The 143,677-nt window shown below is 41.1% G+C and overlaps 8 protein-coding genes and 2 long non-coding RNA genes across 25 annotated transcripts in view; 2 read left to right on the plus strand and 8 right to left on the minus strand.

Annotated features, from left to right (window-relative positions):
• Positions 1-12,170: 12,170 nt before the first annotated feature.
• oprd1b (opioid receptor, delta 1b) lies at positions 12,171-18,431 on the minus strand. Its single transcript, XM_037783477.1, has 3 exons — positions 18,071-18,431; positions 13,506-13,861; positions 12,171-13,296 (listed from the first exon to the last, which is right to left on the minus strand). The coding sequence occupies exons 1-3, from the start codon at positions 18,316-18,318 to the stop codon at positions 12,767-12,769; spliced, it is 1,134 nt and encodes a 377-aa protein (XP_037639405.1). The 5' UTR covers positions 18,319-18,431; the 3' UTR covers positions 12,171-12,766.
• A 10,219-nt stretch (positions 18,432-28,650) lies between these two features.
• LOC119496975 (serine/threonine-protein kinase pim-2-like) lies at positions 28,651-33,261 on the minus strand. Its single transcript, XM_037784677.1, has 9 exons — positions 32,874-33,261; positions 32,486-32,730; positions 32,356-32,413; positions 31,870-31,964; positions 30,965-31,006; positions 30,536-30,751; positions 30,270-30,447; positions 29,972-30,151; positions 28,651-29,881 (listed from the first exon to the last, which is right to left on the minus strand). Exons 1-9 carry the CDS (start codon positions 33,259-33,261, stop codon positions 29,790-29,792), a joined length of 1,494 nt encoding a protein of 497 aa, XP_037640605.1. The 3' UTR covers positions 28,651-29,789.
• Positions 33,262-33,378: 117 nt separating this feature from the next.
• Positions 33,379-35,011, minus strand: LOC119497612. The gene is made up of 4 exons (XM_037785845.1): positions 34,863-35,011; positions 34,626-34,754; positions 34,356-34,517; positions 33,379-33,875 (listed from the first exon to the last, which is right to left on the minus strand). Exons 1-4 carry the CDS (start codon positions 34,927-34,929, stop codon positions 33,388-33,390), a joined length of 846 nt encoding a protein of 281 aa, XP_037641773.1. The 5' UTR covers positions 34,930-35,011; the 3' UTR covers positions 33,379-33,387.
• Positions 35,012-44,173: 9,162 nt separating this feature from the next.
• On the plus strand, positions 44,174-44,458 carry LOC119497446. 2 transcript variants are annotated; one of them, XR_005208923.1, is made up of 2 exons: positions 44,174-44,195; positions 44,338-44,458. It is a non-coding gene; the product is annotated as an uncharacterized LOC119497446 (long non-coding RNA). The 2 variants fall into 2 exon arrangements; XR_005208924.1 differs by lacking the exon at positions 44,174-44,195 and adding an exon at positions 44,200-44,225.
• A 15,401-nt stretch (positions 44,459-59,859) lies between these two features.
• Positions 59,860-69,665, minus strand: tcea3 (transcription elongation factor A (SII), 3). 9 transcript variants are annotated; one of them, XM_037785402.1, is made up of 21 exons: positions 69,429-69,665; positions 68,513-68,575; positions 67,465-67,570; positions 67,266-67,356; positions 65,551-66,078; positions 65,346-65,465; positions 65,000-65,101; positions 64,843-64,911; positions 64,650-64,754; positions 64,437-64,502; positions 63,896-63,955; positions 63,644-63,715; positions 63,465-63,533; positions 63,298-63,360; positions 63,140-63,211; positions 62,207-62,367; positions 61,983-62,039; positions 61,698-61,852; positions 61,441-61,587; positions 60,306-60,377; positions 59,860-60,216 (listed from the first exon to the last, which is right to left on the minus strand). In XM_037785402.1, exons 1-21 carry the CDS (start codon positions 69,495-69,497, stop codon positions 60,208-60,210), a joined length of 2,256 nt encoding a protein of 751 aa, XP_037641330.1. In that variant the 5' UTR covers positions 69,498-69,665; the 3' UTR covers positions 59,860-60,207. The 9 variants fall into 9 exon arrangements, with proteins under 9 accessions (XP_037641330.1, XP_037641329.1, XP_037641331.1 ...); XM_037785401.1 differs by having other exon boundaries at positions 63,140-63,214; positions 69,429-69,664; XM_037785403.1 differs by lacking the exons at positions 63,644-63,715; positions 63,896-63,955 and having other exon boundaries at positions 63,140-63,214; positions 69,429-69,664.
• Positions 60,389-81,050, plus strand: LOC119497344. The gene is made up of 3 exons (XR_005208903.1): positions 60,389-61,015; positions 68,619-68,626; positions 81,040-81,050. It is a non-coding gene; the product is annotated as an uncharacterized LOC119497344 (long non-coding RNA).
• Positions 81,051-91,064: 10,014 nt separating this feature from the next.
• tent5ba (terminal nucleotidyltransferase 5ba) lies at positions 91,065-96,803 on the minus strand. Its single transcript, XM_037785439.1, has 2 exons — positions 96,400-96,803; positions 91,065-92,643 (listed from the first exon to the last, which is right to left on the minus strand). The coding sequence occupies exons 1-2, from the start codon at positions 96,553-96,555 to the stop codon at positions 91,615-91,617; spliced, it is 1,185 nt and encodes a 394-aa protein (XP_037641367.1). The 5' UTR covers positions 96,556-96,803; the 3' UTR covers positions 91,065-91,614.
• Positions 96,804-119,823: 23,020 nt separating this feature from the next.
• Positions 119,824-128,976, minus strand: zdhhc18a (zinc finger DHHC-type palmitoyltransferase 18a). 2 transcript variants are annotated; one of them, XM_037785192.1, is made up of 10 exons: positions 128,313-128,974; positions 127,105-127,265; positions 126,701-126,850; positions 125,845-125,988; positions 125,694-125,745; positions 124,493-124,595; positions 123,908-124,020; positions 123,687-123,792; positions 122,342-122,412; positions 121,539-121,676 (listed from the first exon to the last, which is right to left on the minus strand). In XM_037785192.1, the coding sequence occupies exons 1-9, from the start codon at positions 128,546-128,548 to the stop codon at positions 122,371-122,373; spliced, it is 1,107 nt and encodes a 368-aa protein (XP_037641120.1). In that variant the 5' UTR covers positions 128,549-128,974; the 3' UTR covers positions 121,539-121,676; positions 122,342-122,370. The 2 variants fall into 2 exon arrangements, with proteins under 2 accessions (XP_037641119.1, XP_037641120.1); XM_037785191.1 differs by lacking the exon at positions 122,342-122,412 and having other exon boundaries at positions 119,824-121,676; positions 128,313-128,976.
• Positions 128,977-132,916: 3,940 nt separating this feature from the next.
• Positions 132,917-136,747, minus strand: pigv (phosphatidylinositol glycan anchor biosynthesis, class V). The gene is made up of 3 exons (XM_037785897.1): positions 136,130-136,747; positions 134,100-135,266; positions 132,917-134,007 (listed from the first exon to the last, which is right to left on the minus strand). Exons 1-3 carry the CDS (start codon positions 136,196-136,198, stop codon positions 133,720-133,722), a joined length of 1,524 nt encoding a protein of 507 aa, XP_037641825.1. The 5' UTR covers positions 136,199-136,747; the 3' UTR covers positions 132,917-133,719.
• A 2,912-nt stretch (positions 136,748-139,659) lies between these two features.
• arid1aa (AT rich interactive domain 1Aa (SWI-like)) overlaps positions 139,660-143,677 on the minus strand; it is a 19,145-nt gene continuing 15,127 nt past the window's right edge. For 5 of the 6 annotated variants that reach the window (XM_037784178.1, XM_037784175.1, XM_037784177.1 and 2 more), the window contains 3 exons: positions 143,194-143,677; positions 142,944-143,074; positions 140,962-142,851 (listed from right to left, as the gene is read on the minus strand). The exon at positions 143,194-143,677 is cut by the window's right edge and continues 360 nt beyond it. In XM_037784178.1, coding sequence (XP_037640106.1) covers positions 140,962-142,851; positions 142,944-143,074; positions 143,194-143,677 — 2,505 coding nt within the window. Of the gene's footprint in view, positions 142,852-142,943; positions 143,075-143,193 lie in introns of all 6 variants that reach the window. The other variant, XM_037784174.1, reaches the window with a different exon arrangement.

Genomic DNA, 143,677 nt, shown 5'->3' on the forward strand with positions numbered 1-143,677 from the left:
GGGAAATTGTGGTGGGCATTTTTAAACATTTTCTGGCATTATATAGACAAAACAATGAATTGATAAATCAACAAAATAGTTGGTAGTTACTGGTCATAATGAACATTTGTAGTTGCAGCCCTTTTATGCAGTAAACTCAAACATGTTGCCATGCTTGCAAATCTAAGATCTGTCTCATGCACTACTGTCAGGATATAGTGACCGTTTTATAAAAATAACTTTTTAATCATATTTGCTCCAGTTCTACCCACTGCAGCTTTTACAGTCTGCCTCTTTGTCCCAGTGTGTACCACCACTGCAGCAGAAGGAAGAACACATGGCCTTGTTGTAATGCCTTGGCAATAACAACAATAACAACACATTTAATTGAGTTCGGCCTTACTCTTACAGTAGTTCTGGGCTTTAACAATAGTCCTGCACAAAGTATTTTTCATCCGTTCTTGAACGGAGGTTCAGAAGAAGTTGCCCAGCAGTTGCACCCGAGCTGCTTTATGTCTATTATGTATGCAAACAACACATTCCATACACATAGAGTCATGAATGTAAATCAGGAACACTTGAGGATGCAAATGATGTTACAAGTGCATACATCAAAGCTACATGTTTTCGTGTTTTATCACGGGGTGATATGCACGGAGTCCTCGCTCGTCTCATCTTGCTTTCATCTGGCCAGAAGGACGATGATGAAGTATAAGGGCTGTGAAAAGCCCTCGTGGCAGAAAGCTTCTCAAAAAAGCTTTGAAATGCTAAAGTATCTTTCATAAGCAGTTAATTGATCAGAGTGAACCTCTTCCCCTGTTTGTTTTGCATCGCTGTTTGTCAGGAATACATTTCAAGGTCCACTGCTCATCAGTAATTGTTGTGCAGTGGCTGCGAGAGTCTTTTAAAGCGAGAGTGATGATTGTAAACCGTTTCCAATCCTTCTGTTCTGCCACTTCAACCTTTTTTTTTTGTGTGTGGAAAACATCTGCAATGGTTCAAGGTGTTAAAAGAAATGCAGCTTTGTTCATCCCACCTATTACAAATGTTTTTGAGAGACGTTGTGCAAAGAACATGAGGGGTTTTTCTTTTCTATATATATATTGTAGTGACAGTTACATAAAGTTAGCCTCAGGCGAAGACCTGCTACACTGCTGTACACGACATACTATTTTGTAAGAATGATCTTTTTCTACTATGATTAATATAATCTCTTTTGGCGATGACTCAACCAAAAAGATAATTGTTGCCTTTCTTCATTAATGAGTGGTTACGATGTCAAACACCGAGTAGAGTACAATATTCATCTTATCATTCACACTATTCCTTGAGAGTGATGACACTGATTAGGTGACCTTTAGACACGCACCTATTATTATTATTTTTGTCACCCACTGTGCCTGAATTTTAAGCAGCTTGTTTTTAACGATTTCATGAAACCTCCAGACCACCTTACATTTCTTAAACCTGTTAAAATGTATTTGTTGCATCTCTGGCCCTGTTGTATTAACAAGCGTCCTGAGTGATCAGATCACAAGTGGACAGCTCTAAGTACAGGTGTGAACGCACTCAAGACGCATTGAGGACGCATTGAGATCCGATCGCTCAGACCACATTCAGAGGCGGTCTGGGCCACATATGGCCACATTCTTTTAGCAGTATTATATTATATTGTGTGTATATATATTTTATTAAAGGTCCCATATTGTAGAAAGTGAGATTTTCAGGTTTTTTATATTATAAAGCAGGTTTAAGTACTATATAAATACTGTTAAACTATCAAAACGCTCAATATATGGAGAAATACACACAGCCTGTATTCAGAAATTGTGCGTTTGAAACAAGCCGTTAGGATTTCTGTCCATTTGTGATGTCACAAATATACAATATTTAGACCATTACACATTTTTAAATGTAAACATTTTGAAAGTGTCCCAGTTTATATCCTGTTGCAGTGTTTGTAAATAGCATCAGCTGACAGGAAGTAAACATGGACCCAAACTGTTGCCTAACAACGCAATTATGTTGAAATACACTAAAACGGAGCATTTGGGACAGAGGGTAAATACAGGTATATTCAGGCAGACCGTATGAGGAAAATAATGTTTTTTTTTTAACATTGATGCATGTAAACATGTTCTAGTAGAAACATAAAATACATGTATGAACCTGAAAATGAGCATAATATGGGACCTTTAAAATATATCTTAATTATAGGCTACATATCTACAGACTATCAGATTAGGCACGCAAAGTGCATTATTGTCATACTGTCGGAGATGTGGCTGTGTTTTTGCACGGAGCTGATGCCTGCTTGCTCGCTTGCTCGCTCTCTCTCATCCCTGTCTCTTAAGCTCTGTACGCCGCTGTTGCCTGGCAAAGGCAGCGGTGTCGGTGGCATGGAGGTTCCCCGGGCACCACCGGTACAATAACCTTATATTTTGATGTTAATAAAATGTACCCAAATTCACGAATATGAAGGATAATACTACTGACATTCCTGTTATATTGCGTCACAATGTCTGCTGTATTAGCCATGCGTTTACTGCGTGTTTATTTGCATATAGAGCCGGGGAAGTGAGATCCGTTCACATGTGGTCACTCAAAACGCATGTGGAGACGCATTCCAATGCCAGGTGTGAACAGACGTACTTAAAGCTGTCCACTTGGGATCCGATCACTCAGGACGCATGGTCAGGACCTCTGGTTCTACAACTTCAGGACTTTCAGACCTCCAAAACAATAAAGCTGAATTATTTTAAAGACTTTAAAAGAAGTGCAGATGAAGGTAAATGGAACTGATTTAAGCTGTGACCTTGAGAAAGGCTGTAAAAAGCATCCATCTCTGACATATTAACAGCTTTCCACTTGATGGAGCATTGAAAGTCTGATATTGCCCCAAAACCCAGAAACCCTCTCTTCAGCACAAAGAGAAACATTCATACAGGAATTCAGCAACGACATCCTGTGATTAGTTCCTTTCACTCATGGAAAGTATAACGGGATTTTTCATAATAGATGTGGGCTCTAATCTTTCCCTCGTTAAACTAATCACAGAGGAGACCGAGGAGTCTCAGGCACCTGCACCGCCACACATTCACCCCAATGATGGAGGGAGCCACGTTAATCACAGCAACTGGCTGCTCCACCCCGAAGCTGTACGTGAGGCTTTCATGAGCTTTTGTGTTGGTAACATTGTCTTTGTCTTTACACTGCACATCTATAACAGGCTTCATGATGCATTCATGAACAGCAGCATCATGATATTAAAATGATCATCTTACAATAGAACACATTTTGCATCATTTAGCTCTGCCTTGATTGGGATGCGGCAGCACTCGAGTCCCCCCGCTGCTTTCTTAACTAACTCGTCATTTCAAATTGTATTGAGTGCCGTTTCTCAAGTATGTCTTAATCAAGAAACCCAAAGTTTGGTGATTATTTGAAGAGGCTTTACTCAAGGTTGTTTTCATCAAGTGGTCCATCATAGTGGGAACCTATTGAATAGGGCGCAGCAGGGACCAAATCACTGCATTCATACTCAGTTTCTCTCTCACACAGAGAAAAATACCTTTTAAATACGTGTGTGTATGTGGGGAAGTTAATAGAAAGAAAAAGATCGATTGATAGAAAGCAAATGTAGCCTCAAACACAAAACACTTAACGTCCCATAAAAAAAACATTGATCTTGGTTAAGAAATACGAAGAAGGCGGCTTAAAAGCCATTGATTATGAATGTAAGAATGGAACAATAACAATGAAAGTGGCATAGATCCTTTTTAAAAATCACCAGATAGTTTATGGCACATTTTCCCAGATAATTTAGCTGGAGGCTTAAATTTCCTTATAAATTGTGATTATCCAGCCTTCACCAGCAAGACCTTTTATATTAACGAATGTTGTACAAACATAATTTTACGCCTCATTGCACGCCACTGTGGAACAACAGATATATTCCTCTCAGAAATAAATCCTTGTTCTATAACGAATGGATGGACAGAAATATTTGGTCAGTTTTGGATCTGTTGGATGCAAATGGAAACTTGATAACATACCGATATAATGATTATTGTGTTGAATACGATTTTTTTCTGTCACCCTAAACCATTTTTCACCCTCGCTAATGTTATAACCAAACCACTCTTGGCCAAAGGAGTGATTTTACATACTAATTCAATATCAACGTTACCAAATCTGTATATTAGCGAATTCTTCAATTTTGTTTTATTAAAAAATGTAACAACCATCTCATCAGACTGAAGTTGACCAAACCGATTTAACAGAGTATGTGATTTTAAAGACATGGATTCTGCCAAAATACTAAGATTAAAAATGTTTTCCATTATCCTATATTACCCAAAGCTAGAGAAATTGCTTTTAAAATGAATCTATTATTTTTATTTCTCACCAGTTTCTTATATTCAGTTTTGAAAGTAATGTCTGTTAATGTCTCTTTGTAATACAGATATTGAAACCACAGAGCTTATTTTCTCTTTCTGTCGTCACTCCCAACTCTAATGGAAACAAATGGAAAAATGATTTAGACCAAAGAATTTATCTGTTGAACCTCAATCACATGTACTAGATGTAATGCTTGGACTGGTTAAGAAAGAGAAACTAGAACATCTGCTGATTAACATAATTCTCATAATGGTAAATAATAAAATATCATTCACAAAGCCACCCACTTTTAATGTTCTTTTGTAATGAACTTGGTTATATTGTAAATCCCTGAAATATATTAGTTTAAGAAACAAAGTAATAAAATAATAAATAAAAGACCATTTATATGTTTATCATTTTGAATAGTTTACACTGATAAAACATGCTTGTCTGTGAGCGTGTGCACAGGAAACCAAATTTGGGATTATTAGCAAATGAGTACCTCTCTTATTGTTAAACTGTTGGTACTCCGTCGCCTGCGGCCCACATTTTTAATTACAGGAGATTGCCTTGATAGATTGGACTCCTTGTCTAGCGGGCTGAGGGCTTCTTGTGAGCTGAACAGCTGTCCAGGAGGCTTGTAAGAAAAGCTTCTCATCTCTTGATCTGATGGATGCTTACATTTCTGTTACATCGACCAGATGACAACAGATATCAAACCGTGACGTGTGACTCATTCCTGTAATGGACTTCTCTTGTAATTTACTTGACGTCCGTGTCATATTGATTCTGTGCTAATTAGTTACAGAGGTCGACCTAAAGTACGATCATAAACGTCACCTTTATGGTTGACAGCTGAGCTGTAGACAGAATAGTGGTCTTCTGAAGGAGACAAAAGGATGGATCCTGTGAAGGAATTGGATTTGCCAGCCCAGAGGGACTGTATGAAAAGTATTAGTGGAGGAGAGGGGGTCAGAAAAGGGGGAGGTTATTGTCATTTTTAATTTGAGAGCAGAGGAAGGCTTTTTATTTTTTTAATCAGCTTAAAATGATATTCTATTTCAGCTTTACAGTGTATTAAATAAGTAGTTTTAATACCACCAGTGCCATGGTTCATAAAGGTGCGTCAGGGTTTTATTAGGAGTAATCCACTGATTTAGCATTGCAGCCCTATAACATTGTCGCACTCAGGATGAACAGTTAAAAAAGTGTGTAATGTAACATCAAACAGAGAGACACTTCTTTCTAACTCCACATCACCAGAGTTAATTTTCAAACTTGTAGTCTTTAGCACAATTGATCATATTTCAGTCAGCTACATTTGGAGCCTCAACAGGTCTTTACTAGGGCTGTCAAAGTTACGCAAATTCGTTTTAACGCCACTAATTTCTTTAACGCAATAACGCAACTTGTGTTTTTTAGGTTGTAGCGGGATAGCTTGACTAAAGATACTGGCATCATATGAAACTAGAAAACCTAAGGAATCCATTAATACCAACCATGTCATACTTGTTTGGCGCGAAAGAGGTTAAATAACGCTCCAAATTTCGCTAAATTTAGGCAAGGAAAAACTGGTATGTCCATTTTTAAAGGGGTCCCTTGACCTCGGACCTCAAGATATGTGAATGAAAATGAGTTCTATGGGTACCCATGAGTCTCCCCTTTACAGACATACCACTTTATGATAATCACATGCAGTTTTGGGCAAGTCATAGTCAAGTCAGCACACTGACACACTGACAGCTGTTGTTGCCTGTTGGGCTGCAGTTTGTTATTATTTAAGCATATTTTTTATGCTAAATGCAGTACCTGTGAGGGTTTCTGGACAATATTTGTCATTGTTTTGTGTTGTTAATTGATTTCCAATAATAAATATATACACACATTATTATACAGCATATTTGCCCACTCCCATGTTGATAGGAGTATTAAATACTTGATAAATCTCCCTTGTGATTAATCACAATCAACTATGGACAATCATGCGATTAAATATTTGAATTGATTGACAGCCCTAGTCTTTATACATTTTTTTTCCACATAATAGTATTACTCCCCAAGACCTGTAAACCGACTTTGATGTGTAAAATCGGTTGAGTTCCCCTTTAACGTGTACGTTGGTGACACACATTAGAAGTTCAATCAGATCAAGATTTAATCTGTGTTACACAATTAAACTAGTCAAGAGGAGGGTTCAAAGAAAGCCTAACCCTGTTGAGGGCCTTACTTTTTTATAAAGTGAAATATAAGGTTCAGCCTCCCCTCAGCGCCCCGTTCATTTTCATACGCTCCCTATGACTCTCAGCTGGCAGATGGCACCCAGTTTGAATGCCTGTCTCAGTTCCTCAGCAGGGAATGCCAGAGTATTTGCCGCCTTGTGAAACATCCAGTGAAACTGCTACTGCTTCAGAGCGTTTTGCACTTCTGGCATTTCGTAAACACCTCAGGCAACCAGGAGGTCTGATTATCTGTGTTTCCAGCAAGCGTCTGTCACATAAAGCAGCAGGGCCAAATTGCCAAATCCATTACCAGAATCTCTGCATAATCATCATCTAAATATCCTCTTTTCCTTCCTTCCTTTAGTTTGGGGTTATATAATTGACTCGGCACTGACAGGTTGTGCACCGTCAGCTAAGATGCTGTGTTCTGTGAAAAGCCTCACTTACAGTATGTAGGTGTCTGCTGTTGAGAAGCGTAAACGTCTGTTATGTTGAAAGATTTTCGTGGCTGCAATGGTGTAGCGTAATGGAGCTCAAGTCGTGCTTTTATCCAAGCTGCCAAACAAGATAATTGAGTTCCACCAGCCAAGCAACAAATCTGAGAAGCAAGACAGTCTCACTTTACAGTAAATCTACCCACAAAGTCTCCCTCACAGACAAATAAGCAGGGGAAGTCACATAACAAGTATCATCCAGATGAAACAGAAAATAAGCTGTTGGATGCTCTGAGCTTTTGACACTAACAAGGGAATAGTAGCATTGCAACGTTGAGAGCTGTTATGAACGCTTCAGCAAGATTCCCTCTCTGTTCTCGTTTCCATCTGTTAATTTGCTCGAGTGCGCGAGCAACCATTAGTTAAGGTCAGTAGATGAGAGCGTTTAATTATCTCGCGTGTCACTCTGAAACTAATCGACGGCATCCCTGTGTGTGACTGTACATATTTGATAGCAAACACCTGTTGCATGTGCATTCAAGCTCTCAAGAGGAAACAAATGATTGCAAAATCCAGAAGAAAACTGTTTCTGTAGGGGGCAAATATCACCGTTACACTTCAGTTTGTCTGACTGTTCAATAAAGCGCTTTGGTATTCACATTTCTAAAGAGGCAAACGCGCAGTCTAGCCGAGTCAGGAGCCAGCTCATGGTGTTTGACTAAATTATTAATTTTGTTGCTGTTTCATTTGTCTGCACAGTAAACATATAGGCAGAGCCATGTATATTTCATAGGGGACATACTGTATTTATGCTCTGTAGCTCAGAGTGTTCAATGGCACCGTCTGTTTGGTCTCCTGATGGGAGCTCTATGATGTCTTGTATCGCAGCTTATGGGCTATTCATACTGAACGTCTCTCGTTCCAGTCGTTTGAGTGATGTCCTTCTACATCTACAGGAGTCTGAAAGAGAAATGAGGGGGACTGATTGCCTTCTAATCAAGGTTCCTATTCTCCGAGACATAATCAGTCTTTCAGCAGGGAATGATTTCAGCCCTTTAATGTGTGCAAGAAATTAAGTGAAAGACCAGTTGAACATGTAATCCATGGACCATAATGCAAAAAAAAAAGTACAAGAATGTGTCGTTTTCAAAATGCGGGCCTCACTTACACGTGTCATTTAAATATTAACTGCTTCTGTAATAATATCTCAGTGGGTAATCGCCCAATCATGACTTTTTGTACTCAACTTGCACTGCAGTGTGACCCGTGCAGTCAACAGTACACAATCCATATTCAATGAGAATCTGGATTCTTTTAAAAAGTACAGTGGTTTATTTGATTCCTTATTTCTCCAAGGTGGGTTTACAAAAACTGAGATGAAAGTGGTAGCCTGAATTTGTGTCAGTCAGGGCTTTGGGCCTGTGTCACTTTAACAAAAGTTAAAAGGAAGGGTGGTGATATTCTTTGTATTTGTCTTATTGTCAACAAATCACGCGAAAAGACATAAAACCAATAATTGATCTTACTAAAAGATATCGTGTGTGTAAGCCTAATGCATCTTAATCCCCTGTGCCAGCATAGAGCTCCATTGTTGTCCATAAACTATTTAAAACACATAAATGATCAGCCCGTTCTCATTTCCAGGGTGTCAAATACCAACGCTTTGTCACGGCCGTCATCGTTTGATACCGCTGCACAAGGCACCCTTTAGCGAGACGCAATGTAGACCAATCAGCGGCGTGTCCTGTTCACAACGTCGGGTCACATTTTCACTGTACAAACATAGTAATTTGAAGCCCAACTGTGTTGTTTTTTCCTAAACCTAACTATAGTGGTTGTATTGCCTAAACCTAAGCAAGTGTTTTTGTTTAAATTTACAACATGAAGCACGTGTTTACTGCGACAAAAAAGTATCAGTATGAAACGAGTTGGGATGAGAACTGGTTGCATGATGCACTAGGTGACACGTTCCTTCATTATGATGAACATTGGCACTGTAGTTTATTTTGAGTTGATCCCACATGCACTGTCCTGCTGCTGTAAATACTCACTAGAGCACCAAATCTGCTGCTGAAAATAGTCCCCAAAAATGCACTACTGACTCCTGTTTGCAAACAGTTTCCTTAAAAACTACAATGCCCAGCTGCTTCAGGAAATATCAAACTTTCTTTTTCAAAAATGAAAGCATATATTCATGTTTTTTTTTCTTCTCTTTAAAGATTTACATCTTCAGGAGTAACCAATGGTCATGGCGCTGTCTTTTCAAAGGATTTGTTGACAATAAAAAAATATATAATATCACCGGCCGTATTTCTCTCCAATGCATGTGGTGACCAGAAACTCCAATATTATCCCTGATTTATTTCATAATGTGCTTTCATTTACACACACACTTTGGATGTGTCTCATTTGTCCCTGTGACCGTCGGCCTCTGACCATCAAGGGCTTCCAGGCCAACAAATCACATTTCTAACTCCCATGAGGCTTCACTTGCATTTACAAAGAGTATACATGTTAACAACATCTGTAATAACCACGGAAAACAAAATATTAGATTAAAACTGAAAGTTATTTACAGCAATATTTCAAATTAAAAGCACTTACAAGATACAACTTATGCTATTCCATATGACTAAAGCAGTTATTACACCTATACAATAAGGTACTTTATATACTGTATCCGATGAAACACAAAATGTGAAAACATTTCCAGCGCTTTTCTCAACAAAACAATTCACTTTTTGCAAAAAAGAACATAATGCTGAATAAGGCATTACGGTACATATATTCAATCAGCTGAACATATTGTTGACCACACTGCAGAAAACATTTACAAATGCTCTTCCTACAGTGACAGTGAAAGGCGATAGTTAACAATAATTATTTTTGAAGATTTCATTTATAGCACTTAGTGTAAATACATGGTTATATTTGATTTGACTAATTGGTTACAAGCGAAGCTTTATGGTACAACAGCTTGACAGCACATTGAAACAAAATAAATCACATTATCACTTAATATGTTGTAACAGAACAATATTATCTTTACACTTGATATATAGACGCCTTTTTAAACAAATCTGCATCGCTGCAGTGGCGAGATAAGAGGCATCGGTTTGACTGTTCTCTCAAAATGTGCAAAAAACTGTCTTCTTACTGCCCTAATCGCCTCCTGCAAGAGTCCAAAGATCATCAGTGGAAACTCGTCCATTAGCTGTAATATGTGTAGGAAGCTTCTTGTTCCTAATGCGTTTGATCCGATTCAGACGTGCCAGTTTGAGGTCATTTAGTCGCAGCTATGAGTTGAAACAGCAGAGCCACGTTCCCCCTCAATTCCTCAGTTTACTGTCAGCTAAATGTTTTTTGGTTGTGCAAGAAAGAACCAGAGCAGCCTAACTGCTAGAGGAGTGGAAACGATGAGTCAGCTGAACACTGATGTTCATGTTGAATATACGCTGGAAGCCTCCGTCATCTGTGCTTAATCATGAAGGCTGTAGTTTCATGTTATCAAAGGTGTCTTTCACAAGGATCTTTCACAAGGATCTTTCACGACGTATCGGATGAATGAGTGGTTCACCTCCTTTAAAATAGTTTGTCGATTATGCAGGTGGCCTTCGTCTGTAATTATTTCTCCTCTTACCATCACAAGACGGAGCATGAAATTGGATACATCCTTTAATTTAAATATTGCAGAGACAAACAAAATAAGCTAAACATTCACATTGTTGGATTCTCATTTCCTCCCCAGTGAGGTTGAGTGACGATACTATTACCAGTCTACAGTGCATTCAGACAGTATTAGGATGGAGACACATTTTTTGTTGCATTGGCTCTGCACTCCTTTGGACGTGAAATGGAACAATTCAAGGTTAAAGTAAATTCAGCTGTAAAGTTGCTATAAAAACAATTTTTATATTAACAATGTGTGAAATGACTATGTGTAATGTAAATGGAGTCACTGATAGTGACAAACCCACAGACAATTATCATTCGTTGCAGCAGTTTCCTTCGGCTTTATGATGCGTAACTTATAGCGCTGAAAGGAGCCAGTTGAGGTGGTTCGGGCATCTAGCACGGATGCCTCCTGGGCGCCTCCCTTGGGAGGTGCTCCAGGCACGACCAGCTGGGAGGAGACCACGGGGAAGACCCAGGACTAGGTGAAGAGATTATATCTCTACTCTGGCCTGGGAACGCCTCGGGATCCCCCAGTCAGAGCTGGTTAATGTGGCCCGGGAAAGGGAAGTTTGGGGTCCCCTGCTGGAGCTGTTGCCCCCGCGACCCGATCCCGGATAAGCGGTTGAAGATGGATGGATGGATGGATGGAACTTATAGCGCCTTTCAGCTTATTGTTTTGGTTTTCGGGCCCTCAACTTTACTGTTCCGGTTCACTCCCACTGCTCTCATAGGGTCGTTTTCAGCAAAAAGGCTCTAACAACCACTTGTACACAACACCAAACAGTAGACAGACACAGTCAGCGACTAGCTGGTGAACATAGTGGAGCATTGAGCACCTAAAGAGCCAGATATTTCCCTCGGTGGCTATTTAATATCTAATACATGGTGCAAGATAAAGTCAGAATTGTGGAGAGTCTTTAACGACTGGACCCTATCGTTGCGTAGTCATATTTAATACTGATGTGATGAAGACTGGAGGTTAATGGGGTGGAGGAGGGTCGCATCCGTTCACGCTGAAATGACAACTGACAGCAGACAAAAGATCTGTCTTTTATTTAAAGTTTGACGGCAACGATATGTCAAAATCTGGTTGTTTTGACTGAGAGTGAACGCCCATAGTCAGCTGATGGAATGAGAGACAGAGAGATTTGTGAACGAATGAGCGCAAAAAGAGAGTCTCCCTGCCTGAACTTCCGCTAAGCTTCATTTATCTGTTTAATTTGAAGGTGTCACTTCAACGAATTGTAGTCCTTTATTAACGGTGTCCCAATTTTAGATAATAGTAAGTAATTAACTTAAATCTAAATAAAGTCATCAAATGTAATATTTAGCTGAAGCTAAAGTCTTTGACCCACAGGCATCAGCAGATGTCTTCCCTGTTGACCCTCTGCCAGGGCTGTACTGCAGCCATCGTCACTTCTTGCTGCTACAGGGGATTTTCAGTCTGGTCTTCATCAAGTGAAACACGTGATCTGTTGGCTTTACATCACGTGACTGGCTCGGCCAATCATACTGTAACCACTGTTTAGCCATAAAAAGACTCCTCTTGGTGGCCTTGTCTGTTTATTTAGGATCATTGTCATGCCTGACAATCTGAGCATTGTGGAACTGTGGATCTGTGTAAACACACAGTCCTACATTGTTCACCTAATATGGATGTGAAGACCGACAAACGCCCTTAATGCTTAGTCAGCACATTGACCTCCTATTTCTTATTATGCAAAGTCAAAACAATGAAAAGCATACCACTATCCCAATACTTTATGACTGCACTGTATATGTGTTTGTTCATATGGTTGCATGTGCTTTATGCACACTCCAAGGATGTACAATTATATCCGTTTCTTCATGCCCAGGCACACGCAGGCATGGTTGTGATCATCGTGAACGACAATCCTTAGAGAATTGTGTCTCACAAGTTTCATTGTATGAGACCGAAAACACAATTGATAATTTACATATTTGGCAGGCCAAAAGCCTACATCTGTGGACTCAGACTCCAGTGGTAGAGAACTGTGTGACCTCAGTCTGGAGGTCATCCTGAACTGTTCTTCCCCCCAACTGATCCATGCCTAGTCAGGCCGGCGGTCTCTGTGTCGTCGCAGCAGCACAAACAGACACAGGCTCCCTTGTGCTATTGCGTGCCCTGGAGAAGCTGTTCTGGTCCTGGCGGGAGCGATAGGGCACGCAGAAATCCCTGAAGCACCTTTTGAAGTTCTCATCCAAGAAGGCGTACAGCACCGGGTTGAGACTGCTGTTGGTGTAGCCCAGCGCGATGCACAGATGCCAGCAGGCCACAACCAGGAGGTTCTTGCGGTCAATATCCACCATGGTCTTGACAATGATGAAGATGTGGATGGGAGTCCAGCAGACGATGAAGGCCGCCACGACCACCAGGACCATGCGGGTGATCCGTCGCATGTTCCTGTCCTTCTCTTTGGAGCCGGAGAGCAGACGGACACTCTTGAGCCGCAGGATCATCAGACCGTAGCAGATGGTGATGACCAGGACGGGACCCACGAAGGCAAAGATGAACACGCAGATTTTCATCACTGTGTCCCAGTACCACTCAGGTTTGGGGAATCTAAGTTCGCAGGCAGTGTTTCCTGAGGAGTTAAAACAATTAGAAGTTTAATAGAGGGCCATGTGGAGAGGCCAATTCAAGTTAATAACCCAGCTCAAATGTTCTCTTTTATGGCTTGATTACTCCCCGAAATCAACGCTTGTCGCTTAAAAGCTTGTGCTGATAAGTGAAGTTTTTTGCACAGTGATGGTAATTTTCAGCATGTCTTCTTCAACAATAGAAATTTCTCACCTTTAACTGTCACCTTGGTAACAGCCATGATCATCACAGGGACTCCGACAGCAGAGGAGAGGATCCAGATGCAGACGTTGATGAGCTTGGCTTTGGCGGGCGTGCGGAAGTCCAAGGCTCTCACCGGATGACAAACGGCGATGTAGCGGTCCACGCTCATCATAGTGAGCGTGAAGATGCTGGTGAACATGTTGTAGTAGTCAATGGCGATGACCACTTTACATAAAACCTCCCCAAATGGCCATGTGCCCATCAGGTACTTGGCGCTCTGGAAGGGGAGGGTGCTGGTGGCAAGAGCGTCTGCAAGAGCCAGGTTGAAGATGTAGATATTGGTGGCAGTCTTCATCTTGGTGTACCTGGTTGGTTGGAAGAAAAGCATGGGGTGCTTTTAACTGATTCTTACTAACACTCGAGGGAAACTGTTAGTTGGAGGAGATTGAATCTGCCTTCTGCTGTGTTCCGAAGAAGATGCACAGTGGTTTACTCACGATTTCCATTAAAACGTTTCAAGGTTAGAAACCAATTTATTGTTTGAGCTAATCTATTTCCTCTCAAACTAATGATCTCGTATTTCCTCTCAAATAATATCGAACTGATCAAAAAGCTATTTAGATGCCTAATGTTTGTGGCACAATACTAAATGCATAAAAGCCAAAGTGGCTGTATGCTTCCATTAAACTGCACGTCTTTTTTTGGACATTTATTTACGTACCATGCTGTGAGTTTTTTCCACATAATATACTATAGAATACTATACTCTGAATATTTTCAACATTCTGTACTATGACTTTTTTTCGACATGGATTGCATTACTTTTTCCACCAAACTATACTATGGTGTTTTTAGGAATTCTTTGTTAAGTTGGAATTGTTTGATGTTTCTTCAGTTTATTGTGCTTCCTAGTTAACTTGTATTAGACTATATAATCATGTGTAATTTGTATATATTAATATTGTGATGGTTTATTTGTAAATACATTTAATAATTTATTTGGGGAGTGTTCAGATGCCCTTTATTGTTGGGAAGGTCCATTGGTAGTTAGGCCAGCTGGAAAAGGAATGTAATTGTCAGAGTTAATTTGTAAGAGCAAGGCGGGGGTCAAAGAGTGTGCTTTTTCAGCCACCAGAATCTGCTTTACCTGTGAAAAACCTGTTTCATTGTCCAGCTGCCTGTCTGCCAAGGGTGAGATTGTGAAATTCAGGGTTCAATCCCTGCCCACGCTGCTTGCTAGGGTTACCTAACCCTTACCCTGTTCACGCTGCTTGCTAGGGTTACCTAACCCTAACCCTGTTCACGCTGCTTGCTAGGGTTACCTAACCCTAACCCTGTTCACGCTGCTTGCCAGGGTTACCTAACGCTATTCAGGCTGCTTGCTAGGGTTACCTAACCCTAACCCTGTTCACGCTGCTTGCTATGGTTACCTAACCCTAACCCTGCTGGTTGCTAGGGTTACCTAACCCTAACCCTGTTCACGCTGCTTGCTAGGGTTACCTAACCCTAACCCTGCTGGTTGCTAGGGTTACCTAATCCTAACCCATGCTGCTTGCTAGGGTTACCTAACCCTAACCCTGCAGAGTGGGGTTTGATCGTCACAGTGTGCCCAACAGTGGAGTGAGACGAGTGTCTCCTCCCAACAGGCATTGACAGCAATAAACTTCACTTAAATTTCTGGTTTTCTCTTGCATAACCCGCCAGTTGTATCTCTCCGAAACCCTGGGAGGGTACCGGGCACTGATGCGAGTGTGGGGATCGAACCCTGCTCTGCCACACACAGAACTGGGAACTAAGCAACCAAGTCACCAGTGCCTTACGCACTTAGGCCTGTTCCCTTTGTGTATTTGACTTCGTCATTAGAAATTAAACCGAAAAACTGACGGCGCCACATAAGGATCGAACCTACAACCTTCAGTATTCCAACCAGATATCTACTACACTGAGCTATCTGACCAAATACAATCAAGTGATGTCACTTTTTGTATTTGAGTTCTTCATTTGAAGTTAGACCTGAAAAGTGACTGCCCTACATAAGGATCGAACTTACAACCTTCAGTATTCCAACTAGATATCTACCACACTGAACTATTTCACATAAGACACTTGAATACTGTTTCTTGTATGTCGAAAAAAGGTGAAAAAAGTGATAAAAAAGTCATAGTATAGTGTGATGAAAAAAGTGATGAAATAGTCATAGAATAGTATGTCGGAAAAGTCATTGGATAATATGTGGAAAAAAAGTGGTTTAAAAGTCATAGTATAGTATGTCCAAAAAAAGGATCATAGTATACTATGTTGAAAAGAAAGTAAAAATATTGTATTTCGAAGTTAGAAAAAGTCATACTATAGCATGACGAAAAAAAGTCATAGTATAGTATGTCAAAAAAGTCATAGTACAGCATATCGAGAAGAAAAAAAGTCATAGTATAGCATGGGTAGCATAGTGTAGCATATCACTTTTTTGGACATACTATAGTATGACTTTTTCTAACTTTTTTCAACGTGCTATAGGATGACTTTTTTGGACATTCTATACTATGACTTTTTTTTATCACTGTTTTCGACATACTATACTATGACCTTTTCATCACTTTTTTATCATACTATACTGTGAATTTTGTATCACTTTTTTCGAACTTTCTATATTATCACTTTTTTCGACATACTATACTATTACTTTTTTATCATTTTTTTCATACAATACCATGACTTTCACTATCACTTTTTTCAGCATACTATACTATGACTTTTATAACATACTATACTATGACTTTTTATGATAATTTTTCCTAATACTATACTCTGAATTTTTTTTCGGCATACTGTACTATCACTTTTTTTGACGTACTATAGTATGACTCTTTTAGATATATTATAATATTACTTTTTTGGCATTCTATACTGTGACGTTTTTATTACTTTTTCAACATATTATACTATGACTTTTTTTCGAAATGCTACACCATGCCTTTTTTTTTTTACCTTTTTTAACATACTATATTATGACTTTTTCATGATTTGACGAGCGAATGAGATGCAGATGAGGAGGTGTGTGGGGAAAGGCCAGTCAGAGTTGGTGAGGGAAATGGCAACAGGTGTCTAGGTGAAGGAGGGGATGTCAGGTGAGCAGGACTGGCAAGAGAGTCAGAGGGCATCTGGTAGATAAAGGATAGCAGGTTCAGAGAGAGAGAGGAGAGTACATGCATGAGGAATGTAAGCAGGAGCTGGAGACAGGGACAAAGAGACTAGAAAGTCCTCGTGACACAATACTATGACACTTTAATGACATATACTATGATTTTTTTATGATGTACTATACTATGACTTTTTGACATTTTAATATGTCATTTTCATGACATACACAGTATCCTCCAAAATCCTCCAAAACTGCTTCTTGATTTCGGGGTTGATTTTTTTCTTTTACCAGTGATCAGGCTGAGCATCTGGCTGTTTAAAGATGGATTCATCCACACAAGTCCACAATATGACAGTAGTTGGTCACATTTAATTAAACCGCAGCAACGAGCTCTACAAGGAGGAGGGTCGACAAAGGGATATCTTACCCTCTATCTTAATCCCCCACGTAAAGACATTTATTACATTACACACTGATCTCACTCTGAATGTAACCGCTCTGCCGGGAAGAAAGTGGGAGCATGTCTTTTATATTCTCTTTGGTTTGATTATTCTGAATTGAAAAATGAAACTACAGAAACTCATATTTCATCTTCCATACAGGAAGCAGTTCAGTGAGAGGATTAATTTGACATTGGAGGTCCAACCTTGAGGTAATTGCTTTCTCATTTAAGCTGCATTAGCTCAACAGCAAATCAACATGACATGAATCCTCAGAATCTTCAATACATGAATTAGTACCACATCTCTCATCTCTTTTCATGTGCAGGTGAGGGTTCAATATGCTGCTTATTTCCCATGCAAATTAATCATCTGAGTTTACAACATCATTCCTGACAGGAGTAATTGGTGCAATGTTGAGCTATAGATCACACTGTGCCCCCCTCCTCTCATGTGTGTAGGAGGCGTGTGTGTGTGTGTGTGTGTGTGTGCGCGTGCGTGTGTGCGTGTGTGCGTGTGTGTGTGTGTGGGTGTGTTAGAGTGGCTCTCAGACACAATGAAACACTGGGCAATTACAAAAAAATCATGAATTATAGACCTTTTTTTAGACATATTCTAAAATATTCTTCAAAATCACTAGTAGAATAATTTGAATATCAAACATTCCCAGAAATGGTACCTTAAAGAAATTTGAAATAACCAGATTCACAGAGTTGTTGGTTTTTTTTTGTTGTTTTTTTTACCATTGACCAGTCTTGTCTGAATGCCAGCTGAGCATCTGGCTGTTTAAAGATGGATTAATCCACATGAGTCCACAATATGACAGTAGTTGGTCACACTTAATTAAGCAGCATCAACGAGCTCTATATGTTCTATATGTATATGTATGTTGTATATATACACACATATTCACACATTCATTTTTTTTATTTTATTTTTTGCTTTCACTAAGTAGTTTATGGCTCTTTGTTTTGTTTATCATATACATGTCTTACCTGACCACCCCGTACATCACCAGCACGTTTCCCAGCAGTCCCACCACACAGATGAGAGAGTAGAGCGCGGTGATGCAGACTGCGATGATGAGACTGGTAGTGTCTCTGGCTGCAGCCTGGTTGGTCTCGTTGCTGTTTGAGGGCAAACGCAGCGGATCCTCGGTGAACGAAACATTGAAAGGAGTTGTGGAGACCGAGTCGTTAAAATCACCAAAAGCACCAAAAGCGGAGTACTGAGGAAGAGCCATCTCCAAAAACAATACAAGTGAGATTGGAGCGCGTGAAGTCAAGAGATTTCCAAAGCAGGTACAGAGGAGCGCACGAGAACTGGACGGCACAAGAGGAGTCTCTCTCTCGCTCTCTCTCTTTCTCTCTCTCTTTCTCTCTCTCTCTCTCTTTCCCTCTCTCTCTCTCTCTCTTTCTCTCTCTCTCTGTCTTTCTTTCTCTCTCTCTCTCTCTCCCTCTCTCTCTCTCTCTCTCTCTCTCTCTCTATTTCTCTCTCTCTCTCTTTCCCTCTCTTTCTCTCTGTCTTTCTCTCTCTCTCTCTTTCTCTCCCTCTCTCTCTATTTCTCTTTCCCTCTCTTCCTCTCTCTTTCTCTCTCTTTCCGTCTTTCTCTCTCTTTCCCTCTCTCTCCCTCTCTCTCTCTCTCTCTCTCTATCTCTCTCTCTCTCTCTCAATTCAATTCAATTCAAATGGCTTTATTCGCATGACGTAACACTGTACATGTTGCCAAAGCATATTCAAATGATGAAAATTTACAATAATTACATTTCATTAACATGTTTTTTTATTTCTCTCTCTCTCTCTCTCTCTCTCTCTCTCTCTCTCTCTCTCTCTCTCTCTATCTCTCTCTCTCTCTCTCTCTCTCAATTTCAATTCAATTCAATTTGCTTTATTGGCATGACTGTCAGGTGAACAATATTGCCAAAGCGTCAATTCAATAATAAATAAAAATAAAAAAAAAAAAAACATATATATACACATATATACAATTCATGAAGCAAATTACAATATATATGCTCTCTCTCTCTCTCTCTCTCTCTCTCTCTCCCTCCCTCCTCCCCCCTTTGTGCAAAGCGCACCAGTGCACAAAGCAAGATGTGTATTGTTACCCCGCCCAAAGGGATACCATTTGTCAAAGTGCTTTAATTAGCTCTAGCATTATAATAATAATGCTTCATCACATCCATGTTTTTGTTGTATTCCCCTTATTATTGTCTTTTATCCAAAATAACACCTGCCACTCAGCAGCTCATCAAACAACAGTCAGTCAAAAACCCAATCTGATCATCTCTCATTGGTGCAGCTCAATTAGACTTATTGAGCCATCCCTCTTCTTATTGCTGCCTGCCTTCAACCCACTCTGCTTGTCCCACTCTGCATGGCCTGTGGCTTGTGTTAGGGGAGCTCCATTAGAGGACTGACCGTTCTCACCAGTCAGGCAGTCACCTCCATGAAATTACTTTACGAAACCACAGGAGTGATGCAATCACCTGTCAGTATAGCAAGGCTGATTAAATATTTAAGAGGGTTTTGAAAGCCTATAGCAGCAAGTCAAGAGTGTGGATTTTGGAGTGAATCCTACAAATTCTCTCATTATACTCTTTACATTCGCTGCCTGGGTAATTGTGCTTGTATCAATTACATCTGTATGAGCAAACACATTGATGTAGGCACATGCACACACGTTCATTTGAGAACTCTGTATTTGCTGTAGGTCAATATTGCATTTGCTGACGGCATGTCACGTAAATCCCTAATGTTTGACTTTTAATCCCAAGCAGGTGTCTTTTCACAATTTTCTTTTAAGCGCTCATTTACCTGTGGCTGCTTTTTGTCTGTAGCCCATTAACTGAGAACATCAGAAACCATTAGGGACACGCAGCTGCATGTGTGCAGTCTGTTTGAGAGCGTTGCTCAGGGGTAATTGTTTATTTGAACACAGACGGATCAAAAATCCTCCCGTGGCTGTGTCTGTAGTGTTCATTACTGTGGCAGTCTTTATGCACACTGCAAAGTGACCTTTACAAAATCTGCCTTTAAGCAACCGCCATCAGAGGGACAGTCAGAAGAATAGGGCCCGGCGTGCTAAACAAAAGCTCTGACGCCTCCCCCCTTTACTGCTCCGTCTAAAGATAGATCGTGCGTGTCTTCCTAAGATGAAGAGCAGTAATTAAAATCATCTGTCCAGCGATCTCATTTGTCTTTCATTGATGAGGGAGGTTTGTTTGCAGCTTCTGTTTAGCTTTGTGGCCATCCACAGGTGAGCCGTATTCTCAACAGGATGCGCAAGACTTGAGAGTTTTTCGCCACATGAGAGAATCCTTACGACTCTGGTGTTCCTCTGGCTATTCCTCTAGTGCCACAAGCAGGTCAAAGTGTTCACTTAACTTGAGAAACAGCAGCGTAACATAATTGTGATTGGCCCCAGTGCAAATCTTTTTCTTGGGCGCTCGCTCCATACAGAAGCACACGTGCGTGCACACGTACACACACGCACACGTACACACACACACACGTACACACACAACCATTCCAGACAATAGCACTGTAGACAATTACTGAAATCTATCAACGCTAATTTAACAGCTTACCCTGGACTCAGAAGCCAAAATGTTATCACGCACACAGATTTCAGTAGGTGCACATTTTCCAACATATGAGATGTAACAAATGCTATATATTGAAATCCCTGACCCCAATCCATAATAATATAAAGAAAGCAGTACTCACCCATTAGAAGGTCATCCTACAGGTCTTGTGCTCCGCAAAGTCATCAACCAACACTGCCATGTCCTTGTTTATTGGAATGTCGTGATCGTTAGCGACGCAGCGTACTTGGCACGTCAGCTGAGCTGAAGTTTTGTCAGACGCCCAGCTGTTTCTATTTATTCCTGAAATCTCCTCAATGGACCAGGAGCGGCTGACAGGTGAAGTTGTGGACATGGTGTAGGAAGGTAACTCTTGGGATCCTGACAGCTTCTGGGCCCGGTGCGCCGCACCGGTTGCACCGTCAATACTTACACCACTGCTGAGAAATATCTCAACGTAATATACAGTAGGCCTCCCAACACGTTCTCATCCCAGCTCGTCACATGCTGAGGTTTTGTCAGACCCCTCAGCATCACTTTCTGCTCGTAATAAACGTGCTTAATGTTGTAAATTGACCAAAAACAATTGCTCAGGATTAGGCAACAAAACCACTTAGTTGGGTTTAGGAAAAACAACATAGTTGGGCTTAAAATTGCTACGTTTTTACAGTGCAAATATAACTTCACGTTCTAAACACAGGACACAAACAAACAGCTGACAAAGCGTCGGTATCTGATGTCCTGGGGAATGAGAACGGGCTGGATATACCAGATAGATTGGCACAAATTTTGGTACAGACATTCACAGTTCCCGGACAATGTATATTAAAGACTTTTGTGCTCCCCTTGACTTTTCATCTATAGCGACATCAGGTTAAAATTTATAATTTGTCCAATACTTTGGTTTATGGCCAAAAACTAATGACATTCCCATCAGCATCAGCTACACTTTTAATGCTAATTCACAAAAGTTTGCATGCAACACACTAAATTAACATGGTGAACATACATGGTAAACCCACTTAACACATCAGCACGTTAGCAGTGTCAAGGTGAGTTATATTACATATTACATATTGTAGCATTTAGCTGAAAGTGAGTGGGAGTGAAGGACAGTGAATTGTTGTTGAAAGAAAGTCACTTCAGTCTGAGTTCCCTCTATTTTTGTCTCCAGATGAAATCAGACAAAGACGCAAAGGAAAATGTAGTTATGATGAAAGAGCTATAAGCTTTTCTGTTAAACAAAGTCTAAGAGGTGTTTACAAAAGAGAAGAGATCAGCTAAGATATTTCAGGGTGAGTGCCTTTTATTGAGTGTGCGATGAGGTTGAGGGAGGCAGTGGGGGTGGAAAGGTCACCTGGTTTATCAAACAAACACCTCACGGTCTTCACATATGTTTCCTTGAATTCAGCCCACGGCACCTTCAGAGGGCTCGGCAGTACACTCTGGTCTCGACAAGTTATCTTGCCTGTATACCTACACAACTCTGACACTGAAGCCCTGATCACAACACTCGTTCGGTACATCCCGCCGGCGTGAAATGACTTACACAGCAGTTCAGGAAGTAAATTCAGTTTAATTCCAGCTGTGTGGGAGAATGGTACATGACAACTGCTGCAGGAGCTATGATGGCATACAGGGTTAGATTAGAGGGGTTATCTATCCTCCTAATGAAGAGGGCTAAAAATACTATAATGTATGAGTGCAGGGTAGGTGCTCTGTGTAATGGCAGCAGACTGAGTGTATACGATGAGCCATATCTTTCTCTGTACGCAATTTTGAGATGCAGTCGTAATGTGTCGTAAAAGAGAGAAATGTGGGCCTGGACATACAGTACAGTAGAGACGACGACACGGACAAAATGCTGCTGTTGCTGTTGTGGTGTTTATGTTCTCTCCCGGAGGACAATCACTCACGATTCGTCTGTACAGGCAGTATGATTACTCGCATCACTCATCAGCCCAATGGAAACCTTGGGAAGCATTACGCTGCCTCCCCGAGCCCATCACATTCATGGCAGGGAAAACAGAGTGCAGACAATTTAAAGTGGGCTTCATGTTGTTTTTCTGCATTAGGACGGAATGATGATGTATGTTTGATTTATAAATGATCTAACAAGAGAAGAAGGCTCCTCTCAGCTGCTGCTGAGTGATTAAACCTTAATGAATTATTTTTAATACACTTGCATATCGTCTTGCATCGATCGAGCTGTGATACTTGTTGCACTCGCTGTCATTTTATGTTTTATATGTTGCTGCTGTTATGAGCGGATGTGTTTCACATCCCCTATCAGATTGCAATATCTCATACACGGCAGCAGTTCTGATACGAGCTGGTATACTTCATAACTTCTGAAAGGTCAGAGAAAAAAAGGAATATATACCGTATTAGATCTTGCCATTTTATTTCTCCATGTTGCCAGTATCTCATGCAGTATTAAATGGGAGAGGAACTACAAGAAAACACATGTTCTGAGGCTTTCGTAGGATTTCAAGTTGTTTGTTCTGCAGCTGTCAGAGCTGAAGCACAGCAGAGGACTGGGCTTCTGCCAGCTGTCACATTGCATCGCTATGTAACAATCACAACCGAGCCACATATAGTGCATAAGTCTGACCTGTTCAGCCTTTAGGTGTGAGCTCGTCTTCTGAATCCTGGAGAGGCGAGGACTGTTATTAGTTTCTATGAACACATCAATTTCTATGCGATCATGTTATTTTGCCATCACACGTTCAAGATGTTATCGTTTCACCACAGCAATGACAAGGCATATCTTTGTCTGATTAATATTTCCTGTATGCTTGTGGCTGAATGAGCACGAAATAAAAAGGGAAAAGAGTCAGTCACTTTGGGAAAAAGACTGGAGCAGAGCAAAACAGCAGGCTTCCAGTCCTTAACAGCACGGAGAGATTATGCAGCCAGCAACCTGCTTAATTTCCGACCCCGTGATAAAGTCCAAATTTTGTCAGACATAATGGAATGTCTCTATGTGGCAAATGAAACATGGTTGTGTGCGGGCAGTGTCCACAGCCATTAACCGCCGTAGACAAACATCATGTTGTTGCACCTTTATTTTACATCCGTCAGCGAAAAAAACACTATTTCCTCTATGAAACATGATGGGGCAGCGTGTATGTTTATGTGTTATTAATTTGTGGAGAAGTCACAGATGCCCTGCTGGGGTATTTGGTGCAGAACAGAAGGAGCCATGCCGTGGTCGGCAAATCTGCCTCACACCCAAAATATTTATACTCTCGTAGTAGTGAAACACAGATCAAAACTGAATATTTTAAAGCGCCTTCAAGCTGGAGAAATATGTAGCGTGTTTACATCATGGGTATTAATAATAACTAGAAAATTTCGCAAGAAATTTTGACCAGTGTGCCTGGTGCTGGGGGGGAGGGGGTCTGAGGACCACAGTGAGGTTATAAGAAGGGGGATGATAGGCCCAAAGAAATCACGCTTTCGCGCGATTTTTTCGGAGACCGCTACGCGAATCTCTTAAACAGGTCATAGCACACCATTCCCGGTCATTACGCACATTTTGATGTACTTTTTTTACAGGTGATTTCAAAGTATTAAACCTTGCAAAGAAAATGCTCAATAGCTTCACTTGAGGCCAAGTAAGATATTATATTGAATATATTAAGTATTCCACATCCTATATAAATATATATATCCTGGATCAAGGCTCACTAAGTAGATAACATAGTGTCCAAAACTTCATGGCTAAAAGTCTCACATTCTTCACAAATGCAAACATTTAAATTAAAGTTAATCTCAAAAACACACATTCAAAAATGATCAATTTATCAAAGGCTGCATCAGAGTTAAATCACATAAAACAATCTGTTGTTGCAGCTGTCAGCCCTTTCTTTCTACATAGAGTTTGCCTTTCATAATGGCATTTTATTTCATTATAAATGCCATTTATGAATATTTTAGACAGAAAAAAGTTAAGAAACGTGTGGTAATTTTTAAATAATAGTAATAATCCACCATTAAAACCCTGTATTTTATTCATTCACTGAGTCACTCTATGTTCTGCAACACTGTCCTGCACATATTTCAGAATAAAAGCCTTATGGTAGCAAATGAAGGAATTCTGTCAACAGAAAAAAAAAAAGTGATGGCTTTTATTTTGAAATGAAAGCAGAAAGTGTTGATTTAAAGATAAATCTTTACATTTTTCATGTCCGTGACATATTCTACAGATATAAACATTTAAACTGTATTTATGTTGCTGATATGATGTCTATATACAGTCAAAAGAGCAAAGTCCCTGTCTGTTGCTGCTGTGAACAACGCGGCTCACGGTAAAAATGACAAGACCTCAAATCTCTAGAAGAGACGCAAACACACACACGCAGCTCTCCCTCCCTCACAGCGTAAAATAATATGAAACTGTTCTAGCCTAGATATTTATGTTCACAGCAACAGTAACAGGACATTTACATGTTTTCATAAAGTTCAGCCTTAAAATGCTAATCGGCTGAATTGTACAGCTAGCTAGCTAAATACACAGTTATCGTGAGACCCACCTCAAACAGAAGTCAGAGAGGCAGAAGGAGACATGAAGACGGTATTTAAATGAAGGCCACGAAACAAAGAGCCAATGAGAGTTCTTTAATTTGAGAGGTGTCATCAGATTCGTCAGGTTGGTTGCTGGGGCCCCCCTGACCCCTAGCAACAGGTTACACATTGGTTCATAGTCTGCCCAATGAAAGTGAGTTTACATTTGAAATCAAAACAAAAAAAAAGTCGTAATATTACGAGAATAAAGTCATAACTTTACGGAAAAAAAAGAAAATAACACGTAAATTACTACTCTATAATATTATGACTTTATTCTCATAATATTATGACTTTTTTTTCTCGTAAACTTCTTACTTTATTATCCTAATGTTATGACTTTTTAATCTCATAATATTATGATATTATTCTCGAAATCTCAGATTTATTTTTTTTTCCCTCAATGTGGCCCTAATACTCTGTAATAGGCCCTAATAATCTAGGTGTAGCCTATGAACTGGCAACTGAGTTTATAGAGCAAATATTAAACTCTCTTCCTGCAAATAAATGTTGGTTATTTAGTCTAGGAGTGAGAATAAAATGGCAACGATGCAAACAAAGTTTCTTGTTTTGTTTTAAACGCACAGCTGCCTGATATTGTCAGAATAACTATTTTAATGGAGAAATGGTCAAAAGAAGTACCAAGTAAAATACAAATTTTGCATTTAGGCTTATTGTGTTATGATCAGTTTGTATTGTGACACCCTGCCTATGGTTGTGGAAACTGGTAAGAGGATGACAGGAAGTGTGATTTGGATGAGGCATAGAATGAACTGCATTTTATATTCTATTATACCATTCATGAGCTTTTCCTGAAAATCTCATCCCAGTCTGTTTGACATGACAGATGAATGTAGATTACAGTACATGTTTACATTTTTTGGAAAATTCTTTTTTATTCCTTTTTTCCAAACATATCATAACAAACATAACAAAACATAACGCCGGTGCCATAATACAAAAAAAAATTATATCTTACATTTAACATTTAATATGTACACACACACACATACACATCGCCTCCCACTCCCACACAGAGACAGGTCCAGCCTTCTTCCCATCCCTAGAGGTAAAGTTACAGAAAAAATATCATACAATTAATATTTAAAATAATTTAATTAGTTAGTTAGAATTAAAAGTAATAAGTACTACAGTAGTATAATTCGTGATGGTAAGATAGAAACCTTGAATAAATTAATTAATTAAATAAATAAATAAATAAATGTAGAGAAAAAAAGAAAACAGCACATAGAAAATAATAATTAATAACTGACCTACATCATGGCTCAGGCCTTGAGATGGACAGCTCATTTTGAAGGGTTGATATCCAATATTTTCTATTTGTTCAGTTGTAATGAATATTATGTGTGTTTCTGCAACTATGTTCACTTTTTATTAAAAATAAATAAATACAAAAATCAACTTTTATGAATTTTAACCATCAGAGTATGTTTTTATTTAATTTATTTATTAGTTTATTTGACAGGGACAATACATAGGCATTGTTACACTTAATTAAAGTGCAACCGATGCAACGTATATATAGGACTTCTAGCCATAGCTAATTTGCAGACCTTGTCCCTGGTTAGGCTTTTAAGAAAAAGAAAATAAATTAAAAAAAAATAAGGAATAGCACATCATACATAAAATCGCATAATACAACATCGTACATTACAAACAATTTACATATGTATGTTCCCAATCAATAATCAGTGATCACAGGTTTGGTTTAGTTTCAGCCAGTATTTCACATATATTTCATTTATATGTAATACATATAAACAGATACACAAAATGACATATAGTCGTTATGATTTTAATCTGTAACAGGTTTGTTTTTGTATGTGTTTCATCACTAAATGTCGTTGCTGAAACATTTCAATAACCTTTGCACTTGAAGAAGTTCACCTTCAGAGAAAAAAGGCTTCGGGCCTGGATGTAGGATCTCCTACTTGTTTTATGTCTTTTCTCCAATCATCGTCTATATTTTTATATTTATCCTTTGAGAAAGGAAATATCAATGTGCCACCACATTTTGTCATAATAGTTATCATTCCTTAAGGAAAATATTTTTGCACAAGAAATGGTTGGATGATTTTTAATTGTGTGTAATCGATTTCTAATCCATGTGAGTTTTTTGAGTCTGTGTGATCTTACATTTTAGTTTTTATACATTTTTATTTGACATTTTTTTTATTGTTTAACAGATTGTTTTTCCTCCTATTGTTATTCACAAATCTTCTGAATCTCATGGCAGATTGCGAGCAATATTTCACTTTGACGGAACATGTCCGCGTACCGGCTCAGACCAAAATCAGTGTACATATCTGTGCTGAGTCACGACTGAATGGAAAAAATGCTACCCAACACCGCGGTACTTCAGCTGTCATGAAAATCAATCTGTAAATGACCATGTAAACTTTGACTTCATACAAGAAAACAAAACAAAAAAAAACTTATTAATAATGGAAATGAAGTTGTTGGGTCCAGCTGTTCACCTATTCCAGAAACATTAACATCTGCAGTGCATGCTTCTGCATCAGAGTGCAAGAACTCAGTGTCATATTTTCTTTTCCAAGGTGATATAATTTATGTAAAAATGTTGCTCTATCTGCTATAAAATGGCAGCGATAATTGTTTTATGAATCGTTTCATGTTATGGATTGTTTTATCCGTGGCCATACTGAATCGTGCGACAGATCCCTAACGATGTATGCAAGAAAAGCACTACCATGTTTAAAATAAAGGCCTACTGCACTGTTTTTAAGACAAACGTGAACCAGATTTTTGTTTCTCTTGTCGAACTAATCACAAATATAATCTATAAAATGTTATATGAAATATTACACTCTCCTAGCTCCTTCACAGCTTTCCGCAGGTTTGACCGCGTCATCCCGTCAGCACCACGGAACAGTTGGACTACTGCTTTGCTGACAAATCCCCGGCATCCGACCTCCACGGGATAAACCTTTGCTTTCCAGCCAGCCTCTTGGTGTTCCGCCGCCAGCTTTGAGTACTTTAGATGTTTCCTTTCGTGGGCTGCTGTTATGCCCTCTTCTATTACAGTATATTGAAAACCAGTCCTTCATTTGTTATTTATTCTACTGTACCAACTCTTGTTAACAAGCTTTTTATCATTCTTTGTGGCTTCAGGCCTCTCAATAATTTTCCAGCAGTTATTTTTTGTAAAGACGTGATTGTAAAATAGTCTTTCTGGGTCCCATTTATCACATGACCTGTAGTTCAAACATCAAAGTCACTGCACATCCATCCAAATACTGAATGTTGTGAGCTAGTCCCGCTGATCTTAACTGCAATTTATCATGAACACATGGACAATCTCATGCAATCCAGTACAGCAACCCTTTCTTCAAAAACATTAAGATGTAATAGTACAAATAAATCATTGTGTCAAGAAGTTGTTATGAGGAATGAGGCATTATTTATTTATCAAGCCTTCTTTCTGTGAGGTGACAGTGATCACCACTGCACCTCCACCCTGTAGACATTTTGAATTCACTTCAAGTCATTTTTATTTGTAGCCCCATGTATAAAATAAAACCCCATTATTACACGGCTACGGTCTGTTATTTCTTCATAGCAGACCTTTGCTATGGACGCAGTTCTGATGTCGGACTGTGGAGGACCATTTTTGTCTCAAATTAGTGATTTCTTAAGTAAGTAGCCATGTAATAAGCGGGATAATGTACAGCTAGCGGGACAACAATGACCGGCTCGCTGTACATTATCCCGTGCACTCTCAACCCAGCTCCAGCTCTCTAAGAAAACGAGGAAAAACTCGGTAAGAAACCTCGGAAAAGGCAATTCAAAGAGAGATCCCCTCTCCACGGACAGCTGGGTGTTTGAAGCATGAACGTAGGCCTATAATCACTATGGCTTGTCGCGGTAGTCCGTGTTACCAGTGTTACACGGTGGTCGGGCACATTACATTACATACCCGCCACCCACACCTGCAGCGGCAGGTTGTCAATAGATAGTCGGACGACCGATGCATCTGCTCCATACAGAGTAGCAGGAGTCAGATTTCACACACACGGGACGGGAGAGAGTTGAAAGACCGAGAGATGGCAGAGGAAAGCAAACACGGTTTAAATTTCAGATTTATACCCAATGCTAAGAGGAGGACGGAGCGGTCACAGCTGGTGTGCGCGGCGGAGCGGCGCCGGGTACACCCCAGCGGCTCCGCAGCAAAAGTTCTACCGGAGAGGCTAGTCACTCAGCCACCTGAAGGTAAAGATCAAAGTAAGCGGCTACACATGATGACCGTCATCTTTTCCTGTAAAATCTCTGGTGTAATCAGTAACACCCATGTTGTCACAAGAAATTTTCCTCCCCGTCACAGCCCTACTAGAGATTGACGCCACCAGCCTCTCGGTCTGATTTCTACTGCTTCAAGAGAGAGTGCAATGGGAGCCACATATGGGGACTACAGCAGCGTTAACCCTGGACGAGGTCCTTCCGTGGTCTTCAGGGATCCATCCGTGGTCCGAGAGGTCCAGTCTGTATCACATCAGACTGGATCCCTCAGGACCACAGCTCACACGAGCCAGGGGTGGTGCTTAAGAGTCTCCAGGGTAGGTCGGGCCTCTGGGCTCTTGTCCATACAGCGTGCTATAAAATCTTGGCAATCTGGACAGACCAACAGGAATCATGTTTAAATACAAATGCTGTACTCTTTGTGTGTTTATGTGTGTGCTTGTATTCTACTGCATGTCTTACTGTAGGAAAGAGTGTCACGGATGTCAGGGACTGCATTGATGATGTCACGGGTGGTATGGAAGGGGGTCACCCCATCATGCAGCATCTCAAACAGCACCGCACCGAGCTGCCACACAGTGGTAGCTTCAGGCGTGGACCACCCACGCCGGATATACTCAGGAGTAGTGTATAACTGGGTACCTACAATACATACAGCCACACAGAGAAAGGTTAATGGATGAGGGACGGGAGTACAGGACAGAGACGGCAAAGATGCTGGGTTGTTTCAGAGAACAGGACCATAAGAACGACAGCCTACCTTCATTTTCAGTGTACCTCTCCTCTGTCAGAAATTCGCCAGAGCCAAAGTCAATGATCCAGACACGTGGGACATCAGAACCGGTTTCGATGAGGATGTTTTCCATCTTGATGTCCCTGTGGAAAACTTCTCTGGAGTGGACCTCTTGGAGACCTTCCACCAGTTGTTTTGTTATGATCTGGGGGAGAAAGAAAGAGACATGAAGACTGTGTGACACGGTTGGCGTGGACACACATACAGAAACACACATGTCATCAACTGCTTACCCGGCCCATGTCCTCCTGTATTGATGACTGTATGGACACCAAATAGTCATAGAGATCCATGCAGGGGACGGGTCTCTCTAGGACGAGAATCAGCTCATTGTCCAGATTGTACCAGTCCAGCAGGCCCACCACGGCACTGGTTCCTGCTCCTGCTGGATTGAGGTACAGCAGCAGCGCCACCTCTGTAGGGAGATCTGTAACTTCCCCATTCAAATCCTAAAGATATGGAGTGAAAGAGAAAGCAAATAATGAAACCTTAATATAGATATGTATACAAAAGTTAACAGTATTTTAACTGTTAGATTGTATGAGGTACAAGAGGAACATGTTCCCTTTGTACTCAGAATAAAAATAACTAAAAATAAATGTTACTCAAATGATTTAAATAATGTAGAGTGTTGGTATTAGGATGAAAAACAAATCTCTTACCACTGTTGTGTAAAGAAAGTCGCGGATACGCTTTATGGCCACCTACGGGACAGAAACAGACATTTGGTCAGCTTATACTACATGAGGCTGTTCTCATACGCCCTTCGTAGCTATACCTACGAAAAGTAATGCACTGTCATTCGTATATATATCCCACAAAATCAATTTGTATGTAATCCACGTAATTGTGAACCACGAAGTATAAAGAGCGACAACTGCCGCGCAGGGAGGGAACGGGGTCTATGGGTGGGTCAAAAATTACCGGAATTTCCCCAATAGGCCGGTGTTCGTACCCCACGTGAAACCTGAAGTCAACGTTGATTTGTCATGTAACTTCGCTACTTAAGTTACGCCACTTCCGGAATTATTTTAACCCAAACCGTGTTGTCTAAACCTAACTAAGTAGTTGTGTTGCCTAAACCTAACTAAGTATTTGTTTTGTCTAAACCTAACTAAGTAGTTGTGTTATCTAAACCTAACTAAGTAGTTTTGTTGCCTAAACCTAACTAAGTAGTTTTGGTGCCTAAACCTAACTAAGTCGATCTTTACCTAAACATAACTAAGTAGTTTTTCTCATGTAACTTCTGTACTTAAATTAAGCCTCTTCCGGTGTTATTTTAACCCAAACAAATTCCAATACCTAACCAAAAAGTGTTGTTGCCTAAACCTACCCAAGTCGATCTTTTCCTAAATCTAACTTTTATTTTGAAAAGACTGGAGCAGAAATTGACACATGCGTCACGTGTTGCTGGACATTCGTAGGAAAACGCAATGAAAAGTAGGAATAACTTTTTGTAAAATATCATATGAACCGTTGTATGAGGATACGTTGACTACATACAGAGCGGATACATGAATCATGGATTCTGTGTGTGTGTGTGTGTGTGTGTGTGTGTGTAACTTACAGGCAGATGGTCGTCTTTGCGGTGGCCAGCAAAGACTGCTCCGAAGCTTCCTTCACCCAGCATTCCCTCTTCCTCATATTTCGCCTCAAAGTCAGCTGCAGAAACAAAACACAAACACTTTGACTGTACTTGTTCAGAACTTTCTTTCCACTTCTAAACTAACCCCTAATACTACAGTAACAATTACTAATTTAAAATCGAATCCTATTACCAATATGAATCGAAAAGCCAAGACTGAAACTTAGAGGAACGATATGACCTTTTGAGCCAGCAGACGGTTAAGCTTAGCTTAGCATCAAGACTGTGAACAGTCTGATTCTATCCAAAGGTAACAAGATCTGCCTATCAACATCCACTACACATTATACAACAGTCTTCCCAGGCTAGTAGTACGTGAAGAATAAAAGAATGAAGAATAAACTAAACTGAATTTACTGATGGAACTCCCACTTCATCAATGTTTCACATATTTCTATCTCTACTCACCTCTGTTGTGAAACAGAGTGGCTTCTGGGAAGGTGGTGTCAGAGTCGCTACTGGTGGCCTTAGGGATGGCCTTAGGGGTGGCCTCAGGGATGGCCTCAGGGATGGCCTCAGGGATGGTCTTAGGGATGGCCTCAGGGATGGTCTCAGGGATGGATGGAAAAAAGCGATTAAAAAGAAAAGGAAATGGGTACGAGAGGTAGTGCAGGGGTGCCTGGTACCAGGGGTAGCTGGTGTCCGCACTGGGATTGAGGGGCGTTCTTCTCCTCTTCCCGTAGTCTCCCGTGTCCTCACATTTCCTCTTCCTGCTCTTCTTCTCCTCAGAGTCAGTGCTGGCGGGTATCCATGACACAGTATCCTCAGCGGAGTCTAAGATATCTAAACACATTATACATGTTAGAAAATAAGTGCTGAAACAGTCTTCCTAGGCTAGTAGTGTTCCTCATGAAGAGTAACTCAACTGAATTTACTGATAGAACTCACACTTCATCAACATTTCACGTATTTCTATCTCTACTCACCACCGCTGTCATCTGTGAAGAAGGTGTCAGATCGGTAACTGAAGGAGGTCTCAGCGGTGGCCTCAGGGATGGTCTCAGGGATGGCCTCAGGGATGGCCTCAGGGATGGTCTCAGGGATGGCCTCAGGGATGGTCTCAGGGATGGTCTCAGGGATGGATGGAAAAAAGCGATTAAAAAGAAAAGGAAATGGGTACGAGAGGTAGTGCAGGGGTGCCTGGTACCAGGGGTAGCTGGTGTCCGCACTGGGATTGAGGGGCGTTCTTCTCCTCTTCCCGTAGTCTCCCGTGTCCTCACACTTCCTCTTCCTGCTCTTCTTCTCCTCAGAGTCAGTGCTGGCGGGTATCCATGACACAGCATCCTCAGCGGAGTCTAAGATATCTAAACACATTATACATGTTAGAAAATAAGTGCTGAAACAGTCTTCCTAGGCTAGTAGTGTTCCTCATGAAGAGTAACTCAACTGAATTTACTGATAGAACTCACACTTCATCAATTGTTTCACATATTTCTATCTCTACTCACCTCTGCTGTTTTGTGTGGAGGAGGTGTCAAATTCATCACTGGAGGTGGTCTCAGGGATGGTCTCAGGGGTGGACTCAGTGGTGGTATCATTGGTGCCCTGGTAGCTGGTGTCCGTACCGGAACTGAGGGGCGTTTTTCTCCTCTTCCCGTATTCTCCTGTGTCCTCAGACTTCCTCTTCCTGCCCTTCTTCTCCTCAGAGTTGGTGCTGATGAAGGTATCAGATCCGGACCTGAAGGAGGTTTCAGGGGTGGCCTCAGGGATGGCGTCAGGGATGGTCTCAGGGATGGCCTCAGGGATGGTCTCAGTGGTGGCCTGGTAGCTGGTGCCCTCATTGGGACTCATGAACGTTCTTTTCCTCTTCCCGTATGCTTCTGTGTCCTCGAACCTCCTCTTCCTGCCCTTCTTCTCCTCAGATTTGGAGCTAATGCTGGCGCAGGCGGGTGTCGATGTCCCAGCATCCTCAGCGGAGTTAAAGTTTCCTAAACACATGTTAGAAACTTAGTGCTGAAAACATGTGAAAAGACTGAACTATATAGTACTGAATTGTGGATTTAGACTGCTTTTCACCACTGGAGCCATCCTTAGCATAACCCTTTCCCTAACACTATATAAAAACTAGAGTGGTTCGGCCAGACTTATAACACTTAACACTCATTTTTTCATGATTTTTAAACCAAATTTTTTTATACTTGGTGATATTTTTAAGGCAGATGTTATTAGCACCCAGGTGTATATAGCATGGCAGAGACAAGCCGGACCGACCCAGTCACACTATATACTGTATGTGTATACAGTATGTACTGTTTGTATATTTTTCCTAACCCTAAGCAAGTAGTTTTGTTGCCTAAACCCAACTAAGTCAATCTTTTCCTAAATCTAACCAAGTAGTTGTGTTGCTATTTTTACGTTACCCAGACTTTAAAAAAATAGCCCCTGAGGTTCTTTCTATATCATCTAACCTCTGCTGAATGACGGTCTGAAGCCCTCGGAGGGACATTGACTTGTCCTGCTAGTCTTGATGGCTCTTTCATGGCTCTCGTCAGACTTTCTCTTGGTGGCCCTCTGGTTTCCACCTGACCTGTTGTCCAGCATGTCCTGGATGGGATCTACTGTCTGACAGACTTAAGGAAGAAGCAGCGTTAGTAATCATTAGCCCAGCAGCTAAATCATATGGATATTAAAGTAAGAGAGACTGCAGTTCTCGTCAGGATTTTGGTATCACTACTTACCCAGATTTCTACTGGAGGACGGACGCTCAGGAGTCCTTACTAATCTTGTTCTTAAATTGTAAGGCATGGCTCTCAAACGGTAATGGTTCACCGTTGAAATGTCCTGGATGGGATCTACTGTCTGACAAACTTAAGGAAGAAGCAGCGTTAGTAATCATTAGCCCAGCAGCTAAATCATATGGATATTAAAGTAAGAGAGACTGCAGTTCTCGTCAGGATTTTGGTATCACTACTTACCCAGATTTCTACTGGAGGACGGACGCTCAGGAGTCCTTACTAATCTTGTTCTTAACTTGTAAGGCATGGCTCTCAAACAGTAATGATTCACCGTTGAAATGTCGAAGATTCGAAGTTCACCGTTGAAATGTCGAAGACTCGAAGTTCACAGTTGAAATGAGATTGATGAGAGATTCTGGTTGGTATCAAGAGTTTTCTCCGTAATGTTGGCCTCACAATTCCTTTAATACCTCACAATTCCTTTATGACATCACAACTGCTTCATGACCTCACAACTCCTTTATGACATCACAACTGCTTCATGACATCACAACTTCCTCATGACCTCACAACATTCTACTGTTGTACAGTTCTACTCTTAGAATGCATGATGTCAAGTCAAATCTAAACCAATAAATGTATTTAAAGGTCCCATATTGTAAAAAGTGAGATTTTCATGTCTTTTATATTATAAAGCAGGGTTAAGTGATAGATAAATACTGTTAAACTATCAAAACGCTCAATATAAGGAGAAATGCACACAGCCCGTATTCAGAAACTGTGCGTTTGAAACAAGCCATTAGGATTTCTGTCCATTTGTGATGTCACAAATATACAATATTTAGACCATTACATGGTTTTAAACATAAATATTCTAAATGTGTCCCAGTTTATTTCCTGTATCAGTGGATGTGAATAACATCAGCTGACAGGAAGTAAACATGGACCCAAACTGTTGCCTAGCAACGCAATTCCATTGCAATTCCGTTGAAATGCACAAAAACAGTGCGTTTCAGACAGAGGGTAAACACAGGTATATTCAGGCAGACAGTATGAGGAAAATATATTTTTTTTTTTAACATTACAGCATGTAAACATGTTCTAATAGAAACACAAAACACAAGTATGAACCTGAAAATGAGCATGATATGGGACCTTTAATCAAAAACAAATACTAAAACAACAGCTTCTCGCAGATTAGGATTCTTTTTCATAGCCAAATCCCATAATATGTGTACAAACATTATAACATTGTGATAGTGATTATACACTAATGAAAACATGGTTATGAATATTATTTATTATATATCATTTCTGCAAATAGATCATTAAACATTACGTCCATTAGCTACATACTTCTGCGATGTTATACCTGGTCCTAAAAAAAGAAATAGAATAAATTTCTTACTGTTTTTCTGGCATCTTATTGTTTATATTTCTTTTTATTTGTAAATTATATTATAAATATAATATAATATATAATATTATATTTTATTTGTATTATTTCTTTTTATATTTTTTCAATATTATTTTACTTTTTTTCAGACCCTTGAAGTATTTTTTTAATCGTATCTTAATTATAATAAATATTATTTAATATCTTGACATTATTAATATTTTGGTTGCATAAGTTGTCATCATGTATGCACAAGATTTTATTTAAAACATTAATTAAAAAAAAAAAAAGTGGGACTTCGGGGGCTGTGTATTTTTAAATATTTTTGAATTAATCATATTTAATTTCTTTTACTTTTCATGGACCATTGAAGTCACGAAAGATTATATGTATATTTTTTTATCTTATTATCTTAATTGTAATAAATACTAGAAAATTTCGCAAGAAAAACCATAGGAAGAGGAATAGTAAGACTTCACTAGAAAATTTCGCAAGAAATTTTGACCAGTGTGCCTGGTGCTGGGGGGTGGGGGGGTCTGAGGACCATAGTGAGGTTTTAAGAAGGTGGATGAAAGGCCCAATAAAGTCCCAAGTCTCGTGACCCGTTAAACTTTTAATGATTTTTCTACGTTAAAGTATGGCGACTCTGTACGGCCCTAAAGAGGAGTGTTTTTGAGCTCTCTTCACATCGATTTGCCACTCATTCCTGTCGAGCAAATAAACAGGACATTTACATGTTTTCATAAAGTTCAACCTTAAAATGCTAATCTGTGAGGCTGAATTGTACAGCTAGCTAGCTAGCTAGCTAAATAAGATAAGATAAGATAAGATAAGATGGACCTTTATTAATCCCCGGAGGGAAATTCAGGTGTCAAAGCAGCAACATCAGCAAACAGAGTGAATCACAGGAGAGGAAAAGGTATACAAAAATTCTAAAGACAATAATAGAGATATAAAAGATACAGAGTGAATGGGTGAACATAGTGTGTACAGTCCGTCAATAAATAAATGTAGTATGTACAATAAATAAATAAATAAATAAATGTAATATGTACATATGTGCAGTCAGCAATAAAGTGGTATATAGGATGTATAGTGTAAAGTGAGTGTAAAGTGCGCCAGATAGTGCATGTTTAAATTTCTTAAAAGTCCTAATAGTTGTTATAAGGGGGTCAGCCTTGGTTGTGGAGCCTGATGGCTACCAGCATGAAGGACTGACCCAGGCGCTTTGTGTTGTGCCGAGGAGGGATGAGTCTGTGGCTGACGGTGCTCCTCATCTTGACTAGCTCATCATGGAGGGGGTGGAAGGGGTTTTCCAGGATAGCGTCCAGCTTCCTCCTCATCCTGCCCTCTGCCACCACCTCCAGACCGTCCAGCTCAGATCCAACCACAGAGCCAGCCTTCCTCACCAGCCTGTTCAGTCTGTTGGCATCCCTTGTGTTCATGTTACCCCCCCAACATACCACAGCAAAAAAGAGAACACTGGCTACTACAGACTGGTAAAACATCTGCAGCAGCCTATTGCATACATTAAAAGACCTGAGCCTCCTCAGGAAGAACAGTTTGCTCTGTCCCTTCCTGTAGAGGGCCTCGGTGTTGTCAGTCCAGTCAAGTCTACTGTTCATATGTACTCCCAGGAACTTGTAGGTGTCCACCACCTCCACCTCCTCCCCTCGGATGGTGATGGGAGTTGGGGGCCTCGTGCTCCGCCGGAAGTCCACCACCAGCTCCTTGGTCTTTCCAATGTTGAGCTGGAGGTGATTGTTATCACACCACCCTATGAAGTTCTCCACCAGGGCTCTGTACTCCTCCTCGTTGTCATCTGTGATGCAGCTGACGATGGAGGAGTCATCGGAGAACTTCTGTAGGTGGCATGTACCCGAGTGGAAGCGAAAGTCGGAGGTGTAGGTGGTGAACAGGAAGGGAGACAGCACAGTTCCTTGGGGGGCGCCGGTGTTGCTCACCAGCACATCTGACAGGCTGCCCTGCAGTCTGACATACTGTGGTCTGCTGGTGAGGTAGTCCGTAATCCAGGCCACCAGGCCATGATCTACCTGCATCACTGAGAGCTTCTCAGCTAGCCGGAGTGGCAGGATGGTGTTGAAGGCACTGGAGAAGTCAAAGAACAATATTCTTACAGAGCTGTGCGGCCTCTCCAGGTGAGTGTAGGCTCTGTGGAGCATGTAGGTGATGGCATCATCCACACCGATGTTTTCCTGGTATGCAAACTGCAGGGGGTCCCGGAAGTCGCTCACAAGGGGCTTGAGGTGCTGCAGAACCAGTCTCTCAAAGATCTTCATGACGTGTGACGTCAGAGCAACTGGCCTGTAGTCATTGGGGGTGCTGGGGTGTCCCTTCTTGGCCACCGGGACAATGCAGGAGGTCTTCCAGAGCTGGGGAACCTTCTTCAGCCTCAGGGAGAGGCTGAAGAGGTGCTGGAACGCTGCTGCCAGCTCCCCAGCACACGCCTTGAGCACCCTGGGGTTGATGTTGTCTGATCCCCTGGCCTTGTTCACGCTGATCTTTGAGAGCTGCTTCCACACCTGGCCCCTTGTGATGATCAGGGTGGATGTTGCAATGTCTCCAGGTGCAAAGGACATGCTGTGGATGTGCTCCTCAGGGTAGGTATGGGGGGGGCAAGCTGCTGCTGCCTCCTGGGGATGGGTCCTGGGGGGAGGAGGAGAGGTGTGGAAGGGGGTGCTGGGGGGAGGAGGAGGGGAAGGAGAGGTGTGGAGGGGGGGCACTGGTGTTGGTGAGTGAGGACCCAGGCTGTCCTGCTGAGCTCTTGGGGGTTGGTTGGTCAAACCTGTTGAAAAACAGGTTTAGCTCATTTGCATGTTCCTGGGTCCCCTCAACACCAGGGCTCGGCTGTTTGTAGCCAGTTATCTTCCTGAACCCCCCCCCACACCTCCCTGGAGCTGTCGGCCTGTAGTCTCCCCTCCAGTCTGTCTTTGTAGGTGTCCTTGGCCGCCCTCAGCTCCTTCTTCAGCTCCTTCTGGACAACCTTGGCCCCCTCAATGTCCCCAGCCATGAACGCCCTCTTCTTCCTGTTCAACAGGGCTTTAATGTCCCCATTGATCCAGGGCTTGTTGTTAGGAAAGCAGCGTACCTTTTTGGTGGGTACGATGCTCTCCTCACAGAACCTAATGTAGTCTGTAATGCAGTGGGAGAGTCCATCGATGTCCTCACCGTGGACCCTGTCAAACAACTCCCAGTCTGTTGACCTGTAACACTCCCTCAGCTCCTCCTCAACTTCCACTGACCACTGTTGAACAGTCCTGGTGGTGGCGGGCTGCCTCCTGACAACAGGCTTGTATGTTGGCACAAGCCTGATGAGGTTGTGGTCTGAACCGCCAATGGGGGGGAGAACAGTGGCGCTGTATGCCTCCTTAATGTTGGCATACAGCAGGTCCAGGGTCTTATTGTGTCTGGTGTTACAGGTCACATACTGGGTGAAGTTCGACAGGGCTCTGGAGACCTTCACATGGTTAAAATCACCAGGTTACACATTGGTTCATGTGTAACCAATGTGGCATTAGTCTGCCCAATGAAAGTGAGTTTACATTTGAAATCAAAACAACGTACATTTACATTAACACTGCTCCTTCGCTCCTCCTATAACTGTAGGCCTGTACGCTACTGTAGGCCTATACACAGTTATAACTGTGTATAGGCAGTTTCTGTTCTGCAATGCCAGATTGAAATTGCGCTGCAGAGCACATTGAACCAAAGAGACTAGAAATGGTTGTCTTATTAATATATTTTATGTATTTAAAATTGATAATATACTGGTATTTATGGTTTGGTATGAATATAGAAACGGTTTATTCATTCTACCTGATAAAATAGACAACACTGGTTGTTTTTGAGTGGTTGGTGATCTGAAAATGTATTTTCTTTCGCTCCTCCTATAACTGTGTATAATGCATGTATATAATGTTTAAATGTATATTATAATGTTTAAATTATAATGTATAAATGTTATAGGAGGAGCTGTGCTCCTCCTATAACTGTGGGCCTATTTGCTAATAAGAGTTACATAGTTAAAATGTGTGTGTGTGTGTGTGTGTGTGTGTGTGTGTTAGTTAGTTAGTCAGCCTGCTCTGATTGGCTAATGTGAATCAGCTGTCTAGCAGCAATCTGAAGTTGCCGTGGTGATTGGCCACTGCTGCAGTGGGGCAGTTTATAATAGGAGTTAACCAGAGACGTACATGTCATAAAAGTACTTCTACGACAGAAACCGTGACTCCTATCGCTTAGATTGTTCATGAGACCAGTTAGGAGTCTCTGATGAACAAATGGTGCGACATTTGGGTCTGTAGTTTCAAAAATGTGACCTCAGCGGCAGTTTCGAAAAGTATTAACTTTTTTCTCTGATCCAAAAAATTCTGTGAAATTTAATATGGGGCCCTATGGGAGCGTAGCCTGCAGTTGCTCTCACGTTCAGGCATGTGTCGCCAAATGTGAAAGTCCGACTGATTCCATAGCTACATGTTTGCGACCGGCACAAAAACACCTACGTTTTGATGTATTAATTGTGTATGAGGAGTGGACGTTGTGGGCTACAGAGCAATTTGTTCGGAAAATTTTCAAAAGATTTCAAAGCTTTCCCGCACTCTAGCAATGATGTCACACACTCTAGCCCTTAACGACCCACGCAATACACAAACCATTATAAAATCTGAAACGGTCTGAAAATTTCACAAAACGTAAACTGCGATTTCGTGAAAACCGTGCCAGCTATCAAAAAATTTCCATTTGGCCAAATAAAGTCCCAAGTCTCGTGACCCGTTTAAACTTTTAATCCCGTTTCTACGTTAAAGTATGGCGACTCTGTATGGCCCCAAAGAGGAGTGTTTATGAGCACTCGTCACGTCGATTTTCAATGCATTCCAATGGAGAAAAACATCGCGCTTTCGCTGCGCGAATCTCTTAGTCAGGTCATAGCACACGGTTCCCGATCATTCCGCACGTTTTGATGTAATTTTTGTACAGGTGTTGGCAACGCTGCCGGAGGAGTAGCGCGGCAAAGTTTAGGCAGAAGTCTGAATAAGAAAATAAGCCCGACGAATAATAGACCAGTGTGCCTTGTGCTTCTAGGCACACTGGAAATACACTCTGTGTATGATGGCTGTGAGGAAGAGCTGGTCACAGCTAGATTTGTATAAATTTAAGGATTTAGGGAGTGTATGAAAAATATTATCAGGGGTCAGAAAAGGGGGATGTATATGTATTTTTTTAAGGGTTTTAATATTTGTCAGGAGATAAGGGCAGGATGTTTACCTTTTTTTTCTTATCCCACTATTTAATTTATTTTTTTCATTCATTCTAGTTGCGAAAATACTAAGATAAGATTGCCATAAATGTATTGTTTTGCAATCCTGTCTCCTTGAAATGACTAAACTGCACTAAATTGTTTTCCTTATATCGTTGTATTGGCAAACGTAATCGTCGCTGCCTGGATTATGTACAGAGGCAATTTTTTTTTTAAGAGAGAATGAAGCGCTACTTTTATATACCGCACCAGGAATTTGTTTCCAGTTACTGATCCTGAGTCCCGTCTGTGGTTTAGGCAACACAAGCACTTTGGTTAGGATTAGGGAAAGATCGTGGTTTTGGTTAAATGTTTAAGTTTCAGTGTGTAGGATTTGGTGATAGGTTGCAGATTGCAACCAACTGAATACCCCTCCGCTCACCTCTCCCTTTCCAAGCGTGTCTGAGAACTACGGTGGCCTTCAGATAACATGAATACGTGACAGGCTCTCTCTAGAGCCAGTGTTTGGTTTGTCCGTTCTGGTCTACTGTAGAAAAATGGCGGAGAAACATGGCGGACAATGCAAAGAGGACCTGCTCCCAATATGAAGGACTCATTCTAAGCTAACGAAAACACAACGATTCTTAATTTCATGTGATTATACACTAATGAAAACATAGTTTTGAGTATTATATTCCATTTATGCTAATAGATCCTCTGAAATGTTACATACTGGACCTTTAATAAATGCGTGTTTCACATCACTGCAGACTTTTTCTGTATTAAACCAGACCGCGATTTTTCACTCACCCATACAAAGTGCTGCCGTTGCCTAAACCATAAAAACATTTAATAATGCTTTCATCACTAAGAGCAGATATTGTATTGCATGATTGTTTATTTTGCTGGAAAACAAATAAAATACGTTTTTAACATTTCACCGATAAGTTCAGTATCAACATTTTTGCAACGTGCCAGATTTGTTAATTAACAACATTTCATCGTTAACGTATTCTGTTGCAAAGCAGTTGTATATAAATGTCTTTTCTAGGAGACAGGATTGTGTTATTTGTCAAATAAATGTATGATTCAGCCCTCTCCCCAGTCCAATTACTTTCATCCCTTATTTGAGGATAAAATTCATACATTTCTGTTACGTCCTTGTCCTTTTCTTCCTTTTCCCCCTGCAAAACGTTTTTGTGATTCTAATTGGACAGTGGAAGGGTTGGATAGAAAGTGTAAAATTTTAAATTGGCATCTGCGAAAATGAGGTACTTAGGCTTTTATGAGTCTGTAAACTGCTGAGTAGTCTGCACAACTGGGCAATCACTTATAGGAAATTGGAACATTGTTATTTGTGTAGTGCTGCAGCGTCCTCAGAGAGGTTTGGGCTTCTTACTGCACTTTGTGATCTTTTTCCTTAGAACTTCACAAAGACCACAACAACTCATGGAATAAATACAAAATTATATCTTATAAATATAGAATTTATTTAGAGTTGGTTGAATGGTTAAAAGGAAATTAATTAGTTACACTAATCGCTCCAAACAATACTCACAGCATCAGTGCCTCTGATTGCAAAGTCACTGATGCCTGCCAAATCCATTTAGTGTTTCTTTCTTAACATCATTAGCAAGGTAATAAATCATTCCTAATGTAACCTGTGGGGAACTGATTGCTAATAATTGTAAACATTAGACCTGCCCAGCTATGATAGCTGTGATTGACAGATATTTACACTCATATCTGCTAAATGAAAAACTCACAGTCCCCTTCTCGGGATGTATTTTCATCTGTTTTTTTTCTTCCACAGCGGTATTTGGCAATAACAAGCAGAGGTTCAGCAGTTTCAGCTGACAATTAGTTATGCAACAGTGATTTGTCTGGGTCTGGGACTTGATTCATTTTCTGATTTCCGTCAAGCGGAGGCAGCCAGCACAGATATGACAAGACAGAGGCGGCATGAAAATGTTTGTAACTGTACCACACATTGTGTCAGTCAAGGAATAAACAGAGTTTTGTAGACCAGAGTGCCTTTAGATGTGAGGCTATAGGGCTTATGTGTCTGATTCATTGTTTCCATTCAAGTGACGATGATGTCATGTAATGATGACTGAATGAAGGAATCAAATCGAAGCATAGAAGAGGCAGAGACAGTTTTCAGCCCTCAGTGTGGAAAGACTGACATCTACTTTTTTTAAAAAGATTTTTAAAGATTTTTTTTTTTTTTAAGAGTTCTTCTTCACGTCAAAGTCTGAGTCAGCTCCTCTTTTGAAAGCGTGGAGTTAGTCATCGCCATCATCCACTGGGGGTTATGTGCGATGGCAGAGCTTCTGTCCTTGACCCATACAAAGCCAATACATGTTTTGTCATACTGTATGCTTTCTGGTACTGCCAAGGATGCCAGTTATAAACTATAACAATGTTGTGAGTACTGCTGTTCAGAGCAGAGCCAAGTGGTGATGCAGCAAGCCAATATTCATATTCAGTCTGCTTGTTGTGTTGATTTAAATTATGTTTGAGGGGGAACAAAATGGAAAACAGAGTGTGTCAGTGAATACACAGCGTGAAATAAAAAATTATGTTATTTGCACAAGAGGAGGTTGAAACTCAGACTGACTGAAGCACCAACCAATTCAACTGGCGTTATCAGTCGCTATAAGCACCATGGATGTGGGTCATTAGGGGCCTACTACGCCTACTATGTTGTAAAAGTGAAAGCGAACCTTAAAAGCAACACGTTCTAACATGCTGTAAACTTGAATATAACGTTACGTTTTGAACACAAACAAAAACGCTTCTTTAGGTTTCGGCAACAAAAACCCTTAATTAGGTTTAGGCAACAAAACCACAACTTTTTTAGGTTTAGGAAACAAAACCACAACGTTTTTAGGTTTAGAGAACAAAACTACAACTTCTTTAGGTTAAGGCAACAAAACTACAACTTCTTTAGGTTTAGGCAACAAAAAACACTTAATTAGGTTTAGGCAACAAAAACACTTAGTTAGGTTTAGGGAACAAAGCTACAACTATTTTAGGTTTAGGCAACAAAAACTCTTAGTTAGGTTTAGGCAACAAAACTAAAACGTTTTAGGTTTAGGCAACAAAAACACTTAATAAGGTTTAGAGAACAAAACTACAAGTATTTTAGGTTTAGGCAATAAAACTACAACTATTTTAGGTTTAGGCAACAAAAACACTTAATTAGGTTTAGGGAACAAAGCTACAACTATTTTAGGTTTAGGCAACAAAAACTCTTAGTTAGGTTTAGGCAACAAAACTAAAACTTTTTAGGTTTAGGCAACAAAAACACTTAATAAGGTTTAGAGAACAAAACTACAAGTATTTTAGGTTTAGGCAATAAAACTACAACTATTTTAGATTTAGGCAACAAAAAACACTTAATTAGGTTTAGGGAACAAAGCTACAACTATTTTAGGTTTAGGCAACAAAAACTCTTAGTTAGGTTTAGGCAACAAAACTAAAACTTTTTAGGTTTAGGCAACAAAAACACTTAATTAGGTTTAGGGAACAAAACTACAAGTATTTTAGGTTTAGGCAACAAAACTAACTTTTTTAGGTTTAGGCAACAAAAACTCGTAGTTAGGTTTAGGCAACAAAACTACAACTTTTTAGGTTTAGACAACAAAATCATTTAGTTAAGTTTAGGCAAAAACATGTTTCGGCTTAAAATTATTACGTTTCAAAAGTAAAACTTAACACACAAATACAAATACATGTTGTTGGTCTCATACAGGATGTGAACCCTGGTCTCCTGGGTAAAAAACTTTAGGGTATTAAATCAGTACCCTGTATACTGTATATGACTAATGATGGCAGAACTGGTTTCAGATACTATGCACCTTTAAAATGGAATGATCTGCAAACTAGAGTCTTAAATTCCCCTTGGAGATTTTAAAGCTTTATTATCTGAAGTCTATTAGGATTCGACATGCTAGCCTAACACACACACACACACACACACACACACACACACACACACACATCTCACTGACAAAGCAACTGTCCTTATTATTTTACTGTCACTGCACAATATTCTTCAGGGTCACCGAATACCGACACTAATTCACAGTGAAGGTGTAATATGGGGGAGGGTGTCAGAAAGGTGTGAAATGAGCTGGAAGAGAGTACAACGTACCAGAGAGGAGCAGCGTTGGCTACTGTTTCTCAAACAGAGAGACACACTCGTAAAAATGTACAAACACGGCCTATTACCTAAACTCATTAAACGGTTTAAAAAAATGCTTCTCGCATGAGACAACAGGGGGAGGGGTGTGCTTATGTAACACTGCAAAGAGGCACAGATCACATCTAATTATACACATGACTGTTGGAGTGGCAGGTGATCATCAGCGTTCCCCGTGAAACCTGCTAAAAGGGTGAAAATGGATTTGACTTCCATCTGTAAAAAAAACGCTGCTGCCAGTGCACCAAAACCAAAAAGTGTAGAGGAATTGGTTAGGATACAAGCTGAGGTCAAGGTCTACCAGTCTGCTCAGGATCCAGTAGGCTACATGTAGGTTATTGAGTGCCAGATCAATGTGACGACATCCAATCCAAGAGCTTTGAGAGGAGAGTGAAATATGGAGTCGAAGGCAGCAAAGGAAAATATATCAACTGGGGCAGCTGACGAACAGAAAGATGGACTGAATGAGTTACAGGACGACAAAAAGCTGAGCAAGAACAAGAATGTATGGAGAGATGAAAAAACAGCAATGATTGATGAGTTTGAGGGCAGATGTTTAAAGAAGATTGAGAAGAAAAGGCATTTACACAAAGAGAGAATAGGAGATGTGAGTTAGAGGTCCTCAGTGAACAGTGTGACAAAAAAGAAATCTAAGTTCGTAAAATGTGGTTGTCAGGGAAACAGTTGCCTAATCTCCATATGAATTCTCTCGGAGCAGAGCAGAGGAGACCACTACGGTAATTCTGCCTTTTGTACGTCCGCTGGGAGGTCTGCTGCCCTCACTGTGACATATACAGTGACTTATACCGCACTGACATATTTACATTACCGCAAGGACGCCGCATGATGAAGATGAGGGGAAACTGCAGTTTAGCTTGAACCCACCAGAGAGCTTTCTCAACCAAAAGATGAAATGAAATAAAAGGTTGTCTGTGGCCCAGGAGGACACATTGCTTTTAAAAACAGTAATAAAGTGCGAACATTGAGCAACGCTGCTTTTGGGTGATGACATCAGTCTGGAGAATTAATGTGTGAGTGGGTAGAGGCTGATTTGTGTTTCAGTTACAACTACTGGGCTGCTCTCCAGCCAGACTGTTAACCCTTCATTTTAGTTGAATTAAATTCTATTTAATCCTTCCAGTGGTGAAATATGAGGTGCAGAGTATCGTGTAAAATATCAATAATGAATGTATTATTTATCTGTGTCTGCAGCTCTTTATCTGACTTTCTGTTCTCTGAGCAAAACGAAATTACAAAATAAAACAGGAGTATTTTCCACACAAAATTAGCTGGTCTCTGTGAAATTTATGAAATGTTAGTAAAATTGCATTAGCTATATTTTTTTAGCAAATTAACCCACCTCTTGGTGCTTTGTTCCCACCTGCAAATCAACAGGACATTTTGGGTGTTATTTTAGTCAGGCACGCCCTTTATAAAGGGATTATAAGTTATAACTAACTAATGTAGTCTTTATGAATGGTTAATAAATTATGGTAACACTTCATTTTACAGGTCTGCAAATTTCATGGTAATTAGGTGATAATTAGCAGGTAACCTATTTTAAATTTCTTTGGAATTACTGCCAAATTACCCCAATATATACCTCAAAATTGATCAAAAACTACTTTGTTTGGCTGTCTTGACTTGGGACTTGACTCTGGACTTTTATTATTATTTTATATCTATTATAAACATTATTTAATAATTATATCTTGCTATTTCACAATAAGCAGTAATAAATAGCTGGTAATTTATTTAATACATTTCCAGGAAAAGAATACAAAGTTAATTGATCTGCTTTATTTCCATGTCTGCTGGTAGATAGATGATAATTAGCAAATAACTTATTTGAGATTTATTTAAAAAAAACTCTGAATCATTACATTAGCTACCAGGTTACATTTGTGTCGACAATAAGTCACACAATGGTGAGATTTGTGCCTGATCAGAAGTGTCTTCTATTAGTTTTGGTTTTCCAACTCTGATGAAGAGCAGCGCACGGCTGCTTCACAAGCCTAAGGGCCCTATTTTAACGATTACATGCTATTTTAACAATCATGTTTATGATAAAGTAATTTTCTATAATTTTTGAGGTAAATATTGGGGGTAATTTGTCAGTAATTCCAAAGAAATTTCAAATAGGTTACTTGCTAATTATCACCTAATTACCATGAAATGTGTGGACCTGTAAAATGAAGTGTTACCTAATCTTCTCATCCAACTCTCGGCAAGAAAACAAATAAGCACATTTCCTAAAATGTCACGCTGTTCCTTTAATAGTAACTTTGAACCCCATATTAAAGGTGCCTTATACCAACTTTTGTAGCCTAGTGTCTAAATAGCCTACTATAAACCAGTTAATTGAAAGAAGGTGTGACACAGTATTAATGTGCATTTAGAAATACATGTGTAGCACGTGCTTTGGGAAGAATCCTCTCGGTCACAACTCGTGGTTAGTTTATGGTTTTCTCCTGTGTGTGTGCACGGGATGATACTTGGGTGTCAACCTTAGGACCAGGGTGTAAAGGCTGAGGTCAGAGAGAGGACATAAGTTTATAATTTTAGACAAGCACTGTATTTAATGTATCGTGAGCTATGAACATACAAAGTAGAGCTCGTTGCTTGTAGATAAGGTAGCAGATATAGCTCAGAGAGGTATTTATGACCTGTTGACCAATCAACCTTCTTGTATAAGCAGCACAGGGTCTAATCATGTGGTTTCTTTGTCCTGTAAGACAAGCTGGTCTCAGATATACTCTAGGCTATACAATATATTTTTTCTTTGAGAGCTTCCAGGTAATTTCCCCGACAGTGTCTCGAGGGGAAATGATGTGACTTACTAATGAATTAACTTTTCTAAAATCACTAGCAGAAAAAAAAAGATGGTGGAGAGCCACTACTGTAGCATTGATAATGACATGAGAGGAGTGTTACAGCAGCTCCTCTATGTACGTGTTAACACTATTCCCAGGTGTAAAAACAGATCTGAAACGCAGCTCCGAGTGAAATCAAGCTAATGAGCTGAAGTGGAGTCAGTGACCTTAAACGGGTGCTTGAAGTTGAGGTCGAGAAAGCCGGAGAGTAGTAAAAGATCAAGGAGATGGAGACAGAGCGGGTTGAGTTTGAAGCCCTTGTGTTGCAAATAAACTCTATTTTCAGATTTCTCATTGAGAGTAAATGCCATCAGGCTTTCAGCGTTACAACAGAAAGCTTCAGTTGCTCCGTGTTTATGATTATGTCACTGCGTGATAGCATTCATAGCTTCTGATGGCCACTGACATTTGCGGCTGTCTAAAGGTCATGGCGTCATTCAGCCTGACTCCCTAATGTCCCTATTAAGACTGACCAGGCAATAACTTGAAGATATATGACTTGGCTGAAGGCCCATGTACTGACAGGTACTGTTGCACAGGTTTGGCCCCAGCAGCCCCAGTCTGTCTCCATCTTAAGTGCTCGGCACCAAAACAGCATTAACCCACTTCAATAGTTCAACCACTTTTTAAAATCACTTTGAGAAAAAGAAGAATAGTTCTGGTTCTGGACTCGTCTGTCTGTCAATGGGAGAGCCGGTTGGATTACGACCGAAGGGCGTTCAGGCTCAGCAAAGCAGGAGGGGGTATTTCATTTTTTTAATGTTTTATTTATAGTGGTTTTGTATGCATTATAAAACAAGGCAGACAAGACATACTAAAACCAGGTAGACAAGTACAATACAAATAATATAAATAAGCAAAACTATTTATTATCATAAATAATAATAATAAATAAGTGAATAAATAATAATTACATTAAAGCCCATCCCTCTTCTCCTCCCTGTAAAAAAGAATATATATATATAAGAAAATAATAAATTAATAATAATATAAAGAAAATAATTAAATAAAAGAGCAAAGCTGAGATTGTGAGTGATGCAATGCCATATTTTAAAACATTGTTTATGGGCCCAAAGTTGGCCTGCCATAAGGTTCGATTTGGCCCACCGGATGTTTTCTAGAGATTTTTTATTATTATTAATTAAAAGAAATTATAATACAAATAACTATTTACACCATTTTCTTTTTTGTGAGGTAAAAATGCTCTTTAATTATGTATAAATTAAATCAATCAAATTAAATTAACAAATTATGCATACTGTATATGTATTGATAGTAACAATAAGACAAAAAAAAACACTCTTATTAATGTTTACTTTGTTCACTGCTCATCTAGAAAAGGGTACAAGGGCGAGTTACACAAAGAAGAGAGATTTGCGGGGTATTAGGTTTTAATGAAGGTCTGATGCGGGAAGCGAGTCCCAGGATGGAGTGACATATTTAAACTCTGGAGAGAAGAGAGGGGATTATAAGATTGAGTTTCTGCAAATCTAGGAGTGACAGAATATCCCCTAAACACACGACGTTAAGATGAAATTTTGATGATGAGCGTGAAGAAACTGGGTTGTTGCAGTGACATGATGGGGAGAAGTGACACAGAAAATGTATTACATTTCAACCGTGTCAACAGCACAGTGTGTGCATGAATCATTTCTGCACTGTAGAATAGTAGTTACTGTCAGTAAATTGTTATCAGCAAATACATGTGCATTATATTAAGTCCTAAGAACGCCTCAATTGTTGAATGAGGGACTCTGAAGTAAGATTTAAAAGCCGGCAATAGAGCGGCTAATTGCGATCTAAGCTTCCTGTTTTCCTTCAAACACTAATGTTTGGAGGCAAAGCGTTAAATGGGAGAAGGCCGGCTGCAAAGCAAAGCCCTCATTAGATCCTCTTTAAGAGACAGAGTGATGTTAGCCAGAAATCCCACTGCAGTGAGATTAGCCAGCCAAGAAAACAGATGTGAGGATGAACAGTGCAGCTGCATCATCTCAGCCTGACTGTAGTCTCCCTGTTGGTCCCTACAATAGCGGAGGACAGTAGAGGAACAATGACATCCCAGGCGCCACTGGGAATCGACCTCCAAATGGATCGCAGCTTGGTTGGCTCAATACAGGCGAGACGCGTCATCTGATCGTAGGGATGGAGCTGTAAACAAGGTTGTATTGCTACTGTTTCACCAAGAGGAAATGATGCTGGCACCAACTACACACGTGGGATAACATCCTGTTTCCTTTTGTCCTCAGTGGGCTGTGAAAAGCAGGAGAGACAAGGACTTTGCCATGGTTTCTGATGTGACTTGTGAGGACGGATAAAGCCCAGAACTTCTGAAGACACCTGATTTATGCCAGCCACATATAGGCATTAGGTATTGCTGTTATTGTGGCAGGATAAAAGGACAGAAACAAAGGAACAGATCATTGTAACTTGTGAATAATCTGTCCTTTCCTGAGGTATACTAGCAAGTTGTGTGAAGACGCTCCTGAGACAAAAGCACACCGCTACAGTACTTTCTCAAACTTTTAAATAATAGGAATATCCGCTTTTCATTGACATTGCATCCGTCCTCCTGTTCCAGCAGCTTTGAACGCTGCCGTTTCAGTTTTTCACCCTCTCAAGGCTCTTGGAGTCTCACTGAATAATTTCCAGCAGATGATGAGAGGGAGACGCAATCTCCATGAGAATGGCTTCAGCCTCATTACACATGATAATGGTGTTGATAAGGACTATGAAATGGACATGACATTTTGGGCATCATTCAGGAGCATTTGCATGTTGCATATAAAGGCAGTTTTTATTTGTTGGTCTGATTTAAGTTTTGAATCGGCTGCACATCAACTGACAGTCTGTCTTTAAATTTATTTTTTGTTTGATAGTTTTAAATGAGATTTTTAGGTACTTCACAGAGCCGCTAGCTTGGCTGTAGACTCTTGTTGTTCTCCAGCTATAAATCAATTTGTTAATTAACCCACGTGTCTTCAAACAGACAGTGTTGTCAGGCATAAAGCATCCTGTAACACTAGTCAGGAGTTTATCGATTTCTTGGTAAGTTAAATGTTTTAAAGCAGTCTGGTTGAAAGCTTTACTTCTTTATGTGTTCCTTTCAGACAGTAGCTGATTGTCTCTCTGTTTCAAGTCTTCAGATCTCTCTGTATTAACGACTTTAAGCTCTGCAGAATTCACATTTCCATGCGGCGCGGCTTCAGACCCTTTGATGAGGTGGATATGAGTTTTTCAGTCATAGAGAACGCAGACAGATAACTAATGTGTTTTGTAAGCTGCAGAGATATCTCATTTTTGTGGGCTCAGTGTTCAAAACTACAAATATAAAGCAGAATGTCTGCTGTCTCACATGATGGCATCATTAATAGTTTCGCAGTACTTAGAAGTGAGTCTTTTTAGGACAATATCGTATAAGGCAGCACTGAAAGCCAAGTCCACAAACAACCTTGCAGAGTCCAAATTGAGTCCCACAGCTTGTCCTCAAAAGCTCTCCAGCAGACCACTGACTGGTCCAGGTCATTTCACCCGGCATTACACAATCATTTTATGCGGCACTATTTGAACGCCACTCCCCTGGCTCGCTTTCCTGACAAACATGACTGCCTCCAAAACATCTGACAAGTTGCAGGTCCTCAAAAGTTTGCCTGCTGTTCAGACCTCTTCAGTCCACCTACTGTTTATTTCTAGTCCTAAAATGAGTATATATATACATCAAAAAAACAGGTGACATGCCACATTCAAACGTCAGACAACAACTAAGCAGATATAGGAGCAGCTACAGCTCCTATTTACCCCCTATACAGCATATCAAAAGGAAATAGCTTGGCTTGGAGAATTTGCATTCCCCAAATGAATAAATTCTAAAGCAAAGCGACAGGTGTATATCCAGGAGGGGAATATTCCTTCCTAGTCTGACAGCTCTCGACATCAAATGCATTTCACCCCACCACACATGAGTCGAATCGGTGAAACGGCATTAGCTGCTTTGAGAGCAAAAGGCAGGAGACTGAGTAGACGGCTGTCTGCTCCACAGGGGTCCCGACTTATTGATGATCCACTCGCGCTCTTCCTCAGAGCATTTTCCTCGCAATTTAAAAAGTCTCAACCGTGACGCTTTCATCAGACACCCCAGCAGTAAAAGGTGAACATTTAACATTTCACGCCCACTCACAGGGTTATTGAGGTCTCAAAATGTTAAGCATTTACATGATTGAAATGCTCCAACTTCTGCTGCTACAGTTAAGAGACGTATTGAGAGACTGATGGAACATATTCCCCTTTAGGTTGAACAAAGACAAGAGCAGATTTTGTTTTTTAGGTTTTAAAAGGTCAAAGCTGAGATTGTGAGTGATGCAATGCCCTTTTTTGAAACATTGTAAGAGTAACAAGAGTATTGGCCTGCTGTTTGAATAGACCATGGGCTGCCCAAAGTTGGCCTGCCATAAGGGTTGATTTGGCCCACCAGATGTTTTCTCGTGATTTTTTATTATTAATTAAAATAAATTATAATACAAATCGCTATTTATGCTGTTTTCTTTTTTTGTGAGGTAAAAATGCTCTTTAAATATGTAGGATCCCTAATTATTAATTATTTTTCATAATCTGTGAACAGCAGGCGGAGTGACACTCTGAACAGGAAGATGTAAGAAAAAATGGAGAGGCAGAGACAGTGACACACAGACAAAGACATTTCAAACAAAGCTGACAAGGAGATTACTGTTTTACAGATGTGAATTCAAAGGCAGTCTGTCTTATTTGCAAGCAAACTGTTGCTGTAATACAATATCCGTTGTCACTAGGACACTAAACATGCAGCAGCTTTTTCAAAGTACCACGGTGACGCACGAAAGCTAAAGACCAGTGAGCTGCTATACAGTAGCTAAACAGAAATGCTCTCTCCTCCGACCCTCTGCAGCTCAGGAGAGCGCTACACGGGCCAGCTATGAAATTGCAGCGTTGATCGCTTGAAGCGGAAGATCATTTGCTACTGGGTAGTTTGTCAAACAGTACCTCTCTTCGGATGCTGAATTGATGTGTACCTCTCAGGCAAGGGTGTCCTCCCAAATCAGCTTGTCACGGACAACTCGTCAAATACCGCAGCTTGGTCGGTGGCCCTCGGCGTCTGATACCGACACACCGAGGCACCCTTTAACGTCTGTATGAGACACACCGGGCTTTCAACTAACCCATCCACATCAATATTAGAATATTAATATAAAGGGCGAGAAAGTCAGTGCAGGGTGGGCGATTCAACCAGAGACCGCTGTTAGTGCAAACCAAGTCAAGGCTGACTTATTTTACTGTAATTTTGTTATGTAAGTTATGTAGCCCACCTAACGCCAGTTACATAACAAGCATATTTGTTTTATGTATCAAGCATACTTATTTTTTAACCTAAACCATGATCTTTCCCTAAGCCTAACCAAGTAGTTTTGTTGCGCAAGTAAACCTAAAAACTAAGTATAACTATGTTGGAAGTTTATTTTGAAAAGAGACTGTATGTACGTAAAGAACGGAAACTGAACGTTTCCTGTGAACACTTAAGTTTATTTTGAAAAGACACTAAGACACGCCCTCCTGACGCTAGAGGGGGGTCCCTAGAGCGTCATAGATTGAAGTGTAGGGCCAATGACCAAGCTGTGGTGTTTGACAAGTTGGGAGTGAGAACGTGTTATCACAGAATACAGTAACATGCCGCACTGAAGATATGTCTCAGGACAAATAAGTGCAAAAACTGCAGAATTGATGTTGCAGATTCAGGAGAGAGCGTGAAAACTTAAACATAACACAAGAACTGGCTGGTATCGAGACACTGCGGCAGCACGAAAGGGAGAGATTTGTTTGCAGCTGTTCAGAAAATTGCTAGAAATTCACACTTTAGGCTGGGAGAAAACATTTTGCATCTTTACAATACAACAGGTGTTTGCTTTCGGCCCAAGGCCCACCATTAAGTTTCAGTTTTGTCCTTCAAAAAGGAAAAAGTTTTGCCACCTGTGGAATAGACCGTTATATCAGAAAGGCTACCTGATGCAGTGATGGAGTTCTTGAAAGTTAAATTTTAGAGCGTCACAAGCTTTTCAGAGGACGCCACAGTCGCAGAGGTTGAAAGACAGCAGGCTGCTGGAGTGCAGAGCAGAACGATTTCAAAGGGTGAAGACATTTTGGATGCTTTAGAAGCTGCGGATATTCTTAAGTGACAAGTTTCATGGGGAGATAATGTTTCCTTGCAGCAGGTCGGCATGACACTACTGCTTTTAAGATAGGCTACAGAGGCAGACAATTTTTTTGACATAACTAAGATTACAGGTGTCAAACTCGAGGACTTGCTATTGCTTTTCAAACTTGAGTAAACATTTTAAATTGTCCCCGTTGTATCTCCTGTTGCAAAGAAGTAAACTTGGTACAAAGCTGTTGCCCTGGCAACAGAATGACAATGAAAAGGTCTATGTAGAGCGCTCCAGGGGTGACGTACTTTTTTGTAGGCCAACCCGGAAGTTAGCATCGCCATGGTTTCTCTCGACAAAAAGCCAATGGGATTTTTTCATTGGGTTTTGGATTATTGCAGAAAATAATCTCTTTGGCAAACACACGTTTATGATACTCAGAAGCTTTGTTCAGCAAGATAATGTCCACAAACAAACACACCGCTTTATGATTTTTGAAGTGTGAAGGCAATCGCCAGAAGTAAAAAGCTAACGTTAGGCTATAAACAAACTATGGTCGCATGAACGCGAGTATACACAACGAGGCTGTAAAGGTGGACGAGTCGGCATGATGCTGTTTCGTAGTCCCATTTAGCCACTTGTTAGCAACCTTTTTTATTAATTGATATTTACTGATGTATTTTATATCATAGAACAAAATGTTAAAATCTCTTAAGCTTGTGTTAACCACAGACCTTATTTCAAGCATCTAACCATAAAAAACCCATTAAAAAAAACTCATCGACTTCCAGACAAGTTAGTCAGTAATCCCTTTCTAAAGGTATGCAACAGGCTTTGCTCTAAGTTGGTGCTGCTTGTCTCACTGAACCAATAGTTTTGAATTTTCAATTAGTTTTTATTTTATTTTAGGTTTGAATTTTCAATTTCATTTTAGTTTAATTTTAGTTAGTTTTCAGTGTGCGTTTATTAGTTTTAATTTAGTTTAAATTTTTCAGAAAGGTTTAGTTTTTATATATTTAGTTTTACAGTAGTTTTAGTTTGTTTTTGTTAGGGCCATGTATAATGTCTCAGAATTATGTAGCTATATACATACAAAATACATGGTTGGAGAACTGTGTAGGAATGCCCATAATGTTTAATCTTTGCGCTACTTTAGTGTCTGATGTGAAGCAATTGCAGCATAGCGCCATCCCATAGGAATGTCAAGTTTGTTCAATTTCTGTGGTTCTGTGGAGAGTTAACGGAAATTCATGCCTACTCCTTTTTTTGGTGGTGATATATTATAGCTAAAAAAAACTAAAACTGAAATTAATTTACATTAATTTATTTTATTTTTATTAGTTTTTTTTACCAGGAAATATAGTTTTATTTTTTTCTTAAAGGATGTACTAGTTTCAGTTTACTAAAAATATTTTGCATTGCTTATTTTCATTTTAGTTTACTATAATAACCCTGGGTTGCACACACAAGCCCAAACCATAACTATACATTGTTTACAGATGACACAGGGAGCGCCTGCGAACATACTTCAACATGAAACATGTGTCTGCTCCAATTTAGGGAATTTGACATTTACAGAGTAATAACGCCCCTATTGGTTCATTTGACAGTGAAAGTCTCTGGAACATGCTGAGTTGTCAGCTGTCAGAAGATGTTATGATGGCGTTCAGTAATGTTTGCACCACAACTTCTGGCCTTTTGTTTTGTTAGCCGCGTTAGGAGCATGCCTGGGGATGGCAACATTGGTCGAGATCCCCATCTACACTTTTGGTACGTTCCAAAAAGCATATTTTTACTTTTCACTTTTAGTACGTACTGCAGCTGCCCTTACAAAGTACATACTGTTGCATGCATTATGCATACAATTGGGACAAACAGAGCTACTAGCATCTTGTCAAATTGTAAAACATGGGTTTGAGTGATTTTACTTTATCTTAGTAAATATCAGAGTAATTATATTCTTTAGACACCATTTGTTGTTAAAAATGTCAGAAAATATGTCCAGCCTTACCTTTATACTGTTCAAAGCACATTTATAGCTGAGCATGTTTTGTACTTTTAATCGCTTCACTGATTATGTTTAGTCAGGGACTCTGCATGCCTACCAAGTCTCATTTATTTCCATTTATAGAGAGGCTGCATGCAACAACAATAGGAGGCTGAGAGGTCAGGGACTCAGCATTGCACTGCAGAGAAACATTTCAGACAAAGAAGACCTCTATCAAGAATATCAATAGTATGAGCTGTGCAAGCCACATGATTAGAAGAGGTATGAATATATTCAAAGAATCAGTGTGACACTTTAAATTTTAAGCTTTTCAGGACAAAAGTAGACCGTATTTAACCTGCCACGAACACACAACTGAGTGCAGTGTTACTATTGAAAAATTCCAGCAATGTCTGTTTTCATCTGACAGAGATGTAATTATGTCCGAATGTTCTGCCGTGTGGTGAAATAAATTCATCCTGACTTGGAAGTCAATTTAACTCCTGAGGTCTGGTTGTTTTGAAGCTGATGGACACGTGATTGGACGATGCCTTTATGTGGCTGCCAGTGATGTATTGGCATACGTGTTCTCAAGAGAGAGACTGTAACATCTATACTGACTTTACATCACAGTGTGTCTTTGATTTACTTGACAGGGCACATCACGCTGCACATTTACCATATAGATTTATAGGTCTTGTCAGGAAAAACGACAGCAAACCGTCAGTCTGAATGCACCGCACGTAAATGTTAGAAGTCCCCTGCGAATCCAACACATGATGTCAAAGTATGGTGTAAGAAATAAATTACAGTGGAGCTAAATTCTTCTGGAGCATCTGAACAGTTCATTGGAAAATCTCATTTAGTATTTAGATTATGTATACATGATAACAGCATAATAATTGTCACAATAATTATTTGATTTATGACGGGGTCAAACTTGTGCCAAATGCCAAAGTTTTACAGACAGTTTTTATTTAATTGTTTTGCAAAGATGGAATTTGGCAAATAAACTAAATTAACAAATCATTTGCATACATTCATTTTATCAATCTGGAGCCCATTTTAATGCAGATTTCTCAATTATGCATGTTTTTTTTTTTCTATAACTGGTTGTAAAGGTTTAGGTCTTCTAAATGTCATCTCCCATTGCCATCAGATTGATTGCCCACAAGCTACAAAATCCAACATTGGCACAATACACTTGACTGCTGTATAATAATAAGGCTAGAAAGGCTAATAATAAAACTAGGGCTGTCAATCCATTAAAATATCTAATCGCAATTAATTGCATGATTGTTCCTGATTAATCCCAAATTAATTGCACACATTTTATCTGTTCAAAATGTACCTTAAAGGGAGATTTGTCAAGTATTTAATACTCTTATCAACATGGGAGTGGGCAAATATGCTTGCTTTATGCAAATTTATGTATCTATTTATTATTGGAAATCAATTAACAACATAAAAACAATGACAAATATTGTCCAGAAACCCTCACAGGTATTACATTTAGCATAAAAAATATGCTCAAATCATAACATGGCAAACTGCAGCCCAACAGGCAACAACAGCTGTCAGTGTGTCAGTGTGCTGACTTGACTATGACTTGCCCCAAAACTGCATGTGATTATCATAAAGTGGGCATGTCTGTAAAGAGGAGACTCGTGGGTACCCATAGAACCCATTTTCATTCACATATCTTGAGGTTAAAAGTCAAGGGACATCTTTGAAAATGGCGATGCCAGTTTTTCCTCGCCAAAATTTAGCGCAAGTTTGAAGCGTTATTCAGCCTCCTTCCTTCCCAACAAGCTAGTATGACATGTTGGTACCAATAGATTCCTGAGGTTCTGGTTTCATAAGATACCAGTATATTCACTCTAGCTTTAAAAAGGAGCCCGCTACAACTTCTGAAAGATCGATAGCGTTAATGCATTAAAAGAAATTAGTGGCGTTAAAACAAATTTGTGTTAACGCGTTATTATAGCGTTAACTTTGACAGCCCTAAATAAAATGTGAAAATGTGCAAAACTATATATACAAATATATTTGCTTTTATTAGAAGACAATTTGCAAAACTGCATGAAAACATGTTGCCATTATTTGAGAGCATTATTCATTCGGGGTTTAGTATGGAGTATGGTGTTCATGTTTCAACAGCTTTTATTTTCTTCTAACCAACTGTTGGGGACACAGAGGTCACAGAGCAGAGCAGCTGCCACTAAGCGAACAACACGGGGAATTATGTTTCAGAATCCATTAACAAATTAGAAATGTATTACTTTTAACTTGCTTGTGTGAGAATTTTAAAGTCCCGGTTAATCGAGTTTTAAAGTTTTATTTTTTCATACTCCTTTTTATGTTTAGCTGTTAAGTTGAATTTCAGGAGACATTTTTCTTACTTTTACATTCTAGGATGAAAGAGGGATGTTGATTATAACACCAATGCACCAGTGTCGAATAACAGTCCGTGTTGATGCTTTCTGAGCTCTGCGTGCACATCAACAGAGGACTTATGATGGCGGAAGTGATGCAGAAAAAGTAAATGACTATGGTTTCAACTCACAGGAAACCAGATGGTGGATACTCAGCCAGAGGGCGGCCGGGAAGCATTTCCTCTCCATCACGTCTACAGACCATATTTCTCACATTACCATTATATTCTTATACTGAATGTACTGTACGCAGTCCTATCTCCTCAGAAACACAGAAATGATGGAGTATCATTTCCACATTGCCCAAGGCACAAACATATTTCTCATAAGTATATCAAATTCAGTAATGTTCAGGGAAAAGGTTTGTTTTGTTGAATGTTTTTAATATTGTCCCATTAGTCTTCAGCAGCACTTCCCTCTGGCTTTACCAGCCAGCTGGACCGCCACTAACAAGCAAGCGTCTAATTTATTTGTGGTCGGTAACCTGAAGACGGGAAAATTCAATTGTGGGAGCTGATGCTGCCTGTGTTTGGAGTTATGATGAATTGTTGCCATCTACTGTGTGTTTTCAGCGGTGCAACGGAAAAACTTCCAACTACCATTTGCACCATTTTCATTAGAAATATCTTTCTTTGTATGAATATTTATCTGTGCAATGAATTACCTTTTTTTCTTATTAGCATGTTAATTGTATGTTTACACTTGGAATATTAGTACATTGTAGATGCAATGTTCAGTTTGTATTTATTTCTTCAGTTCAGTCTGTGCCTATGAGTTTATTGAAATCATTCTTAAAAACGAGATACTGATATGAATTTAAAGGAATGTAGTAGACCCTATTATTCCCAAATAATATATATATATATAATATAAACCATACTTAATGATGATGATGATGTGTGAAGTGACTGAGTAAGATTGATTGTCAAATTTTTTTATTAAACGCAAGTTTAAAAAGCCATCATACTGATGATTTATGCATTTTAACAGGTGTAATATAACATAGCATATTAACTGGATAACCATGATCATTATTGATGTGTTAACAGTAGTCAGACTGACGTTCATGCTCAGTCTTTCACATAAAGCACCCTTATTATTAGCACATGCTTACAAATTTCAAAATGTCAAGTAAAAATCGTAAGAACACTATTATCTATGAAAATCACCAGCTGCAATAATTTATAAACTCCCTCCCCTCCCATTATAGAAAATAATGAAGTTCAATATGCTCAGAAAATAAAAGGTTGTTTCACCTGGAAGGCTTCAGCAGAACTGAAATTTAGAAAAATAACAAAAGTGTTTTTAATATTATACGAACAAAAGATATGAGTTATTGAAACAAAGGCCGGGGGAAAACGTACCTTCCAGCGGTTACCGCACTCATTACACAGAACAAATGTGGTCATTGGCTCATCAGCACTGCGGGTCTGCACCTGAAACACACACACACACACACACACGCAGGAGGTTTAGTAAGCTGTAAACAATACTTACATAACAGTGCAATTATAATATTTATTCCACTCTTAATGGAATAAGATCTTAACATAACAGATGGGTTACCAGTCGTCCATTCCTTTGAAGGATGATACCACAAAATGTATAAAAGCAGCTATAGTATCATCGAAGCAGATTTACATACCACAGCTAGTACAACACTAAAATGTACACGTACTCAAAAGACAAACAAAGACATAATTACAGTATCCACTGACTTCTCATAACTGCACATACATAAGAAATATCACTGGGGAAAAAACTCTTCTACGGTAATATAGCAAGCTCTCCCTGTGAAAAAAATTATTTAATAAACCCCACAATGGTTGCGTCCGAAATTCCATACTAACATGCTGTTTAGTACGCTTAAACAGTATGAGAGATTTTTTTAGTATGTCCAAAACCTTAGTATGAGACCAATAGTACGTAAATTGCATACAATTTCCAGTGAAATACTACAGTATGCAATGCTGGACACTATGGCGGCATAAATATCCCACAATGCAATGCAGTAGTAACGACCACATTCATAACAGACGGTGACAAACAGCTCTGTAACATCAATAACGCTTCAGTTTAACCGTAAGCTCTCAGGAGGTGAAGACGTAAATTATTGCTCAGTGCGTCCAAAAAGATACACACTACTGTTTATTCACACAAATGTATGTTGAACAATGTTGTACAACTATTGGGTATGTAGTGCATAGTATGTTATTTCGGACGCAGCCCATGTCACCTCCCACCTTCTTGCATTCTGTCTTTGACTCCTGCACACGGCCTTTCTTACTACTTCTTCATATAAAATACGTTTGAACATTTTCCTTTCTCTAATTATTCATTTTGCTTTGTTGTAAAATAAAAACAGGGTACAATTGAAGGATGAACACTAACACACACACACCTATCTTAAAAATATCTTAAAGTGAGGAGGTACACTGTAAAACATAGCAAGAGGTGCACATGTAGGTTTGTGATTGTTCATGCACGGTGTGTGTTTACCTGGTTGTAGGTGCAGTTCCTCTTCTTGCACTTGCCGCACTGCAGCAGGTCGGTGGAGGTGCCACCAGTTTTGGCCATTTGGTGCTCCCTGATGGCCTCCTGGGTGAGAACGTTCCTCAGCTGTTTCAGCTCGTCGCTGGCCATCTCCTGCACAAAGATGAAGATGTGACAAAAATGGAGCAGAGGGACATAAAAAACAAATCTGAGCATCATGAAAGTTCATCAATGGTTAAGTGTGCAGCGGCAGTGTTCTGTACCTCAGCAGACATGCTGGCGATGCGGCCCAAGTCGATGCTTCCTGCCAGGACGTTTCTGCGAAGACCGGGGTTCTTCGGGTCCTTCAGGTTGCTGATGCGGCTGCGGACTCTGTTTTTGTATTTCATATCAGTGGCCTTTGTCTCCTGGTAGATATGTGCGACCGTACAGTCAAGGTAGATGTGATCAGTTATAATGGGTTACTTTCCACTGGGATCATCACTGAATGAACTACATATTAGTCAAACCAACCATAATGGCAAATAATTAGCTAAATTGAAGGATATGATCTTCAATCTCTGCAGCCATGCTTTCACAGTTGGTTTCAAAATCCTTGTAGTCGTCTGTGGAGACCAGAAAAAAAGTCAATCTGAACACTACAGTGACATTTGTGTGTGTTCCTTATGTGGTAAGTTCCACTTTGCGGTCTGTTTTTGTATGTGAAACTGTCAGTATATTTAGAGCTACAGTAGTGTGTACTCTCAGTGATAAAGTGTAAACTTAGCCTCACTGTTTGTGCGCAGGGCGGCTGTCAGCAAGTCAATGCACTTGTCTCTGACGGAGTCTCCGGTAGCAAGGTGAGGAGGCAGCGGACCCCCGGCAGAGCTGAAGCTGGGTGACATGGGGCTGGTCGGGGTGGTGGGAGTTTTAGGGGTGTCAATTTTGCCCTTCCTGCAAAAAAAGGACACATCACAGCATCAACAGAGCAGAGTGTGTGAAGCGGCACATCTGGTGTTATTTGGCCTGATATGAAGTAGAGGTTTTACCTTTTCCAAACTGAGCCTGGGGTTTGAACTAGTGACCTTTTTTTTCTGGAGCAGCATTGCATTTTTCGGACCTTATTAAGACCATTTTTTACATTAAATCTTACTAAATAGATGCATAAGACAAAACTGAAGGCCTTCATGATTAATTTTTTGTTCATTTGGGGAAGCGAAACACACTGACTTATGAACTTATGAAACGTATAAAGTTCACATGGCAAACATGTTAGCAAACGATTGCCTATATACACATCCAGCAGTTATAACAAAAAGCATTGACTTGGATTTGTGCTTTTGGCCACTTGCAGAATATAAGAGCAATATTCCCTCTCTTTTAGCTCTGTTTTTGGTCTCCACCAACTCCTAAAAATAATATGAGGGTTTTTTGGGGGTGTTTTTCATCAAAACATCTGGCTGCTCCTGGAAAACAAGGCTTATGAGAGCCATGAGACTGTACCAAACAGTAAAGCTGCGGGCTGTAAAACTTAAAAGATTAACTGAAAGATGCTAAAAGACTAATGATAATTCTCTGTGCCAAACAGCAACACCCAGTTCATTAGCATTAGTCTTATATTACTTACTTACTTAAAAGGAGAGCACTTCATGAGTATCATCAGCATATATTGCAAACCTGAACTTACAGTGACTTGAATATTGTATTAAAAATCATATTGAAATACCTTTCAATGCTGTCAGTAGAGGGCTTCCTCTGTGGAGGTCCAGGCTGAGAAGTCTTGGATCCGTGAGACTCTCTTCTATAATACAGTTAAAGGCATCATCTTCATGCTTCCCATTGAAACAAACCTGTGAAACTTTAATGATAAAAAAATGTATTTACCTTTCAACTGTTAGCTTCTTTGCTGGTGGAGAGCTGCTTTTCTTTGAATCGGTGGATTCCCGCCTACATTAAATAATGAGACTCTTTCAGTGAGTCTGGTTTTATTGACAGTGTTTATTTCGTTTCCAAGTATGAGTGAGATTTTAAGTGGTGCATACCAGTCCTACCTGTCAGGTTTGGAGTCAGATGATTGACGTTTCACAGGCTGGCTAGGCTTCGAGTCGCAGGAGTCCTTCCTGCAACAAAGGAGAAAGAGCTGTGTCACTGACAGCAATAAAACACACATAAAAGCAGCATAGATTCAAGAGCACTGTACAGTGGGATTCATTTTCCTGCTGATGCACACCTTTGTTTTTCTTTTTTGATATCCAAACTGGGCTTTTTGGGAAGTGGCGGTTTAGAGTCAGATGAATCTTTCCTGACAAAAGGAAACATTTGTTTGATTCTCAAACAAATCCACTCATAGCACAAGTATAACAAGGCAAACTCCTCGCGCACTGAAAACTGACAAAGAGCTCTTTGAATAAGCTCATGTCGAACCACACAACCACCATGTTTCACAGCTTAATAAGCAATTTCACACTCATGACTGGCCAACCTTTCTCTCTTGGTTTCATCCGAGTGTTTTTTTGGCACTTTGCTATCTGACGAGTCTTTCCTGAAAAAAGAAAACAGTCTTTGTACCAACAAAATATCTCCTTCTAGACTCTTTGCTCTTTTTACAGTGAGTTACTGCAGACCAGCTTGAAGCAAAGATGTGAATGATTTCCTAATATATCAGAATATTCAAGCAAAGGGAGAATAACCGTAAAATAGTGGAAAAATATAAACCTTTATCTGACAAAGTTTATCCTTTACCTGTTATATGGACAGAAGTGTTCAATAAACTATTTCCTTTGTAGCCACATAAAAAGAAAAACCTTCATCGCTGATTGAACTACTTTACTGTAATGCACTATGCTGTGTCAATATTTTGTCTAAAATGAACGAAAAACAGAGTTTACAGTCTGAGGTTACAGCTCCTCCAGATACAACAACAAAGTAATAATTCAAGGATGAATGAGAAACAGCCTGCGACCCTGAGTAGGATAATGGATGGATGGATGAATGAGAAACAGAATAATTGGCAGATCCCGGACCTGTCTTTCTTCACGGGATCTGGCGTCTTCTTCTGTGGAGGAGGTTTAGAGTCTGACGACTCTTTCCTGTTGTGGCAAACAACACAAGGATTCAATGCAGAGAGGAAAACTCCAAATGAAATCACAGGTTATTTTTTTCCAAAATAATCCTCGCCAGACACTTCAAGGCGGCGACTACATGCGGTCTGTAATGAGAACTCATCGGATCCAGACCTCTCCTTTTTCACTTCCAGTGAGGGACGCTTCGAGGGAGGAGGCGGTGGGTGAAGGTGAAGAGGAAGTGAAGGAAGAGGAGCGTTGGGATCAGGAGGCTCTTTTCTGAATGGAAGAAACACCTTTGAGCTGAGCTGAGTCACTTCATGCAAATGTGAATGTGAGGCAATGCAGTGGGCATGCAGACCCTGACCTGGGTGGAGGAGGATGAAGGTGAAATGGAAGAGGAGCAATTGGAGCATTTGGATCTGGTGGAACTTTCCTGATGTGAAAATCAACATTTGTTTGAGTTTCCATAAAAAAATCTCTGTACTAATAATCACTCAAACATGCACCGAAGCACGCCTGACCTCTCTTTCTTCACTTCCAGTGCAGGTCGCTTGGGCGGCGGAGAGGCGGGTTGAGGAGCTTGAGGACGAGGAGGTCGGGAGGAAGAGTCTTTACCGTCCTTCCTGAGCAAACGTCACAACAGTACAGATCAGAGCGCTGCGACTCAAGAGTCCCCGATGCTGTTCAAGCTAAATAAATATAGACACACCTGACCCATCACAGCATGCACCATGCACAGCAGGTAACCGGTGAGTCTGGGTATAAAACTGCAGTAACAAATGTCAGCGCATATGAGTGACTCAGAAACGGTTAAGTCATGCAGTGACATCTCAGTCCATCATGCTCTTCAGCTCAGGCGATGCAGACCTGTCTTTTTTCAGGTCCACAGAGGGGCGTCTGATCGGGAGAGGAGGCCGAGGAGGCCGAGCAGGTCGAGGAGAGGGGAACCGGGTGGGATACAGAACACTGCTGTCCATCACTCCTCTCCTGAAATACATAATTCAATCTTGAAGCTCTGCTGCATGTTTGTTGATGTGTAATAATCAGTTTTTGAGCCACCTCCTCCTCTCACCTTTCAAATATAGGTCTGCTGTGAACAGCAGGTTTCTCTCTCTGGGGTTCACTCGGAGGCCTCTCTCGTTGCGGTGAGCTTATCGGCCTCTTGTGTCTGCTTTCCTCTCTGTGTTTGTCCTTCTTCATGTCATCTGTGTAGCTCTGCTTCTTGGGCTCCTCTGGGTGTTTTTCCTTTTTGACTTCTTCCACATGTCTCATCTTCTTCGGTTCTCCAAACGGCCTTTCTTTCCTTGGTTCTGGCTTGTGTCTCTCAATCTGCCGGTCTTGCTTCTGTTTCCTGTTATCTATTTCCATTTGGGCATCCTCTGCATGTCTTTGTTTTTTGGGTTCTTCGACATGCTTCTCTTTTCTGATTTCTTGGTGATGTTTCTCATTTTGGGGCTCCTCCACCAGGTGCTTTTCATCGCCGGGGTCATCCGTGTGTCTCTTTTTGTGTTCTTCGTTATGTTTTTCTTTTCTGAGTTTATCGGGGGGTTTTTTGTCGGGATCTGAGTCGTGCTTCAGTTTGACGTCAATTTTCCTGTGACTAACATAAACAAAAGGAAGTATCATCTTTACCTCTGTTCAAGAGCCAGCAAACATTTAGCAGTTTCACTTACGTCAGGTTTGTTGTTGTAATGCAACTTAGGCCCCCATTCGGACAAGATTAAAAATAAATCCAACCGGCCGTTTGATGAGCTGGTCTCGAAAAGTTTATCTTTACTTTTTTCCTGTGAGTAAAAACTCAAGAGATACTTTTTTAAAATTCAAATGCCTCCACAGAAAGACTTAAATTACAGGACCAGTGAACAGCAGGTAATTGGGGTTGTAATACTGGGGTAATGACCAACACAGGTAATATTGAAATCCTCCTTTAGAGGATTAGATCCAGTCCGAATGGGGCATTAGAAGAGAATTCAGTGCTTCAGATGAAAACTTCATGCAAAAACAAACAGAAGGACATCACACCATTCATAGCCTCATTAGAAATGTCCTATATTTGCACTTGCAAACATGACTACCTTGAAAATTAACCACATTACAGCCTCAGCAACAGAAGCGTCCATCATGACGTGTGCCCACACTTTAAAAAGGTACCTTTCTGATGTCCTAATCTGATTGCAGCAATACAAAGCAAGCACATAACACACCGCAGAACCATAAGTTATAATTCACTTAGCTGTTGGAGCATTTAATGGTGTGTTTACTAGAAAATCTGACACAAATGGAGGCTTCTTCTCTTATCGTTTTAATGTGATTCTTTTGAATTCCCATCATAAAGTACTGTCCTTGGTACTGAATGTTGTCTTTGATGGACATTTAGATGACGTAAATGTACTTACAGTACAGCTGTCAGTGGGTAAAAAAACTGTGCTGGGAAAATAGATTGATTTAAAAGCTTCCATGGCAAAGAAACAAACAAATCAGTCTTTATATACTGATTTATTGGACAGGCTGCTGCAGTGTAACTCCTGACGCTTTCTTTCAGCGTTTAATTTCTTGAGTGCTTTTCGACAGAGCTGCTTTGTAGACAGGTATTAGTATACACACGTATACTATTAATGTTATAATACATAAACATGTACAAATAGGTCTAGTGTAGTGCATTGTGTAGATGAAATTAAAGCAGTTCGGTCCCACTCGCCACGCTGTTTATTTCATATCGCCTCTGTCTCTGTGTTACATATCGTGTCAGCTGTGGAGTTTCTGAGCAGCAGCTGTGAAAGTACTGACCTGCTCTGTGTCTCAGAGGGGGAGCTGTTCGGAGACACTGCTGTTTTGCCGCAGTCCAAACCGTTCTTCGTTTCAGATGATTTCTCAGCGTCTGTGGGAGTGTTGTGTCACATCAGTAAATCATTCAGTTCGTTGATGTATTTATTGCACAAACAACTGTTCAACTGCTCAGTGAACCGTGTATCAAAAAGTCAAGTACCCAGAAGTCTTTTCCAGTCTTTAATGAGAACCTTTGCCAAGGCAATGACTTCCTCATCTGTGCAGTGCTTCCTGATACCGTTCACAGACATGCCGATCCTCGTTTCCTAAAACAAACACGAATAAATGCACATTGTGAGCTTTTTAAGTAAAAATGCATTTATCTCATTATGATGTTGCTGTAAGACTAAGAATTAGTTAAAGCAGCAGTGGGTAGAATTGGAGCAAATATGATTAAAAAAAAGTTATTTTTATAAAACGGTCACTATATCCTGACAGTAGTGCATGAGACAGGTAACCTGAACAAAAAAAATCATGTTCCTTTGTGTCCTCAGGTGCTCCTAACGGCATCTGCAGGATTTCCCAGACCGGAGGAAAACAAGCAGTAAGAGCCGAGCTGGAGTCTGCCATCTAGGAGCCGGCGGTCAATCAGTTGTGAACTCCGATCAAACAGTCAAACTAGGCAGCGCTGATCAAATATGAATGAATATTCTGTTACTGTAATGCCTATTTCTCACCTCAAATGTTTTGCGCCGGTTGGTGGGCGGTGCTTGGTATTTCCTCAACAGATCTCAACATGGCTGCAGGGTCACAAACCTTCTCATTTTACAGCTAAACAGTACACTACAAGATGTTTCTGAAAACATTTGAGGCGAGAAATAGGCATTACAGTAACATAATATTGATTCATATTTGAACAACTCGCCCTAGTTTGACCATTTGATCGGAGTCTATGAGTGATAACAGCTGTCTCCGTAGAATGAACAGCCAATAGGAACGCTCTCTCTCTGAAATGACCTGTGATTGGCCAAAGTCTCCCGTCACGAGACTTAGATTTTTTAAAGCCTGAAAACAGAGCCATGAGGAGGTGCAGAAGTCTAGTTTTCTCTCAGAGCTCTTGAATTACAATATGCTGAAAGGTTATTATGGAATTTTTGCCAAATAATGCCAAAAAAATCTGCCTATACTGCAGGTTTAAGTGCTTGAAAAGCAATGGTAAAACTTTACTCTAATGTAAACTACACACTGGACAATATACTGGGGCCTACCTGGAGAAGTTTGAGTGTCATATTGAAACCTTTCAGTTCCCTCAGCACGTCCATGGCGCTCTCCTGCATACACACAAAACAGTTCCATAGCCAACATCATTTACAGCTTTATGTGTATGTTTAGAAATATAATAGCAATGTAAAAAAATGCAGAATTGATCGCATGTAAATGTGAACATCACATGAATATCCCATGAACATTTAAAAAAAGAAACCATAAGTAAGCAGTGACAGTTTCACTTTTGTATTTTATAAGTTTTCATAAAAAAAACACACACATTGATTCCATAAATTCAAATAGCCAAAAAATACAAGAACAGGCATTAAAAAATGTAAGTTTGCTTTATTCTAGTAATCAGTTTCCACAGTTACTCTCTTCTAACTGTGCAAGCGCGCCATTCAACAACTGTTGCTCTGCTGTCAGTTAGTCACAACACACACATACACACACACACACACACACAGACACAGACAGACATATACACACAGACATATACACACACACACACACACACGACCTTGCCCACAGGCCGCGTTGTTTACTTTCGGTTGCATGAGTCAATGTTCAATACGATAACCAGCAAAACGTTTGCAAAAAGTTGACGACAAGTTGCCAAAAGTTGACCCACATTAGCGCTGCACACTCTGGCACCGAAACGTCCTGCAAGAGACATGTATGCAAACCCGAGCCAAACACCTGTCGACCATTTGTTACAGTACACAGTCAGGCTCCTATTACAAACTTTCCAAACACACCGATTCACACGAAAACAAACGTATCCTCAACGTGAACATGGGCTGAAACTATTTTCCAGAAGGAGAGAGAGAGACATTGGCAGGCCTTTCTGCACAGCACGAGGTGGCCGAGCAGGACAACGCGCCACCTGCGGGCGTCAAAACATGGACATGGACCCACCGTGTTATTCTGAGACACCATCTTGTCCAGTCTTTTTGCAATCCGGATGAGATCTTCCTCTCGCGTCATCGCTGCATTTACTCGACTAAAAAGCTAAAGCAATTGATGTTGGATGATTTAGAAGTCGTGAAATTAGGTCAAAAAAAAGTTTGGATCCGCTGCAGGACGCACTTTACGCACTTTACGCACGACGCACAGAGGCGTGTCCACTGCTGCAGGATCCCAGCTGACCTGCTGCAGGACACATGACAACAGCTAAATATAGACACATGGCACTACACACACATATCTAATTCTCAAGGTGATCGTTTAAAGTTCTTTAAAGAGTCAGACTCTTTTAAAAAAAACAAAATGAAATTGTTTGTTATAACTATTATGTAATCTACTATTTCTTTATATTAATCTTATCTCTTGGTTTGAGGCTTCAGATAAACCCAGTGGGTTGTTTGCCTCTTCCTGCACTGTATATTATTCCTTTTTTTTCTTTTTTAGTTGTATAGTCTTAAATTGTGCAAAACAAATAAAAAAAAAACAAATAAATACTTCCTCTTTTTCTATCGTTAAAGCCGCCAATCTCTGATCTCAGTGGCTCTTCATATTCTGTCTGGTGTATTCTGGCTGCATTATATATATCACCAGTTATTTGCACACCAGAGCCAGCAGTTGCTGACGTGCCAAAGTTCAGCCCGACACTGGATTAGAGTTTACATGTTTATTACCTCACCCACTACTTCAGTATGGAGGACTCACAAGAGTCACGTAAATAGTAATGAAGCATTTAATTGATTAATAACTAATAGTACAATAAAAAATAGCCATTAATAAATTTGTTTATAAATGTTTAATTTGTCATTAAAAATAATATTAAAAAAAAAATCCATTATTTATTTATTTATTAATGAATTTCGAATTGATACTACTTATTGACTGTTTTATGGTGTTTTTGTAAATCCTTTTTTAATTTATTTTTATAATTATATTTTTTATTGCCCAGTAAAATGTCAAATAATTACTTTGTAATATAGTCCATTTATTCATAGAATAATAAATCAATTTGCAAACAAATTTATTAAAGGCTATTTTTATTGTACAATTAGTTATTAATCAATTAAATGCTTTATTACTATTTACGCAACTCTTGTGGTCCTCCAGACATCAGCACTAGGTAAAAAAGAATTATCAAATATGCTTAAGCCATTGGAATTTGTGGATTATGTGCAGATGTGTAGTTAACATCAGGAAAAAAAATTCACTTTCGTTAATGTTTTTTTTAAAAACTGCCTGTTGGAACTTTGTTTATGTGTTTGCCAGCAGAGGGAGCTATGATGTAAGTTTACAACCTGACATAACTTCACAGTCCCACTGATCACATCTTTTCATGTGTATTAACTTTTAAGATTGTCCTGTTAAACTTAATACGCTCACCTTGCACCAACCATCACGTTTACTTCTATTTGCTACCATTAACTTCTCGTAAATGTGAACCATTTCACAGTGCAAGCTGTGAGCTCAAACTGAGATTGTATAAAGATTTGAGCTTTTTCAATAGTATTCTTCTTCTTCTTTTTAAGAAACCTGTTTGCAGAAACGTTTACAGTTAAATTATGACTGTTTAGACGGTAGAGACTATTGACACCCAGCATTTTAAGTGATACTAAATGGAATAATATTATTTAAAATTACTTGAGCCTGTAATTGCACGAGCCTGTGCTGCTCATAGTCTTCCTTTGAGTCTTTTGGTGCACACAGTAAGTTATCTGAGGTCAGTTAAACTAACATTCAGAACATAATATTACTTCATATTACTAAAGCAATTACTTTCTATAAGGTCTTTTTGCATCCGTGTAAAAAAATGTGTTTATCTCTGACAACTTCTTGGAAGCAATCACTTACAGACTGTTTTCATAGCAAATCTCTTCCAGGGGAAACACGCTCCCTGTACTGAAAGGCATGAAGGCTCACTCCCACAGTCTACTGGGAATGAAGCCCCGCTACAGTTCAGATCTTAGAGACGTCCCTGCTGTTGGATGTGGGAAGTGAGGACATGGGAGATGCAAGTCGCAACAGTCTGTTTTTGGAGTTGGATCAAACATCAGTGGGATGAAGTTTTTTGAGGTTTTAATTGGTTTAGATTTCTCTGTTTAGAAAACGTACGCATACCCAACATGGACAGTTTATGTAGACAGCAGTGCTCTCTAACATAATTGTATATCATTACAGAACTGTTTTGGCTGGGAAACTAAGACGTCTGCCCTAAAGGTAAAGTCTAAATGTGTGGATTTTTTACACATCAGCGTGTTCAAACTCTAAAATATGAAGCATGTCCCATTAATCTCAGAGCGAGCTGTGACGCTCCTGTGTGGGGATTTGAAGATAACCGTGTTAATGACTGCAGGTGAAAGTACAGTCTGAAAGCTTGTCTTGAGCAAAGAGTATTATCTCTTTACAACGCTCTTACACAACAGGCTGAGTGTATGACCCCGTCCCCCTGCGTCTGGCAGGTAGAGATGGTGCCGGCCAACTAGAGAAGTGGGACAGCTACCCGTGAGGTAAGAGAGGAAGCAGGCCGAGAGGAAGAACCAGTGATCAAGATCAACCCGCAAACATCCTTTAAACTCTGTGTACTAAACCTTTCGGCTTGGGGCTGTGGACGGAAGAAACAGAGGATGAAGAAAAAGAGCTGCTCCACCTTCTGCAACCTCTGACCTCTTTCCCAGACGCTCGGACTAAATAAACTCTCTTCATTCTTCAGAAAAGTAATATGTGTGGCCTACTTTGAACCACCAGCCTTGGTCTCAAACATCAAATTATGCAGAAAATATTATAATTGCTGCAAGCTGCATAAACAGCAGCAGAAACAAGCTGCATTCACAACATTGACATATACAGTACACTTTATTATCTATTGACTTGACACTTTATAAAGTGGAAATAGCAAACTTGTTAGCAAACAGTTGCTTATTTACACACTCAGCAGCTTTCATTTGGAGTCATGTTTGTGTCCACCTGATGAATGTTAATCCAATATTCACTCTCTTTTAGCTCTGTTTTTGATCCCAGCTTTGATAAAATATCTGACTCTTTAGCTGCTACATGCTCCACTATGTTCACCAGCTCGTCTCTAATCTCTATAAACAGATTCAGCATTCATGTGCTGAATCTGTAGGCAACTCGATTGGAAGCATTCTGGTTTACGTTTGTAATCCGAGTAGTATTGACCAATCACGTTTGAGCGGGCTTTGGTTCCATGCAGGTAAACCAGCACGTTTTCATCCCAACTAATCACATACTGCCGCTTTGTCACGCTCCTTGGCGTCACTTTATTTATGGAATCAAAACCACTATAGTTACCCTGGGCGTCGAATCAAAACCACTATAGTTAGGTTACTACTAAACTACTACGTTTGTAAAGTGAAAATCACACTGAACTTTGTGAACACGGGACATGAACATGACACAAACAGCGGTCTCCTGGAATGAAAGCTTTGTGTTTGTTGGACCCATCTATCCCCTCCCGCCCGCCCTCAGTGCGTCTTTTTGCTCTTTAAACTACGTTACTAAACTCTCGCTGCACTTTCTTTGAGCATTTACTATTGCCGTGGATGGGTGTACATTGTAAACCCAGTGTGTCTCATACAGGTGCTAAAGGGTGCTAAAGGGTGCCTTGTGCGGCGGTATCACACGCAGACAGCCGTGACAAAGCCTCGGTTTTTGACACCCTGGGAATGAGAACAGATTGGCTCCATGTGGAGAGCAAAAGAGGCTAAACAAGGGTGCCCCGGTAGCTCACCTGGTAAAGCAGGCTCCCATGTACTACGGCTTAGTCCTTACCGCAGCGGCTCGGGTTCGGCCCTTTGCTGCATGTCATTCCCTCTCTCTCTCCCCTTTTCAGGTCTATACTATCACTGTCAAATAAAGGGAAAAAGCCAAAATAATAATCTTTTAAAAAAAAATTAAAATAAATAAATAACAATAAAAAAGAGGCGGAATATACAGTATAGGCCGAAAAAGTCTCGAAACCCACCGGCTATTGTCTGATGATGATTTCACTTTTTATTGGTTTAAAATTAGCTTGCAAACTTGCTATTTGTGAAACAACCCGGTTGTAGACGTCATCTCTCAACTCCAATTACAGTCTTACTTTTCAAGTTGCTAATCAGACTGGAAATAATTGACCGATGCACGGAAGAGGAAATCTTGGCCAAGATGAATTGATGGGAGTTGATGGGTTCCAAGATTGGCTCGTCCCTAACTGTGGCTGCTGTTTGGTTCTGTGCAAGTGGTGTACAGTGGGTGATAGAAAAAAAAAGCTGCTACCTCAGCAACATGGACAGCGTCATGGATTTATCAATACACAGAAGAGAAAGCATTGTCTAGAGTGGCTGCGATCATCTCCGGCGGCTAAGTCGTCAGAAAGCGGCGCAGCTGCACCTGGTGGGGGCTACTTACTTGCACAAACCTCAGTCAGATAAAGAATCATCGAGTCAGGCAGACTTGAACATATTCAACTAAACAACCCCTCTGCATCTGCACTCTCTCTGCTACTAGTGGATGGAGTAGCAGGTCAACAAGGGGGATGCATTTTGGTCATTTTGCTATATCGCCTGCTGGTGGGTGGGTATATTAGAGCTAAAACAAGGAGCTGAAAGACACTAGAACGCTCTGTAGAGCTGAGGAGTTGCTGATAATTATATGTGGGTTCATCAATACGAGTGATCCCTTTCACATTTCACATAGACATTTGATCCATTGTCGATATTAAAATATTGATAAGTGCAGCTTTAATTACATTTTTCTGCTAATAAGAATGTACTTTTACGTTTTAAAATTGTGAATGCAGGACGTTTACTTGTAACAGAGTATTTTTGCATTGCTACTTTTACTGAAGTAAAAGGATCTGAATACTTCTTCCACCATGTAAAAGGAGATGTCACTGTACATATATAGAAAACCATACACATAAAAAGAAAGATTGTTATTCCTAGAGACAGCTCAGAGGAATATGTTCCTAATGCTTTGTGCAGTCGGTGAATCTCCCCTCTCTCTGGATTCCTGGTGGCTCTCAGGCTCTACGTGCTTACATAACTGCATCTGTGTGCATTCCCATACACTGCACTGAAGTACCCTGAGCCTCTGCTGCTAGGTTTGAGAGTCTATCATTAGCCTCCGTGGTCTGACCACATCAAGTAATATCTTGTCTTTGCTTGAGAGCGCACTAGAAAGTTAAAGGCCTACAGTGTTGGTCGAGCTTTCCAGGCAGACAGAAGAAAGTGGTCCCGCGCCCCCTTACTATACCGTACAGTACATCCCACATGCTTTAACAGACAAAGAGTTAACACAGGGAGCATCCACCAGTCTACTTTCCTCTCCGTGCACCTCGCCCAGCGCTGGTGTCTCTGCCAGTCACAGACCAGAGACGCCAGGCCTGGGCAATTATGGCAATTTTTGGATGACATCAGACCAGAAAATGAATGATTTCATTTAGCTGTCAATTTTTTTTTTTTTTTGGATCTGGTGCAGGATGCAGAACCTGTAATAGAGCATGTCAAAACAGAGTGGGAGGATTGTTTAGACGGTTCACATCTGCAGTTGGCTGGAAGGTAATCCCAGCCTGGTGGGGTTGGTTTGTCTGCTAATAATGACCACTGTTTGGCGCTGGCACTCGCAAAAAGTAGGCTGCATCTCCCGGAGAGGTTGGACCACCCAAAGACTTTAAGAACATCCTTGTGTCTCCAGCTGTCTCTTAAGTCTCTATTTACTGCCACACACACACCAAATCTGCCATATCCAAAACTGTTTTGGTGGTGCCACTATTTTAGGCTACCTTTGACCAAAATAACTGGTGGTGCCACCGTTAGACAAAATCCAACCAAAATAACTAAATGACAAACCAAACTAAATCTGAATTATGCCCTTGAGCAAGAGATGTTTAACCCCATATTTCTGACTACAAAAACTACCTTTACTTTAAGTTACGTGAACTGTAGGTTATGAAGAAAATGGTTCACCCTATAGCTGCACAGTGAATCGCACAAAGATGCATTTAAAGGCAGAAAAAAAAAAAAGCTGGAAAGGGATATGTAAAATATGTACTATAACTTATCCACAACCGTCAATTACACATTGGCACACCGGACAGACACTGAGTCACTTGTATAGTGTGTCTGCAAAAAGATCCTGTGGTTTTTCCCAAGGCTGCGATTTGATCTCTGAGCTCTCTTCGTTTGTGCTTGAGCTTCGGCTTTATGCTGACAAACAAGTGCATAACCCCTTTGGCTTTAGACTGAAAGGCGGAAAAAAATCCTTCAAAATAAAGAACTAAATGAGTCTGTCGTGGATGGAAGAGCAGATCGAAAGAATGACGCAGTTTTGTGCTTCAATACCGTCGAGCAACTGATCAAAAACTATAAATAGGATTCGGTAATTGCACTCAATGCGATATAATCTATCTGTTTACAAACATCGCATTGCACTAAGCCTTTCGATCAAGCTGTGCTAATTGATAAAGCAGAGTTCATATGCCAACAGCCCAAATTGTGTTAGTGTGTAAATCCCCTCTTACTCTCATTTCCTTTTCAACTGCCCACTAATCCAATTAGAGAGTTCAAAACCTTCGACTTCTACCTTACCTCTCCGTATTAATACTTTCTGTTGGAAATGGATTCTACACAGGTTAGATTTATATACAGGGATTTAAGAGAAGCAAGAATTGGACTCAATGCTAAATGACGCAGTTAGATGTGTAAAAACATCTAAATCCACAGATTTAATCACATAGTTTAGGTTAAATTAAGACTTTGTTTGGGATCTGTTGGAAATGCTCTGAATGCTCTGAGTCACCAATATGGTTCTTGCAATTTAAAGACAAAAACACAGTCAAAAACTGTAAAGTCCTTAAAAACCAAATGGAAAATTTGACCTCGGGGGTAACAAGAGTGAAAATATTTACAGTACCTCTTCCTGGCACGCACAGAGGTACTGACTGTTACAGGCTTCGAACATCCATAAAGCAAGGTATTCACATGCCTTGTGAAAGGAGGATACAGCTATACCAACTGATCCATGTGACTAGACAAAAAGCTAAAGTTCCTCAGCAATAACCCAGATGAATTCACTGCTGTCAGAGCTGTAACACTTCTGAACTCTAATGTTAAGACTGACGATCTAAAGGGAGATTGGGTTAACAGACCTGTGAGAAGTCAATATGATGGCTCTTCTCTTGGTCATGAGCTCTATTAAAAGTTTGTTGTACATTATAACAATCCACATGGCTTTATGACTTATCAGGTACTGTCAATTAATGATTATGGGCCTTTTTAAAGGGGAAATCCGTCACTTTTATTCTATAAAATCAGTTTACTGATGATGACAACTAATACTCCAAACAGCTGTATGATAATGTCCTCTGTTGCTCTGCGCGAGCTTTGTCAAATCTGACTAATAAATAACCCTAGTGATGTCATCAGGGTCAGCTCTCATGGGCCTTTACCAGGCAAGGAGTATTTTGCTGCGTTCCATTTGAACTGGGAAGTCGGAATTTTGAGCTGGAACGCCCCCCTGAAGTCAGATTTCCAACTCAGAAAGTCGGACGAACTTCACCAACCCCAACCTCAAAATCCAGCATGGCTGCTCCGTGCATCAACAGTAAAAAAGATGTAGTAATATACTGTTTATTAGCACTTCTGTCTTATTTGTGTCTCATTAAATCGGCCGTACACACGGTACTGTCCAACTTCTATCTGTGGACATGTTGCTATGGTGTTGTATGGGCAAAATACCGGCATTGTTATCAACTGGAGCAAACCATATCACATTTTCTGATTTCTTGTACTGGAATGCGGTCAACTCAGGTGTGACGTCATTCCCAGCTCCGGCTTCCGATTTCCGAGGTAAATGGAACGCAGCATATTGTCAAAAAGTACTAGTCAAATTGCATTATAGGAATTGTAGGATCCAGGACTAAAAATGTGTGTATTTTGGCCTCTGCTGCATCAATTTGGGCCTCTTAAGGCCTAGTAAGGAATGCTGCCTTCTAAGAATAACTAAAATATCTATAGTATGTTTTTTATAACATAACATGAAGAAAGTCAACACAATGTTTATGCGTTTGACTATCAACTTTTCAAGAGAAGAGAAACCTGCACTTAGGAGGATTCTTTATCCTTCATATAATCCTCTGTGAATCTGCCCTCAGATGTATTTTTGAGTTATAGCTGCGCTATGTGCAATATGCTGAAGACTAGACAATTTATGTGTAGCTCCAGGCGTTGCATTTTTTTCTCTCTTCAGGGTTTGTCTGACATTTGTTGTCACCTGACTGATGATCACATTTTTTACTGAAAACATGGTTTCTTTGAGCTGCAGCCAATGGCTTTTACTGCATGTCTGATCACCTGTTACTAATAATAATTTTGAGATATGCTTAAGTTGTTCCTTTTTTGGGTACTGTATAAAGCTGAGTGAATGTAATGTTACTTTAAGTTTTGGGGATATCTGTGTCCATGCATATGAACTTGGCGTCAGATTTGTGTTGTAATAAACGTATATATTCAAGTAAGGACAACTGGACAACATCTAAGTGAAGATTGACCTGAAGTACAAGTTTTCCACATTAGGCACAAAATAAAAATAAACATCCAAAAGAAAGAAAATCCGCTTATGGAATTAAAAAAGAAAAAAGAAAAATGAGGGGCTATCCAAACATCTTTTTGCAGTGTTCGTTTCAAGTTTGTGGAGGATTTATTACTACCACATGAGACTGCAACAGCCCAAAGGAAACGGGGAATTCTGTCCAAGAGCTGCAGTGGAAAAAAAAAGCCTCCCGATGGCCTTGGAGGTCACCCCAAGGTCGACACAAGCAGACTTGTTAATGCGTGGGTGATGTCATGTCCAAGAGGACTCAAATGATGATGTCAGGATATATACTAATGCCTGTGCATGTGTGTGTGTTAGGGATAGGGATGTCAAGATATCCGAAATCTAGTAGTCGATACCAATACCAGTGAATTTCCATGATTCTCGATACCACGGTAAAGAAAACAAAAAACAACAACAATAAATCCAATGTAATTCAACACGCACTCTTTTATTAAAAACATTTGAACATTACAAAAAACAGAGGCATGTAGCCTTTAAGTAATAAATAAAAAGAATTGACCCATTTTGTTCATTTTGGTGTATCAGCGGCATGTTATAAATCAATGATCAGACGACGGACGCTATATACTGACCGTGAACGCATCTGGTCCTGAGAGGAGTAGGAGCAGGAGGCAGAGGATTTATTGTGGAAGCGAAAAGCAACTATTTGGCAATATTTCACATTTAATCCCAATGCTATAAGGGAACCATAACATTTATGAGGTAATCGCCGTAAGGTTGATGGAGCTGACGGAGCAGCTGCGCTAGGAAGACCACTGCAACGGAGCCCCGCAGCAAAAGCGCTACCGGAGAGGCCAGACCCAAGCCACCCGACGGTAAAGATCAGAGTCAGCGCTCTGCACATATTGACCGTAATCTTTCTTGTGAAATGTCCGGTGTAATTGGTAACACCGGTGTTGTCACAAGTTTATGAACCGGTGGGAAAATTTTCCTCACTGTCACATCACTACCAATAACCATTACAGGCATCGTACGGTACCTTCGGTACTGTAGAAAAAGAGTACCGTCACTTAAAATTTTGGCATCGACTTGGTACCGAAATCGGTTCTCGTGACATCCCTAGTTAGGGAGAGTAAATGCATGCTGTGGGTGTGTTTGGTGTGTCTTGTGGGGGAGGTGGGAAAAGGACGATGTGTGTTTTTGTTTCTAGTTCAGTTCACTGACAGCACACAGATACTCTCTTTGTCTATGTGGGGTCCAGGAAGTTAAGAAGTCTCAGAGCAGAGGAGGTGTCTCAGCAGAGGACAGGATGATTTATTACATCTGCTCCGACTTCCTGCGAGCATATCACATGATAACGATGTATGTTTTCCGTTTTCCATTTCTGCTGTTATAACATCAAGGTAATGTTCTATTTATCTCTGACTTCCGATTTGTAGCTTGCTCTATTCAGCTTGAAGAGAGGATATTTAACCTGAATTATGAAAAACAAAAAAGACATTCGGGATAAGTATTCTCAGCAGGAGATAGACAAGCAGAAGGAAAACAAAATGATTATGAAGATGAGGAAAAGCAATGTTATCCAATCAAATCATTAATGTCTCTGAGCCCACAGAGCTGTGGAAATCCGGTTATTGGGTTACATCACTTGGGTGGATGCCAAAGGTTACAGTTGGCTGCTGCAGTACGCTTGAGCAGGGCCATATCACTCCTGTGTAACTCAATCAGTCCTTGGCGTAAATGTAGAAGTAAAGTAAAGCTCCTTCCTCTTGTATCTTTTTAGTCATATTGAATGGATGTATTTCAACCAGTCAAGTCATGTCCATTAATAGAGCAACGGTAAGACAGTCTCCAGATATCCAAAAGGTTTCGCTATTGATCTTGTGTGAAAAAAGTTCAGATTAATGACAGATTTTCTTTGTTAAATGTTAAGATTTCTGGCATGTGTACGCACACTTAAAGACGAGTGTCACTGGAGATATTTTCAGGACCTCTGGACCGTTAGGACCGTCTTTAAGCTGGAGAAAATGTTTGTCATTCCAGCATTTGACATCCTCAACAAAACTTAAAACAGACTGAAAGTCAAGTTCAGCTGTGTGTTGTCAGTTTAGCAACGGTACGGGATGAAAAAGAAGCCAGTGGAAGCATATTATGCAAATAAAATTGGGCCTAAGATGGAGCTTTGGGGAACACCAGGAGATGGTAGCAGGTAGATATTATTAGAGAGATCATTTCGTATTCTGTTTCATTAAAATTAAGTCAAGTATTAAAGAAAATATCGCAGGAGAAAAACAAGTGGGCTCAGTGGAAACAGGCAGACTAGGCTGGAGCACACTAAAGCCTCAAGTGCTCTGTATCCTAACTGTAAGATGTCCAAATTTGATAATTTTATCCTCTGGGAAAGTCAAGGTTTGTATTCGAAGTTGAGGTTGCCACATGTGGACCAAGACGGTTGTTTCAAATCCGCAAGTTCTGGTGCTATGCTTCTAACCGGTGAGGATAAAACCAGTGACTGGGAAATATAGAGCCCAAAGTATACAACAGACTGACCAAAGTCAACATACCATGAAATATATAATCGTTTTATTAATAAGAAAATACCGCCTCAGCTGGGTACCTGAAATAACAGTTAATGATAAGTTACTGGGCCTATCGCATGAAGGAAAATAGCTCTTTTTGTTATTATTCCTGGGATCGTCCTGCCTACGCCACGTCTATTAATAATAAACTTTTTGGTAGACAGACAAAATGATTTCATGAGAAAAGGAAACTCAGTTTTATATCTCACTATAAAAACTGACTGACAGTACAGGAATTTAAAATTATCAACCGAACAGATGGAACACACCACGGTGATAGCGTAATTCTCTCCCTCTGTCTGTTTAACAAGCGTGGTTTAATGCTTGGAAATGCATCCAAGTGATAAATAGGAAAATCCATTGTGTTCGTGCTAGGAACCAGGAAAATTCTATTTTCGGAGATATTGTATGCCATGAGAATTATATTTCCCTAGATTAAACATTTGGTTTAATTACCTTATTATTTATTTTTAAATTAAATTCAAGTGTATTATGTGATTCTTGAAAAGCACCTGGAATTAATTTGTCTTCTTGACTTTCACTACCAATGATGACATTTATGGCCTGGATTAAACATGGATGCATTTTTATATTCTAATTAAAAATGTGCTGCTTAATTCCCACACGAAAGAAGTTTCAAAATCTGTCTGTAACTTTGATTTCATAACAGCACTCTGACGTTTTGTATACAGTTTAGATCTGAAATTAAGGGGAAACAATACAAGCAAAAATATTTGCTGAGGATGCTATGGTTGTTTTTTGACAGTTCCGTGATAGTTGATGTTGGGGACATGGTTTGGAGCAAAAAGCATGTCAGAAGTGAAATGTATACTGGCAAAACGAATCACTGATTTATCTGTTTTGATGAGGCCTCATTTTCCATCTGATCTGAGTTGCAGACAGAAGAAATACAGTTCGACAGAAGTTGTTGGTTTTGAGTGGGGAAATTTGCCATCCTCACAAAAGTTCTCCAATGACCTTGGAGCAACATCAAGACATGGAGCGTTTAATGATTAAGCTCAGATTAATATCAACACAAAGCCATGCAGTTATTATAAACAGATTGAGCTGATGTGCTCAGTGAGTTGGTAGCCAATAACCCCAGTCACTCGCGGCAAGAGGCGGTTTCTGGGGGGTTGAGCAGCCAGTCGACGGCAGTGGCGGGGGGGGGGGGAGCAGCTCTGGGACATGTGGAAAGCTTGAAATGTGGAACAACGACTTTTACTGGGCCCTGAATAAACAAACCCACATCGTATTGGACCCAAGTCCTCGCGCATGAGTCATCGCCCTCAGCCTTCTCTTGAAAACCCCACATGGAGATCTTCAACAACCCTCTCTGCCCCACCAGTGTTGATGAAGAGCACAACCAAGCCCTTCTCTCAACATTACACTTCCTGTCCTGCTCCAGGAATGCAGGAAGGGGGACATCAGTGCAGAGGGCATTGGTGATGGGATCCACATGACGTCCAACTGGTGAGAAAAGATCCAGAGGAGGATTTCACATGGCAACCATAACTTGAGACAGGCAGAGGTTGTTATACTGCAATCCATTGCAAATCGGAAGTTGATAATTCCGAGTCGGTATCACTGACTTCCGATCTAAATCATGGATGTATAAAGTGAACTGGATACAGCATCGGAGACGGGCTCCCATTCAATCTTATGACAGTTGCTCATGAAGCCAAAATGGCTTGACTGCTGAGTGATAAAGTACCCTGATCATCCGGCGATCTTCCCCATCCATTGGGCCCATAGAGCAGGCGCAGTAGCCTTTCCTTTAACTCCGCCTCCCAGCCCTCGCTTCAGCCTCGGTCTGTGTCTCATTCACATGAACGAAGGAAGGGAAATTAATCTGGATTATTAGTGCATTTTACAACTTTTAGGACCTAATAATTTAAATAAGGGCTTTTCAAGTGCTCGTACTGGGTAGTTGATTCACCTCAAAAGAAATTATCTGCTTATTCACAGCCGTCTCTTCGCCAGTGTAAGTCTATGGGAAAAAGTCTTTTTGGGCCCAATGGCATCAGGTGACGGACACGGAAGTTGTAGTACCGCCGTTTGGCCACTACAAAAATTTGCTTCACAGGCCGGCGCACTTTCTGGAGGCTTGATCTAAATGTGTCCCAGTGCATCTGCTCAGATAACATGGACGCCCGCAGCAAAATTATGTTTGTATATGTCTAAGTATGTATGTATGTATGTACAGTATGTGTCTGAGCTTCAAAAGGGCATCTAGAGAAGACCTACATCAATTACCACAGTGCTAATAGCAAAGAAAAACCCATATAAAGTAACCATATTTAAATTAACAACTAGAGAATCCTGTGGGGAAATATTTCTGAAAATCTAATTAATCTAATTTATTACATTTTAAGGAACCCTGTTAAAAGAGACTGGAGTAGTAGACTCTCAAAGACTTCTATCAAGCACAAATCAACTGAATGGAAATGGAAATAGCAGCTACAACGCTGTTACAGCACGTTTCACAACACAAACACTACATAAAACACTACATAAAGTAAAAAATTATGAAAAGGCAATTCACTGTGCGCCGCCATGTTGCCGTGACGTCAGGTGTGTTTATGTTGGGGAACTCCGGCTAGATAAATCTAGATATATCTAACCAAACAAACTAACGATTGCAGTTTACCTTAAAGCACTTTAAGCACTTCTTAACCCATTTTATAAGCTTCTGCTGTTGTGGTATCAGAAAGGCTAAAATATACACCATCAAAGAACTAGTGGCGATGAAGGCCGACTGTTGCGTCGCCTCACGTCGCCTTTGTCTTGGCCGACAAGTTGCACTTGAACACACTGCAAAGACTACAGTTAGCACGTACGTTGCTGCGTGAGATGAAATAACTCTCCACACCAACAGGTAGCGGTAGTTTGTATTTGTAATTCAAAAAGAGAAACTGGAAGACCGAGGAGTGCGGATATATATAGTACAAGCCGTTGTTATGATACGTACATGAAACAAAGCAGCGTTTGCCGACCGTTTTCACATCACGCTCACTCACCACTTAGCTTCATTCCAGATGGCCATGTCGCTACGAAAACATCTGTGTATTGGAATGATCAGATGAGATGAAGAAGAAAAATGAGAAGAGCCTTCTTCTGTATGTGCCGTCTTTACTTTATTCATTGGCTTGCTTTTCTCATTTCCGTTTCTCTTCTTGTGCACTGACACTGGCATTTTGATGTGATGTTTTTGTCAGGTCAAAAATGAACTTTCAATCTCCACGACATTACTTTTGTTCTTACATGAGACGACAATATGAATCACGTGGCATGGCTATAATTCAGAGTTTATACATCTGTGTGTGTCTGTGTGAGCGTTTGATGGTAAAATAACATGGCAATAGTTTGATCTTTGCCACAGAGTGGAGGGTGTTGAGCTGTTCTGTTCTCATAAAATCTCTTTTATAGTAGAACAAGGCGGATGTTATTTTGTGCTTTCGAATCGTTCTAATCCCAGCTGACAGAACTTTATTTCATTTATAGGAGCGACGTGTGTGCTTATGTATCTGGCAGAATTTCTGAACATGTTTTGGTGTATAAATGTTAGGACCATGAAAAGGCCATCTGGTACTTGAATAATGAGAACAACAGTAAAATGAAAAATACAAGAAGGCCTCCTTGCGAACACTAAAGATGCAGGCCACAAGATTTCAGACACTGAGTTGACAGTTGCACCTCAGACATTACAGTGTTTGGATGGGGACAGAGTGGAGGATCAGGCTGGGCACTGCCCCCCTCAGTGGGTAAACTCTACACACTGCAGCCATTCAGTTGGCGAGGCTCACTGGATAAAGTTAGGATTGTTTGTCAGCGGGCTGTAATGCCAGGAATGCTCAGTGCTGGCTCCCCCTGTGTGTGTGTGAGTGTCTCTCACACTTTATTTCGCCTCTCCGGCAGCAGTTTGGACCTGCAGTTAACACCCCCCACGCTCCCTGAACTCTGAAGTAAAATAACAGATTCTATTTCTCTCCTGCCGGCTATTTTGGTACCCCGACACACACACACACACACACACAAGCACACATCCACCACCTCAAATTACCCCACCCTCTGCATCCCACCGCCCCAGTAGAGACCGTCCTGTCTCTACTCTGCACTGGCATTTTCTAGCATGTTCCATCCGGCCATCATGACATCAGTTCTAAATGAGCAGCAGACACATGGACGTGAACACACACACACACGTTGGTCTGATGATTCACAGCTTGAGTCAAACTAGTGTCCAGCTGTATCTGAGTCCTGCTCAACTCTCAGATCCGAGTCTGTTGTTTGGGGTTTTAACTGAGATGAATGAGGCTTCATCTTATTTTTAAAAGAGAGAAAAAAAAGATCTTTCTTATTTCATCTGTTTATTTCTTCGGTACATTTCATTTACTCAGGTATAAACTTGTTATTAATAGATGGATAGATAGATAGTAACTTTATTGACCCCAAGGGAAATTCAAGTTTCGAGCATCACAGTTCCACAGTGCAAAACATGTTAGTAAAAAGGCAGTAAAAAAGTTAGTAGTGCAAAGTACAAAGTACAAAAAAGTACACCAGATATAAAAATACAAGGAGATGAATAAAACTGTTAAAACTGAATATAATGCAGGGTAACAGCTGTGATACACAACTATTAAAAAAGTGAATATAGTGCAGAAGAAACTGTTAAAAATGAATATAGTGCAGGGTAACTCCAGTAGCTTAGTCTATGAAAGTGAAAAGTGCACTGTGAGCATTATTATCTGTCCTGCAGACCGTCCTCCTAATGGCTTTATTAGTGGTTAATATAGGCTTTATAAAAGCTTCACCGGTAATAGGCCTATTTTACAGCAGACATTTGGACTCGTCATAGTGGGAAATGAACAGGTGTAACTAATAACACTAACGATGGCTCTGCTCTATTCAAGTGCCCCAGTGAGAGTGACAGTAAATCAGCACGCACAATACCAGGATCCTGAAATCAAAGCAGCTAAATGGAATTCAGCCATCATTATTTTCATTATTTACACCTGTGCTTTTTCTAGTGGGACATGTCAAAAATGTCCTTATCCTTTTTTGTTTTTTTGTTTTTTTGCAGAGTTAGATGAGACGATTGATACCACTCACATGTCTGTGAGCTAAAGGGAATGAAGCTTCAGTAGAGCCAGTAGTTTAGCTGAGCTTAGTTTAGCTTATTGTAGCACAAAGACTGGACGCAGGGAGGAAAGCTAGCCTGGCTCTCTGTAACGTCCTATAATATTCTTACCAGCACATTTAAAGCTTTAAACAGAAATACAACAACATGTTGTGGTTTTACTAGGAGATATGTGCTGTAACTATTAAAAAAATAAAAAACTGGGCCCTTTAAACCAAAGATAATTGTCCTTTAAAGAAGCTTGGTTTGGTGACCACCTAAAGTCATTATTTGTCCCTATGTACAGTACATAATACAATGCTCCATTTGAGGGTGACGCAACTGCAATTTCATTATGCTTTCATAACGAAAATAAAGTTCTTGATTGATTGATTGATGTGGGATTTTCCAAAGTTTCAAGTAACTTGCAAGTCAGTGTCTTCTGATGACCATGGGGAAAATTAGTCAAAGTCAAATTTCTTAGAGTTCAAATCAGCTGGAGGTCTGATTTGTCAGAGTCTGATTAGTCAGTGTGCACTCTTTCAGCATGCTGTCTGATCCTACCACAAAGAAGATGGTTCATCCAGCTGTTTCAGTGGTAACGTCGATCTGGGTTCCTGGAAATTCAGCATGAAGGCACGCCATTTACTGGAGTCATTGGATCTTCTTCACTGGATCTCCTCACTCAATAAAAGACCTGCAGGCATTTACAAACAGACTTTTAGTCTCTGTTCTGCTTTCCTTCCTATTTCATAAATGTTTCTTCAACATCATACATCATACAACATAAGCACTGACTGAATGCAAATACTTTACATATTGAAAATGATTTGTTAGTCTCTAGTTCAAATTCCATATTATCAAATGATATTATTATTGCTTAGCAACACAATACAAATATCAAACATTCAAATAGAATTGTTTCAGCTTAACCAATATTTGAGGAAGCAATAAAACACATATCTTACACATTAAACATTAAACCTACAAACCTTACTTTTTCAATGAAGCAAAAGTGGAGACAAGACTCCAACACAAACTACACGGAAGCACCAAAACCGCAAAGTTATATCTAGTGAAGCCCGTCTTGCAAAACAGTGTTGGCCGCGGTCGGAGGACGCGGGGGAGACCGGAGCTTTGGTCTCCAGGGCCGGAGTCTCTGCTCCTCTGCTCCTCTACTTGCTTGCCTTCACTCAGCTCGCTCCACCTCACGTGCATGTGCGCACACTACACACTGCAGAAGACTTCGTAGCTCTGAGAATATCTAGTGAATGTACAGTGGACGTTTGTGCAGAAATAAATGCTGCAGCTCCTCCAGACCAACAGAGGTTTTCCATGTCTTGTGAAGTGACGGAGCTCCGCAGTGAGTAACGTTATCATCTCCGACTGGGTGCCGGTGTCTCCCCTGTTCCCTCCGGCCGGCTGAAGCAGGAAAAGCCAACACTACTATCAGCATTGATTCATGGAGAGACCTTCATCTGGTCAGCTAACATTACTGCCAAGCAGGTGAAATATAGAGTGATATTATGGTTTTAGCTGACGTGTGTCGCCTCACTGTTTTGAGCGATGCTCGTTCATGTCTATGTAGAGCAAGCACAAGCGCGAGCCCGATGCTGACTTTCGTTGTCTTAACGGCCACAGGTGTCGCTGTTAACAAGCATTTCTGAAAGTTACAAACAGTCCCTTTAAATATTTCTATCTATCGTCTAATAACGGAGAAAAACTTTAACTTAAATCTTAAGTCAATAGTTCAATTGTTTATAACCCGTTTTTTCCAGCTGGGCTGAGGATAAGACTATACATTACATCTATATTGGTTTTTTAACCAACCAAGTTGGACTGTATGCCCTCTTACTCAATGGAAGAACGCTTTAGTGTATCAGGCCAAAAATAATTATTTATATTGTTGTCCAGATTTTCATTACTATCCAGAGAAAATTTTGCTTCTCCAAGTCTAGTTTCCATGTTTTCAGACACGTAAGTTAAGAATTAAAGGCATTTCTGTGAGATACGAAATCAATCCAACCTCTTATGCTCACAACCCTTTCCAACCCCCATTAGTTTATGTCAAAATTGCTTAAAGTTGCATTTTGTAGAAGGTTTTCACCCGACAACACCTGATTTATAGCACTATTATTCCTGACTGCAGGATTTGTGGCTTATTGTAAAGTGTGAATTTCCTCTCTATAACACAGCAGGAGTTAGCTGTACCACAGTTGTTTGGACTCTTTCCCCTCATGAAGAACTTGTGGACATTTCTCAGTACCGTACCCCGGCAACACAGCAACACACGGACAACGACACACACACACACATCTCCAGCTGAAGCTGCGATGTCAGCTTGCTCCAATCATTTAGTTCAGCTAAGACATGTGTTTCCCCTTTACACCCTCAGGATGATGTCACATCCACAGAGTCATGTGCTCCCCGAGTACAGCTTAATTTAAAACATCTCCATTTCCTGACTCAGTGTGTTCTGGATTGAGTCTTAAAAGTTTGCCTTGCATTGAGGGAGACAACAGAGAAAGTATGCACCAAACAGAAGTGAGAAGCGTGGATAGAGTGGGTAAGTGGGACATTATAATCGCTCCCTTGGGTGGATAAACCCTTTTTTCAAGAGAGGTAATAGCACAGATACAGGGGCCAGTTTGATTTGTGTTGTGGCAAGAAATTGTGAAATCTCTGTCATTACTGCATCTCTGTCCTGTCATCACCTTCCTTTCACACAGACGTGTACACAGAACCTCAGCCCACACACACACTCCCCAAATTAAAGCCCAAATTAAATGTCTGAGAAATCTTACACCTTATCATCCCTGGGATCATATTCCCACCTGTGTTCTAGACATGGTAGTTAATAATCTGTTAAATCCATCTTCAATGAAGTGCAACATTTCTTTATGCACACTGGTGTTTTTTTAATATGATAATCAGGGTTGCAGCTAGCAGTGAAGCTGTCTTGCATGTCTGCAGTCCTAAGAATTAATATTGACCATAAAAATAGTATGTTTAAATTTATGTGCAAACATTACAATAAAATATACGAGAACACACCCTAATAATGCCAAACACTCACGGCTGCTTGAAAACACACACACACACACACACACACAGCACAAAAGGAACAAGTTACAGACGGCACATAACACTTTGTGCCAAAACAAGCAGAGGCCAGTGATCATGACAGATTACCAGGATGTTAGGTTCAAAACTTTGGGCTCAAACCAGCAAGAAATCATTTCCAGTATGTTTATTGCTGATTTGTGCCCTTCAGGAACACATTTCTGTGTCCTCCAAGTATTTTATCCTTTGCTGAAAGAACATGCTGTTATTCTAGTGGAAGAAATGATAATCATGTTCAGGGATAACCGCATGAAGACAGTGAATAACAGGTAATAATAGATAACATATGTCTCTGTGGAGGCACGTAAATTGGAAAAGCCCATTAGGAAACATACTGTCGTTCAGTATAGAGGTCATGACTCTGAACACGCATGTGGCATCTTCCATCTCACGTCATGCATGTATCTCAATAAAGCTGTGTTTAATGACATTACCAGAAACTAAGAATAATTTGAGATTCAGAGACTTTGTTTCTTGCAACCTGGTGACTTTTTAGAGAATGAAAATTGCTAAATAATTATAATTATAAAGTACACTGCAACAGCAGTTTGATGTTAAATACTTTCAGTTTGACTTTTAATTCTCAGGAATGAATACAGAGTAACTGGCCCCTCTGGTGTGGACTTGTGTGAGTCTCTGGCATCATCAGTTTTCATTCATTCACTCATTCATTCATTAATTTTCAGCCCCTGCTTATGTAGGTCTATTTTTTTTTCCTTTCTCCTACTCTCCATTGTTCACTCACTGAAGGTCCTTTCGAACACGATGCGACAACGGTACCACTGCGCTCTAAAACCCGTTATTTCAATGGCTTGCGCCGCGCCACGACGTCTTTTTGCTGCATCGAGCGAAGCCCAACTTTGGGTGCAGCGCGCACTGACAAACCGCGAAATCCAAAAATCAACATTTGGTGTAGCTGTATTGCTGTCCGGGAGGAAACAGTAGGGTTTTTACACACTGTAGAGTGCCAGAAACAGGTTGAGATAACAAAAAAAGGAAAATTAGTGTGAAAATTTGTCATAAATCGAGAGAAATACGGGAGAATTGTGACCACAGGAGAAAACCGGGAGAGGGCATTGAAAACGGGAGTCTCCTGGGAAAATCGGGAGGGTTGGCAAGTATGAAAATAAATATTATTATACAGCACTGGTTGCACCAAACCTAATGATGGAGGCTACAGAGTACATCCATCCTGCGTAGAGGGCAGTAGATGGGGAGTCAGGAGGGGCCCAACAGCTCATCTTTGCCCCAGGTTCCCCCTAACAAGTTAATCTGGCTATGTGTGCAAAATAACACAACACAAAGTGCAAGAATGCCGTATTGGAAACATCGACAGTCCTACATTACTTTATATTGGCTGCACTACTGACTGTTCCCAGTAACCCTGTATTTAACTGATTTATACAAAAGATAAGGCGGTGTATATTTAGGCTTCAATAACACCACATTTCTAAAGCTGTCTTTCAACACCAGACTTAAAATTACAGTTAGAACTCAATGTGGAGAAGGAATGAATGGGTGTGACTCACATGGCAAAATAAACTATTTTTTGTTCTCACTTTGCACGACGGATGTCAATATCGGCCCAAATGTGACTATAGCGAGGCTTGTGAAGATCCCAGGTCTGCTAATAATCTGTAGGAGCGGTGTCGTACCATTCTAGGTAAATATTTTTGATTTTGACTCGGACAAAATGACATGGATATGGAATCGGTCAAGCAAACGGGGCTGAGTTTCCAGTGGTGGGAGAACAGGCCAGTCTTTGTTAAAAAAAGCTTTAGTATCACAGAGGAGAGAGAAGCCATTGTGCTTTAGAAAAGCCTCCTTATGGTTCATGTCCTCAGATTGTAATGGATCCTCAGCCCCAGTTTAACAAATGCAACTCACTCCAGCCGACAGTATATGCATTTCAATGGGCCTGGATGCTGGAAGTGAGCCGCCTTGTTGTCATCGGCTTATCAAGTATAGGATAAACTACCTCCAATCCATCCCATGCATCCAGAGCAAGATAGGACGGCCGAAGCTACTCCCAGTTTCAATGCAAACCTGCTGTTTATGATGGCCATGTGAGAATACACAAGTTGACTGTGTGAATGGTGAAGCAGTTCAGATAATGACCAGTTTAAACTAACTGCAGCCCTCAGAACCGAAGATTAAAATGTCAACAATCATTACAGGCCACGGTTAAAATAAAATAACCACCATACAAAAAGAAACTGGAGTTTTTTTTTCTTTTTTTAATTTCACAAAAATTAATGCTTCTGTTCCTGAAAAGAGAGACAGAGTAATCTAGAAAACACTAAATGCACAGTTCTCACTTTACAGATGTTTTTTTTAGAACATTTCATGGTTCATTTTTAGGCACTTGGAATCATAACAACATTCCCTTTCTGAACAACAAATGCATCTTTGGTCCAGTATGTAATTAAAAAAAAATAAAGCCAGAGTATGAAAATAACACCAGCTTCAATGTTTGCTTCCTCAAAAATGTATTTTTTTTTACATATATAAAGCTTCATAAAGACTTTAATACTTAAACAAAATATTGTTGCTACATCTCAGAAATGACCAGCAATCTCACAGATGTTTTGCAAGAGAATACAAGTGAGAAATATTAATGTGTCGGCTCAATCAGATGTACAGCAGTACAGGATTGTTTTAGTCACATTTGGCAAAAATGGGTTTCTTTTTTTTTTGTGTATTTTCAGTCCACTTCCTTTCAAAGAGCGATGGAGACACGTCCACATCTGCTCTCCTCACAGCCAGTTCAGCTACAGGGCAGCCACGTCTGATATGAATTACTGCACGGCGAGACCTGTGGCGGCTGCACGTGTGCAATATAGTAATTACTGAAGTTGATGTCCTGCACGTACGGAGCTGGCTGGTAGTAACACGTGACATTCGTTATCGTGGGGATGGCGTTCTGCTCAGCCAGCACCCTCAGCGCCAGCATGGAGATGAGGCTGAGCGTCTGGCGCCGCTCGTGGCCCATCAGACACACGGTGCTCTCGTTCACGACTTCGTGAAGAGTCATCAGGCACTCGTAACGTTTGTGCTCCATTCCGGCGAAGTGGTTTTGCAGGTAGGCCTCCAGTTTCCTCTGCTGCTCTCCGATGTCAGAGAAGTCAATGAAGAAGCGCGAGCACATGTAGCGCTGCATGTGCTTCATGTCCGACTCTGAGGAGGGCGTGAACCCTCGCACCAGCAGGTGGCAGTACTTCAATAAGCCGCCTCCTCTGATTTCTTCCGGGCTGCGTGTAGCTATGGTCCTCTGACACAGGTGCTCCATGGCCTCCTTGAAGTCCCCGTACACGCTCTCGCCGATCACAGTGGGGTGAAAGCTCTCAGACATGGGCGTCTCTGAGCAGCGGTCAAATAAGAGCAGAGAGTCGAGGCAAATCTGGAAGGAGTCCACGCTGAATTCAAACTGCCGCCGTAACGAGTCCACAAATTTTAGCTCCACATTCTTGCCCGTGTTGTTGGACAGCGAGATGAGGCTCCAGCGGTCCGTGTCATTACAGACTTTGACCAGTTTCTGCACATAGGCCTCTTTGAGGGTCAGTGCCGAGATGCGTTCCCTAGAGACCCCGGCTGGCAGGAAGTCAAACAGGCAGTCCAGCACGACGTCCTTCACCAGACGGAAGGCCTGATCGTCTTTCAGGGACACGCCGAAGATCAGGTCCAGGTCCTTGTAGCCCAGTCCAGTGTCCTGATGGAGCACATAGCTGGCAGCCGAGCCGTTCAGCCTCACGTCCCTAACGCACACCCCCCTCTCCTCCAGCCTCGCCCGCACCACCTGGACAAGGACGAGACAAAGACACAGCATGTTATTAATGACGTATAGTTTCTCTTTTAGGAAAACTGAGAGTCAAAAAATGTAAAAGAAAAATGCTCTTGTAGTTGCACAAATGATGAAAGAAAATACAAACGACTCTTGAATCATGTCCAAATAAGCTCCACATGGGCCTAGTGGAAATCAATAGCTTGTGAAGGCACGATCAATACCGCTGCTCATAAAAGTCCATTTCATCAGCATCAGCATCAGTCTGAATGAAACCTGAAGAGGCCAAACAAAGAGCAGCAGAGCTGTTGAGTCTGCGCTCCAGGTCCATCCCCCGCTGGCTCAGGTTGTCTTATCTTATCACAAACGCAGTGATGACATCTATAATCCTAAACTGCAACCAAGAGAGAGTGAACACCAGTTGTTTAGGACCAGTTTCTTTAGGCTAAACGTCACAACCTCAGGTCATTAAGGGTCAGCGGCTTTTCCCTTCCTCTGTCCCAGTGACCTGTGACATGTTTTAACTGTCTCGCCTCTGTGCGGCCACATTGGAAGAGGATGCTCTACAGCTGGACATGGTGTGCCAACATCACCGCTAGCGAGCACAGAGGGGGAAATATGTCTGAAATAAGACATTAAACATATTCAGCTTTAGTTGCCTGAAGGGAAATGACAATCCCCTCGTGCCGCAAAAAAACATATTGTTCTCAAAACATTTGGAAGCGATCAACGTGTTTTGTGGAAACTTAGATGTGAATATGACACAACAACAGCTATCTGCAGCTTTCATGTTGCATCTGGGAAGCTTTTTGAGAAGGCTGTCATATTTATTCAGTGTAATACATCAAACAAATGACTTTACATGTTAAGCTACACAGCTCCACAAGTGTTTCCACTGAGCAAATAACAATCTGCGTACAATTCAAACAGTAAAACCTGCAGCACAAATGAGTTGTTCGACACTCGCAGCACACAGTCCTAAATCTCCCTACTGGCACTGACCTGTCAGATTAGTGTCTGTTAACTCTCTCTCCCATGGTGATCAGATAACAAGCTGGCTCTATTTATACATACTGGGTCAGGCTACGGACAAACAAACATTTGAAGGCAAGTCAACCCTCCGCACAGGAGTGTGTGAAGGGTTGACTTGCCTTCAAATGTTTGTTTGTCCGTAGCCTGACCCAGTATGTATAAATAGAGCCAGCTTGTTATCATTTGGCCATAAAAGAGGTTCAAATTCCAATCAGAAGCAATGATATTGTGGTGTTTGTGTGCTTCTGTGGTCGGCCTGATAAGTCAGATATGCCAAATCCAGGGTCCGGCCTACACTTGACACCTTTCCTCCCTCTGCCCGCTGACTACAGGTAGTCAGACTTGGCTACAGGTAGTCAGACTTGACTACAAGCGAGTGGTTAAGACCCCCCACCCCCACCTGGCTGTAGAAGCACAGGTATGCCTCTTCTAGCTTTACAAATCTTGCCAAGTCTGCGTTACTTCTTGAGAAATTAATAAAAAAGATAAGTGGAAAAAAGTGCAAGGAGCTGTGAAGTATATAGTGTCTCACTCATAAGCTGTGAAGCAGTTAAGAACAGAGAGTGTTGTTATCTTAGATCTACAGTTACAGCCCTGTAACTTCTTGGACTCTAGAGCGTCATGATGCTCCGGTGGAAGTTATAGTGGCCTGTTAATCCCTCTAACCCTGCAGCAGGACAAAGGTCCACACTCTCAGTCACACCTCCTGCGATGCATAACAGAATAGAGGTGCAATTACATCATCAGAACCCATTAAATATACATTAAGGCTAAATAGCTTCGTGCATGACAGGAGACTCACTGTTGATCGATGTTCAGCCAACCGCTAAATAAATCTATGTGGCAGATGGCAGATTTGAGCTACATAAAATTATATGGGGTTTCCACAAATCCCGTGGAAACAAGAGTCACCCCCCACATTTGGGGTTCAAAACCTGCATTTAAGCCTCCTGCACGCTCAATGGAGCATTCATCTTTCCACAACCACAAGCATGAAGCTTCACAGGCTCGTTGGGCTCATCATGCATATGTCAATATGTAAGATAAATGGAGGGGGGGGGGGGGGGGGGGGAATCTACAACACATAACATGACTTGACGTAGGGATCCACTATTCTGAAATTCTATCATGGCATTTATCTTGCACTTTAATGCACAGCCAACTATATAGAGACACCGCAGGAGAAGTGAAATGTGATCCAGGCGCAGAGTAGCAGTCGCTGGAAATGTGGAGGGACCTTGGCACGTGTCTGTTTCATGAATTTTAAGTCAAACCAGGGCTCCTCGGTGTTTACCCCAGCCTTGACAAACCAGAATGAAGAACACCTTTTCCAAATTTTTTTTATCTGTAATAAAACGTATAAATACTTTAATCAAGATACACAGAAGAGTCATAGTTTGCCTGCAGATATTTATCACTTAAGGAATAATACAGAGTAGTCCTGAGAAGATATTAGAAGAAGAAACAGACAATCTAAAAGATAATGTAATTAGGGCGATCAAAGTTAATGCGATAATAACACAGATAACACGGAATCCATTGCTAACAACAACCCAGCTTGTGGAGAAGGAGTTTAAATAACGCTCCAACCTTGCGCGAAATTTTGGCAAGGAAAAACTGGTATGGCCGTTTTCAAAAGGGGTCCCTTGACCTCTGACCTCCAGATATGTGAATGAAAATGGGTTCTTTGGGTACCCACGAGTCTCCCCTTTACAGACATGCCCACTTTATGATAATCCCATGCAGTTTGGGGCAAGTCATAGTCCAGTCAGCACACTGACACACTGACAGCTGTTGCTGCCTGTTGGGCTGCAGTTTGCCATGTTATGATTTGAGCATATTTTTGATGCTAAATGAAACCTGTGAGGGTTTCTGGACAATATTTGTCATTGTTTTGTGATGTTAATTGATTTACAATAATAAATACATACATTTGCATAAAGCAAGCATATTTGCCCATTCCCATGTTGATAAGAGTATTAAATACTTGACAAATCTCCCTTTAAGGTACATTTTCAACACATAAAAAACGTGCGATTAATCACGATTAAATAATTTAATCGATTGACAGCCCTAAATGTAATACAATTGAGCTAAGGAAGGATCCAAATAACCTTAAAGGTTATATCCTGGGTTTTCCAGTGGCTCTCAAATTGGGGTTTTTGGAGACCAGCAGGGGTCCTTAGAGAGGTCTCCAAGGAACTTCAATTTAATTTAGACATTTAATTTCCCTGGTGTTATCACAGTGAGATAACATGTAAGAGTGACTATTTGAGCCACATGTTTCCCTACCTACCCACCTGAAGGATAGCTGTAAGATTCAATTACATAGTCGTGCATATAAATATGTAATTCAAGGCATCAAGTGTTATGCTTTTCATTGTATGTAAATACTACTTGTTTCTGACTGTCCACTTGTTGGTATGATCATTTTTTTTTTTATTTAATTTTTTTGTATTCTACATGTTCGAAATAGATTTTGAGAAGAAAATGAAATGAAATAATTCTAACAAACTCAAAACTAAAAAAAAAAAAAAAAAAAAAGGGGGGGGATTTATAGACATTTAAAGACAATTTATTTTTCTTACGCTTTTCATTTTATGTATTCTAACTAACTCAACACTAAAAAAAAAAAAAAAAAAATGTGTGGATTCCCATGCTCAAACTTACAACTAATAAAGAAGCAAACCTGTTGGAGTACACAAAGTGAGTATGTAGATGTGGTGTGTGGGTTATTACCTGGACGATCTGTCTCGGCTGCACAGACAGAGTGGGGAAGTTCCCTCGGCCGTGGATCGGAACAGCCTCCCCGAGGATCGAGTCCAGGCGTTGCACCTGATCCCAAGACAACACGCAGAACCTCCGACTCTGATCCGAAGCATCACCAGAAGACATGGCGATGATAACTTAACCCCCCAAAAAAAAGAAAAATCAGCAAAATGTGAATGTTTTCCTCTCAAGCTGAGCTCTTCTCTTCTTCAACACAAGTGAGAGATATCCCCTGTAGGATGAGGAGGAAGAGGAGGTCCGGTTGGTTAGTTAGTGTTTGAGATGAAGAGTAGAAAAAGTTAGTCAGAGGATGTGAGAGTGTCTCCGTTTCCACCCGGTGTGCGCTGCTAAGATCCGGTCAGCTGGCAAAGAAGCGATTCATCAGAGAGGTTTAAAGCCTCCTTATTAGCATGAGAGCTGTGATTGGCTGCTGTGTTTGGTCATTGATTATGGACGCCCTGTCTGCAGGAGACACCCTTCATGTGACGCACTAAGACAGCCTCCTCCTCCTCTCTGCTCTACTCATCCATCACGGTGCATGCTCCCAGGGCTTTCCCTCAATCAAGCCTTATGATATTTTCACCTATAAAGCTGTAGAAAAATTAGAAATTAGTGTTTATTAATCTGCACCCTGCATGCCCTCTGGGCTTTCCCCTCAAACAAGCCTTATGATATTTTCACCTAAAGCTGTAGCAATGTTAGAAATTAGTGTTTATTAATCTGCACCCTGCATGCCCTCTGGGCTTTCCCCTCAAACAAGCCTTATGATATTTTCACCTAAAGCTGTAGCAATGTTAGAAATTAGTGTTTATTAATCTGCACCCTGCATGCCCTCTGGGCTTTCCCTCAATCAAGCCTTATGATATTTTTACCTATAAAGCTGTAGAAAAATTAGAAATTAGTGTTTATTAATCTGCACCCTGCATGCCCTCTGGGCTTTCCCCTCAATCAAGCCTTATGATATTTTCACCTAAAGCTGTAGCAATGTTAGAAATTAGTGTTTATTAAAGGGACTATTTGTCAGCTTGTGAAAAGCGACAGCTGTGGCCGTTAAGTCAACGAAAGTCAGCGTCGGGTTCGCGCTTGCTCGCTCTACATAGACATGAACGAGCATCGCTGAAAACAGTGAGGCGACACACGTCAGCTAAAATCACAATATCACTCTATATTTCACCTGCTTGGCAGTAATGTTAGCTGACCAGACGAAGGTCTCTCCATGAATCACTGCTGATACTAGTGTTGGCGTTTCCTGCTTCAGCCAGCCGACCGCGGCCGCAGGGGAGACACCGGCACCCAGTCGGAGACGATAACGTTTGTCGCTGCGGAGCTCCGTCACTTCACAAGACACGGGAAACCTCTGTTGGTTTGGAGGAGCTGCAGCAGTTATTTCTGCACAAACACTCACTAGATATTCTCAGAGCTAAACTAACTCTTCTGCAGTGTGTAGTGTGCGCGCATGAACGTGAGGTGGAGCGAGAACGCACGCGTTGTGTGAGTGAAGGCGAGCAGGCAGAGGAGCGGTCTGAACAGCGGAGCCACACGCCAGCGCGCATGGGATCTCGACCCGGTAGATTTAAACGTGTAAAAAGTTACAAACAGTCCATTTAATCTGCACCCTGCATGCTCTCAGGGCTTTCACCTCAAACAAGCCGTATGATATTTTCAACTAAAGCTGTAGCAATATTAGAAATTAGCTATTAGTTTATTAATCCACTCATATATGTCAGATATGTAAAAAAAATTACAGATCAGATTACACGTGTGCAAACACAACCTATACTTTCACTCCTGTGATGTATTTGCCCAGGGAATGTTTGCAGAGCATGCTGGATGTTTTTCCAGCAACGCCCTGCTGTACAATCACACACACCATGATCACACAGACCTATAGAAAGAAACACAGAAAGCACGTAAGTGTTCCAAGGAAAGAAGTTAAAGGCCTTGCTGGAGGGCAAGTTTGTCCAAGCAAGATTATCCAGAAAACTCACAAGCCAAGTTTACTTATACCTCTAGGCCAGTGTGTCATAATCATCTTGGCTTAGGACACATTAAAGCAAACAAGTTGTACGTCTAAAAGTTGTGACCACTTTTTCCTGTTTATTAATTAACCAGTAATTCCCAAGTCAAAAACATCAGTTTGTTTTTTTTCTGCGCTTCCTGTCTTATTTCCTGTCCTATTTGTTGCGTCAACTTTCTTTCTTTACATTTTTATTTTCCCATATTTACAATATATACTAGGGCTGTCCCAAATACCAGTTTTTGAGCTTCAAAGCTTCAGTGAGAAATATTCTAAGGTATTTGAAGCTTTGCAGCCTGGTGCGGCACGGCAAGCTGACATGTTCTTCTGTCTGTCTTTCTCCATCTCCCCTGTTCTAGTTCCAGGAACAGTGCCACTGACGCACTACTGTACACACAACGCACCTCTACACATAACAAACAGAGATATCCATCTGAGAATAACTAATAATAAATAATGTTGACTATGAATAAGGAATAATGTTGTGGGATTATTCCTTAATTCATGGGCTATTTAGGGATTTATACATTATTATTACATATATATATATAAAAATATATTAAAAAACGATGCATTCGAACATTGATTTGGAGGTTGAATACCATGGCAACAGTCGAAGCTTCAAAGCATTAGGGTCAGCCCTAATTTATACCATCATAAACATCAGAGGATAAATACATGGCCCTTTCCTTAACAGTCCCTGTCTACAGTATACTGCCTTTGTAAGGGACAAGGTTTGAAGGCTCTTAGCCAAACTGTTTAAAGGGATAGTTCAGATTTTTTGAAGTGGGGTTGTATGAGGTACTTTTCCATGGTCAGTGTATTACCTCCAGTAGACGACGGTCGGCACGTCCCCAGTTTGGAGAAGCAGACAGGAGTATCGTCACTGTAACAGTCAAAACTGTGAAATGCACCTTTAAGGCATACTGTGTTGCTTAGATACGGGAGAAGCGACGTCATCAGCGTGTTCTGTTTACAGAGTTAGTCGAGTGACGCACCTCTTACGGATGGATGCCTGCTACATGTGCTCCTTCTCCTTTTTTTGCCTCGTAACTCAAATGTGACGGTTAGGTTTCGTGTGGTCTCTATTTCGTTTAGGTATGATAAAATAGTGGCTGTACAACCGAGGTAAGGTTGATGTGGTAGTTAGTGAAGTTAGTAATAAACGACGATCTTTGTGGAAACCCCCCGTACCAGTGTGGCTGTGAGTTTTTGACTGTCGTTTTCTACTACGCTCTCCAAGCTACCTCAACCATCAAACACGGGCCCAAACCGTTACAGCACGGAACCAAAGCAATGTACTAATGTAGACTTAGCCGGCAGCAAAACGTATTTTAGCCACCTAAAAGAAAGGCTCACCTAAATAAAAACACTACACTGTTTAAGTGTACGTAATATTTAGAATATTTTCACCGCTTTACCTTGGTGTCAGACAGCCCTTTCCGACGGGGAACTGAAGCAGTTGTCTATGCTCTCTTCACAGTCCACCAGACTCCATTGACAAAAACAGTCATTTTAACACGGGAGTTGCTGGTCTACTGCTGCCTCGATCAGTTAGTTTGTTTGTGCTATTGTGTGACTTTGGTGAATCCAAACTAACCTTTTAAAACAGCAAAGATTTAGCTATGCCTTCTTCATGTGGTATAAAACATTCAATTATTAAGATGTTGGAGCATCCAAATAGATTTTTCGATTGCAGGAAACAGGAAAAAGCTCCAGTGACTGAACTCTGGCACTGGTTTGGTTTAGGGCAATAGAATAGACTTCATACACACCAACATCACAGTATTGATGTAAAAAATGTTCTGTGCAGTAAAAACTCCTGTATTATCCCCAATAATAAATACTATAAAATATAGCCTACAAGTGCATGGGATTTTCTAGTTTCACTGTTATGATCATAATTTAAAAGACCTCATGTGCAGCCTCCCACAGAATCTGATACATAAAACAGACTCTATAAAACTCTATGGAAATCAATCATCTAATTCATGGAAATCCAGAAGCCGTTTGTCAACCGCAGACTATTTAAACTATGATAGCAGGCTATTAAACCTTTAAAATGTTGCTTGCTGATCACACATTTTTATAGTTCCTTATCGTTTTTAGTAGATGGCTGTGTTTAAAGTGGACTGGCCTTACCTTTGAGTTGTTTGTTTACTCAGCCAATGGAAAATTAAAGGCTACAACCACACGGACAATCGTTCATTCAATTCGCTCATGTTTGTGCGAGGGATTTATGAAAAGGCTCCGATAACCCGCGATACCCTTTTGAGCTTTCCATTTACGTTTTTCAGATACCTCGCTGCCACTTCTTTCCACTCTGCACTCCTTATCCGGGGTGCAGAGTGTTTTTTTATTTGTTTTGGTGCAGACACAGAGGCATTCCTCTGGTGTTGAATAGAACATATGTCAGCTTTATTATGCCTAAATCTGAGGCATAAAAGAATATTATAGTGCTGAGTTAAATAATGCACACACATTAGATTGCTTTAGTTAGTCAGACACATTCAGTGTCCTCCAGGTTATTTAACACCTCTGAATTCCCCAAATCTTCTCAGCATCAATTCTTAGAGGAGTGGATTGTGTCTTTTTATCTCATCTTGTCCTGCATGCAGTTTATTGTGTGTTTAAATGCACTAAATATCCCCTAATGAAGGACCTGACACAATGGCAGACATTACTCACAATAGCAGACATGACTCTTTCAGTGGTGAGAAGATTCTGCCTGTGTGTAATTTGCACAGTGAACAATACTCCTGTAGTTTCCTCTTTTAAAATGTCCCGAATATGTCATCATTTATAAACTCCCTAACAACTCATACATGTCCGCACAGCATGTTAGTGCACCTGTAAACTGTTTACAAGAGAGTAAAGTTCATTTCATGATTGATCTGTGTGGGGTTTTAGTGATGCAGTAATAAAACACGGACAGGCGGACACATACACTCTTACGCACTCAGGCACGCACATCATCTCCCTGCGTGTGTGTGTGTATTCAGTTCACACTGTTGTTCACAACGCACACAGCTGGAGGTTGACAGTGTCTCTCACAAGCCTCGGGGTCGTGGGCGTACCCTTGCATTTGGTCTCCACGGAAGATCACTTCAAATCCTGTGATGTCAACATAATCCTGTTTCCCAGGCAACAGCATCCGCTTCGGTTGTCGGGCAGCTGGGCAGAGGCGTCTCCAGCTGAGGGTCCTGCCAGGTGCCGATGCGAGACATCTGCGTCATCCGACTATAAATAACCCTCCGTGTGGCAGCTGTGCATCCTGGGAGCAGAACCGGCGTTTACCTGAATGTGAAACACTTGGGAACGAGAGAACAACGACGGGAGATAAATGTCAGGCCACTTGACATTCTCAGGTTCCCTCACAGCCTCATGTCAGAGGGAGTCAGTCGGATGTGAAGTCAATTCATTCAGGCAGTGGAACAAAAACAATTAACACAGCTTAGACAACAACAACAAAACTCCTGAAATGTGTTCACTGCTTTATGTTTAATTCACCTTTTGTTAATTCATGTTAATGCCACTGGATCCTCTGTTTATCCCTGAGTTGACATCCTGCTGGAGCCCTGACAACTGTGGGACTGTGAGTCTAGTAGGCACGGTGAGATAGGCAGTATTTAAACACACCTTTAACAAATGATGCATTAGACAGGCGTATGTTCCAGTCCTAACCGTGATCAAACATTATGAAACAATCTGGTCGTCTTGAGTACATAAAACGAAAGTGCGTTGAAGACTTCTCTGTCTTTGTGCTCAAAGGCAGATTAAAGGAAGCAGACATAATTTTTTTTTTATGTGTCAAATCTGTCTTTGCCTCACGGGCAGCGACAGGATGAGGAACAACACAGGGGAACGGGCTTTTCCCTCAAGTGCACCGGGGACATGATTGGACGTCACAGTACAGCGTGTCGTAAAAGCTTGGCTGAAAATCGATGTTGCCAAACAACAAGCAGCGAGGTGTCACAATGATCAATTGTGTGAAAACAGATAGCGCTCCGTCTGTCGCACGGGATGAGTTGTGAAGCTCTTTTCCTACCAGTCTGTCAGGGCCCACTACAATCTAAGTGAATTATTTCCCTGAGAAGACTCCCCTTCATCTGTCACTGAGGACACTCTGTTACACTAGAAGACCACGGCTTTCCTATTATTAGCGTGTGCATCATGTGTAACTGTGGACAGTGTTACCATAGCTAAAATAGTAATGCAGCTGCTGCATGGCTGACATTACACTGCATGTTTTAATTTGGAAAATCTACTTTGATTTTGTGAATGAACAAACAGAGTTGCTGTTTGCGGCTCAGTGTGCCATGGCAGCAGATCAACAAGGTTGAGTTGACCAGTCAGGCTGGACCCCGACGGTCTATATACCTGCGATAAAGAGAGAGCTTGTGATAAGAGAGGTCAAGTTTACTTTTCCGGATTGCTCCAGATGACAAATCTATGGGACGGTGGAGGCGAGGTTACGCAAGCAGCCGCGCTTCTGACGTCAGGCTCCCTCCGCTGCCTGCTTGATTGATTACAGTAGAGTAGTGCTTGGCAGAGCAGACCAGTGTGCTTCTGGAAAAAAAAACACAACACACCAAAATACACTAAAGATTCAAGTGGCATTATACATCAGCTCTCCGCTTTGTCCACACCTGCACGCTGAAATGGAAAAATACTTAGTAGTGAAAAAGCAATCACACACTAGTTGATGTTGATCTGCTGTTACCTTTGCTACTAATGTTGGGCTGAAATCAAACCATGACATGCGTTGCCTTTTAGGGCTAGGACGATACACCTTTCTCCCGATTTGATACTATCACGATACTTGGGTGCCGATTCGATATGTATTGCGATTTTTAAGTGTTGCGATTCTACATGTGTTGCAATTCGATATTACTATTTATTGCGATTTTTGTTCACTTTTTTAACACTAGACCATGTGGAAGAAGTTGAATCGTACACTTCTAGGGACTTTCACTTTGGAAAATATCTAAATTAATACAATAAAATGTTTGATTTTCAGCATTTATGTAGTCTGAGATGTCCTGATGTCAAATATATCAGTCATTGTCAGGATCTATTTATAAAAAAAATTCCCGCAACCCAAAAAGTAAAGAATAAAGATTTTATACTTCTGGTGAATATAATCCAATCAATCTTATTTCCATATATTGTTGGATTTATTATGTACAAAAGTGCTTACTATGATCTACAATAACCTGACTGTCGGATTTGTTATGAATAGAGTGAATTGTGGGGAAAGAGAGGAGAGGGAGGTGCTGTTCTTCTTTTTCAAGGCCAAAGGGAGGAAGGAGTCAGAAGGAGATAACAGAAGAAGAAGACATGCAGCAGAAACATCACGTGCCATAAGCTCATGAATATTAATATTGTGTAAACCATGAATAGGCTGGATCAGGGATAGCTCGGGGTTCAGACTTCGCGAACTGACCCATGCACTGTATGTTGTCAGGGACACGTAGGTTGGATCCAGATATCTGTAAACTCTTTTATTTTTACTTATGCAACATTGATTGTTCGGAATAAATTGTATTATTATGCTTTAACCCGTCTGTTTGGAAATTCTCTTTGTCACACAAGATTAACCAACACGTAACTGGGCCTTGACCTCTTGGAGGTAGAAGGCCAGTTCCTTCAATTGGTGACCCCGACGTGATCTTCGGCATTGAGAAGCGTGTCCAAAGGACGGACAGACCGGCGAGAGAGAGAAAGGGATCCCTGAAATCTTAAAGGTAAGCAGAACCTGTTGTATCGAACTCTGCATATTGGCTTACTCTAAATTATCTCTCTTGTTGTGCTGAATCTCCTTTGTAGTGATAAATGTTGCAAAAGTAAAGACTTTCTGTTTAAAACTAAAAGGAGGAAAGCTGCCCTTTTGGTGAAAACTGAAAGGAGGAAAGCTGCCCTTTTAGTAACGTCTGGGATGTTAGAAAAGCGTTTGGAACGCTGCGCTTGGAGCGCTAGAGTAGTGCGCTTGGAGCGCTAGTTTTTAGTAACGTCTGGGACGTTAGAGTTTAGTGTTGAAAACTAAAAGGAGGAAAGTTGCCCTTTTAGTAACGTCTGGGACGTTAGAAAAGCGTTTGGAACGCTGCACTTGGAGCGCTAGAGTAGTGCGCTTGGAGCGCTAGTGTGTAGTAACGTCTGGGACGTTAGAGTTTAGTAAAAATAGCGCTTGGAGCGCCTGTATGAGTGTACATTAATAACTAGTATTCAGAGGAAAATTAAAACTTACTGTTGATACTGGGCCAACATCGCTGGAACATCAAAGTGTCCAGTAGAAGCTTATGTTGGTAGGATCACAGCGAGGGGCATAGCGACCCATTTACTCTGAATCTAGTTACTGTCATAAACTGAATAAACCTGTGTGAAATAGTACTGGACAGAATGGACGGAGAATTTGACAAAGACTGTGGGCCTCCCCGTTTATCATTTGGACAGCAATGGGTTAAAGTCAGGACCAATGTAATCTGTACATTTGATCCCAAGACTAGAAAGAAAGAGACTCAAGACCTAGATGAGTGGTATAACATGACAGTGAAGAAAGGGCATTTTCCAGCCACGGGAAGTGAAGCCAAATTCATGCCAGTGATGAGAGCATTAATACAGGTGGTTCATAGAAAGCTGCTGCAAGCAAGACAAGACAAAGAAAAGGGACATATGTTTGTAAGGAGGAAATTGAGGAAGAAAGAAGACGAGTTGGCAAGTAAATTGGTAAAATATAATGTGATACAGATGGCTGCACTATCAGCCTTAGGCAGCCAGACGAAAGCCACCCACGCAAAAACCGCTGAAGCAAAACCACTAGTGAAACCCTCACCCAGTCCTAGCGCACCCCCACCACCAAACCCACATACTAGCCAGCCGCCACATTACATGTCCCTCCATCAGCAGTACCCACCTGGCCCACATCACAACCCCCCTCCTTATCCTCCTCCTACCCCTAGTCCGGTACCAACCCCACAGGACAGTGATTATACAAACGAAGTTATGGCACCATTGTTTCAAGTGTTAGGTGGTACTTTGGAACTAGAAGAGGAAACAGAAAAAGGACAAGGAGCAGGTTCAGCCTCAGAGGCGGGTAGTAGGTCTGATGTAGCCAGAGAAATAGACAGGCTAAGGGAAGAACTGAGAGATCAGACGGGACAGTACAGGTTAGGACAAGCCATGTTACCACCAGACTTGCGTAAAGGAGGCGTAAGAGGGAGAGCTCAATCTACCCATAAACCCCACACAGAGAGTCCGGACATAGGTGTTTGGATGCAGAGAACTGAGAGAGACACAGAGAGATCCCGTGCAGAGTATCATGATGTCCACACTAGTGGAGAGGTAGATGAGGACACTGATGACGAGGCTAGTAGAACAGTAGAGGAGGGTGATGATGATGAAGATGAAAACATTCCTATCACTATAGAGGGTACCATGAGAACGCACTCCAAAGGAGGGATACATAGGAGACGGGAGGGTGGGCACGAAGAGGCGAGACCATATACACCCCCCAAAACGAGGTCACGTAAAGTTTATGGAAAGTACGAAGACAAAGGTGACAAACAGAGGAGTCAGTGTGCTGGCATGTTTCCCATTGTGGGAAACCAACCAAGAGGAGGCAGTTGTTACATCTGCGGAAGCCCGGATCACTGGGCACGTGACTGTCTTCAGAAACAACAACAGCAGATGAGAGGGCCTCCACAGCAGTCATATCAGCCAACAATACAGACTCCACCAAACCAACAGCTAGCTCCAATGCAGGCATACAGCGGGTACTCTGCGCAGGGACCTCCACCTGGTCCATATACACCAGGAATGTTCCCATAGGGGTGCCCGACGGAGATGGAGGGACAGGGGCTGGCAGAGCCCTGTCTCCAGTTGACAGTGAACGGAAAACGAAGATGGTTCATGGTGGATACGGGAGCACGTTACTCCACCTTAGCTGAACCTATGTGTTCCCTTTCCTCTCACTATGTTTCCGTTTTGGGATTTTCCGGCACTGAACAAAGACTGCCTTTTACTGTTCCCCTTCCTGTCCGGCTTTGGAGACAGGTGATGGAGCACCCCTTTTTGTATGCACCTGATTGTCCACGTGATCTCCTGGGAAGAGATGTTTTGGCAGCACTGGGGGCTTCTGTACATTGTTCACCAGAAGCTGTGATAGTGAGTTTCCCTGGAGGAGAAGAAATGGTGTGCTCCTCCCCCGCCAGTGCTGATCGCATGTGCATGTTGAATCCTGATACCTCACCTGATGCCCCACCACCCTGTGCAGATATATATTGGGCCCTGCTAGCCGACAGAAACCCTCTGATTGACTTTTACAACATGTGGCAACCATGGATTAGGGCTCTACACCCTTACCTCCCTGTTCCCGATCCTCCCCACTGCACTCTGAATTATGACAGAAATAATGATCTTACGTATCAAGATGAGTTCCAACAGAACCTGTTAGATACAACCTGGGGGATAGGGGTAAGAGATGTTTATATAGCACCAGCAGGAGTAGCAGCCGCAGTAAAACTAACCCCAGCACAAGAACAATGGTATCGCATGTCAGAAGAAGCTGTTCCCCATGTGTCCCTAGCCATAGCTCCAAAACATCAGGCAGCAGAACTTACGGCTGTAGTTTGTGCTCTGCGGTTAGCGGAAGGGAAGGCAGTGAATATTTTCACAGACTCTGCGTATGTGTGCAATGCAATTCACAGAGATATGTCTGGCTGGGTGCAAGCGGGTTTTAAGACTAGTCAGAATAAACCTATGGCTCATGAGGAGTTGATGAAAGAGTTGTTGGAAGCAATCCAGTTACCACAGAGGGTAGCTGTGATCAAAGTGAAAGGACACAGTCAGGGCACTGACTTAGAAAGTATAGGAAACGAAGCAGCGGATGCAGCCGCTAAAAAGGCGGCAGGGTATTTACCTACTATGATGGTCATGACCACAGCAGATCTTGGTTCTGAGATAACTGATCTCTCCATCATACAAGCTCAGAAATCTGCCACAGCAGCAGAACGAACCATCTGGGAAGATAAGGGAGCTATAGAACAGTTTGATGGTATATGGTATAACGGAGATCAAATAGTTATGCCCCCCTGTTGGATGTCCTCAATATTGACTCAGACTCATGGACTTGACCATAAAAGCCACAAACAGATGTTACGAGATCTCCGCCACTGGTGGATTCCCCGGAAACATGCTACTATAACTGACTTCTTGACTAAGTGTGACGTATGTAGTACATGTAACATCAGACCTACCATCACTCCTAGGGCAGGAAAACATCCTTCTCCCACTGCCCTGGGACAGGAAATCTTTATGGATTTTACAGATATGGGAGTAAGGGCTGGGGGGAAAAGATTCCTCCTAGTAATTGTGGACGCATTTTCACGTTGGGTTGAGGCCTACCCTACGGGAAAAGAGGACGCAAAATCAGTCATTAAATGTCTGGTGAATGAGTACATTCCGAAACATGGGTTTCCTAAATTGATCAGGTCAGATAATGGTTCACATTTCAAAAATAAAGACCTGCAATCTGTTGAAAAGGCTCTGGGACTAAAACACAAATTTGGCACTGTGTACCACCCACAATCGCAGGGAAAAGTTGAACGGGCTAATCAGACCATCAAGCTAAAGCTGCTAAAAATCGTTCGCACAACTAAGCTTCCTTGGACTGAAGCCCTGCCCATTGCAGTGATAGGCATCAGAGCCTCGGTCAATCGGTCAACAGGACTCACACCATTTGAACTTACGTGTGGCCGACCTTTCCCAGGGCCGTCCCAAAACCCCTCTCCCCTTCCTGACCTCGGTTACAGACCATACTATTTGAAGGTTAATGCTCTTGTGTCAGCTCTCTCCTATACAGGTGACAAACCTGTCACCCCTGTCACAGAGGACGTTCCAGGACCTGACCCCGGACCCCCGGAACACCTTTGGTTGAAGGTGTTAAAGAGGAAGTGGTCGGAGCCACGTTGGACAGGCCCACACAAGGTTCTGGCCAGAACTGCAACAGCTGTGCAGCTCGCAGGAAAAGGACTCAACTGGTGGCACCTAACACAGTGCTCCAGCAGCAGGACAGGACCTGAAGCAGAGGAGGCAGCCCCACAAGGAGCCCAGGCTACGTGAAAAGAGGGTCACGTATAATTTTTTATTTTTCATATACTGTATAAACTGTGACTGTGATGAGATACACATAAGGGAAAGAAGGTTACAAGGTCTTGCCTGTATTTACAGTTAAATCAGGCTAACATGGTTGTTTAGGTGGACTCATCTAGGTGGTTTTTGAAAAACATTATATATCACATTGTATTAAAACTTGTTGCTTAGAATAAATGCTAAAATAGATAAAAAGAGGAACCAGGGGTGGGGAGAATCCACCAGAGAGAAATTTCACTTCCTTTCCCAAACCAGTATAAAATAGGATCACCCAGATAAAAGTTTTTCAGTTGCGCGCAGGAAAACAAACTAGAAGCATCATGCAGTACGGCAAACTGCTAGTAGCGTTTGCTGTAGCATTTGTGTTTACCTCTCTTGTCCTCGTTCTTCTGTACAAACTTTCTTCATGTGATTTGTCATGTATTTTAAATGTTTTAGGGAATGTGAGAGAAAATACCATGACCCTTGTGTAGAGTTTGTGTACTCAGATAAATCTGAATAACCTGGGAAAGCACAGACTGTACTAGTTTAGATACATTACTTATCATCCTCGCCTCTGCACTCTGCTAAAACTGGCTAATCACAAGTAACTCTTTAACAATAGACAATGCTTTCACTCAGAAGCAGGGTGGAAGGAGTGGGCTACAAGGGGGGGAAGGCTAAACCAAGATTATAAAGAATGATGTAGTGAGGTAGCTTCCCTAATGAATATAAACTAGCTGACCAAATAGCTGCAGGTTTTGAAAACATACCTATAATAAGTGCTCTGATCCCTATCACTCCTAACAAAAATGTTGACCGCATTAACTACATCCACTATAATGTTCTCCGTTTGACTAATCTAACCCGTGATGCAATTGCCGGACTAGCTGAACAAATGGCTCCTACGTCACTGATGGTGATCCAAAATAGAATGGCATTAGATATGCTGCTGGCAGAGAAAGGCGGTGTATGCTCAATGTTCCAAGACTCATGTTGTATTTTCATCCCTAACAATACAGCGCCGGACGGGACTGTAACTAAGGCGCTAGAGGGGCTCCGGACGCTGTCTGAATCCATGCATGATGACTCAGGTATCAACAGCCCCATTCACGACTGGTTAGACCGTACCTTTGGGAAATGGAAGTCCTTGGTGGTATCTCTATTCTCCTCAATCCTAGCTGTGTGTACATGCTTAGTATTATGCGGTTGTTGCTGTATTCCTTGTATTCGCCACCTCACTGAGCGTGTGATCATTTCTGCTGTGCAACGAAAGCATCCGGATGCACCTCCTTCTTATCAGATGGCCATGTTCCAAGCGGAGAGACAGGGTCTCCTGGAAATGGTGGGGGATAGTGAAGATGTTGATCCTGAAGAGGTTGTGTGATGATGCTTATAATTAATACATCTGTACGTAACATTATCTATGCTTATAATAAATATATCTGTATGTAACATTATCTGTAGGTGAACTTAGTTAAGTTCAAAAGAGGGTCTGTTGGATTTATTATGTACAAAAGTGTTTACTATGATCTACAATAACCTGACTGTCGGATTTGTTATGAATAGAGTGAATTGTGGGGAAAGAGAGGAGAGGGAGGTGCTGTTCTTCTTTTTCAAGGCCAATGGGAGGAAGGAGTCAGAAGGAGATAACAGAAGAAGAAGACATGCAGCAGAAACATCACGTGCCATAAGCTCATGAATATTAATATTGTGTAAACCATGAATAGGCTGGATCAGGGATAGCTCGGGGTTCAGACTTCGCGAACTGACCCATGCACTGTATGTTGTCAGGGACACGTAGGTTGGATCCAGATATCTGTAAACTCTTTTATTTTTACTTATGCAACATTGATTGTTCGGAATAAATTGTATTATTATGCTTTAACCCGTCTGTTTGGAAATTCTCTTTGTCACACAAGATTAACCAACACGTAACTGGGCCTTGACCTCTTGGAGGTAGAAGGCCAGTTCCTTCAATATTGTATGTATTTTTTTTATACAGTAAACCCTGACGTAGTCACACGAGTATACTTCCACTAACTTCGCCAAGTCCATCCCTAGCTCTTACTGTTAGCTCCGTTCTCTTTATACATCAACGGTCAGCTCCGTCAGGGCCGTTTGAATGCATTTAACATAAATGTCAGTATACAGTATGTGTGCTCTACAGTTGTAGCGTCGGCTTCAGCCGTGATGTCTAGCTCTGCTTTTCCTGCCAATGTGTGAAACCCAAAGTGTTTCCATTCTTTACTGTATGTGTAGTGTTTACCACTTTGGATCTAAAATATGAGGGTGCAGGTCGTATCCAGGCGGACCCTCCGCCGTTTTCTGCTTTCTCGTTTTAATAATACATCAAGATTTCGGCTCACTGTGGCTTTGTTTTGGTTATTGAAATGGATATGATGTGCTTTACTCTGACACAAAAAAACAATAAAAATGTCCTTCTACCTCTGCATAGACTCAAATGAAGCAAATATATTGATTCTGGCTTTGAAGAAATTGATTTCAAAATCGTAAATATATACTGGAAAAACAAAGTTCGGAAACTTGTGTTTGGTGGATTATTTCTCTGTTGTTTCAATGCTAATTGGCATTGTATTTTACATTGTTGGAAAGCCTGTTTATTTACCTTCACAATGATGTCCAACTTGTAAGGATCATGTATTTGTGGGATGAGCAGCACAGCTGATTATGTGGGTAGCGCCCAAGAATAATTTGCCAAAATGCTCTGCCAATGGTAAACAGTGTATTCTCATAAGGCTACCAGGAAGCCTGCAATGACTGCCCTTCACCGTCAGGCCCGTTTGCACTGGTGTCGACAACACAGACAATGGAACCTGAACATGTGGGGGAATGTCATGTTCAGCGATGAGTCCAGGTTCTGTCTGTGAAAGTTGGGTGGCAGGGTGAAAGTATGGAGACGGCGCAGAGAACGCTATGCTGATTGTTGCACCGATGGAGTAACAGCTTTTGGTGGGGGCAGTGTCATGGTGTGGGGCGGCATCTCCCTCACTGGCAAAACAAGGCTTGTCATCATTGAAGGCCATCTCAATGCAGTGAGATATCAGGATGAGATTCTGCAGCCAGTGGCGATCCCATATCTCCACAATCTGGCACCTAACTTCATCCTCGCTCGCCCCCACAGAGCCAGGGTTATCACAGACTACCTCCACAATGTGGGAGTAGAGAGAATGGAACGGCCTGCCAAGAGTCCAGACCTCAACCCAATTCAACACTTGTGGGATCAGCTTAGGCGTGCTGTACGTGTTAGAGTTACCAACACAACCACGCTGGCTGACCTGCAACGAATCCTGGTTGAGGAATAGAACGCCATCCCACAGCAACGTGTGACCAGGTTGGTGACCAGCATGAGGAGGAGGTGCCAGGCTGTTGTGGCTGCGTATGGATCTTCCACCGCTACTGAGGCTCCTGACGGTGTATTAAAGGAATAAAGTGTAAAATTGCCAATATGTCTTGTTTGTTCCTTGTTACTGATAGAAAGTTCAATCATCCAATCCACCAAACAACTCAAAACAAGAGTCAATTCCATGATCCTTACAAGTTTGACATCATTGCGAAGGTAAATAAACAGGCTTTCCAATGATGTAAAATACAATGCCAATTAGCATTGTAATAACAGATAAATAATCAACCAAACACAAGTTTCCAAACTTTGTTTTTCCAGTTTATATCGCGATACATAGGTGAATCGATTTTCCCCCATCCCTAGTTGCTTTGTTGTTGCCCAAACCTGATATTAGATGTATGATTATACAGTATCTCCCGAAGATTGCAGGTTTGTTAACACTTGTTTAGATAATAAACTTGATCCAATGAGTCGTTTTGGAAATAGCTTTTTGATTATACGATGTGTTTTATCTTTTTATTGATTCACTGATACTGAGAGCTTTGCCACTATTTTCTACAGGCTCTGCAGGTCCATATGTATGCCGTAGCTGTGGCAGTATCTTTGGATAAGAGAGGTGATTGTAGTTGAAGCGCTCTGGAGCTCAACGGTCAAATTTAGTGTTAGGCTATGTATTGCGTAATGCTCGGCTCACTTTACTCTCTGAAGGGGTGGAAAGGGGGAAAAAAGTTTGAGGCTAAAGTTGTGTGGAAGCTCAAATACAAAATTGAAAGCAAAAGAATCTAAGTCAAATAGTGATTAGATATGTGGATCTATACAAAAGTACCCAACAAGAGGAGATAAGAAATTCCTTCAGAGGGTGCGATTAAATCTTTATGTCCCTAATAAATTCTCAGCTTACGTGATAACTGTGAGAACCGGGGGAGTCAAGCACACATGTTCTCCTGCATCTACACCGAATATTTTTGTCTTTCTTTTCCCGCAAACTCTCAGCTAAGCACATGGATATCCTACATGTGGCCTATTCCTGCTTACGGAGGAGCACATGTAAAAGAGAGGAAGGTATGGCCCTGGTAATAAAACACCATCACCTCCTTCTGTATGTCTCGGACGACCTAACTTGGATATAAGCTACTGGTGCTTAAATCACGTTGTGCAACGGACCCACACCCGCTCCAATAGGACACTTAGGGTCCCTGTTGCATATTACAATGTCAAATACTGCACAAAAACAACCCCCAGTTTGCTTCACTTCTCAGCTTTGGTGTTGGTATACGAATGGTTCCCTGTGGGTTTCTCACACCCCTGATCAAATAACTGCACTACAGGGACGTAGGAACGAGTTGACAGCTGTCTACAATGTGCAGATACCGCTGAGTCAACAAAATGTGACCGTAAAAAAGCTTATAAAATAAACCTGTTCTGTAATTTTCTCAACACATGTGCCTGGTGTGGGTGGACATTGCGTATTTAAAAGCTACCAGAGAAGAAGAACTGGCTCTGGAGCATTTACCAGGAGCGAGAGGGAACCCCTATTTAGCAGCGAGCTCTGATTTCATTCCCAGAAATCCTGCTCCTGACCCCCCCTCCATCGAGTAGCTGAGTGAATAATTCAGCCCGAGGGGCGATAAAGAGTGTGACACATCGGGGGAGAGATTGTGTCGATTCACTGGACACCTTCGGGGTTAAGCGCAGCGGAGATATGGAGCAGCTTCCTCAGGGACGACGTCTTCTAAGGTCACGATCATACCGGCGCAGCTTGACTCATGTAACTGATACTGCTCTGAGAACAGTCGGCCAGGTTAAAACCTCTATCCAAATGAGCCACTAATAAAAATATGTTAGCAGCACGTTTCTCAGATCATCAGCCAGATTTCTTAAATCCTCCTCCACCTGGAGGCATTATGGGATCGGTCAAAAGGGCTCAGAGAGAGCCAGCCAGATGTTCCACAAGAGCTACAAAAAACATTTTATATCAAAAAAGAACAAACCACACTTATTAGATTAATATATTTATGAACAGATTTGCGGGCATTTCCAAATCCGTGACAAGTGTTTGTGAATGTTGATAGCAAAACAAGCTGTCGAACAAAAACAAACCTGGCTTAGTTTTCCATAGCTTTAGATTCACGCGAGGTTTTCTGGTGAAGGGGTTGAGATTTATGTAGTGTTGTAACTGAAAGCAGGCACGATGCAGGCATGTTGCACACATGGCAAAAAGCTGCTTTGAGTTACATACTGTAGAGCAGCAACAGGGGCCTCTCGACATACACCCCAATAGTCTCATACATTTTACCGTACAATTAAAAACCTAGTGTTTTAGTATAGATTTGCTACCTTTCTCCCCTTTACATAACTTCCTTTTAAGCAACAAGATGAGCGTTACGGAGCTTTTAACCCGTTCCTTCCTCGTAAAGCTGCCCTGTGGCCTTTGCTACAAGTCAAACATGCTGGGAATATGTCTGCTCATGTCCTTTCACCGTGACTCAGCATCCAAGATCTATCTGTCCGTTACCTTGCACCACCTCCTCCTAACTCTCACTTTATTGCCGTTGCTTCATAAACGTGGGCCGTGACCAAGTACAGTTCAGTTCAGTGGCCTTTATACTGTAGGTCATTGCACAACCGTCATCTGTACATAACCACATTCCTTCAATGCATGTATTTCTACAGTATGGCTGCCTAAAGATCCATATGCTGATATGATACATCAAAGTCAGTGGTGGAAAAAATATTTGTATAGACCCTTACATTGATTCTGTTGCTAGGGCAACAGCTTTGGTCCAAGATTACTTCCTATACTGCATTAACAAACACTGCAACAGGAGATACAAAGGGACCCACGTAGGTTTGAAAAGGACTATATCAATTACTCACCGCGCGTTGCCTTTAATTCTTGACGAAAACGTCGTTCTGGTATGCCAGGCACAGGCGGTGAGTAAGATGAATATTGAAATAAATATGTTTGATGTAATGCTGTACATAGTCAAGATAAGATTAATTGCTGTATATCATACAATTATCTATTTATCACTAACAATTTTAAATTATTAAATGAATATAATATGATATTTGTAACATAAACTCTGGCATTATGAAATGTATATGTAATTATTTTTGTCCTCTTTTTTGTTTTTTGAATTGTCAGTGTATCTGTTTTGTACCTCTGTTATTGAGCATGTGTTCAATAAAGAAAGCATTATTAAGAAAGAAATCGCTAAAAGTAGTCACGGTGAGTAATTGATATATAAATGGTCATTTTAAGGGTGGAGTTATTCCTTTAAGAGTGGCCATGCTACACTGTAAAAATACTCCATTACAAGCCCTGCATTAAAAATTTAACTCCAGCAAAAGTACAGTATTATGTTATTATTTATTATCAGCAAAATGTAGATATACTAGCAGAAGTGGAGCTCATTTTAAAATTGTAATACTGTTGGGTGGTTTAATTTACCATATAACAATGCATTGTGTCTTATATGCTCATTGTAGTTTTTTTAAATCATCATCTGCAAAGTAGCATTACTGCTATATAAACAAAATTATACATTTTAATAAAAAGGTATTTAAAGTAGTATTTATTCTAATTCTCCACTGACAACAGTGTAGTATTAATTGTTTTTCCCCCCACACAATTCTACTATATAGAGTATACATTTCAATTATTAAAAATGATAAAACTGTCATGATGTGAATGTGAGTGATAAATGCTCACTGGTTAATGTACACATGGTTTATGTTGCAGAGAAATGTACGTGCACATGGATGCATTTCTGCCTGTCGCAGAAGTCAGAACACATTTTTCTTTCATGTACTACAAAGCATATTTCAGCAGATTGATTGAGGCCTTATCAAACCGTGTGCATGATAATAATGGCTGCTGTGATAAGGTCTGACCCTGTGGTACCCTGGTACACTAATCCGGCTCCAAGGCACATACTCAGGTTTCCATGGGGAGCTCTTTCCACTTCACCACGCACAGCCGTCGTTTTTCCACTGCAAGAACCGGGGATATCTCACGTCTTTTTTTACTGATTCGCTTATCTAATCTACACGCTGAAAACAAAACTCAAATATAAAAAGCAGAGATGGTATCTTGTAAAAGTGGAAATTGTTTTTGTAATTATTAGCGAGATAGGAGGTCATAATCAAGACCTACATATCAAGATCAACAACAGTCATAGTTGCATGAAATTATCTCACTGGCAGTCACAACTTAAGATAACCGGTGCACAGAAAGCTATACGGTCAGATCTGTAACCCTGCACTGACTCTTCTCTAATCTTTCAGCAAATTGGATTAGTCAACACACCTAATAAACAAAGAATAACACTGAACTGATCTATCGTGAGCTGTATGTACTAGAAGGTGCCAGGGCTTTTTAGGTGTTCACACATACGCCCGTGTTACACCCAGAGAAAATCCCCGGAAAAGCAGTACGCAAACATATGGTTAAGTACTGCACACACAGGCGTGCTCACGTTGCCATGGATATTCTGTGAAGTCTTTATTGAGTTTATATCAGCTATGGTGCAAACTGTGGATCTGCGTTGACCTTTGTTAGGAGGTCAAACACATCCTAGTTTTGTTGCATCCACTTCTAGAAAAATTATGCAAGAATAGCATAGTTGTGTTACAATTCGACATCCAGGATTGAGAGATTTTAACCACCACGTGCAAGTTGCCCTGCAGGATTCACTTGTTTCATGTTTCACTGGCAGTGGCAACTAACTATGCCTGCTGGCAGCTGCAGCCTCCTCCTGGCAGCTGGTTGGTTCTAGTACAGGGTTAATTATATCCAACTTCACTGCCCAGCACCAGAGACGCACTTTTAGCTCTCTGAAATCACAGCAGCAGCAAGTGATGTTGACAGCAGCCCTGACTGTGAGTCACCACCTGTTTTGTTCAGGGAAGGTGCTTCAAGCTCCTCTGCTCTGGTCAAGAGCAGCGAGCGATGAGGAAAAGACTTGTGAGAGTGTGACACATGACAGCACGGCCAAACGTGGCCTGCCGAAGAGGAACGAGCATGATGAATCACCGAGGGGATGACAGACAGCTGGGGGTAAACTGGCAGTGGATTATTTCTTGGAAGAGCTGGAATTTATTAGTTTTAAGTGAAAGAGGTGGCTGTGTGAAGAAAAGAGAAGGAATAAGTGTCACATTTGACAATGAAGTCTGGGCTGAGTCTATATAATGACCACTTATCTACTGAAAATAGTCGAAGCTTAGCCCTCGTTCCATGAAATCCACTGATGTTTGACAGATCTAACCCCTTCTATGAAGTAAAATAAAGTCACTTTTTATTCTGAAATCCAGCAGTGAAGCATCCCCCGCCGACTGGGTGGCCATCTCTGCCTCTGTGCCATACCAGTTGGGGTCAAAGATCATGATACACTCCAGCGAGCGAATAATCACCTGCAGCCAGCGAGGATTCGAAATAATCCACATGTCAACACTGCTGACAAATAAACCCTGTAAATAAACACTGACGACCTGGTACCTTTGCTGCTGTTGTTAACTTCAACTTTAGATCGCTCTTCTCCTGCAAACAATTTTTAGTCTTCCAGGCGATGGAGGGCTGTGGTCAAAATGCAACACAGCTGCTGAGGCAGTGATGCTTTGGCTTTTTCCTCCTACAAGACGTCGAGCCAAAAGTCTGACCATCTGTTGTGTGTTAGCTTAAGATATACAGGTTGTTCTACTGACATGCCTCAGCAAGGAGCCTTTTGAAGTCAAATGATGTACTAGATACATAAAAATCTTAAGAAATACATTAAGGATATCATATTTTAGGACACGTTGTTCTTTTGTGCAACCATGACATCCTTTGTCTGAATCCAGCCAGATATTTAGCACTAGTTTATACCTTCACACATCTTTTTCTTCCTGTATTTCCTACTTTTCTCCTCTGTCAAGCCTTATAAAAACAGTCAAAATTGTATTAAGATTATTTTTTAAAATATATCAAAGTTTAAAAAAAAAAAGCACTCAAGCGTACTGAAATTGCCTCCAAAGCAAATACAACTAATATATATCTATTTTTAATTTGAGTAACTTCTCTTGCATTTAGAAGTCAAATGATGTAATAGATATACAAAGCTTAAGAAATACATTAAGGATATCATATTTCAGGACACATATGTTGTTCTTTTGTGCAACCATGACATCCTTTGTCTAAATCTAGACAGAGCTTTAGCACTAGTTTATACCTTCACACATCTTTTTCTTCCTGTATTTCCTACTTTTCTCCTCTGTCAAACCTTATAAAAACAGTCAAAATTGTATTAAGATTATTTTTAAAAATATATCAAAGTTTTTTTTAAAAAGCACTCAAGCGTACTGAAATTGCCTCCAAACCAAATACAACTAATATATATATTTATTTTTAATTTGAGTAACTTCTCTTGCATTTAGAAGTCAAATGATGTAATAGATATACAAAGCTTAAGAAATACATTAAGGATATCATATTTCAGGACAACCATGACATCCTTTGTCTGAATCCAGACAGAGCTTTAGCACTAGTTTATACCTTCACACATCTTTTTCTTCCTGTATTTCCTACTTTTCACCTCTGTCAAACCTTATAAGAACAGTCAAAATTGTATTAACATTATTTTAAAAAATATTACAATTTTTTTTTTTTAAAAAAGCACTCAAAAGTGTACTGAAATTGCCTCCAAATCAAATACAATTATTATTATTTTTTAATTTAAGTTACTTGCATTTAGAAGATAATAACACATACGATTGTACACTGAAAGCATCTTCTTTGAAAGGTGAATAACGCCAGCATACAGGCGACCCCAGCTGCCACATGCAGTGATTCTGGAGGACCTTAAAGCAACATTCTCACTTTCCTGCACACAGAAGTGACAGCTGAGTGCAGTCAGACTCCGACCTCAGCTGCAACGGTCCATCCGTTGTGATCACTGGCCTTCAGGCTGTTTTTCTCCAGTTTTCAATTTCAATAATTACAGGCAAACCGGCTTCTTAAAATGTATAACCCTGGGCGCAGAATAAACATCGTGTCGTCAGCAATGCCAAGGGAACAATTCACCACACTGTGAGGATATTCTATTTTGTGTGGCTACTTATACAGAGGAAAAAACCTCTAAGCCACAGTCTAATCGTATTAGGTGGGAGATCTTTTTTACAGACTTTTGCCTTTTGGTGAATAATATTATACTCTACAAGTTTTGTTACACCTAATTGTATTGTGGACAAATTCAGGTATATATTCCTAACCTCTCTTCCAGGTCTGTGTCCAGCTGTTGGCAACACTGCAGACCATTTTCATTGCTGGATCTTTGCCTGAACACATGGTCAACAAGCTTTTCTTCATTGTTTCCATGAAGGAACCAAATATCACTGATTGTTCTGTTTGGCATTGGGCTGTTTAAAGTCATTGTAGTGTACAAAAAGAGAACACAGAGTTTTGCTTGACCTGAATGCTTCGAAGCTTCGACCGTTGCCATGGTAATCAAACTCCAAATCAGTATTTGGATGCTTAGTTTTTTGTTTTTTTATATATATAAGTATGTAATAAAGTATAAATCCCCAAATAGCCCATGAAATAAGAAATAATCCCACATTATTCATATTCAACATTGATTATTATTAGTTATTCTCAGACGGATATCGCTGTTTGTTGTGTGTAGAGGTGTTTGTGTGTGTACAGTAGTGCGGCAGCGGCACTGCAACAGGGGAGATGGAGACAGACAGACTTAAGAACATGTCAACCTGCTGCTCCGCCAAGTTTCGAACACCTTTGAATATTTCTCATTGAAGCTTCGACTCCCAAAAAAATGGTATTCGGGACAGCCCTGATCTCTCTGTATATTTCCTTGAGGGGAAAAAAGCCAAAATAAAAGAGCCCAAATCAACAAATGTGATCATTTTTATTGACCAAATGTTACAGTTCCACTGTCACATCCTACAAAATACAAACAAAGAAGTTTGTTCATACAAGCACTGCTTGTAAATGTCTACACAACCTCTGGGTCTTGATGCAAACTGATAAATGAACGACCCACTGACCGACTATGGCAACTCACAACCTATCTACAGCTTCAACGCTCAAATACAAAAAAAATAAATAAAACATCAAAAGGCCTTTCTTCTAATGGTTTTCCTGTTTCTAAGTTGACTCAGACTGGACTTCAATCCCTACTCACATGTTGCCCCCTGGTGGCACAAACTACTGTTATTGTACTCCACCATCACAGACGGGGTTAAGTTTCATACTGTGAGACGAGGAAAAAGGTCACAGCCATGAACATGTAAAGAGACCTCATCAACATTCCTGAAACATTCCTCAGCTCCGAAACAGTCCATACGTCGAGTCTGTGCTGAAACCACCAACACGCTCGTGACAGGCAACGTACGGTCGATGTGCCCTGAGGCAAAGAAAAAAACAGATGTACTGAAAGCATCCCAGTAGATCACATTAACAGGAAACACTTTGTCAATGCAATCCAAGCCCTGGTGGGCAGCAGCAAGTTTGATTTTGATTTTAAATTAAATACTTTTGTTTGGTTTTGAGATCCGACAAATTCATCATACATTATACAACATGTGATGGAACTATTTTAACAATAGTATCCAGTTATACATGACAAATATGTGAACAAATTCACTCTCTTTTAAGTATCCTCTTTCAGTGATAGACTCCTAAAGTGATACACCTCATGAAAAGAGAAGATATTTATCCTAAGAGCATCTGATATACAAGACATGCAGAAGTGATTACAAAATACAGCAATGAGCTTGATATGCAAACATTACATATTTAAATAAAAACTGCACCTCGCGCTCTGTCTTCAAACTCTGATTGCTCGTTCATCTGAATACTGTCAAGCCGGATCCGCCTGATGACACTGGGATGACGTATAGATGACGGGAAATGACGTAAGGCCAACTTTTGAGTTGATAATCCTGAAATGGGCTCACTATTTGGTGCATGCCAGTTCAGTGAATCTAAACTCTTTGTTTCTGTACTTCTATAGCATCCACCCTCCCAGATTTAAAAGACCTGTTTTGCATAATAGATTAGCGAGAACTTAAAACGCTGCGGCTGTGACGTATGGCTTGAGGTTCTGTGGAAGGTGTGGAGGCATGTCCTGGGTGTCTTAATAAAAAGGTGTTTTAAAAAAATATCTCTATATTGTGCTTCCAAGTATTACTAAGATTTTACCGTCATCCAGAAGGACGCGTAAAGTAGGACATTGTTGATAAAACTCACAGAACATAAAAACCCCTCCAGGTAATGCTTAATCAACTCATCAGAATGACATCTTGAGATAGCAACACAACAGCATGACCAGCACTATGAAAAAAAGTTCCTTTGGAGTCAAAAACATTGCCAGTGATACAGTGGGGCGCACTATCGTGGTTACTGGGTAGTACTCAGGGTAGCGGGATAAAGCCAATGTCGGGTGCATCGCCCAGGATAAACGTGGTGCGGCTCAGCGACGGGGAGGGAGAAGCCAGGCGGAAGGCCGGGTTGATGGAGTGCAGCGAGTCCCTCCTCTTGCTGATTCTGCTGAACGGGCAAAGGCGGGCGTGCTGGCGTAAACAGCCGGCGGAGGGCGACGGCTCCGTGGAAGGTGCCGCCAAGCTGGAAACCTCCTGGCCAAGAGGGGTGGTCTTCGGGATTCCAGGGGGGCACAGGCCATGAAAGTCAGAGAAGGAGTGGACCATCCTCCCCAGCACGTCCTTTGTGCTCTGAGTGCACTGTGTGGGAGAGGAGAATATAGAGGAGTCAAGAACAACAGATAAAAAGTTTGTGAGTTTATGAGAGGGTGAGCTGCAATGACAGTAAACAAAAAACAGCACAAACATGTATAGAAAAGTCTGTGATTAAAATGATTAGTCTAGAACTCATCAAGCACAGTGACAGCGATGATGGCAGCATTGTCAAAAAGACTCGAATGGAGAAGCATGGAAGAAGTGAGTTAGATGCAGACAATGCAACACAGGTAAAAAGACTGAAATGTGTGAAGAGGAGCTGCTTCTTCCTGTGTTTCTTCTGGCTCTGATAAAAGTAGAAATACAGTTTATGCAAACCACCATGCATGCACAATAACAAACCCAGACCTATCATCTAAACTACAGAAAGAGGACAGGAGTATGATCATCAGCCTTCAAACATAAGCTCCAACCAGAATGTTAATGAGACAAGAATGAATGGTAGTGAAGCATGCACATTCACAAGTGAGAGACCCATCCACACCAATCACAACATCTGCCTCGACTGCGTTTTATGCAAACAATATCTTAGAAATAACTGGTACCATGACAGCGATTTTCAAACCTAAACACAGATTATGAAAAAAAAAGAAGTGAATGGCGAGTGAAGAGATGTTGTGATTGGTTTAACGTTCAACCCCTACTCTTACCATCGACCGTCTACATGCAGCAGTGCCCTTCAGGCTGTGCAGGACAAAGCAAAATCCTGACAGTTCTCCTCCTAGCAGGGTGGAATGGATACAGTACAACACTGAGCATCAGATCTTTCATCTAGCAATGAAGTTACAAATGTTCATCATAAATAAACCCACATGTTCACTCATTTATACCTACTGAAATATAAAAAAGAATAACCTCAGAAAAGACAACTTCATCTTAAAAAAATCTGCAGTCAGGCACAAAAAAATGAGGCAAAGTAAATTAAAAACAGAGACCAAAATCTCAAAATACAAAAATAATGTTTATTTAACACATAAAAGAACACTTTTTAGGTATATAAAATATGTACGTAAAAATGTAGGAAGTAAAAGAAAATAAAGCTAATTATATATATCTTAAGACATGATATGTTGACCGTATTGAATGACAAATGTATTCCAGATGTGTGACAAATGATCTGTGATAAAGTGCTGATAAATCAAATACAAAATGTGATCTTAAAACCGTTCACATGTTCGACTAAAAAGCAATAATTATGTCCTTTGTGTGCACACACCTTCCTTCACCACAACATACAAGCAGACCTAGTAGTACAGTAACAAGGAGGTAGATACAGAAGATGCTGAATTGAAAGTATAAGCATACAAGTCAAATATCAAAAAGGTGCGACAATTAATGTGTTTACTGTGCACAGCACAAACGGACCGTAATATATCTGCAGCCATCTGACAGGGTGACTCAGCAACTCAACGATAAACCTGAACAAATAGTTAAATCTCTGGTTGTAAAAAACGTAAAAAACTCTCTGCCCACTTTCTTGGGTTTTTAACTGCTCAATGATGCCGAACGGTGTTACAGGTGGCTTCAGAGACGTTTTGTTCTGAAGCTCAAACAAGGCGACGCTGCAGTGTTGTTTTCAGCGTGCTGCAAGGTGATAAATGACCTATTCAGTAGTAGTAATTAGGTAGCTTAATCATTCCTACTGTGGATATTTTGGCTTTACATTGTAAGCCGTCGTAAGCTTGAGCCCTGGTAATGTTGTTCCAGTCCAGTCAGCGACTACCTGATACGCCATTCACAATTACAAAAAAAACATGCACTGCTTTCTGTTTTCATACACAATATGTATAAAATGCTAAACTTTCATAACATTGGGCACAGATACAAAGTGTTCGGCAACTCTACTTGAGAGACTGAAGCTGGAAGTCTGGAGGATGAAGGAGTGGGCACACATAGTGGAGAAGGCACACGTGGGGGGTGGGGGGGCAGCCTAACAACAACACGGGAGCTATGGGACAGTCACTGTGGGAGGGACCACAAGCTGGTTCATCCTACCATGTGCGCTTCGTTCTTGACCACGAAGGGAGGCAGCTCTATCTCCGAGGAAGAAGCAGCAGGGATGACCTCGTCAAGAGCCACGAAACCTCTTCTGTCAATCAGACTAGAGAACAGAACGGAGGATTGTGTTAGGATGCACTTTAACATGGAACTGTACATGATGCTATCATCACGGAAATGCTCATGAAGCATTTTCACCTCATGACATCTTTACTCACCTCGGGGGCATGGGGCCACATAGCGTCACACAGCAGTTGGTTATAATACTGTTGTAACTGTACGGGTTCCCAGACTCCTCTGCACACCTTTTACTTGACCAGGAGCCCTTTATCTGCACAGTGAATAAATAAAGTAAGCAGTCAGTTAGTGGAATAAAATCTATTTTTAAAAGGAGCAGTGTGTAGGATTTGGCGGCATCTAGCAGTGAGGTTGCAGATTGCAAACCAGCTGAAACTTCCTCCGTGTGCCAAGCGTGTAGGGAAACTACGGTGGCCTACGCAAAAATCATGATTGTGCCTCTCTAGAGCCAGTGTTTGGTTTGTCTATTCTGGGCTACTGTAGAAGACTCTATGAAGAGGGCCCTGTGTAGATATAAACAGATCATTCTAAAGTAACGAAAACCATGCGATTCTCATTTTCAGATGATTATACATTATATATATATATACACACACATTATAAAGAAAATATAATATTATTAATATAATATTCCAATTTCTGCCAATAGATGCCCCTAAATGCTACACACTGTTCCTTTAACAACAATGAATTGAACTGTATCATATAGCAGCGAAAGTACTTACATCTTCATTTGTTGTGAGGTTGGAGGCCACTAAGTACGTATGGAAGCCTGAGAGGCCCATAATAGACCAGATGGAGAAGAAACAAATCACCAACTCCACCACAGTGCACGAGGAAGAGTCAAGGCATGTATAACGATCACCGTTACCAATGATTATTTAAGACAGACGGCAATCAAAGCTGATGATTCAAATCTATGATCCATGTTGCTGTCTTTCTGCACAAAGCACAACATCTATGAGATACGAGAGGTACTTCAGCTATCTTGTGTCTCAATGTCGTGACTTACTGAAATAAAACTAGCTATGTAATCTATTGAGACACAGCAAAGAATCAATTATTTGCAAATATTTATACATCAACAAACTTCACGTAACACATGGGTGATATTAATATGAACTCTGAAGCCGGCGTACTACAAATAACACACAACCACTTCACATCACAGCAGACCAGTTTCCAATATTAGATGTAAAAGAAAATGGAATTACTTAAGTATGAGTATGAGTAAATGTACATTACATTTCACCGCTGTAAACTTGTGACCCGGATGTAAACAACAGGGTCTCCCCACCATCACATTCTTGCTGCTTAGAAGCATTTATCTTTCTTTCCTACCTTCCAAGCAGTAACTCACTGGTTTACACTTGTTGGACAGTGGACATGTTGTTGCAAATTATGTGTGTCCATTATGGCCTTCAAAGCTTAATAGTCACAGGAGACTCAAAGGCTAAAAATGTAATCAGATAATCTGCTCTATGAGATAACTAGCAAGGAAAAACAGTCCATGTATTCTTTCCAAATTCAGGAACAAACACATTCACAGACTCCCAACAAGATGACATAATGTCATGCATATCATGTGCACCATGAGGAAATTAGCCAACACCCTGTCTGTGAATAATCAAACCACTCTATAGGCATGCAGTCTATATTTGTCTACCACTAACGTCATCTCATGAGAACATGAGGCAGCAAACCTTCTGCTGGAAAAGCCATCTGCCTAAAAGCGCCGCTTTGTTGGATGCTAACTCTCTGATCCTATTAAGCGTGGGCTTAGGCTGCCGAGCAGCGGGAAATGCCTTGTCAACAGTGTGACTTGTGTTATTTCTTGGCACTAAAGAGTAGGGAATTCTAAAAAAGATGTCATCGAGCTCATAAACAAGTCCATTATGTGAAAATTTGCTATGCACAAAAGGATATCTGGCAGGGCTCTCTTGAATGGCTTGAATAAGGCTTTTACCTTCTTGAGAACCTGGAGAGAAAAAAAGGACAAAATCAGAAACAAAGTGGTTCTTGATAATCATCATCATCATACAACTTCTGAGTGTTTATACGTTGTGAGAATACTTACGTATACGCAGGGTAATGTGCGTGACGACACAGCCAAATATGAAAGACGTCAGAAAAGACAGAGAGATGATGAAGCTGTAGAAAAAGCGGTAATTGCGTTTGCCCACGCAGTTCCCCACCCACGGGCAGTGGTGGTCAAATCGTTCTGAGGGCGAAAAAAAACAGTAAAACATAGAGATTAGAGGCTGTAGTTGTTGTAAAGTAAAACAGCAGTAAGGCTTAATATTACGGCTGTCCTAGACCACAGAAATTATCGACTAACACTCAAATAATTTTGTCAACTTGTCGATTTTATCGACAGATCTGTAAAACTGAGTTTCTCCACAAAGAATCGCACAAAAGACCTTTACATGTAATTATGATTTTCCTGTTCCAGTTAAAGAATAGGTCACAATTTCTGTCTTAAAACATCACTCAGGTGTCCATGTGCTTACTGAAACAGTTTGTTCTGTCATGCCAAATGATGATCTCATGCTTTTAAAGCCACCCACTTTATGACAAACTTCCTCAATCCTGCACACAGAGAACTGCCGGTCATACACTTTATATGAATTTAAGCTTAATTTAAGCTTTAATAAAAGGTGTTCAGGCAGTAAACTAATTGGAAGTTTAAGGTAAGAGTATGGTTTTATAGTTGTATCTTTTTGATTTTGCAACATTTCAGCTTCGTGCATTCGAGACACAGATCAGTGGATTAACAGAGGAAGGAGCGCTGCATGAAACACAATTTGTAATGGAAACCTGCCAGCCAAGCAGCAGTAGTATGGTATGTTCCTCTTGGCAATGATATTAAGTTGTTAAGTTTAATTAGTGCAGTTGGAATAAGTGGTAACTTCCCCCCCCCCTTACATCCTTACCCACACAGTTGTCACACAGGCTGCAGTGGGAGGTCCGAGGAGGGCGGAACATTTTACAAGTGAAGCAGTATTTGAGCTTTACCACCTGCTGGTTGATGAGGATCTCCTTGGTTCGCGGAGGGGGGCGATACGAAGAGGATCCTGAGGTATCTGAAAATAGAGAAGTACAAGAGGGGAGAGACTCACTAAGACGTTCACCCAATAAGCGCTCAAGTGATATATAATAAGGAATAAATAAACACACATAAAACTGTCTGTGCTCTTTAACCATGATAAGCTGATTAGGTCTTGGTAGGCAGTTCAACAACAAACACGTAGCCTCAGAGATCCCCCATATGGCAAAGCTCTTTTACCCCATCTGTCTCTACAAGCGTGTATGCCATGTATGCCAGGGTGTGCCTTACCTATGTGCTTCTCTATGTCTGCTGCTTCATCTGGGGTGGCCCTAGGTAAGATGCCTGGGTCTGTAAAGCTGGTTCTCAGCAGGGAGATGACCACAAACACACAAAGCACCCCACCAATCACAGGTATAAAGACGGTCAGATGCTCCACCAGGAATGGGCAACTGTAAAAAGAAGAATATGAGTTTGATTCAGTCTGTCAAAACCACATTTAACCTCTGTGTGTATGTATTGTCAGATCAATAAAGGAAGCATAAGGAATTTACAGCTTCCTCATGCACATTAGAAAAGATCTCTCCTCAGAGCTTATGAAGAACTGAACATATATGATGATGACCCCTAGAGCTACTATGGAAGAGTGCAGTCTTATTATTATGTATTTATTTATGCATTTCTTTTTTGTTCCTTGAATTATTTTCTAATCCCTCTTTTATTTTTGTTATTATATAATTTTTTTTATAATTTAAAGGGGACATATCATGCTCATTTTCAGGTTCATACTTGTATTTTGTGTTTCTACTAGAACATGTTTACATGCTGTAATGTTCAAAAAAAAACTTTATTTTCCTCATACTGTCAGCCTGAATATGCCTGTATTTACCCTCTGTCTGAAACGCTCCGTTTTATCGCATTTTGACGGAATTGCAAGAGAATTGCGTTGCTAGTCAACAGCTTGGGTCCATGTGTACTTCCTGTCAGCTGATGACATTCACATACACTGCAACCAGGAAATAAACTGGGACCCATTTAGAATGTTTACGTTTAAAATTGTGTATAAGGTCTAAATATTGTATGTTCGTGACATCACAAATGGGCAGAAATCCTGACAGCTTGTTTCAAATGCAGAGTTTCTGAATACGGGCTGTGTGTATTTCCCTGTGGATTGAGCATTTCGATACTTTCACAGTATTTATATAGGATACTTTCACAGTATTTATATAGGATACTTTCACAGTATTTATATAGGACTTAAGCCTGCTTTATAATAACAAAACATGAAAATCTCACTTTTTTATAATATGGGACCTTTAAGGTATCTTTCCTATCCAATTGTACCTTGCATGTTAGAAGTATTGAGTTTAGATTACAATGCCTTAAAGTTTGTAAATTAATTTTCTTCAATAAAAAAAAAATTAGGAAAGATCTTTCGTGTTGCGTTCAGGGCCCACCGGGAATAATCATACAAAAATGTAATTTTCTAGTTTACTCACTCGAATGCAAAGAAAAGGCCACAAGTGACAACAATAAGGACAAGTGTGAGAGGAAGGACACCGCTCTGTCTGGCCAGGATGATCCTCCCGTCGCAGAAGAACCGGTTCTTCCCCGGGAACACTTCCCACTTCCTCCGGGACCGCTGCACCTTCTTCTCGGGCTGGTTGTGTGCGGACGACGGCAACACAGACAGAGCCCGCGGGTCGATCTGCTGGTACTCGCAGTTCTTCATCATGTAAACAGTGTAAACAGCGTTGCAAACATGCAAAAAGGCACACACAATAACTCTCCTTTCTCGCCGCGTTTTTCCAGAGCGACCACCCTCTCACGATTCAGTCATTGTATGTTGAATGTTACTGCCTGTGTTGCGTTCAGTGTCCCATCCTGAAGCTAATTAACCAGCAAAGGCATTCTTCTCCGTAGCACAGTTTGACGAGCTCAATTAGTCCCCGAGTTGATCCGAGGTTAACTACCATTGTTGGTAGTTAAATTAAAGCCATTCAGAGATATTAATACTCGCTTTTTATCATAAATAATACACTAACAAGACGGTCTTCAGCTCAAGCTTCTTGCGGCAGTTCACATTTCCTTTTTTTTCTTGCCGTCAGCCAATGTACGTCACGGGGTGGATGCTGACGTATGCACGCAGGACGTATACTGCTGTGTTGTAAATGACGCAAGCACGTAACTTCTTCTTCTTCTTCTTCTTCCTCTTCTTCTTCTTAGGTGTTTATTGGCGATTGGCAAACCAGCTTATAGGTGCATTACCGCCACCTACTGGACTGGAGTGTGGAGCAGGAGATTGTGCAGAAACAAAATAAAAATAATAATAAAATAAATAAATAATAAGAATAAGAATAAAAAATAACAATAAAAAAAAAATGTTAATAATAATAGCAATAATAGTTATTAAATTCTCTCCATTATTCCTGTTGCCCTTAAGTAATTAATTGGAAGATTGTGTACTTTCTTAGATGTATTTCCTAGCAGATTCCCCATGTAATAGTTCCATCATCTACTCCTGATAGCAATTCCCTTCTTTCTTTGTCATATTTGTTGCACTCTATAAGAACATGCTTGACAGTTTCCGGTGTATTACAGTGTGTGTATAATCCGGTAGGGTGCTTGCCTATTCTATGGAGTGTTTGGTTTAATACTGTATGTCCTATTTTCAGACAGGTAATGACCATCTCTTCCCTTGGGCTCCCGCTCCGTATTCCACCAGCTCCTACATGTTTCTGAATACTGTACAGATGTGCAAGCACGTAACGTGTGCAGGGTGATGATTTGTAGATCAACAGCAAACCAGCAACCAGAGCCTGCAGAATGATTATCTGTGTTGATTGGCATATAGGCAGCTCTCTAGGTGCGGTGTTTTTTTTCCACACACATGTATTAAATCTGCAGTAGGCAGAATGTTTTTGGCATCATTGGGGGGGAAATATCCATAATAACCTCTTCAGCATATTGTAATTCAAGTGTTCTGAGAGAAAACTAGACTTCTGCACCTCCTCATGGCTCTGTTTCAGGCTTTAAAACATCTAGCTGGTGACTGGAGACTTTGGCCAATCACAGGTCATTTCAGAGAGAGAGAGTGTTAGGAAAAAAATCTTTACAAAAACTAAATGTAAACTCCAAGATTTTGATTCCATCTCTGACCAAAATAAAATACAACATCTACTTGGAGAAAATAGTGTCATCAGCATAGAAGCTGCAGGATATGTCAGTGCATGTCACAGCCTAAGAGACAACCTTACCAACACATAACAGATCTCACACTCTGCCTTTTATTTACTCCTCTACTGCATGGTTGTTGTTTGTTTGTTTGTTTGTTTTTTACATTTATCATTTGATATTGCAATATATTGTTATTTATTGTTTTTTATTTGTTTGTTTGTTTGACTGACACAACAAACATGAATTATTTCTGTATTGTTTTCTTCCATTTACATGCATGTTTTTTTTAATATCTATATATTGTAATTTGCTTAATTAATTGTATATATGTATATAAATGTTTTTATTTTTTTATTTTTTTATTTATTATTGAATTGACGCTTTGGCAATATTGTTCACCTGACAGTCATGCCAATAAAGCATATTGAATTGAATTGAATTGAGTGTTCCTATTGAGCGTTCCTATTGGCTGTGCTCCGGCTGTTGGGCGGTGCTTGGTATTTCCTCATCTTATCTCAACATGGCTGCCGGGTCACAAACGTTCTCATTTTACAGCTAAACAGTACACTACAAGATGATTCTGAAAGCATTTGAGGCGATAAATAGGCATTACAGTAATAGAATTTGTAACAGTTTGACCATTTGTTCGGAGTTTGCAAGTGATTGACAGCTGCTCAGAGACGGCAAGGCTCCAGCTCGGCTCTGATTGGTGGTTGTCCTCCGGTCTGTGAAATCTTGCAGAGGCACATGATTTTTTTTCAGATTACCTGTCTCATGCACTACTGTCAGGATATAGTGACCGTTTTATAAATAAATAACTTTTTTAATGATATTTGCTCCAATTCTACCCCCTGCTGGTTTAATTAAAGCCCATATAGAAAATAAACATATAGCAATGCGTCTCAGTGTGATCAGCCCCAACAATGCTGGAGTTCTTCAGATAAAAATTAAAGCTAAATCTACTCACCAAAGTCATTACATGCATATAAAGAAGTGTAGTTGTATTTGTATGTAATTAATAACTGTGTTTTGACTCAGGGTCTCATGAGATGTTGATAAAATTAGCCAATCATCATCTAATGTGCAGATGTGCAAAGTTTAACAAGTCCCATACATGACTTGTTTGAGAAACATGCATGTGATCCTGCCCAGGAGTCAACCACCACTAATAAATGCCCCACTTATTACAAACAATGTCCCAGACAATGTAAAATAATATAGAAATGCATGTGTGCATAGAGGTTTGAGGGTGTCTGTTAATAATAATCCTATATGTTTCTCCAATGTCCATAGATTAACAGCATCTGGGCCTTTCTGTCTTGCCGTTTTTCTCCATTGTTTTGATGCATTTATAGAAACAGAAAGCCAGATTTTTGGAATAATAAACATCCAAATTGACAATAAAATTAAGAAAAAATATGTTCTGTTTATTCAAATTTTTTTTATCAACTTGGTGTGTCCCGACACATGAGACTTTATACTGATTATTTTGTTCTCTCTGCATATGAGCACACACCACAGAAGCAGATTCCTCTACATTGTGAACAGGATTGAGAATATTGTGAGCAAAAGACTCCGGTGAAAGATGATGAGTTCTTCAAAAAGATTTCAATGTCACCTTACCCCACTGCAAAAGATGAGGACTGCAATGTATGGGTCTGTCAGCCCCATGAGACCTGGTCCTCTCTCTAAATTCTTTAGCAAAACAAAACATTTATTTTATACAAGTCAAACAATGTAATGCTATAAAAACTAATTGCATTGTTCACCAAAGAAACCCCTTGAGTGGCAACTGTTACAGTTAATTTTTTTTTTGGCATACAGTTTTTGTCAAAACTCTGGCTTTGATTGCATGCTTATTGGAAACGTTTTGGAAGCTTTTTGGAAGCTTTTTGTGTTTTTAGGATGGGGTTAGATGATGCACTTAAGTGTTTCAAGAGTTACAGCAGCCTCTAGTGGTTTTAAAGAGATATCTGCAAGCATCAGGGGTAACTTGAGCCTTGACATGTATGTTCAGTAAAATACAGTAAGGAGAGGAAAACATGCACATTCTCAAAATTGTTTGTTTGCTCCCGCACACACTTTTCTCTGCTTTATTAGTCAACGTTTCGGTCAACAAGGACCTTCATCAGGACATTAAGAAGATAAAATGGTAGTGTGTGTTCTTTTAAACACCACCAAATCAATGTGATTGGATGATTGAAGAAGTGTCTGCCATCCCTATTGGTTAAGGAAGTGACATCATCACATAGCGATTGCACCATGAAAAAAACAGGAAGAGAAGAGAAGAAAAATACATGCAAAGAACATCTAACATACATCACTATTGAAGGAAAACACTTCACATCATAGGTATATAAAGTTATACATTAAAAACATTGCTTGGTCAATTTACTAACAGCAACTCAAACAACAAGATCAAAATACCAAGCCATCATCATTACAATTAAGTAGAAGTTCTATATTTCACAGACATACACTCAAATCTAATTCATCATTGAGCCCAAAGTGGGTCCCAAAAGTTTGAGTTGCTGTTAGTAAATTGACCAAGCAATGTTTTTAATGTGTAACTTTATATATTTATTATCATGCGCCCTGATAAGGTAAGATTATTAGTGTTTTCCTTCAATAGTGATGTATGTTTGATGTTCTTTGTTTGACATGTATTTGACATTGCAGTTTTTTTCATGGTGCAATGGATATGTGATGATGTCACTTCCTCAACCAATAGAGATGGCAGACACTTCCAATCACATTGATTTGGTGGTGTTTAAAAGAACACACGCTACCATTTTACCTTCTTAATGTCCCGATGAAGGTCCTTGTTGACCGAAACATCGACTAATAAAGCAGAGAAAAGTGTGTGCGGGAGCAAGTAATTTTTTTGAAACAGTAAAATACAGTAAACAACAAGGAAGACAACAAAAACGGTTTGCATACATACACGTTTCATTAGATTTATCACATTTAGTTTAATATTAAAGTCAATGGTAAACTTGCCAGTGCAACTTTGGCAGCCAATGTTCTTTACAACAAAACACAGTACATTAATGCCTCAAGAAAAAGTATTACCTTTACATGAAAATAAAATTGAGGATCCTTTTACATCAACAAAAAACCCAAACTATAACTTGGAATAATTCTTCCAAACATGCAGTGCGATATTAAATTAAAGAGTAAATATAATTTTTAAGCTTCAGCAAGACCTCAGCGAGAAATAAAAAATATTTCTTTTTCAAGTACAACCATAGTCTTCCCCAATATTTACAACGAAACAGTCCTCAATAATGTTTCAGGAATATTGTACATTTGAGTTTGTTCTCGAACTGTTATGAACAAATTTAACCAAGATATTCAAATCATATTAGTTGACTATTGCATGAATAAATCAGCATCAAAAAGGTAATTATGTCAATAAGTTCTATGCAGGACTGGGCAACATAATTATACATATTTTCTTTGCTTTTAACGTTTTTATCCAAATAGAAGTTAGTGATTTCATATTTTTTAAATAAATGTGACATTAACAAAATGTTGCATTCATGTATACAATTTTGTTCTTTGTAATGCTATTGCAATGAACAATTTAACAATTAAAGGCATAACAAAAATGGGCTATTGCTGATGTACTGTAAAAACACCGTAGTGTGATCACAGGATTTAAAATATGGTATATAGCCCAGTCCTACATAGAAATATGGCATTTAAAGCTCAGAGTAATGTCTTAAGTCATGTCCATGGCAAGAAGTTACAGTGCAGCGCCAGGCCCAGCACCCAGTAAGAGAGGAAGTATCCCAGGATGCTCTGAGTCGTCGGGGAACAGCTTTTAAAGTGTGGCAGCAGTGCGACGATGGGGTTTTGAGGTGTGTGCTTGCATCCGTTTCTGGAATGTGTCTGCAGCTGTACGTTGGGATTTGATGTTTTCCTTCGATGGAGAAGCGGTTCGTTGAGGAGGAGCAGGTGAGCGCTTATCCAGAAGGGCACGGGAGACGAGGAGGCCATGAATCTGGTTAGAACCTAGAAATGTAGATGAAAAAATTGGAATGAGTGGAAATAAATAAAACGGATTCAAATGTCCCACAAGAAAGGTGATTGTATCATTGACTTACCTGCACATGCATGCACAATGTCCCAAACACCAGTAGCACAGTTGAATGTACGACGTACACAAACACTCTGGGGTTAAACAATCCCGGTGTGGGTTTGTCAAGTCCTTTGTTTGCACCCGTCTCCCAAAGTCCGAGTCTCAGACACAGTTCTGGATTGGCTTGGAAATATGCATAAGCTGCCATTATGCCGAGGGTGGCCATGGGTAGAGCCAGAATGAAGTTCGGTATCTGCTTCAGCTCAAAGTAGCGGAGGAAGCCCACGTCCCAGTAAACATCCTGGATGTGAGAGTAAAGCAAGGGGAGAGGTCTCATGCACCAAAGGGGCGGTGGACCGTTTTCATCTGGAACCCGGTAGCCCTTTAGTTCAGCCAGCGACAGAAGAGCAGGGGGGATCCTCTCCAAGGAGACAGACGGTGTGCAAAACGTCCTATACCCGTAGTACTGGAACGCACAGAAGGGAAGGGCAATGATTGCAGTTCCCAAGAGGGAGGTGAGCAGGAGACGGATGATGGCCCAAATATAGCGGAAGACTTTACTGTGGCCTTTTGTTGTTGTTCGATACACACGAATCTGGGAGATGGCGTACAGCGATGGAAGATACAGTAGAAATCCTATGTTAACAAGTCCGTTAGATCGTGCTGCAGTGGCGATGCTGAGGGCCAGGCAGGCTCGGAAGGTGAATCCTTTCTCCAGGAGGAACAGACCGCCGAACGTGAGCGCCGCAAACAGGCTCTCCGAGTATCCAGCGGTCATGAAGACATTGGCAGGCGTGATGCAGTAGAGCAGGCTGGAGAGCAGAGCGAGACGTCTGTCCTGGAGAACTATCCTGCTGAGCGCGTACAAGGCGACCGCGCTCAGCAGGAAGAGGGCACTGTTCCCAAGAGCCACCGCCACCAGCAGACGCCCACGCACACTCAGCCAGCTGCTCAGGGGCCACAGCAGCGTCTCTGCCAGGCCCCGGAGGACGACGGGGTAGAGGGGGAAGAAAGCAAAGTTGTGCTCGTAAAGGTATCCTCTCTCGGCGATGAAGAGGAAGTGCTCGGCATCCCAGTGGGAGAGGCCACCGAACAACCACTCCACTGCAGAGTCCAAGTACAGAGGCTCCTCTGTCCGTGGGGGCCTGAACGCATCAGCATCATGGTCAGGGATGACAGCATTGAAGGCAGCCTGAGGGAAAGATATTTAACAATATTAAAAAATGGCATCATAAACAGTTTTTCAGCAGTCTGTGACCTACTTACCACATACAGTGTGTATTCCCCTGAGCACAAATATTCAGGGTAATTTGGCAGTAATTCCAAAGAAATTTCAAATAGGTTACTTGCTAATTATCACCTAATCACCATGAAATTTGTGGACCTGTAAAATGAAGAGTTACCATATATTTAATTTAGGCTTTAGAATTGCTTTTTAAAAATAATATTTCTTAATATAAGGAAAACCTATCTGCCATGGTGGCAGGTGACCTGAAGTTTTCACCTGTATTTGGCAGGTGGCAGGTGCTAATTTCATTCCCTGTACATACTCCTATACAGAGATATGTTATACCAAATACTACTGATATAATTTCAGAGAACATTGTACAAAAAATTAAAATAAAGTAAAGTATTTCCTGAGTTAATCTTTGCATGTAAACTATTAATTAGAATCCAGTACAGGGTTTTTGAGAATTATACAGAATCACAAAACACAATATTGCAATACTCAATATTTCCATCCACCCCTAGTAAAAACAGAGTCAGTGGTAACAGACAGTAGAAATATGGATCATGTAACCTTAATCCCTGACTATTTTTTATTTAGAATTGCTTTTTAAAAATAATATTTCTTATTATAAGGAAAACCTATCTGCTATGGTGGCAGGTGACCTGAAAGTACCATGTTATTTAGCAGGTGGCAGGTGCTCATTTCATTCCCATGGCTACCACACAGAACCATGTTGCCAAGGTGACTTGAACATCAGGGGAATAATAATAAACCCTACAGCTAGGTTAGCAGAATCACAGCATCCAACCTGGTAATAAGCTTACCTGCAGAAACAGTGACAGACCCCTGGTGACTGTGGCGAACTCCAGAACCGCTCTGACATCCATAGTCATTGGTGAAACGGAGACAATGTGAGAAAGCCGGTTGTGACAGGCCTGAGCATCGTCGCTGCTACGAGACAGTCCCTGCTGGATCCGTCATGTTGTCTATCAAACATAGCTAACTAGGAAACACTATACTGCGAATGAGAGGCTGGAAGTTACCTGCTTTCATTGGTTTGGCAAGTTTACGGTGTTTAAAAGGGTTAACACTAGTTTATTAGACAGTTGCTCGTCGCTCAGGTTGCAATCTTTGTCCTCACATCCTCATTCATCCTGCAGCAGCAGCAGCTCTGCTTCCTGTCCAATGGGACCTTTGACTTCCGGGGTCACCGAACTCATTTCAAAATAAAAGCCCAGATGTTGAGAAGCGTGGTCGAGTTTCTGCTACACGCACATTGAATTGTATCGTAAATTCGTGAGCCTGGTTTGATAGCTCAGGGCTTATGCCCTTTTCTATCCATAGGAAATCATTGGAGGGAGGAGAGAGGAGATGGAGGAGGAGCCCAGTTGGTGTTGGGGCAGCATGGCCCATGCCCGGCCAGATGAGGAGGTTTTTTTTCTTTCTTGGTTTTCTTCTATATATTTATATATATATTTTTGTTTTCCTTTTTGTCCCTCTCTTCCTCATAACAAAATAAAATTAAATGAAATATGGATAAAACAAAATGGAGAGAATTTTTTTTTTAATTAATTAAAGGGACTGTTTGTAACTTTCAGAAATGCTTGTTAACAGCGACACCTGTGGCCGTTAAGTCAACGAAAGTCAGCGTCAGGCTCGCGAGCTTGTGCTCGCTCTAAATAGACATGAACGAGCATCGCTAAAAACAGTGAGGCGACTCACGTCAGCTAAAACCACAATATCACTCTATATTTCACCTGCTTGGCAGTAATGTTAGCTGACCAGACGAAGGTCTCTCCATGAATCACTGCTGATCCTAGTGTTGGCTTTTCCTGCTTCAGCCTCCGGGGCTGAAGCAGAAAGAGAAACGTTATCGTCTCTGACCGCGTCCGCAGGGAGACACCGGCACCCGGTCAGAGATGATAACGTTACTCGCTGCGGAGCCCCGTCACTTCACCAGACACGGGAAACCTCTGTTGGTCTGGAGGAGCTGCAGCATTTATTTCTGCACAAACGTCCACTGTACATTCACTAGATATTCTCAGAGCTAAAGTTACTCTTCTGCAGTTTGTAGTGTGCGCGCATGCACGTGAGGTGGAGCGAGAACGCGCGCGGTGTGTGAGTGAAGACAAGCAGGCAGCGGAGCGGTCTAAACAGCGTAGCCACACGCAAGCGCGCATTGGAAACCGACCCGGTAGATTTATACGTGTAAAAAGTTACAAACAGTCCCTTTAATGAAAAATAAATACATACAAAAGAAATGAAGAAAAAAAAAATAAAGAAATAAAGAAAACTTTATAAAAGCCAAAATAACTGGGCAAGATCAATATCATGTGACTGTGTACAGTGTGTGCTCTTGAGAGGGGTGAGGGGGTGGCAGTCAGGGTGCAAATCAAATTAAGGCAAGATTAAAAAGAATAAGATAAAATAAAGTAGAATAAATATAAATAGGTAGATAGATAGAAGTAAAAGAATGATGGATAAAAGGATGGTGTTTAATAGGGTGATGGATAAAAAGATGATGTTTTAAAAGAGAATGATGGATGAAAAAGGATGATGTGGTTGTATGTTGTGTGTGGACTGTAACTGGAGTTAAATGTAATCATGGGTTAATACTGGTTGTGGGGGGTTGAGAGTTATGGTGGCTACACGCTCATATATAATTGTTTTCAATAGCAAGTGTAGCAAATGATTATCAATACCGGTTTAGTTTTTGTTGACTTCTTATAACCTTATATCTGCTTTGATGTGAGACATTGGTGACGTCGTGTTTCGGATCTTTTTGTCATGTGACTGGTGTAGTATTTTCCCTCTCCAGCAGGAGGAGCTCCACACTGTCTTATGGACTTTTTTTTCCAAGTGATGCAAGGATGTTGTTCTTCATTCAAATCATGTGAGAACATTGTGTTTTCCTGTCTTTTTAGTGTTGGATTTAAACCTGCAGTAGGCAGAATATTTTTGGCATCATTTGGGCAAAACAATCCATAATAACCTTTCAGCATATTGTAATTCAGGTGTTCTGAGAGAAAACTAGACTTCTGCACCTCCTCATGGCTCTGTTTACAGGCTTTAGAAAATCTAGCCCGTGACTGGAGACTTTGGCCAATCACAGGTCATTTCAGAGACAGAGCATTCCTATTGGCTGTGCTCCGACTGGTGGGCGGTGCTTGGTATTTCCTCAACTGATCTCAACATTGCTGCCGGGTCACAAACATTAGGCTCATTCCAGATGAGCCAGGCCTGCGCAGAATCGATCACCGGCGATCGCCGCGCAATGCATGCCGGTTAGATTTGTGTCCGAGTTGATGCCGATTTGCTCTGATGTCATGCACACGTGGGCAACAGTTTTTAGAGACAGGCGCCGCAGTTGCTCTCCACCGACTGCAAGACCCAGGGCATTATGGGAAATGCCTGGCTCGCGCCTGATCAAAGAGCTGATTGGCTCTTAGTTTTGACAGCAAACACCACGCGTAGTAGAAAGTCACAACTTTCTGTGTAATTGTAATATTTAACGGTAGATTGTATTAGTCTCATGTTGTGCAATGAAGGTTTCATCTGTTAAACACGTCTTGTGTGGTTGATAATAATTGTTATAATAATGAAGGTTATCTATATATAACACTTATCAATACGAGTGCTCATTATGTGCTTTACAAGGCGGACATAAAAATAATAAAGGATAGAATCCAATGCGTGACACACCCACATTTCCACAAAGATTTATAAACGAATATAAATAAATCCCAAAACTACAAGTGGCCTACAGATCGGATCTAACAGGAAGTAACTCTTTCTGTGACTTCCTGTAAACATCAGAGGACACAGAGACCCATGGATTTTTTCAGATTACCCGTCTCATGCACTACTGTCAGGATATAGTGACTTTTTTTAAAAATCATATTTGCTCCAATTCTACCCACTGCTGCTTTAACGTAAGTACTCTCAAATGTGGACTCAAAAGAGTGATTTTTCTGATATGTGATGTATAATAAAATGAACACGAAGCGGTTTCTTACCCATGGTATCTGTTTGGACCCCGATGAAGGTATTAACTGAAATGGTTTGCTTTAATGGAGCATAATGCTGGTTGGATAAATATGAAGTTCATACAGAGAGAAGGCCTATGTGCGGTCCTCCTTCAGGCTTTATGTTATGTAGTCTGTTAATTTTTTTTACATGTATGCAGTTATTTTATTGAAATGTAGAGTGTAGTAAAGCTAATGCAGTCATTTTCATGTTCAACAGTTTCCTACAAGTTTCCTGAGAACTACGGTGAAGAAGCATGTTTTTCAGATATTCTTTTGAACCTAATTTTGTGCGAAGAGGTCACTATTCCAGAAGAACAAAACCATCAAACAGCTTACCAAGATTTAATGTACATTTATTCTTACCACGTGGAACATATAGTATAAAGATTTCATACTGAATAAATGATATTCATTGAGCCAAAAAAGGGAAAAGGGAGGAATTTACATGTTGTCTTAGCTACATAGTCTGAAATACAAATATGCAGAATCCATGACTGAAGAAAAATTGTCAAATGTGTACTTCATCTAGTTTATTTTTGTTGTACCAGGAGATAACAGGTTCGAGCCGTGTCTGCCGCACTACGGCGCTGTGGAGAGACCGGAGGTGTGGGTCTAATCAGCGGGGACTGGAGGTCACAGACCAAACTCACATGTCGGCCTCGATCCCTCACCGATAACAAGTGTGAGAATAGTGACACAGACAGAGACAGACACAGAGAAAGGAAGTGTAATGTACAACATTATATATACACCACAGCAAAGCTGTATTTGAAGTTGAAAACCAGTCCTAAGAGGTGATTTCTTTTCATAAGGGTATTCATACAATCAAGGGATAAGAGGAGGTAAGGGTGTTGTAGGTTCTTGATACTTTGGGGAAGAAAGCCATTTTCTGTTTAACACCAAACTAAAAAATGACCTCAAAACTCTAGAAGAGCTGCATCTTCTGCTTCTCTGTGAAACGTGTGTTACAGAATGCTTACACTCAAGAGCAGTACGGTACAGAAAATGTCCTACAATCTACTGCACACTGCACAGGCCTCCCCGGTGAAGGTGTCTATTGACAGCACTTAGTCTACCGTCGGGCTGACTGGTGAAAATCCAACTACAGCAACTATAACCAGTAGGCCACTTGTCAGTCTGCTTCACCTCTGAACTTCAACCAGTTACAGACTCATTGTGCCCTCGAGGGGAGAGCTAGGGCACGCTGGGTCTCCCAAACTCACTGTAAACGAGACAGCAACTTTGGTTACAGTTTTTGTTTTTCAGCTATTTATTTATTTATTCATTTATTTATCTTTATTTAAAAAGTACTTTTTCCCCCAAGTGCAGAACAAGTCTCCCAACCGTGGTGCTCTGCTCTGTGTCGTCCAGTTGGCATTCATGTTGCAAGTAGTGTCACTTTGTGGGCGTCTCTCTGGTTTGTAATCCACCGCCGCTCTGTGATTGCCCTCCTCGAGCGAGGACGGCCTGGGGAGGGCTCAGAGAATGGAGTCTGAAGGATTTTCATAAATTAAAAGACAGTCACTTGAACTCTCCTTGCCCTGTTACACACAAGCCAGGTTTCCAGGGAAGAGGGGATTTGGGGATAAAACCCCCCCAAAAAGTGGAGCCACGGCTCCCTACAGCTGTCATGACTGGCCAATCAAAAAGAGTACATCACAGATAACATGAGAAACCAGCGAGTTCATTAGGGGGGACACTGAGAGGTCGAGGAGTCGAGACTCTTGTAGTGTGAACTCTGAGTGGTTCTCCTCCACCTTGGCTAAGGCGTGCAGAGCCCGGGCAGCTCGCCGCATCATGTCCGGGCTTGTGGGCTCGAAGTGCATCCCCTGTAGGTGTAGTAGAGAGCTCTGGCTCTGCTGGAGCTGTGTGGCGGCCAGACTGTCCTCCAGGAAGCCCAGCAAGTTGCCCACGCTGCCTTTCTGAACAGCGATCGCTCGGGCTGCCACGGTATCGCCCTGGGCCAGGTTGGCCAGCAGGACCACGGCCATCTCCCTGCACACCGCCACCTTCCTGTCTCCGATTAGCCGCACCAGGTTCCCGTATAGCTTCTCCAACCGACTGAATGGCGGAGTGGCCAAGATGAGGTCCACATTGTTGTCTTGGATGCTTAGTTTGCTTAGTGTCTCCAGGACCAGTCTCTGAGGTGACAAAGCACTGTGGGGGCCGAGGGTGGGGAAGGGATCCTGGGCCTCCGCTGATGGACAGACGGCCCAGTGGAGAAGACCGTCCAACAGAGGCAAGCAGATGCTCTCGGGGTAGATGGACAGGTCCAGTTGGCCTGAGATGTTCGCCAAAGTGACCAGCGTGTTCTCCCTCAGGAGCTCCAAGCAGTCCCACCACCATTCGTCCCTCTGGCCCGTCCCCTCGTCTGAATCTTCATCCTTCTCGTAGGTGAGCGGAGCTTGTTTGCGCTCAGGGTGCCGGTGGTGGAGCAGGATCAGGCGGCCCAGTAGCAGCAGCAGCCCTGGATGTTTGGACATCTCGTGGTCATTGCCTGGCACGAAAGAGAGGCTGCGGACAATGTTGGAGACACAAACGCAGCGGCGAGCTAACGAATCCTGCCAGGTCGCCAGTGCAATGAGCGGCCCCTCGTCTTTACTGTGAGGCTCATCCTCCAGGATGGTGCCGGTCTGCTGTGCCTTCTGGATGAAAACACCGTCGAGGAGAGGAATGGGTCTGTTATTCTCCTGGTGACTTTTAGCAACTTTCTCAACCGTTTTTGTCTCAGAGTCCGTTTTCCTCTCCTCCTCGCTGCTGAGCGAGGGGCTGGCCTTCTCCGAGACTACAGCTGCTTTCTCTGAGGAAGATGTCTCCTTTGGCCTTTCTTCTTCATCCTGATTCTTCTTTTTCTCTTCCTCAGTTGGCAAACAATTCTCCAGCAACACTTCTTCTGGGACTCGTCGCTTCAGCAAATTCGCGGGCACAGATATTCGTTCTCGAGGTTGCAAGAAGTCTTTGCGTGGTTCAAAGTGAGTCTGGATGTGGTCTGTTGAGTCTCCCCCTCCGGCGCTCCAATGAAGCAACCCGCTGTTAAACTCTTGCAGTTTGCCGTGATTGTTGGACTGGCCAGCCACAAACGGGTCTCTCTTTCGTACCACCTTTAGGGGAAACTTGTCGAACTTGCTGGCCTGTTTGGGTCTCTCATGGGCAGCTAAGGGTTGCGATGAGCCCGTCTGTTCAGATGAAGAACCCTTGCTCTTCTTCTCCTCATCGTCTGTCTTCTCATCCCGACCCCGAGACTCAGAGCACTGCTCTTGCTCTTGCTCCTCTTTGACACGAGCTGGCTTCACTGTTTCTTGTTCCTCCTCCTCTTCTTCGTCGTCGTCATCTCCTTCCTCTTGCTCCATGTGTTCCTCCTCCTCTTCTTCCGTGCTGTCCCAGGCTCGTTTCAAGGCATCAGGATCAAGTAGTGTCCTCTGGCCGGGGTCTCCCACCTCGTACTCCCGCAGAATGCCAAAGATTTCAATGAGGCAGCGTCTGAAATACTCAACCACCAACTCTAGGAAGCCAGGCAACTGAAGAAAGAACATAGATATAGAAAATATTAGACATGATCACTACGCATAGCATTATAAACCATCATTAAGGGCTCAATGTTAAGTCTCACCGTGTTGAGATCAAAGGTGGTAATACTGTTGTCATCATACAGGAGGATGTTGATGGTATCTAAGGCCCACGTGCTCTCAGCCAACAAACCAGACTTTAATGACATCATGACTCTCCAGGCCTCCGGGGTTCCTAAGAAGTCAAGACAAAAAATTGGTACCCTCTAAGCAACAACTTGGATCATTACAGCTGGACTAAGCAGCATTAGGCAGTAGCAGGTCAATAATGAAGTTCAATAGTTATAATCATACCGATTTCTTTGACGGTGAGTCTCCGACGTGGTTTCAGGATAGGATGGGAAGCTTCTATAGAACCCGGGGGAAAAGGCATGTCTCGCCTTATTAGAGGCGACTGCACCGGAGGGGGCACTATGTGAGATGCAGGCACTGGAGGGCCGGCCTTCTGCATCTTCATTACTCCGTGCATATAGGGAGATTTACTAGGCGATGTCCTGCTATCCATGGGGCGGGGCATGGAGGCCGGGCTGGACACCTGTGGAATGTGGTTCTGCACGCCCTGAAGGGGCTGGTAGTTGGGCTGTACTGAGCGAGGCATGGGTTGGCCAGGCCCTGCTGGACCGTATGGAGGCTGACGTGGGCCCATCTGACCCCCCCACTGGCCATCGTGATTCATACGCTGCTCTGATGACATCATCTCCTCTGAGCGGTTCATGCCAGGGTAACCGGGTCCCTGGGGCGGGCCCCCTGGGCCACCCTGCCGGCTGGGGTAGTTCTG

This window comes from Sebastes umbrosus, chromosome 11 (assembly GCF_015220745.1).
Source record: "Sebastes umbrosus isolate fSebUmb1 chromosome 11, fSebUmb1.pri, whole genome shotgun sequence".
Classification (NCBI taxonomy): Eukaryota; Metazoa; Chordata; class Actinopteri; order Perciformes; family Sebastidae; genus Sebastes; species Sebastes umbrosus.

Bases quoted from the DNA above. Each gene is read 5' to 3' on its own strand.
- tent5ba (XM_037785439.1), bottom strand. From the start codon at position 96,555: ATGTCTTCTGGTGATGCTTCGGATCAGAGTCGGAGGTTCTGCGTGTTG. The intron at 92,644-96,399 runs GTAATAACCCAC...GTCCTTGTCCAG, and splicing joins AGCCGAGACAGATCGTCCAG to GTGGTGCGGGCGAGGCTGGA.
- zdhhc18a (XM_037785191.1), bottom strand. From the start codon at position 128,548: ATGATGAAGAACTGCGAGTACCAGCAGATCGACCCGCGGGCTCTGTCT. The intron at 124,021-124,492 runs GTAAGTACTTTC...TTCACTGTGCAG, and splicing joins ACCTCACAACAAATGAAGAT to ATAAAGGGCTCCTGGTCAAG. The intron at 123,793-123,907 runs GTGAGTAAAGAT...TCTGTTCTCTAG, and splicing joins TGTGGCCCCATGCCCCCGAG to TCTGATTGACAGAAGAGGTT.
- LOC119496975 (XM_037784677.1), bottom strand. From the start codon at position 33,261: ATGTGTTTAGATATCTTAGACTCCGCTGAGGATGCTGTGTCATGGATA. The intron at 31,007-31,869 runs GTAAGTTACACA...TCTGTCCCGTAG, and splicing joins GCAAAGACGACCATCTGCCT to GTGGCCATAAAGCGTATCCG. The intron at 30,752-30,964 runs GTAAGAGATTTG...CCATATCTTTAG, and splicing joins ACTTTCTTTACACAACAGTG to GATTTGAATGGGGAAGTTAC.
- tcea3 (XM_037785401.1), bottom strand. From the start codon at position 69,497: ATGACGCGAGAGGAAGATCTCATCCGGATTGCAAAAAGACTGGACAAG. The intron at 67,357-67,464 runs GTACTTGACTTT...ACACTCCCACAG, and splicing joins AGACTGGAAAAGACTTCTGG to ACGCTGAGAAATCATCTGAA. The intron at 65,102-65,345 runs GTCTGCATCGCC...ACGTTTGCTCAG, and splicing joins GTGGACCTGAAAAAAGACAG to GAAGGACGGTAAAGACTCTT.
- oprd1b (XM_037783477.1), bottom strand. From the start codon at position 18,318: ATGGCTCTTCCTCAGTACTCCGCTTTTGGTGCTTTTGGTGATTTTAAC. The intron at 13,862-18,070 runs GTAAGACATGTA...CCAACCAACCAG, and splicing joins GTGATGTACGGGGTGGTCAG to GTACACCAAGATGAAGACTG. The intron at 13,297-13,505 runs GTGAGAAATTTC...TTAACTCCTCAG, and splicing joins TACCAAGGTGACAGTTAAAG to GAAACACTGCCTGCGAACTT.
- pigv (XM_037785897.1), bottom strand. From the start codon at position 136,198: ATGACTATGGATGTCAGAGCGGTTCTGGAGTTCGCCACAGTCACCAGG. The intron at 135,267-136,129 runs GTAAGCTTATTA...TCTTTCCCTCAG, and splicing joins GTCTGTCACTGTTTCTGCAG to GCTGCCTTCAATGCTGTCAT. The intron at 134,008-134,099 runs GTAAGTCAATGA...CTACATTTCTAG, and splicing joins CATTGTGCATGCATGTGCAG to GTTCTAACCAGATTCATGGC.
- LOC119497612 (XM_037785845.1), bottom strand. From the start codon at position 34,929: ATGCCTTACAAGTTAAGAACAAGATTAGTAAGGACTCCTGAGCGTCCG. The intron at 34,755-34,862 runs GTAAGTAGTGAT...TTCTTCCTTAAG, and splicing joins GTCCTCCAGTAGAAATCTGG to TTTGTCAGACAGTAGATCCC. The intron at 33,876-34,355 runs GTTAGATGATAT...ACATGTGTTTAG, and splicing joins CAGACCGTCATTCAGCAGAG to GAAACTTTAACTCCGCTGAG.